We start from the raw sequence: 144,179 nt of genomic DNA, 5'->3' as shown, positions 1-144,179 counted from the left end.
AAATGAAACACTGTCACTATTTGCAGGATTTCATCATGAACATTTTTTTCTACTGGGGATACAGTATGATAAGAAGTCATGCAAAATGTTAGAGTGAAGGTGTAGTAACTGAGAGCCTGTATTTTTCCAAATGAAATTATGTCGTATAAAATTCTAACTAGACTGAAATATGATTTGTAGGAAATCAACTGGCTGGTAAAAGAGGAGAGGAGAGATTGAGGCAAAACAAATGTTAGAAATAATAGTAGGCTGAAGCAGCAGAGACAAAAATGAAATGTGAAATGGAGTCTTGATTGGGTGAGATAAGATGACACAATGAGACAGAGAGAATGGAAATATATATAACATTCACTGACAATGGATACACACAGATGTGTTCCCTTATAAACAATTTAACTATATAACACACACTGTTAACTTATTCCACACTATATGCTTGTCCTATTTGCTTATGCTCTCACATGCAAGCAGTGCTGCGGCTATAATTTAACCATGATTTGCTCGTGCTGTTTCATATGTCTGCATCCTATTGCTACCCATATGTCCATGAAGCGTGGCATTCAGTTTCCATACAGTATTGCATCTATTTCCAACATCTCTATCAGATAACATTCAGGGCAATCACACATGATATTGGACTGACGGTCTCTTTCTCTCATAGTACTGTGCTTTTCTGATTACCATCAGAGGCAATATGGAGCACTGCAATTCACTTGCAAATTCTGCATGTACTGTATAAGACTGCATTATGCTTTTATTGGCGACTGACAACATTTCTAATACAAGGACAACAACAGAGGCCATGAATATGAAGAAGCGCTGTGAGTGCAGTGTTTATTATTATTATTAATAATAATAATAATAATAATAATAATAATAATAATAATAATAATAATAATAATAATAATAATAATAATAATAATTATGGGTGCCGTTGCAACAAAGGACCACATACTACGCTGTATGTGTGGTTTTAAAAAAGAGATCACCTTAAAAATAAATACTGGTACAATTTCTGTGTGTGGTTATTTTTTTTTTGTCATTAAGTGTGCAGTTATGCACTCTAAAATTAAGGCAATAAAATGTCCTTACATATTCTCAACATTGTCAATGTACATGTACAAAAGGATAGAGACAAATGTTCCCAAATACAGCAAAACGGCTATGATTGCAAAAAAACAAATTGAAATAAAATAAACCTAGCCTTATCTTTATTTAATTTAAGCAGCCATGTTTCTGTGGTATTACCCTGGAATATAAACTGCCCTGATACTAGAAATACCAGAATCCCAGCAATGACATTCAATAAGGATTCAACCAGACCTGAACAAATCCTAGAAATTAAAGGGGGACTTTGAAGTTTTAAAACTGCTGCAAGATTGGAGTGTTTCCTTACCTCATTAATTCCCACCAACACATCCTCCTCGAGTCTCTGACCAAAGCCACGCCCCTCACTTGCATGCGAGGGACATGCACCTTGTTGGTAGTGTCACATCAATGCAAAGACAGAAAGACTTGTGTTAAGTAAGATACTATTATTAACCTGGTTACTTTAATCCAAGTATTGTTTCTGGGTGAATTTAGTCTGTTTTTCACCAGCTTTGTAGTTAATATCGCAAAGACACCGGGCTACTTTGAGAACGCAAAACAACAATGGGCCACACAGACATTTAGCCCATGCAAATAATCTACCAAGAACTAAATGACGCTGGTGAATTTGGTATAAAAGGACCTGGTGAGTTTCTGGAGTTCTCACTCAACTGACTTCCATGCAGGCAGCATGATTTCAGTTCCCACTGGGTGATGGTGTCAATGTGTGGAGATACGTGGATAGGTGCCCTGTAATTAACCAGTTCAGGGAGTAATCCGCCTTTTGTCCTAAATCAGCTGTGATAGGCCCCCTGCGACCCTGAGCAGGATAAGCGGTATACAAAATGAATGCATAGATTAATGCACGTCTTCCTCAATCGGGATATCCTGGGTTTGAATTTCAGCATATATGAGCCTGGAGCTAGACGACAAAGGTGTAAACTTAACATTTCATTGACTTAACACTTAAAATCAATATTTTTTCATTTCACACAAGAGTAATGAATGGGTTAAAATCCCAACACCGTAGTGACATCATCAATTAATTATGAAACTTCTTGGCAAATATTAAAATAGAGCCAAGGCTCCGGTAGTTGTCTGCCCTGGCTGGTTATGTGATTCAGTCTGCCATACATAACTTCAGCTAACATTACATATCGAGTCTCAGAGGCAACACTGTAGGACTGGGTGGCAGCAATTGTCCAAATAGATACCTGCAACATCACAGAGGTAGTGATGAAAACTGCCTTCAGGCTGCGCTGTAGGAGTGAACAACAGAGGAAGCCTCAATTTTATAAGAACATCAGCGGGTACACACACGCACACACACACACACCCACACACACACAACCCCTCCTCAAAAATACTCTCATTGATTTTCTACACATGAACACAGCTCCATAGGTGGTCTGACAGAAGTGTTTTATTGTGCATGAATGAGGCTCAAATATCACTATGTTGCATCAGCCTGCCAAATGTATTTTTGCCTATTTTGAAGGAACACATGAAACAATAGTTCGCAGCTGGTATGAAATCCTTGCATATTTAATTAATGACCCTGTAAAGTGACGGGGAAAAAATGTTTCGTAAATTTGACACACCACGGAGAAAAGTGTAGTTAACAAGTCTGCCAAATCTGGATGAATAAAAAAAATCACCAAATATATAAAATTATGAAAAATAGGCTCCTCTTTCAGTTTGTTGGACACTGTGGGCATGTCAGCTGAACTCACTGAAAACACCCCCCCCCCACTAACTTACAATTGTCAATCAATACTGTATGTCCCTGTGGCTCACCATAGCTCACACACACAGGCACACGCACGATGCACTCCAAACAGACTTTCTGCTGTTGTGTTTATTAACTTTACTTGAAGTGACGCTATCTTATGTAGACTTACACATTATACAAATCAGACTCTTTGGATGACATCAGTGCTGGTCTGGTGAGCTTGCTGACTTGTCAACTCGCAGGCTAGAGCACATAATAAACAGTTAACTTGTCATTAAGAATCCCCGTCCCGTGGGCCCGCATGTGCCGTGCGGGGTGCAGCTGAAGTGAGTTTGACGACCCGAACGACGATGCGCCTGTCCACTCATGACTAATAATGGCTAATAGTAAGTAGTCACCAGCAGACTGATGTGTGGTGGCGGGGCCATCCAACTCACCACAGCCGTGGTGTGCACAGACACACGCAGCAGAGACACAGGAGCCCAGATAACAGAAAGCACAAAACACTTAAGGTAAGATGTGAAGATTATTATTATTGATTATTAATGATTATTATTGGTATTGAGCCACATTATTATGACCAAGTAACTTTTAACTACGTCGGGAAGCCACTGATGGAGTAACAGTGCTAATTTATATAGTGGGGGCAGGGCAGACTTATGCCGGGGACATAAGTATTTTTGTCACAGCCAAAAAATCTGGATAACTGAGATGGTGAAAAAGAGTTTAATACTATGGGCTCTATTTATTTGTTTTATTTTTGCAGACGCACGCAGTTAGTAACATGCATTTGCGCCATTGTGGGAGTGAACACAGACGAAATTATTCCCGGGCAATGGAAGCGGCTCATCAGCACATGGTCTACATGGTGGAAGCAGAACTGACTCATTGGAGTCCATGCAGGAGATCAACACGTGCAAAATATGTTTATTAGGAACTCTAAAACCAAAATTTCAACTTCAATGGTGAGCACAGGTCATAGCTATGAAGTGGACACTTGGAGATTGGCTTCCACCTAGATCATTTGTGTATGTGAAACAACCATAGCTGTTGCCGTTGCCAGTGGGATTATTTTAAAAATATAATAAATGTTGTTATAATAATAATTAATTAAATTAATTGAATTCTACAATGATTCAGAAATTTCAAGAATGAAATATGATGACAACTACCACAAATGTGCCCAGAGCGCAGAATCTGTCTGCCTGCACCTCGATCAAATTCACCAAAATCATGTTGCGCCACAGCTTAGACCTGCTTTCATCAGGCATAACGTTTAGTGTACTTTCAGCCACCAAATTGTCAGGTGCGCCACGGTAAACAAGGCTTGCACCAGCACGACAATGAAAATGCAGCCGTTATTATGCCCGAGCGCACGTGCGCTGTTTATGAAAATAGAGCCCCATATCTCAAGATTTCAGTACTAAACTGTTCTCAGTCTTTGCTTCAAGCATATTTCATGTTTTAGACATAAATCACAGCTCTCAGGTCTAAGTTTCCAAAGTCCCTTCATTTGTTGCTGTGACGGCGTGAGAGGCCAACAGTGAAGGAACGACAGAAGCGTTGATACACAGCCTAGCTCGTCTGCATTGACCATAGTGCTTATTTGCAGTTTATTTAATGCTATTAGCTAGCTAACTATTCCCATACACGCGCAAACACAGGTGTCCCGCTCGAAGCGAGCAGGCTTTCACACGATGCATGTACACCCCCCACTCCCCACATAGATAACCTTGCACATACTGACACCTGAGCGTTGCCATCCAAACATTTCTCTGTGACAATCATATGACAATATGATATGATTCAATCTGAATCAAATCCAAAACTCTGATTCAGCGTTCGTTTCTTATGGATCATTTGCTTCTCAATTTGAGTCAGCCACCGATGCACAGTTCTACTTATAACGTAAAAATCAAACAGTTAAATAACCTGCACCTCTATGTATCTAGGCACAGTTTTTGCCAACCATTATTGTGTCATGGTACTTTTTACTTTAAACAAATACCGTGGCACACCACGGAAAAATATGAATATTGAAAAAATTATAATTTTACATTTGCAGGACACATCTCCCCAGTTAAGACACTGTGCCGCTGCCACCCCACCCCGTGCTTCTGTCCAGTGCAGTGTTGCCTTTTCTTGTCAAACTTCCTACATTTTTTAATCAATGTGTGAATCTATTTATTTAAGCTACTAACAGTGAGATAAAGATAACCTAATGGCACCCCTCCCGGATGTACTTTGATGGCGACACTGTTGTACGAATGGCTACAGGTGGATACACATGTTTACTTTAATGTTCTGCCATACAAAACAACAAAGATGTATTTGCTCTTACCCATCCATCCATTCTCTTTACTCTTTATCCTGTTCAAGGTAGCATGGAGCTGGAGCCTTTCCCAGATGACTTTGGGCAAAAGGTATACCCCAACCTGGAATGGCCGCCAGTCATGGGCACATACAGAGACAGACAACCATTCTCACATTCACATTGTCAATGAGTAGGACCTGAACCGCTGTCTGCACTCAAGTCAGGTCAACGTTCCACTACTCTAGACCAGTATTACACAACCTTTATTGAACCAAGGCGAGGGGGGGGGGGGGGGGGGGAAATCACAGCACACCACTTAACAATGATTTCACCCAAAAAATGATATGTTATTGGCAAACAAAAATATTTTACCTTCACATAAGTGACACTGAATAATTTCCCATAGCACAGCTGATAACCTCTCAGGGAATCACAGATCAGTAGGGATTGCCATACTGCATGTATTTGTAAGTACGCTTGGTTGTAAACAACTAGCTAATTTAAATGTTGCATCATTTGTTATATTTACTGTGGCAATCATTACAAATTTGAACGAAGTTTTCTTTTTCAGTCTCACCTAAGGTGTGAATTCAGCTGCTTGGGTTTATTTTGAGACACACACATCTCAAACCATGCACTCGCTGCCTGTCAGGCCTGCTTTTGTCAGTGAACAATTATTATCTTTCATCAGGGGAAAGCGAATGTTTGGAGGAAATTGTGACAGTTTCATGAACACAGACACTGAATTATGTTCGACCCAGGTACTATTTTTAGTTATTGAAAAGGTGTCTTCAAACAGAATATTTGTGATAGTTTGTATTCTTTTTATTCTCATCATGTCTTTTATCTTGTCTCTGAATACACTGTACAGAGCACTCTACCTAGTCTGTTTTTTTCTACTTTTGTTATTCTGTTATATCGTATTGTATTCTGACCCATTTGCTATTTGCTAGTGTGTGTGTTTTTGTTTTTTTGATCAGGTACGGTTGAGTATCAGTTTTTGCTCTGGTGTCAGTGGTTGAGGTCCAACATTATTTAAGTCTCTCTCTCTCTCTCTCTCTCTCTCTCTCTCTCTCTCTATATATATATATATATATATATATATATATATATATATATATATATACTTTAATGTTCTGGCAAATACATATTGCCAAGAGGGTTGTCTTCATCACTACTGTACTAATCATAAAAAATGCACAAAAACTTGTGGTGTAAAATCATTTTGTTCTATGGTTTTGTTAACATTCAAGAGCGTTTAAAGTACACTATTAGGATTGTTCAGTCGTTTGTACTTATTTTGCTGCCTCATTCTGTCGACAGTGCCCACCCCCCACCAGCAGCAGTTTGTTCTTTTTGTCTGTACTGTATCTGCCTGGCTCTGTATGAACAGATAGGGAGGGAGAAGTTGTTGTGCTTGCAGTCTGACACACTTCAGCTCATAAATTCCTGTCAACAGCATGTATGCCCCCCTCCCTACTCTTGTCCCACAGTCCCTCCACTGCCTAAGGAGTGGAGGAATCCAATGACCTTACTGTCTCACACAGGCGAAGGTTTCGGTCTGTGACACAGAAACCAAAAAACATGTGGGAGGTATCTGCCAACATCTAGACTTTCACCTCCCTCTGTCTATTTCCCTGTTTTTCTCCCTTTCTGTCTTTCACGTCCTCAGGCGGTGTTTGCAGCAGACTGTCGTCACTGACAAGCACTTCCTGCAGTTGGAGGTAAACACCTGGGTAATCAGGCCATGCTGCACCTAAAAACCGAAAGAGAGACAGTCAGGTCACACATCCAAAATAAGGGCACATCGTCATTACACCATCAAACACCCAGACAAATCCATCAGAAATGGGCATGGATACACACGGATAGAAAAGCATTACATATGCTAAACTAGCAGTGAGCCAACATGGCCGTGTCAGCCGAAACACAAAAATCCAACCATACTGACAGGCACGCTGCATTGAGTTGAGGCGAGGGGGAACGAACCCAAGTCAAGTGTCTTTTGTTCCCTTGCCATCACCCATAGTTTATTCTACAAAAGCACCAACAACTCACATTTCAAGTGGTGACTGTGAGAAAGAGAATAATTCGCAAACAAAGTTATGTTGCATTAAGGCTCGAAAGCTACCAGATTTTTTACATCACATGTATTGTTGCCGAGTAACAAATACGTGGCTGAAGATGATAAAAACGTACCAGTCAAGCTGAGGCTGGTCGAAGTGCCCAATTCCAACTAAATTTCGAATTCTATTTTTTTATGTCTATTTACATTGACAGGATATGACAGTGATAACTCACATCGTATATATTACAACACCATACGTAAGAGATTGTATGAAAAAAAAACACTATTAAGTACAAATCACTTCGTGAACATGGGTATTGCTGCACAGGTGAAAGCTGTGAGAATGGACAAATCCATGCAGTGACTCTCAGTGACAATCTAACTAAAATAGGTTCATATACACCTTGAAACTCCATAGAACTTCAAACCATTAACCGCATAATGGCCCGGACATGCCGTGCATCCAAAAACTATCCACAGCATTCGACTTTTTTCACATTTTGTTCGGTTAGAATGAAAATGGAATTATTTTTCCCCCTCAAAATTCTACACACCTTACCCCATGATTACAATATGAACAACATTTAAGATTCTTCTATTTGTCCATAAATCATTAAATGGCATCGCCCCGGCGTCCCTCTCTGAGCTCCTCCACTCCTACGCACCTTCCGTCAGCCTCAGGTCTGCGGACCAGGCGCTGCTCAAGGTGCCGAGGACCAAGCGCAGTCTCAGAGGGGGTCGAGCCTTTTCGACTGCTGGTCCTTCCCTTTGGAATGACCTCCCATTGGATGTTAGGCAAGACCCCTCTCTGTCCATTTTTAAAACCCGGTTGAAGACACATTTCTTTTCTCTGGCTTTTGATCAGGCCTGAAATTGTCGGCTCTTCTCCAGGTGTCAATTGTGTTTTATGTTAATTTATTGGCTTGATTTGTTTATATTTTTTATTTGAATCTTATATATTATTTATATCTATATTTATTAATACTTGTGTATTATGGACTTTTAGTGTCTTTATTTATTGTCTACTGTTTGTAAAGTGTTTTGTTTACAGCTCTTACAATAAAATTGTATTGTGTTGTATTGTAACAGCGAAACTCAATTTAGATCTAACTAAAACTAAAATTGTCTTGCACTGTACTTGCTTACTTAAGATCCATGCACTTCCTTGCATTTTTTTGCAACAACATAATTGTATCTTTCCTTTCCACCTCAAAACATTGTTTTTGAGAAACCGCAAGAATGATTCATGTCAAGGGTCAAGATTGTCGCTCAATCTTGAATCTGGTTTTAAATTCTGAAGGTTGATTGTCAATACCATCACAGCCATGCAAGTGTGCTATATCAACAGTTTGTTCCATTTCTGTGATCTAGTTTTACACTTGCTGCGGAAGTGGCTTAGACATGTGCATTGTGTAAATGGCCGACATTGAAAAATATGACCAATTCCCATTTTAATTTCCAATAAAAAGACAGGGCTTTCTCAATATTTATGGGCTCTATTAAGGCGAACAGGGAGACAGGTTTAAGCGTGAAAGCATATTCCTTATCACAATTAAAAAGTGCTTTGACATTTCTGCAAACCTTTGAAGTAAGATTAATACTAATATTGGGCTCAAACAGCTGAAAGTGAATTGTCTATTGCACCCTTTTCATTGTCTTTTTTCTATGTATTTTTTATCCTGGAAGATTTTCCATTTTGAGACCCATTCTGAGTTTTTTTTTTTCCTTTCACCTAAAAATTACTTTTAGATAGAAAAAAGTGGGCATGCTTAGAGTGTAAACTAGGACTATGGTTGATAGAACCAAGGAAGAAGAAAGAACAGTAATTTGACAGAAAATGTCTTTTCTTAAAGCATCTAAAGTGTTGAGTGAAAATCAGCCATGCATCTGTCCAATCTGCAAAAAGGACAATTATCATAATAAGTACACCAAAATGCTCTAATAGTGAGCGTTTAAAACCAGACTGCAACTTTGCATCCCAGAAATCTAGCCACCATTAACTGTGAGCTTGTGACTTTAAAACCCATCAACATAAAAAACATGCCATTCAGCTATAGGACAAAGAAACACGGAGATGTGAGAGATTTCTAATTAGAATGAGTGAGATAGCTTCACCTCAAGCACAAAAAGAAGACGACAGTTAGGAAGGCCGAGGTGACAAGGTTAAGAAAAATCCTCTCAGGCTCACCTGAAAGCGCAGAGAGCATTAAGATGGGGGGAAAAAAATACAAAGGCCCAACGGCTGCTTAAGATTTACATGCTGTAAATTATTCATATAATCAGCTGGAGAAGGACAAAGGCAGATAACAGGTAGGGAACAGATAAGAGAAACAAGTCACATATACAAAGACCAAGAGTTGGAGCATATGTATAAACACAGACAGAGACTGAATATGTTTAGAAAGATAACAATGGTCCTGTCTTAACCATATAACCTTTATGACTGCCACTGCCTGTAGCTTTTACACAATGACCCCTATTAATGTTGATGAATAAATACACGTTGTTATGAAGCAGCTGCAGCAGGGTTCTTTTACAATTTACAGTGTTAAGTGTTGAATGACAAAAAAGATCTGACCTTCAAATTAAAGTTCTTCGTCCAGAAGACATTTTGCTGTGCTAAAACTAAATGATTTATGTTGCAATATATGTTTCGGCAGCAGAGGTATTTCTTCTTGTCGTGTCTTCAAAATCGTGTTATTTAGCAGTCTCCCATTTCTTCACACACATCTTTGCATGGGAGTTGAACTTTGCAAGGTCTTTCTGGCTACAGGGGTTGGGTAGGTGAGGGCAGGTGAGACAATGCCCCACGGTGTGGTCTCCTTCTCCACATTCACACAAGGTTGGTCCAAAAAAAACCCCAAATCAGATTACTTGTACATTTAATAAAAACATGGATTATTTTGCAGGATTACATTTTTAATGCAGGGAGAGAGACGGCACAGTCAGGTCCTCGCCATTCGAAAATTGTTAGCCAAACGAGCGTTAGGTGGATAACTGGTCACAATATACCTCAATGGGCCGCCGTTGGTTGTCCCACGTGTAGGTTTTTGTCGGCCAGCAATTAAATGAGACTGGCATCATTGGCTGGACATGTGTTGGTTTTAACGTGGTCAGTTTCAGAAGTGACTCGAAGGGAATGGATGGCGACTGTTTTGGATCATATTCACTGCAACATTTATTAGTTTTAAATAACATTTACAAAGAAACCTGTGAGCTGCCAAAATCATTACTGTGGAGGAGTGTTAAGGGCTAGCAAGCTAGCCCTACGCCCGCAACATGTAAGTAAATACTTGACTAATTTCGATGACGAATCCCCCACAGCTTTACTATTTAAATGACACTTTACAAATATGTTCTGCTAAATTTGTCACTGGAAATAAAAAAGTAAAAAATTCAAAAGGTTTTTCGCGGTTGACAACACGTATCAGTCACAGAACGTCTGCATTAGCGCCCGTATGAATGTGTGCTTGTGTGTGGCTTAGTTTGTGTGTTGAAGCAGTCTTCTGTTTACTGCTTTTCACAAGTTATTACAACCACAAGAAGAATCGGGAAAGGTTAGAAAATCGTCATGAAGCTAGCAAATCTACAAGCCACATGCTGGGAACGTGCTGTAACTGGTATTATTGCGCTGTGATAGGTGTAAAGGTGCTGAAGAAGAAAAATGAATATGGTGCACGGCAGATGAGTCCGCCCTTCATTTTTGTCTGTGTAAAAAAAACAATCAATTTTATATTTTCTATAATGATGAGTGAGGGGCGGCACAGTGGTTGACTGGTTAGCATGTCCGCCTCACAGTTCAGAGGTCGTCAGTTCGATTCTGGCACAAACCAAGCCATTCTTCAGCTCCTTATTAATGTGCATTATACTCATTTCATTTTTTTCAATATCGATACTGCAACCTCCTCCACAAGAAGGGGGCTAACCAATGTACAGTGGTACCTCTACTTACGAACGTCTCTTCATACGAAATGTTCAAATTACGAAATGCCTCAACAGGAAAATATTGAAGAAATTTCAGGATACGAAAGGTAAAAAGAGTTTCCTGAACGCAACATACTCATAGCTGCTCTGCCATTGGCTATTACCCAGCATCTACCTGGCATCCCATTGGCCAAGAGGGACCTCTACCGTATGTGTCTATGTGTGTAGATCTGCCTACGTTGCCTCTTAATCCAAACTATGCGGAGCACATTCATTTGCTCGTTGTTGGGCTGTAATCGAGTGAGTGATCAGGCCTTCAGCTCTACCATACTGGGCTCTCAGTTCACGTATCTTGCTTGCACTGGCCCCTGGGTTGAGTGGATATGTTGTTTTGTCAAGGCATCTGTGTTTCATTTGGAAGTAACGCTTAACATTCTTTGTATTAAAGACATGGTCTCTACTCTCATTATGCCATACACACAATGTTTTGCGCAGGATTCAGGAAGAATAAATAAGTACTGGTCCATGCATTCATATTTGAAAATAATGTTTTTTTTTGGTCAACTTTCCGTACTTGTACTTCATTATCATTCTTGTAAATCTTTTCCGGTAAACAAATGTTTTAATTGGCTCATTATGGCCACACAACATGCTACCGTAGTACTGAATATATCTGTGTACACATACAGTGTGTGACAGCAGAAGATGTGATCAAAATAAATTAAAAACAAAAAAAGATTAGGGAACGGGGATTTTTTGGTACTAATCCGAACTCTAATTTTAATATCTACAAGTTGCACCTGAGTATAAGTCACATAACCACATAAATGATGAAATAAAGTGTGACTTATGGTCCCAAAAATACGGTACGTCTATTTATTTAATAGCAATAGAACGTGGGTCCGCTTGACACCTTGACTCAGACCACGATCTGCCATTTTGAATATACTGAACATACAAGTGTGTACACAGTATGTGCATATTTAACAACATGGAGTTGAGTTCATGGAAATGTAACTGTTATGGCCCGTGGATTAGCCAGGAGTATGTTTCCCATCTGCCTGGAATGTTTCTTTATCACACTGCAAACACACATGCACACACACAAAAACACCCTTTTCCTGTTTAAATGGTTTTTTTTTTAATTTAATGCATATATGTGTTTATTGTTTGATGTACTTGATTGTCTTTAATCTTTGTTGACTGGCTAACAATAAAACAACCAATCACACACACGAATTGGGTAACATTGTGTTGACTAGAGTTTTTGACTGACCTAAGTCTTCACTTTTTTATTGACTACTTGACTAATGTGCATTTTGTGACAAGGTAATCTGTGATTCCAAAGCCAGACGTTAGATTGCATTGTATGAATGTGTAAGCATTTTTTTCAGACATCCAACCCACCACTCATATCACTTTTGTATTTTGCCTCCGCCTCCCTTCACCTCTCCCTCTTGTTGCTGCTTTGTGTCACTAAATTGCAAAATGTTATTGGTGACCATTCAGTTCATTGCAAACCCACAGAAGTGGAATATATTTGTGCGGTCTGTAATACCACAAGAGTGCTGTCATATGTCAATTAGCGTGCATTTAAATCATTTTCGAAATAATTATAGTCAAATGAAGTGACAGCCACCCAATTAATTTGCACTAATGGCTCAGTGGGAACTGTCAGTCACTCCTAATGCCGTTTTTCCCCTCAGCTCAATGTTTTTTTTTTTTTTACATGGTTTTGGGTCATGCTCATACTCAGTGGCCTGCCTTGCCAATTGTCAATCAACTCCATTCTTCACATCCTTTTTTTTTTTTTTTTATTCTTGGAGATGGAAGACTTCCAGGATCACATGTCAGCACATTTGGCTAAAAAACAAACACATATACAGTAAACAAACACATACCCGTATACAGTAAGTGTATGGTGTGTAAAAACAGTACTCTCTCTCTCTCTCTCTCCCCCTCAAATGATAATAATGATAATGATATTTTAAGAATCAACTGGCCATCCATTTTCATTACATCTGTCCTTTTGCAGGTCTTTGCTTCCAACTTTGTGTGAAAAGTTAGGGAATTCAACAATCCAGTTCAATAAAGCGATGCTTGAGTGAGTTTGGTGTGGAAGAACTTGCGAGCAGTGACTTTAAACCCTCCTATGACCTCACTAATAACATCGTATGTTGATATTGTGGATTTTTACACACAACATTGATTGCCAAGCTAAGATTTAATTCACTGTTCAGTGCAGTTTCAGCATATTCCGTATGTCATCTTACAAATAACGTCTCTCTGTTCTATACTTTTTTTTCTGATAACCAAACGTATTTGGCTCCCACAACAAATAAAACAATGAAAACTGCTTTTATGCTGGATCAGAAAACACATCAATCGTGAAAAACAACAGGGAGTCATGATGAGATGTGGGCATTCCTGCACAAAAAAAAATGCAGCAGAGGGACACAATTGGATGCGCACTGTTTTACCTGCACGTACGAGTTGACAGGTTTGCCCTTTCTTCACTGGCCTTTCTTGAGATCTTCCATCTGGTAGTTGTTTTCTGTATTTCCTCTAGTCTTGTTTTCTTTCTTATCCTTCATCATCCTACTTTCACCCCCACTCGCCGCCGTAAGACACAACATGAACTCTTGACAGGAGTTGGGATTTTTGTTTTATTGCCAGTGTTACTGTGAACGCCCTTATGTATTTATTGCTCTGGTGCCTTTGATGCAGTTTGAGGCCTTGCAGCCCAACCCATGGACACAAGTGTAGGTTTCCACTTTGCTGAATTACCATGTGTAACCCATATGTTTTGGAGTGTCAGCAACTCAGTCTTTGAGCTCCTGCCACTGGTATATAAAACAAAACTGAGTGTGAAAAGCTTGTGTAATATCTTTAAGAACAACAATTGGAGGTCAATCAGCCTCCTCATGCTGTTTCTATAGAACTACTAAACAACTGTCTTTATTTTTGTCCATCATTTTTTATATGCCACATACTAAACACTTAAGACTGCTATAAAATAAAACACACACTACAGCAGTGTGCCCAAGTCTATTCCTTGAGAGCACCTATCCAGCCTGTTTTAGCTGTCTCCCTCCTCCAACACCCCTGCTTCAAATGCCTCATCATTTGTTCAACAGCACGGGATAGAACAGGTGTGTTGGAGAAGGGAGACATCTCAAACAGGTTGGATAGGGGCTCCCGAGGAATGTATTTGAGAACTCCTACGCTACAATATAGCGAAAGTGAGCAGCAGGTGTGTATAATTTAATGTGCTAACCAGTCGACCACTGTGCCACAAAGAATAGAGTAAAAAATAAAAATGATGGTCCTTTACCTTTTAATTGCTGTCCTCATCGCTCTTTGGTTCATGTTCTCTCTCAGAAGTGGTTTTTGCCTGGCGTTTTGTTAAGAACTGATTTAATAATGTGGCGACTGTCGATACATTACGGTCATATTTTTTGACAAGATCAACCAAACGCATCCCCCTTTCATACTTTTCTATTATCTCTTACTTTGTTTGTATGGACAAAAAAAACCCTATTTTCTCCTTTTTTTCTTTTCCTCATTTCTAATTCACGTAAAACTATCGGAACACATCATAGCCTGAGGGGCGAATGAGGACGCCGCATAGACATATCTATCACAAATGCATCTATCTACCTGTCTATCTACACACATAGACACATACGGTAGAGGTCCCTCTTGGCCAATGGGATGCCAGGGAGATGCTAGGTAATAGCCAATGGCAGAGCAGCTATGAGTATGTTGCGTTCAGGAAACTCTTTTTACCTTTCGTATCCTGAAATTTATTTCGTAACAAGAGGCAATATTTTCCTGTTGAGGCGTTTCGTAACTTGAACATTTCATATGAAGAGACGTTCGTAAGTATAGGTACCGCTGTACATTGGTTAGCCCCCTTCTTGTGGAGGAGGTTGCAGTATCGATATTGAAAACAATGAAATGAGTATAATGCACATTAATAAGGAGCTGAAGAACGGCTTGGTTTGTGCTGCTCTCTCACCCTCAGATTGCTTGCTGTGTAATCGTGAGGTTGAGCGGCTTCACTCTACATATAGTAGGTCAGCGGTGTCCAAACTCAGTCCTCAAGGGCCGTGTCCAGCCTGTTTTCCATCCATCCCCGTTGCAACACACCTGATTCAAAAGGTCATGATCTTTATCAAGCTTCTTCAGAGCTTGTTGATGAGCTGATCATTTGAATCAGGTGTGTTGCAGCAGACATAGATGGAAAACAGACAGGAGAGCGGCCCTTTAGGACCGGAGCTGGACATGTCTGCATTGAGTGGAACATTATTCCTCCACTGGGACCGGGCCGTACCTGACATGGCCACACCAGGGAGCACCGAGCCCGATGGCCTAGTCCACCTCACAGCCGCCCAGCGACCACTCTGAGGGGGCTTCAGACATGTAAACGAAGCTGTTCCCCAGCAGCTTCTTAATGTGTATGATTGTTGATTTATGATACATTCTTGAGGATTTTGTATTACGTATTCATGAGCAATGAACTCAGTCACTTTAAATGTTGATACGGCTTGAATATTTAGATGTAGTGAATATTTGATCATTTCTTTATAATTAATGAAGCACTTCATGGTGTGGGGAAATGTGCTTATACTTTTAACTCATGAATCAGTATTTTATGACCGTTATTTGTGTTTTCTCGTATTTATGTTCTGAAACTGTGGTTCAGATCAGGAGCTATCAACTGACAAAATAAACTGTCATACCGACGAGATTCATTAAAAGTTTAGCAAATGATGTGACAAAGTGAGCGCAAACTGATGTTGAATAATTAAAGATTTCCTTGGAGTATCTCTATGATGTGAGGAAGAACAGTAGCTGTCAAATGTTAATTTGCAGCTGTTAAGATGTGGCTCGATATGAAAATAGGTGGGAGCCAACCTCTTAAAGTGGAAGTCAACCCCAACATATTTTTTTCAAGAACATGTTCTATGCAGGCCCACTAGTTGAAACAAGGCATTCTGATAAATGTTGCATTTGTGGAATAAGAATGAATCCTCATGTTTTTAGCCATCTCTGGGGGCGGACATGCTTTCACTTCTGTCGACTAAAAATTACATCACAGTTGCTCAGGTAATGACCAATCACAGCTCACCTGTTTTCTGAAGCTGAGATATGATTGGTCATTAGCGGAGCCCTACGCATCTGTGATGAAAGTAAATTTTCATCCATCTGAAAATGACCGGTTGACAAAAGTGACAAAATGGCCTCCTCCGAAGATGGCTAAAAACAGGTGGATTTTGCTGCATAATTCATATTCCACAAACGTTGGGTTGGCTTCCTCTTTAAATAAGTACATTTTATATATATCTCACCAGCATCGTGTTGAAGTTCATAGATGGTCAGAGCTAAGATAGACAGATTAAAGACCCCGGAAAGTCAATTTCTTGATTGGTATCTAAATACATTGAATTCCGTATGTTTGAAGATGAGTGCTGAAAACAAAGACTGAGAACAATTTAGTACTGACTTGTTGAGATCTCGTGTTAAACTTGCTCACATTTATTTGTATTTATTTTGTTTTTTTTTGTGGGGGATGGTTGGGCATCGTTCTGATGTTGCCTCGTCCTGCTGGGGCCCGTTTTTGACGTTTTTTGGGGGGACCGACTGACGGAACAACGGACTTCTAATGGACTAACTGATGGCCTTAAATGACAGATCGACGATTATAATTCAGTTTGCCATGAAAATTGACAGACTTACGGATGAACGGTCGGGTACCCTGGTCGCTGACAGATGATGAATGACGGACCAGCAAAATCTGCTTAAATACCCACCTCTGAAGAATTGTCCGGCTCTACCGCATAACTCTTCAAGCAAGATAAAACTAATTAAAAAAGGTTTTACATTTTTATCAGAGTCCCTGATAGTGTAGTGGTACACACGCCTGAGTTGTGTGCGGGCAGCGTGGGATCGATTCCCGCTCAGTGACAGTGTCTATGTGTGCCCTGCGACTGGCTGGCGACCAGTTCGGGCTGTAGTCTGCCTTCGCCCATTGACGGCTGGGATAGGCTCCAGCAACTCCCTGTGACCCTGTATAGGATAAGCGGTTTGGAAGATGACATGACATTTTTATCCCTGCGATTTTAAAGGTAAGTTTGCTCATATTGGTGATTATCTTACTCTAATACTGTCTTTAGGTTGGTGTTGACATACCTCACTGTTTGTCTGCTATTTACAGACATGAGCTGCACTCAAAAGATTGAAGACTTTTTCAATGTACACACCAGGCCTGCTAAATTAATCCATCCACCTCTCAGAAGTGTTGTAGCAAGATGCTGATGATGAGACAGCCAGAGCTGGGCATCGCCTAACCGCCATCGCGTTCCATCCTGTATATTTAATTGACCACGCAGTCCTGGGTCCATCCCTCGTCAGCGACAGCCAATCGGTGTCGAGAACGAAATCTTCATGTCCTTGCATCTGTTACACAACACTGTTTTATTTATTTATTTTTTCCTTACTTGGCCGCGTGTCAGGAGTTCGGCATCTGCGTGTGACGTGGTACAGGTTAAGTCCGTTCTCGACGTCAGTCCGACTGACCGGGACCATGAGGGTCGACTGAATATGCAGACGGGAAATAGGTGATGCCCAGTTCTGGAGACAACATGATAAAAAAAACTCTCAAACATGCAGTTTTACTATTTTGGAGGGGGCCTGGTGGGAAGGTCAGAAACCTACCAGTATGCTGAGACCATTTGGCTGAAACAGTGCAATAAATCTTCTTCACATAGAGTTCAGCAGTTGATCCATGACCATCACCTCATGTTCCAGGATCGCCTTATGTAGCAAAGACCTAAAACATGTAGCATGGTTGGGATACTCTGGACTGGCGTGTTCTATTTCCTGCCAATATCCGGCAACTGCGCACATATATTGAAGATGAGTGGGCCCACAACTGACAGTCCACAGTCAACAATCTGATCAATTTAATGCAAAGATGTGTGTTGCAATGCATGCGGCAAATGGTAGCCATTTCAGATACTGACTTTTTTTTGTAGTTCTGGGTCACTGGGAACTATATTAAAATTCAAAACCCCTGGTGTGTAAACCATAATTTGAATATTTGTGGGTAAATATAACAAACGAAAAGGTTATTAAGTCATACGACACGCTGAATATAAAGTGTGTCTTATTGAGTAAAGTAGAATGACATAAAAGACATTCGAGATTAAACTAAGGCACCATCTGGAAAACATTGCAGTACTTGTTAGGCATATGGTTCCTTCAACATACAGGAAATGGCTTATTTCTCCTAAGCAGAACTGCCTGAACCAAGGAAGTGGCTAACCACATCAAACTGACGCGATCTCGCATGTTTACTTGCCGACATTTGCACAGGTGAGAGATGAACACAGCACAGCCTTGTTTAGCTCCTTCTACTGAGCAGTGAAACGTGTTTGGTTAAGTCATGAATTCATGTCATTCATAGATTTTAGACTCACATGCGCTCAAGTTTTGATTCAGACATGAAAAGCAAATAGCCTACTCTTACATAGCTTGAAGATGTTATTAATGGGCGGGGCATCCTGTGTCGCACCAGCAGAGAGTGCCAATTAAACCCACTTGAGTCTGTTCATTGCATCAACAGCATTCTGTAGATATATTTGTTATATGCTTGATATAACATCATAAACTACAATCTACATGTATGTACTCAGACAATATTAGTAAATTATTAGTGGATTAGTAAATAATAATGTAACGTCATAACTTCTAAGGCCGGCTTTTTGAGGAATTTGTATATTTTGGTTGTTGGATATATTCAATTATCTGTTCCTGTTCAAAAACAGAAAAGGGGAATGGGAAAGAAAACGTCTCTCTCCTACAAAGTTTTGTTGGCAGGATTTCTCATTTTTGTGTTCAATAGCTTGAATAGGTTATTTGTCTTTGTTAGTACACTTATGGCGTTAATGGCCTTGCAGCAACAACAAAGCAAGGCAATCAATGCATAAAATTGCTTTTAAACATCTGAACTTATGATTTTTTTTTCACATAACATGAGTTTACTCAGAATTCTATAATTAACCTGGCTTACTGAAGAACAGATAATCAACACTTACAAAACTCAAACTGTCCTTGTGCCTGAAGGCCTTTTTTAAAAGCTATTAGATTGACTTTGAATGTAGTCAAAGCGGTGTGTAACCTTCTTTTATTGTTTCTTTTTTTGGGAGGGATTGTGTACTGTACAGTGCTCCGATCTAAGTTCATGAAAAGAAAAGTTTCCTCACTCATCATGTAGTGCAGCACAGTGCTACATTAAGGAACCAGCAGAGCTGGGCACTTGACCCTTTTTTGCCCAACCGGCTGCGACCCTCCACCCTTGACCTGGGTACCCTTCCGGCCGCGACCCCCCGGCCATATTCATAAACATTGTCGGCCCCCACCCGCAATTTGCCTCTGTCCCCTCATACATCCACATAATTACACATGCTTCCATCCATACACCCAGTGATCCATCCACCAATACATCCATCCTTTAGGGCAGTGTTTCATAGCTATTTTTGAGCCAAGCCATCGTCAGTATTACACAAAAATTAGTACACCTCTCATATTTTTTGTAAATATTGTATTATATCCTTTCATCATATCCAGAAGTTGTCTTTGAAAATACACGCATGAGTGCCACCAGCAAACAGCACACTCGCATGCACGCATACACAGAATACAGAATATCTTGACCACGGCCAATCAAAGTGGGCCCTTGCCCTTCACTATCTATGATTGGTTTAGACCATGGTGAGCCTAATGTGTGTATTTGTTGAACCAAATAAAGACTTTCAGTTGCAGAGACTTTTTCTCCCATCGAATGGTTGGTTGCACCGGTGCGACCCATTTTTAGTCGCACCGTTGAGAAAATAGGTCGCACATGCAGTGAAGTTGGTCACACGCTAGAGCAGTGCAGAAGGTAAACCACAGAGCAGTGTCTGACCACAACAAAGCATTTAACTTTGTCACACGGTAAGTAGCGTGTAGATTGGCATAAAAAATATAAGTAAAGTGACAGTAGAACGGAGGCACACACGCACTACCAAAAGGCAAAGTTTATCATAAGGCCATCTTACACATCAAACATTATTATTATTATGATTTGAATTTCAAACTAAAAATTGCAAACTACTTCCAACCCCAACTTGTTCCTGCTTTCTTGTCTGGCAGGCTGCCCTGCTTCTTTTCAGAATGTCAAATCTCATAAAGCTTGAACAAAAATGGAAAGACCTCAGAGGGATTGACGGGGGGAAACAGTGGTAATAACTGTATTCTCCCTCAGTTGGTTTTGATTTCGGGATAGAAGAGTGTGTCAGAAAAAACAGCAGGTGCTCCCTTGTCTCAATTCCATACCAGATTTTTTAATAGGGAGACAGAAGAAAAGCAGTAACCAACTGAGCAAAAAGAGATATGGATAGTAAATCACTATCCATCCCGAGAAAAGAGACTTGAACTTATACAAAGAAACACATTGAGCAAATTTGATCTGGGGAGGGTGTTACCAATGAATTTAAATAGCTTGTGGTTCAGCCAGCAGCTCAATCACATAGAACTTCGAAAAAAATGCAGCTGCAGCATATTTTTCCGACCATGATTGTTCTTAATCAGTCAACAAACCTGACAGTGTACCTGACACCAGATAGCAATGGGAGAAACCCTGGAAAAGAGACAGACAGGGACAGAGGGGATTATGGGTAAACACAGAACTGCATGCTGCTCACACTACATAAACACCGCCAACTGATTACGCCAGATGTCTGTATTCACACATGAAGAGCATTTCAATTTTAAACTCTTCCTCCAATCATGTGTCAGCCATTGCCCATGTGTCTGTCACCATGTCATATGCTGGCAATACCACCAGCTCAATTAATGGAAATCTGCCAGGATGGGCCAGTTTACTCCTAATTTCCTTCTTGCTACTCAAATGTGTGTGTGTGGGGCGGGGGGTTGGGCGGGGGGGGCGTTGGGGGTGCGTGTATGTTTATGTTTTCATAATATGAGGGGTGTCATTTTATTTCCAAAAGAATGTCCCAATTGTCCCATTTTGGAGCACACCCCATTTGGAGCTTCAATTTCTGTAGCTTTATTTGAATGCAGCGCCACATCAAAATGGGCACACTGACTAAAACGTGTCATTTTGCCACAGGCATTGCATTGTTTTGCATGTTGCAAAGTGCATATTTAAAGGATGATAGCTACCAACATAATATGTGTATTTTGATTTAATAGCAGTCCTTGTCATGATCTGTGCTATGTCTATTTTTAGGTTTTTGCTCAAACATGAAGAAAAGCATGGCAAATGAGTTGTTACCTACCTCCACATCACAGTTGTGAGGTTGTGTGTTCAAATCTGGGCTTCAGAACTTCTGTTCTGAGTTTTCATTATCTCACTGTGCTCGCGTGGGATTTCTCTGGGTGTGCTGGTGCCCTCTCTCCTTTCCAATCTCACTTCACACTGTACGCACCCCTTGAGCTACATTCTGAGGGCAGAAATATAGGCGGCCAATCAAAACACATTATCCGTTCATATGATTTCAAGATGGCGGCCCACTGCGAAGTTGTCTGCTACTACCTGAATTTCTGCCCTCAGCACATAGCTTGAAAGAGTGCGCACATGATGTGTCTTATACCTTATGAAGCAAAAATGATCAAAACTGCCAGAAATTTGAATGGAGACCTTGTGAGGCAGAAAAACTCACTGCATATTACATGCACACAGTGAACTATCTACTGCAAAACCCTCCTTGAATGACTTTTTGCTCTGCAGATAGCTCAGAAGAAGGTCCATTGCGCGGCAGGCCTAAGCAGACACGCTAACCACATTTATGCTGCCCTGTACAAACAATTAATTTTTTCTTTGCATCATATTGTTGTTGTTGGCTGTTCTATATCATTATTATTTTTTAGATTTTTACACATTTTATAACATAACTTGCTAAACTAAACTCTGGTTGCTAAGGTCTTGAGTGACATCATGACCAGTGGTTGCCTTTTTCTATTGATGTGTATTTTGCTTGTTGATCAAATTAAAACTTTCACAAAGTCATGAGCTTTTGACTCATATTTCAATAAGTCCTAAAGTCCCAAATAGAATGTCCATTTTGGATATATTACATTTTATGTGGAGTGCATTATTTCGTAAATTTGTGATTTTGATTATAAGGATTTTCAAAACTGACCAGCTCAACCAAGCATTGTCATTTCTGTGCTACAAGCAACTTTAAATGAACCATATGGTTGTCACATTATCACACGTTCATTTGATTTTACAAGCAATACAGGAACAGAGAAATTAGTTTGTTTTCCTAATTATTACCTGATTACTTCTTACCCAGTTAAAATCCAGCTAGATCAACACTAGTGTCATTGGGCGGGGGAAAAAAAGGCTTTCCCTAAGAAGTAATAACTGTAAAAGCAATACCGGGCTTACAATGTTCGGCTTTCTTTACATAAAAAAGTGGACTGATTCATATAGTGTTTGAGATTACGGTAACTGCATGGGATGAAATCGACATTTGTAACATATTTCATGCTATTGTATAGAGGCAGTGCTATTCCTCCGTGCACCTTCCCTCGTTATCAAGGCATTTACAATGACTCAAATTAAAACACCCATTAATCCGTCGGTGTAATCCCTCCATTGCATGGAGCAGCCTATTCAACCCCAGTGTGGATTAGAGAACACTGAGACCCCGTGTTGGTGGTCACTGGTGTATAACACCTCATAAAGATAATGCTGTGTGTACGTAGGTTTCTGCGTGTGCATTTCGGTTTCCTGCTGTGCTGGTGGTCAGCATTGTAACATTTTGTAGTACAAGAAGTGTACGAGTGTGTGTGCACGTTGGGGGGAGTGTTGTCCATGTGGATAATGTGCTTCTTTTCTTCCTTTGTGGTTACCTGGTGAAGGGGAAAATCCCTGTGAGGTGGTCTTCTCACAATGTGAATTGCAGAGAAGGCAACCTGTAATAGAGGAAACGGTGAATTAATAAAATAAGCCCCCTGAGTGGAAAACTATTTGAAGGCTTTAGATTTGGACAGAGTTGTGGATCTCATCATATAAAAGGCCACACCTTACATAAAGTGACATATATTTCCTTGTGCTCTTATTTTAGTTCCTGGATAAGCTCCTGTTCACCATGCAACATGGCCTCAATGATGCAGAGGTGTTGCCAACAGCCGTAACAGAAGACACACACACGTACATCTGTACTATAATATTGCTGCAACTGTGTGTAGTCTTACACATGGAATCAACCTAATGTATTTAAATTTCATAAGACAGCATTACAAGAGCCTCGTGTGATGTATGACAATCAGAGGTGGGCATTTTAATACATTTTGCTGGTTCGTCATTCATCATCCGTAAGCCGCCTGGGTACGCGTCCCTCGTTTTTCAAGCCGAACCGAATTGTAATCGTCAGTTGGTCAGTCCCGCAGTTAGTCCGTCACAAGTCTGTCGGTCCGTCAGTAAGTCTGTCCACACCCACATCCACACCCAAAAAAACGTCAGCAAAATGGACGTCTGTTACGGACTGAGAGGTCCGTCACTGACGGACGTGGTTTGTGACGAGTACTCTGACGGAAGAAAATCAACTTCCATCAGTCTTTACTCCATCATTTTTAAAAAGTGTCCAATCATTTGTCAATCGTCAACCACACCTCTCATGACAGGAAGTGACTTCTTGCCCCTGTCCCATCATTGCGGCGTTGCAGTATCGCCTTTGACACAGCTGCCGTGCCATATCTGTTATGGCACAGCTACTTCCGCTGAAGGTGGAATATTGCAAAAATCACTTTATCCTAATAGATATCCTTCAGAGTCAGTGCCATTTACACAGAACAGGGACACAGAAAAAAAATGCCAACAGGCAGTGGAAAATTGGCTAATGTCCGATGAGACCCTTTTAAAGTTGAACGCCTGATGTTGAACACAGTGGGCACACATGTACTCGGCGTAAAAACGAGGGCATCTTACCCTATAGATAGGGTACAGGAATAAGTAGAAATGTAGCTACTGTATGCACCATGCATTTCTGTTGCATCTCAAAATGTGGTCCTCTTTTAAAAAAAAAAACATTCTTTGAAATTAAGATCCATAATACTTTTTTTACGTGTATGTGTGAGCATCTATAAAGGAATCTTAAATATGTATACTGTTTATTCATGAATGGCTTTTAAAGCCATTAAAATGGGGTCCACTGGTCAATAGTGGTCCAAGAAAATAGTATCCAATGCATTCCACTATGGTTTTATAGAAGCATAAAACTGAATGATGAATTGTGATGGTCTGTTCTACAGAAGCAACAAAGGCTATGTTTGCACAATTTTTTTGTTTCCCATATGCCACACGTAGGCCTATCTGATTTCTTTTTCACGCAATATGAATGGTACAATTCCATTTTTTCAAATTCGAGCCGGCCCTCTTTTGTATTTGGATATAAATGGGATGTGTATGCAATGCTTCTGCAGTATGACTGCTCATCCGTACACATCTGACCTATACGTCATCAAAAGACAATACAGTATGCGCTGTGCGCGGGCAGAAGAGAGTGCATGGGAGGGAGACTACTGACAAGCTTCATGGCTGACCTGTTTTCTGAATCTCAGCCGTGATTGGTCGTTGTGAGCAGTTGTGATGTCATTTTTAGTCGACAGAAGACAAAATGGCCACCCTTAGAGATGGCTAAAAACGAGTGCATTTTGTTGCTTAACTTATATTCCACAAACGCAAAATTAATCAGAATGCCGTGTTTCAACTAGTGGGCTTTCATAGAACATATTCTTGAAAAAAAAAATGTTTGTGTTGACCTCCGCTTTAAGCCTGATAACAAATACAGTAACACGGACTAACAAAAAAAGCAATCTGATTGTTTTCAGTTTTGTTTGATTTGTATTGATTTGTTCGACATTATGATTTATGTTAAGTTGCTCGTGACCCTAGTGAGGCGGCTCGGATAATGGATGGATGGATGGATGTTTTGTTTTTTTAGACTTGTGTTTCAGTCATATGACGCAACAATGAAATTGTAGTTTTGCTCCTTTGATCCCCCTACAGTTGAGAAGTGTAATTGAGCCGACATGTAAATATGAAGATTTGACATGCTATTATTAAGTCCTTCTTTTTTAGTATCTGTGCCATGATTATCTTCCAATAAGCACAAGTAGCAAATTGTGTGTCATTCTCTGATACAATTTACTGGAATCTTACTTAACCAGAAAATCTGTTTCCAGAAAATCTTGCAGTGTTAATGCTGGACTGCTGTACCATGGTCATGCTGTAAAAAACATGGGTGGGCACCCATAAAGTGTCAGGTACTGTGCTGAACAAAAATCTTGTAATCCCCCAAATGCTTTGCTATTCGTTATTATTTCACAGGGCAGTCATCCCAAATACATAATGCCCCCCTCCCCTTCTAGGCTCAGTCTTCCAAGCTTCAAATCTGGGTTTGATGTTCCTCCAACATCCACCAGGCTATGATTATTTCATTCTTTTTATCAGAACACATTAATTATTCAATCTTTGTATTACCGGATTTGATTTTTTTTTTTCTTCTAATTTAACTAAAATGACTGTGTGTACATGTGTGAGCATTCACCATTAAAAGTAAAAAGGAAGAGAACATCTAGTCTGAATAGAATATACTTCACGTCTTGGAACTGATGGATGGGAAAGGGGTTTCGGGAAAATGGAAAGTCCTAGTATTCTGTCATAAATTATGATCAGATTAGTTCTTCTTTCAGTTCATGATAAATTGTTCCTCTTCCTACAACTAGTTTACCATGACAGTGGATGGTTTCACTTAAAAATCACTGGACCGGTGCACATTTTCAAGGTTCTTCTCAGACACTTACTGTATAACTTAGTCACTTATTACAGGGAGTTTACAAAATATAAAACTAAAGAAACAGAAAACAAATATAAGAAATATAAAAACAAGTTAAACAGTATTTTGAAAAGATGTAAAAAAGAATATTATACCAAATTATTAGAAAATAATAAATATAATATTAAAGGAATCTGGAATATTTTAAATAATGTAATTAGAAATGGTCACAGAAAGGACAACTACCCACATTATTTAATAGAAAATGAAATTAACATTAACAATATGAACAAGGTTGTGAATAAATTCAACAGATTTTTTGTCAGCGTTGGACCAAACCTGGCAAAAAAAATACACAATCATGACACAGCGAACAATACTTACATGGACCTAATTGAAAGAAATCCATGTTCAATGTTTCTTAAACACATTGAAGAAAAAGAGGTGATTGATATTGTTAATGGTTGGAAAGAAAAAACATCTACCGACTGTGACGAAATTGACATGAAGACAGTGAAAAAGGTCATTCTGGGAATCTCCAAACCACTTACTTACATTACAAATCTATCATTTCAAACAGGGCTATTTCTAAGTAAAATGAAAACTGCAAAAATCATTCCCATCTACAAAACTAGTGACAAACACAATTTTACAAACTATAGGCCCATCTCCCTTCTTCCACAATCCTCCAAAATTCTCGAAAAACTCTTCAATAGATTAATCATCGAAAAACACAAACTACTCTCGGACAGTCAATATGGATTTAGAGGAAACCGGTCAACTGTATTTGCCTTAGCAGAATTTATTGAAGCGATCACTGATTCAATCGACAAAAAGAAACACATATTAGGACTGTTTGTTGATGTACAGAAAGCATTTGACACCATAGACCATAATATTTTGATTAATAAACTGGAGCGATGTGGAATAAAAGATAGGCAGCAGTTTGTGAAGTTGGGAACATTTCAATCAAAATGTTTTGGACATCGTGTGTGTACCCCAGGGGTCAGTGTTAGGACCAAAATTATTTATATTATATATTAATGATATATGTAAAGTCTCCCACTTGTTGAAATTTTCTTTGTTTGCAGATGATACCAATATTCTGGTTTCTGGTGAAAAAATCCAACATATTCTCGATATAATCACATCAGAATTTCAAAATTTAAAATATGGCTTGACAAAAACAAGTTATCAATAAACCTAAACAAGACAAAACTGATGGTGTTTGGAAATGTCAAACCAAACGACCAAGTTAAAGTACAAATTGAAGGTGTAAACATGGAGACAGTGGAGGAGACAAAATTCCTAAGGGTAATTATTGACCGGAAAATTTGTTGGAAGCCTCACATTAAATATATGAAATCTAAACTTTCAAAAAGTATTTCTATCCTGTCTAAAGTAAAACATTTTCTCAACCCGAAAACTTTGCACATTCTTTACAACTCACTAGTTTTACCATATTTAAATTATTGTTCAGAGATCTGGGGAAACACATACAAGAATTCAATGCAGGCTCTTTTTCTACTGCAAAAAAGAGCTATGAGAGCAATCCACAATGGCAGTTATCTGCACCACACAAATCCACCGTTTCTATGCTCTAAAAGTTTAAAATTGTTTGATCTTATAGAATATAAAACTATACAACTAATCTACAAAACAAAACATAATTTACGGACAAGTAATATTCAAAATATGTTTTCAGAAAGAGAAGGTGGCTATACTCTAAGAGGAACACATAATTTAAAGACAAAGTACTCACGGGACGAAAGGTTTTTCTGTATCTATATGTGGAGTAAAACTATGGAATAAACTGAATACTGATCTGGAACAATGCCCAAACATACACCAGTTCAAAACGAAATATAAAATAAGTATTTTAGTGAAATATAAAGTTGAAGAGGGGCTGATAGAGTTGTAGAAATATATATTAGATATTATTATATATATATATATATATATATATATATATATATATATATATATATATATATATATATATTATTATATATATTATTAGATTATGGTCATTACTGTCTGGTTATATTATCATTATTGCTATTATTACAATTGTTCTTGTGCCATTATGTAAACCCATTTACCCATATTTCTAATCATAGATGTGCCAATCCGTATTAACAGAATCCAGTATAATCGAATAGTGAACTACGCTTAACAGCATTTATTTATATAGTAATCAGTAGTGGATATGGAAGTGTATTGCCTGTAGTTTCTATTATATACAATACTATTTCTTGTTATAGAATTAGCGGGAAATTGGAAAGTATTGTCACATCTTGTTGATGAAATGGAAATAAAAGGGGTTGGAATATAAATGCATACATATACTTCTTATTTCTTTTCGAACATGTAATGTATGTCTGTCTTTTTGTATGCACTTAAATGACACTTCTTTTTTTTTCTTTCTTATTTGATTTTTATTTATTATTTTCTTATATGTTCGAAATAAAGCGACCCCCCCCCCCCCCCCCCCCCCCCCGAAATTAATGTATAACTCTGCGAAAGATAGATTCTCCTACGGTAAGTCCAGGGTCAAAGGCTTTGAGAAAGACCTCTAAACCACCAAATGTAGGTGTCTCTTTTATTCCAATTCTCATGTGTGAAAAGAAAGCTATTCAAACACGTTATTTGTGAAGCATGGGTGAAAGTTGGTTTTATCCTGTTAGATTTTCTATGGTCAGCTGTAAGTGGTCTTACTAATAAGTGTTTGGGAAAAACAGTAACTCAGCTACAGAGCGGTAGACCACATAGTCACAGAGCCGGGTACTTGAATGCAGAACACATGGTGTGTAAAAGTCGCCAACGCTCTGCTGACTCAAGAAATACAGTGTTCCAAACCTCCTCTGGCATTAACACCACCATGAAAACTGTGCGCCAGGACCTTCATAACTATGGCTCAGCAGCAGCAAGCAAATCTTTCATCTTACATCACCAAGCTAAATAATAAGACGGAATTGTGTCAAGCATTGAGACCTGACCCTATAAACTAACGAAAAGGTTCATACAGATGAGACAGTCACATGGACAATTTTCTCAGGGGTGTGGGTGTGTTTTAGCGAATAAAAATCTTAATACTTCATGACAATCCAAGACTTTCTGGACAATTGTCAAACTTTGTGGGAACTGTTTAGGGAAGACCATTTTCTGTTTCATGTTGTTGTGCCTCAGTGCACAAAACAAGCCCCCATCAAACCATGATTGACGAAAAGTTCTGTTGAGCCAGGATCTCTCACAATCTCTGGTGTCACAAATGTTCCCTCGGATGAAAGGACAAAAAAGTAGATGACTGTTTTTTGTCAATAAAGTACACACCCCAATTCCATTGAAGTTGGAAAGTCGTGCAAAACATTCCCAAAAAAGCTGGGACAGCGACATGTTTACCATGTTGCATCATCTTTACTTTTAACAACACTCAATACGCCTTTCAGAACTAAAGATACTATTTGCCGAAGCTTTGTAGGTAGAATCATTTCCCATTATTGATTGATGTATAACTTAAGTTGCTCAACAGTCTAGGATCTCCTTTCTTGTAGTTTGTGCTGTATAATGCGGCACACATTTTTCGATAGGAGACAGGTCTGGACTGCTGGCAGGCCAGTCCAGTACTTTCACTTTTTTACTATTAAGCCACACTGTTCTAACACGTGCAGGATGTGGCTTGACATTGTGTTGCTGAAATAAGCAGGTACGTCCATGAAAAAGGCATTGCTTGGATGGCGTATGTTGTCCAAAACCTGTATGTACCTTTCTGCCTAAAGATGTGCAAGTTACAAATAACATTACACTAACACACCCCCATACAATCACCGATGCTGGCTTTCAAACATTGCACTGATAACAAGCTGGATGTTCCTTTTCCTCATTGGCCCATAGGACACAACCTCCATGATTTACAAAAACTACGGTATTTTAAATGTGGGCTAATGTATATATAAAGCACTTCCAGACAACTACCGCTGTATCCATAGTGCTGTATGTGGAGCAAAAGTAAGTCATACAACAACAAACAATAAAACAAATGAATAATGAAGACATTAAAAAGCACAAAAACAGTAAAAAACAAAACCAAGTCTCGTGCTGAGTCAAAAGCCAAAGAATACAAATTAGTTTTAAGACAAGTTTTAAAGACTGGAAGTGAGGGGGCTTGCCTGGCCCTTATTGGGAGGTCATTCCAACGAGAGGGACCTGCATCGAAAAAGGCCCGATCCCCACTGAGCCTTCTCTTAGTCCTTGGTACCTCTTATAGCGTCTGGTCCGCAGACCTGAAGTCCATCTCAGATGAGTTTGGGTCCAGAGCAGCCGGCTGCATTTCTTGGTGTTATTGATTTATGGCTTTAACTTTGTATGGTAGAGTTTTAATTTGTAGGTGTAGGGACAAACTGTGTTAACTGGCGTTGTTTTCTGAAGTATTCCTGAGCCCACACATCATTTACACAGTGATTCCATTTTTTAATGCAGTGCTGCCTGAGGAATCAAAGGTCATGGGCTTTTCATGTTGGTTTTTGACTTTGCCTCTTGCAAGCAGAGATTTCTCCAGGTTCTCTGAATCTTTTGATGATATTATGGACCGTAAATGATGAAATCTCTAAATTCTTTGCAATTTTACAATGAGAAGCATTGTTCTTAAACTGTTGGACTATTTGCTCAGGCAGTTATTCACAATGTGGTGAGTAACCCACTATTCAGGGGTGCTCCTTTTATACCCAATCATGACACTCATCTGTTACTAGTTAACTTGTTCACCTGTGAATATTCCAAACAGGTGTTTTCTGAGCATTCTTCAACAAAGTTTTTTGTTGCCCCAAATGCAGCTGTTTGGGAACGTGTTGGAGACAACAAATTCAAAATGAGAGAATATTAAAATAAATAACTTTCAGTTTGAAAATTAAATATCTTGTCTTTGTAGTGTATTCAATTGAGTATAAGTTCAAAGGAATCTGCAAATCTTTGTATTCTGTTTTTATTCATATTCTACTCAATGACTCAAAATTGGAATTGGAGTTTGTACTTGACTTGGTTACATCTAAATCATACCATCTAATATCGTCAATCTGTTACATCTGGACAAGCACACATTGTGAGAGCAGATTTGTATTTACACTTATGCAAAAGTATATCTTTCATTTTAGCAATTCTATAATGACCAGAATATCATTCTGTACATTGCAGACCTCCACCAAGGCAAAGCTATTAACAAAAGTAAAACAAGAATCATAGTGATGCATTCATGTTCCATCTGTTTGTTAGTCAGCAGGCTGCTCCCCAGTTCATGGAGGATGACAAACAGATAATTGGTGCAATTATGATTATGGCTGGTGCAACCTTCAGTGATGCAGTCGTGATTCAAATGATAAAAATATATTCCTATACACTGGTACATGCATGGACAGTCTAGGTTGTATCCAAGTATTTTGTTAATGTTTATTTACACTTGGGTAGTGATACAAAACTTTAAGTATGCCAATGTGTTGGCATTCAGGATGATTTAATTAATTAGGCCTCTCATTAATTCTTACCTACACAAAAATCATTACTTTATCCTTTGGCCTTATTTTTTCCCCACACCTCCAATTGGTTTTCTACATCTCTCCTCACTCACTCCCTTGACATTTGTCTCCCTACATCCTCATTTCTGCTAATGAGCCCACTTAAATCCATGCCAAAACACAAATAGGAAAAGAAGAAATAGGTACAGCTCTCACTAGATGCTCTGTTTGTTCAAGGATTCATCGTGTGAGCTGTTTTCAATAAATAATTGATGCAACGCTGACTTTTGTCTGCAGACGAGACTTCAGGACATGAATTATGCATTGTTATTCCTGGATAGGGCAATGCAGGGACAGTGTGTCTCAGCGTGTGTGCGTGTGTGTGTGTGTGTGTGTGCAATGTTGCAAACACTACCTATAATTTGTAAAACTTAAGAGTCAAAGCACCAACATTGACTGAACTCACTTGTGATTACACATCTGACAACATTGCTTTGTTTGTTTTGTATAAATACCATCATGGTTCAGGTTTAACATTTTGGAAAGCTTGATAATACACATGTAATGAAACTTTAATCAAACAGCACTTTATTTTATTAAATATTAGATCACATTTATATTAACTGCTGATTAATTGAATAAGGAAGAATAAAATGTTTTTTTTTTCCCTGTGTATGTGGTAGGTGTTTTCACCAGCGTATTTGGATTTACAGTATTTTTCCATTTGATCGGTACTCTTTCCCTCCTCTTATTCCCATCCTGCTCTGCTATCATTACGACAACAAAGGAAGCTACATTCCCACGAATGGTGAAAAGGTTCCACTTGCGATGCTAAAATGTTTTCATCTGCTTCTTGACTGTTGTTGCAAGGGAACACAAGAGGGAAAGGGTGGAAATTGATTGAAAATCAGGGGGGGGAAAGGGAATAATTACAAAGAGAAGGGCTCCCAACCAGCCATGACAGCAATCATCAGTGATCTCCGCTGTCATTTCTCTCTGCTGTAAATAATTCATCACAAGAAACAAAAGCGGAAAAATATGCAAATAAATCTAAAAAAAAAAAAAAAAGAAAGAAAGGCCAGTGTTACATCAGCCCGCTGCCACATCGGAAGAGTAGCAGTGGATTGTTACCTTTGCAGGTTATGAGAGTGTTAAATTTGAATTCATCTTGTTTTACTTACCTTGCCAGTACCGAAGTCACACATACATAGAGTGTGTGCGTGTGTGTGTGTTTGTGTGGTGGTTGGTGGGGGGCGGGGGGTGATGGGGATTAAGTACAAGGGGTATGTAAGGATTTTGGGAGGGGGAAGGGTAGCAGTAGGGTAGGGGGGCTAGTCAACATTGGAGGGAAGAAGAAAAGGATTTGGGAGTGGAGGGGAGTAATGGAGGGAGGGATGCTTTTGAGGGGGTATTCATCAGTACTGTGAAAGGTAGCCGTCAAGAGCTTTGATGAAAAGTGCAGGCCTTCTAAAGCTTACAGTGACAGCATATGATTTGGTCAAAGTATGGAGCTTTTCAAAGGTAGACATTCTCATTCCCATTCATCTCTCTCTTGACTTGAATATATTTTTGGGGGGTGAGCTCTGGCAAAATTCAAAATGCCTTTGACGGATTGGCTGCATGCAGTATTGTCCCTGTGACTTACAGACAGTAGGTCATCTGTAAATATAGAGACGACGAAATGAACGGATTACATGTAATGTTTAAGCAAAGGGTCCTAAATCAGGGTCTATTCAGAGAGCCACATTCGTATTAGGCAAATGACACAGGTCATATAATTTCATATGCAGAAAAGAAATCTCATTATCTTTGTCCTTGATGCAGAAATGGTAGCCGAACATAAATTTATTTTAAAAGTTGGGGGGGAGCATGTGAGCTGGCATTTATCATAACTGTTAAAGTTAAAACTTGAACTGACTTTTACTGACAGCATAGTCGCAACCCAGATAGCAAAATTGGTGTGGCCCATCACTGGGCCACAGAACCCACCTGCATTTGACCCACATAGCTCAATGAATGACGGTCCTTTAGTGGTATCTGGTATCCACATGTGGGCCACATAAGGCCAAATCATATAGCCATAGCTGGCCCTATGATGGACCAAAACTGGTTCGTGATCACAGTCCTTTAGTGGTCCACATCTGGGCCACGTGAGGCCCATATCTCAGCCAAATCGTATAACGATAGCTGGCCCTACTATGGACCAGAACTGGTTCCTGATATCAGCCTTAATTCAACCTTAACTAAACCACATTTCACACAGTTTTTTTTAAAAGCCTCAACAAGTACAGTGTTATAAACAGATCTTTATTTTTTAGAACGACAAAATGTAAGGTCAGAAGCACTTTAAAACGACGAGTACGGACGGGGTCGGAGGATTATTATTTTCATGTATAAGGACGGAGGGACAAGGATGGAATCATACCCGGGTTGTTGACAGAGGATGGACCGGCAAAGAAGGGTAAAGTGTCCATCTCTGCATATACATATATTGTTTTGATTTCTTTGAAACCTGAAAGCATGCTTTGGAAAGTTAACATTGTGCAAGCATTTGTTACCCGATTGCCTAAAATCAAAAGTAAATTGCACATCACACAAGGCAACACAAAAGCCTGGGAGTAAAAAGTTGCTTCTTTTATCTATGAGGCCTAATCGGCACCAAAATACAATAGTACAGATTTGATGAATCTTTAACAACAAAAACAAGACGATTATGACTTTTAAACATAATCCTCTGTGTTGTCTAGGTCTCTATTTGTCTTCAGGAGTTATTCTCAACTAGTGGGTCGGGACCCAAAAGTTGGTCATGCACAACTCGTAAGAACATTCATGTATTCTTATTTTTATTTTTCTGCTTCAGTACAAAGACGTACCGAGTTCCCACTTGGTAAGTAACAGGAAGTGGAGCTGCCTCTAACTTTAGCCACTAGTTTACTCCGCAAACAAATACAGTTGAGCTCAGCCTCTGGCTAGCTAGTGTTTTTGGCGGTATATCAAACTCATTTGAAATAGCTTTTGAAAATGGTGTTATCACAGGTTATTTTTAAGTAAAACATGCTTTGACTATGACTTTGCAACAAAAATGCAGGTTCTTCGGTGACAACAGTTGAGAATCACTTATCTACAGCAGTATAATTTTGGGCAACTGACTTTGGATGTTCCACTTTACTGCTCCCCAATTCACTTTTTAGACAAGCAAAGATGAGCCTAGACGACACGAGCCTATCACCCCAGTCATTTTAGAAACCTATTCTTAGGAACTATCACAAATAATTAAATGTTGATTTTCTGATAATTAAAGTATAATATCAATGAACTGAGCCAGATGCGTGCAAGTTAAAAATGGTGTCGCTAATTAGCTATTAAACTATGCTGATGTCATGCTTAAATATTGCAGAACAATAAATGTACACATACATAGAGGTGGGTAGTAACGAGTTACATTTACTCCGTTACATTTACTTGAGCAAGTTTTGGGAAATTTTGTACTTCTAGGAGTAGTTTTAAATCACTATACTTTTAACTTTTACTTGAGTAGATTTGTGAAGAAGAAACTGTACTCTTACTTCGCTACATTAGGCTACATTGAACCCGTCACTTAAATCCCCTCCGCATACGTACGCGTCTCTCTCTCCAATCTCTCTCACTCACTCTCTCTCTCTCTCTCTCTCTCTCTCTCTCTCTCTCTCTCTCTCTCTCTCTCTCTCTCTCTCTCTCTCTCTCTCTCTCTCTCTCTCTCTCAGACAAAGGCACATTTACTTTGTCAGAGACCTGCACCAAGCTCTACCATGTGACTGTGTTTCACCAATCAAATTAAGCCTTATGGCCGTATAGCCCTGCAGTCTCGCCACGTGATCATATTCAACTTCAGCTGCGGGAAAGTTATTTTCGGATGAAACGGATCGAAAATGTCTTGGAACAATGCCGACTATGCAGACACAGAAGAGGAGGTTCTTGGGGAAAAATGTTTGTTTTTTGCATGTTTTGTCACATACACACCTACTGAAACACACACACACACAAACACACACACAGTTTATACGAGTTCATGGGCTACTTTGTTGTTCTGCTTGCCTGTTAAAAAAAAGCACAGGGGCTGAAATGTTGTGCTACTTGTGCTTAATTTATTTGTTTTATTTATACTATTATTATTTTATTGTTTATTAAAGTAATTGAATTTACCTTACGATTATTTTAAGTTATTCTTTAATCAAATGTAATTCATTTTATTGATTGGATTAACTTAAATTTGCCTGAAGATGATTATTTTGTATTTTTGTCTGATTGAATGGTTGTTTTTAAAAAAATAAAAGAGATGCTACAGTTACTCAGTACATTGAGTAGTTTTTTACCCAAGTACGTTTTTACTTTTACTCAAGTAATTATTAGGATGACTACTTTTTACTTCTACTTGATATTATTCTACTTGATATTATTCTGAAGTAACAGTACTTTTACTTGAGTACAATTTTTGGCTACTCTACCCACCTCTGCACATACAACATTCAATGATGGCTGTAAAAAATAGATTTACATTTGTGATGCTAAAGTGTCTAATTGTTATCTGTAGTGTTAAGTACCGGTACTTCAACCTGAAATCGTTTTTTAACTGCACTTAAAAATAAAAACAAATACTGTGACCATCGGACTGCATGTGTTACCTTCACCTTACCTCAATAAAGTTCAAATCACACATTTCTAATGCTAACACTGTATTGTAAAGGGTGAGTGTAAAATAGTTTTACTTCTGTTTCCACAAACTATGACAGTTTATATTTCACTGTCATTCCTACAGTTTCTTATATTTTGCAACACCTGAGCAAACGACTAGTAGTGGGCCAATATATGACATAATTTTCTTGGAGTGATGCTTGAGGCTTATTAGCAGCCTTGCTTACAGCAATGTGGACAGGCTTTCAGAGCCAACACTCATTAAAATTAAGGGTCATGGTCTACTGTCCCAGGTCAGTGGTAACACACCTGTCAGATGATGGCCAACGTGAATGTACACACACACCCTTACTCTCACACGCACACATAAATACATAAAATGCATTATGTTGGAAATAAGGTTTTGTTTTTGTTTTTTTTTACTTCCAGACTCTGTGAAACTCACTCACATGTGAAGTGAGCCTAACCGTACGTGCCTTTGAGGCTCTTGTGTGATAATGGTCTATGGCCGTCCTTCTCATAGTTACACACATAAACAGAGATAGTAGAGTCTAATTTAGGTTCCCCATATCTGCAGAGTCCTCCAGAGGACTGGACCTCATTGGGAATAAATTGGTGACCTACATACTAGGAACACGCAGTCACACCAGTGCATGCTCTACACTGTCGGGCAGACTAAAGATACTCTTGTATGGCATCTGTATAATGTCTACACAAAGACATGGTATGCAAGTATAACTTAAATAACCACATACACAGACAGTCCTATAATCATAATCATATGCCGGATACAACCATCCACTCAGGTGATCATACACAAACAAGCAGAAAAAGATCCACATCAATTTTGAGAAAAATTCTGAAAGCTCCAAAATGACTACCAATGAATATACAGTATAAATCACAAATACACAGAGGATACGATTTATAATTCTATGATTAAAAATAGGTGATATAAAGTGAATTAGTGTTTTTGTTGTAAAAGTTAATTACAGAGCTGGGCAGTCCATCCCTGGGCCGGACTGATCGGACCCTCCGACCCGGCCGGATGCCCATTTTTGGGGCGGAGGGGTGGGGAGTGACAAATAAAAAAAAAAAAGGCTGGACTAAGCATGGCTGGAAGTGGATTTTAGTCTGGCCCACTAATCGGCCCTCATGCGTGTGACGTGTTCGCGAGGCGGCCAAATTTAATCTCAGCCTACTCGGTGAAAGGGTTCTTTTTAGGCATCTTTCAAAACAACTCTCCAATAAGATGGACGAGCTAATGGCGCTAACCCGGCATGAGAGGGACTTCCGGAGGCTAGCCTGATGCTATTCATGGAAGATTGTGCAGCGCCAACTAAGGAGGAGGATCAGAGAGGGCAAAAGTCCTACAGGAAGAGGATGGAGGAGCAGCTGCAGCTGAATAATGTCAGGGGACTCTGGAGGGGCCTGAAGACCATCTCAGGACATGGACAACCCAAGACCCAGGCAGGGGGGGACCTGCAGTGGGCAAATGAGCTGAACCTCTTTTTCAATAGGTTCGATCAGATGCCTGCCCCCTCTCAGTCTCTCCTGCTGCAGCCTCCACCTACTCCCCCTGCTGTGAGTGTCAGCCCCTCCCCTCTTTTCCCCACAGTCTCCAGCTCCCAGCTACACCAGACAGCAACCACTCCCTCCTGCCCTGCCTTGGCCTTCACAACATCTCAGGTGAAGAACCAGCTGAAGAAGATGAAGGCGAGGAAGGCAGCGGGGCCAGATGGCATCAGTCCCCAGCTCCTCAAATACTGCGCAGACCAGCTGTGTGGAATTGTCCAGCACATGTTCAACCTGAGCCTGAAGCTGGGCAGAGTCCCCCGGGTGTGGAAAACATCCTGCCTGGTCCCGGTGCCAAAGACCCCCCACCCGAAGGAGCTCAACAGCTTCAGACCAGTGGCGCAGACGTCTCACCTGATGAAGACCCTGGAGAGACTGGTCCTCGTCCACCTGCGCCCTCTGGTGAGCTCCTCAATGGACCCACTACAGTTTGCATACCAGCCTGGCATCAGTGTGGATGATGCCATCATCTACCTCCTCCACACTTCACCCTCCCACCTGGAGAAGGCGGGCAGCACTGTGAGGATCATGTTCTTTGATTTCTCCAGTGCTTTCAACACCATCCAGCCCACCCTATTGGGAGACAAGCTGGAGCGGGCGGGAGTGGCCCACCACCTCACCACGTGGATCCAGGAATACCTCACAAACTGGCCACAGTATGTGAGGACACAGGACTGTGTGTCTGACGTGCTCCTCTGCAACACGGGGGCACCGCAGGGAACTGTCTCCCTTACTGTTCACCCTCTGCACTTCGGACTTCAACTACAACACCCCTACCTGTCACCTGCAGAAGTTCTCTGACGACTCTGCGATTGTCGGCCTCATCACAGACGGACGGAGACGGATCTGAAACCAGAGGAGATATTCCTTGGTGTCATTGCTGACATGAAAGCATCACTCACACAGCCAGGGATCTTGTATATGCTCGCTGTTTTGCCTGGGTGGGATCTCATCCAACCATCTAGGGCTCTGTTGTAGTATCCCTTAAATGGACCATACACAGACTTATCTAGAGGCTGCAGTCAATGGGATGTGTGTGGTGGATTTGTGAGCAAAACAATACCGCTTGATTTCGCTAAGTCCATAGCCTTCAGAGAAATATGGGCTTCATGGTTGTCCAAGATCAGCAGCAGTGGCAGATCAGGGGAGCACATAGTCTGCTTAACCAAATGTTGAAGGAATTCAAAAAAGGTATCTTCGTTAACCCAGCCTGATCTGGTGGAGGTACCTACTGACCCTGGAGGTGCTCCTGAAATGAAATGTCTTTATATCTCACCCTTTGGAAGATAAACATGGGAGGGATTGCATTGCCAATCGCATTAACAGCACAGATCACAGTTACAAATTCGCCTCTTTCAGCAGATGTGATTGCGCCCTCTTGTTTTGGTCCTTTCTGTGCCACTACTTGTTTTGGTCTCTGTATGGTTGTAACTCCTGTTTCGTCTAAATTATAAATAATGTTTGGATGGAATTTGTGCCTGTAAAAAAAAGAACAGAACAATGATGCTATTAATTGTCATGAATTATTACAGTAGCTATTAATAGTTTCAAATATATTAAATCCATCACCTTAGCCAGATTGTCAAAGAACTACCCAACCGTTGTTTTATTGAAGGTAGTAGCTCTTCCCAAAGATGTCGCCTCAGGTGTACCGCAGGAGAGGTGATGGCGTGCCAAAAAATACTTCAACCAGTCTTCACCTACAACGAGAAACAATATTGCATTGAGCAACACAAAATAAGCTTGGTCTTAACCTATTGAGGTAAGGTTTTTGTACTTCCTACAACTAAACCTTTCTCTGTCCAGTTGTTAGGGGTGGGAATGTTATTTCTTGTAGCCAATTCTAAACCCAGTTCACGACATTTCTTTGGAGTAATGCCATGAAACTGCTCTGCAAGCTTCTTGGTGTGGTCTGCAAGCTCTTCCTCATTCTCCTCTGAGAAGACTCTTTTTGCTTCTGCCGTTCCAACGTATCCAACTGTTTTTACTTCCTTTACAGCTCTCTTTTTCATGTACATTCTCAATGTTGACCTGTCAATATTTCTTTTATTTGCCGTTGATCTGATGGACTTTCCACTCTTGACTTCATTGACTGCTCTCTCCAGCTCTTCCAAGGGTGTCGAGCCCCTGCTTGTTTTCCTCTTATACGTTCTCGGCATGCTACCTCTTTTTTTCTTCTCTATAATGATTAAAATAAGATAAACACAGCAAATCCGTTGAGCGTACTTCAGAAAAATAGCGTTTATTACTTTAAGGATTCATCTGAATTTTAGTGCCTTATAGGGTAAGTTGAACCACTGGCTCAATTTACCCCAAAGGCTTGGGCTCAATTTGGGCTCTTAAAAAACGTGGCTAATTTTGAGGTAAGTGATTCACATGTTTTTATACCGTACAAATACACCAATATGTGTAATATATCATTTTAGTCTCAGATAATCTTGTTTGATATAACTCTCATTTTACCTAAAATGCAGAAACTTTACTTTGACAGTCAAAAAACAACTTTTCTAGTAAAAATAGGCTTAGCTCTTTTCCAATGTGCTTTCCTTTCCACACATAGCACGGTTGGCTAGATACAACGGGTGGGTCAACTTACCCGGTGGCTCATCTTACCCCACTCTCCCCTAATGTAGAGACCCGCGTTACAAACTTACAAAGTAATACAAAGCAGCCAAAGTATGTACAAATTTGTTTTAATGGCTGCATTTAGTAGCTGTTGTGGCTTTTAATAAAGTGTGGTTGTTAGTCCGGAAATTACATCCATCCATGCCACATTATGTGGAGCCTATTTTTCCATTTATATTTCCTCCGAGATCTTGCTGCAGCGAGGCAGCGTTGTCTTTCACAACTGCAGAGTAAAACGCTGAGCAAGACATGTCATAGTTGAGGCTCACAATGAGCTCACCTTTAATCAGTTAGGGAGAACATTTCTTTCGCACATTTATCTACTTCAATCTTCATAAAAGAGAAAAATAATAAACCTTTTTTTTTTACTGTTTTTCTACTATATTTATAATTTAAGTGTAATATATCGACTGCCTCTACAGTAAAAATTATGCATATCTGTTTGAACTTATGTAAGGCTGTGTGTGTGTAGTATTTAGCTATTATTAATCAATGTCAATGAATCAATCAATCAATTACCTGTCTGTTTAACGTACTTGTCAATCTTTTGTACTTGTTTATTCCACCCCAAAATTATTGTTTGTTTACACAATGCTGACATACATTGCACATTCCCATATTAACCTTGATCAGAGGGTTAAGAAAAAAAAAAATTCTTTACATACCGTATCTAGCTCTGGCGTTACCTGGTGGACAACAAATTTGTCTAGGGTTACCCTAGTTTTGTCGTGCCTTTTGTATGTCTCCATTACTGAAAGCATGTTTGTTTGAGGTCAGTCAGTCCACCATGGACTATGGAAAAAGTGCGCCGGCAAACAATGCAGTGGACTTGATAGATATTTTCTTTCACTTTTCGACCCATGTGTTTTCTGCTTTCTAGTCCTCTGTATTTTTGCAATCATTTCGGCTGAGGAGTAGTGCGGTCGCATCCTTGCTCGAAGGTGTGTCACCGTGTCATTCACGCTGCTTTGTTTGTCTTTGGCGACATTACCTCGATCAATCAGATAAGCGGATTCGGTATCGTCATATCTTGTATGAATATGCTGTCAACTCATTGGTCATAGACAAAGAAGGTCCTAGGACCATTACCGTAAGTTGTCATATAAAGGCAACTGTTGTTCATTAATTCCATTGACATTTTACGGACTATTTTTGACTCTCACGATATTACGAGACAAAGTGCGTCCCTTTACAATTCAATACGGGATGCATGCTTATATTTCTAAATACGGGACGATTCCGTTTTTCAAGGGACGGTTGGCAACCCTAATCATGAACCATTATCTAGAAGGCACTCTCTGTTTAACATAGGTCTGAAAGCACACTGACTTGCCATTTCTAAAACCCTCCTTTTTTAAACCTGCTCTCTAGAGGAGTGGAAAAAATACAACTATGCAACATCGTGAAGCTTCATTTCTGCATCACTACCAACATGAGATGTGGAAGGTCCAAAAAATACACATTTACCTCAATTAAATGCACAATGAGTACAACAAATGCCTTTCTCGAAGGCCTTCAACCAAATACTGGTTGGCACTGCAGAAAAGGTGCCTCTCATCCAGATAGTTCTCTTCAACCTGCGGTGTGACAGAGAGGTTCCAAGGTCATGCCCTTATCTGCATTTCTGGCCAGCTGATCCTTACACAGATGTAGCTTGAGCACACTTGCAGGTGGAGCACTTCGAAAGAATTACCAACCATGGCTGAAACGTCGCTGTCCCGTCCCAATACTCCTGACACCCAACATGATGTGTGCATTACAGCTCCTTGTTGAGAAGAGACAGTCATGCAGTGCTCTTTGCAAGACCACTGACCCAAGTCTGGGGTTCAGCCTTGCTGTGTGCCCATGACAAGTCTCCACAGGCACTTACATCCACCAGGCTGGAACCCGCCCCATCCCCGTGGGCCCCATAATGGAGGAAAGCATGCTGCAGAGGAGAACAAACAAACAATAATGAACAATAAGAAAAAAAATGAAAAATAAACACCACCATTTCTGATAAAAAGGTCACTTTATTAAAGGCTTAACTCACAGCTGCCAGTGGCACGCTCCGTGGAGGCACAGTCATTGGAACATCCATTCATCCGTTATCTGAACCGCTTATCCTCATAAGGGTCGCGGGCATGTTGGAGCCTATCCCAGCTGTCTTCAGGCAGTAGGCGGGGTACACCCTGAACTGATCGCCAGCCAATTGCAGGGCACATGTTGACGAACAACCATCCACACTTAATCACACCTATGGACAATTTAGAGTGTTCAATTGGAACACTGGCTGTAAAATGAACCCACTGCTGTGCACAAAGGACAATAGCATGCACATCTACACCACCAACCACTAATTGGGGGTAGGATTGTACTTTGCTTTGTTAATTACCATTATAAATGCCAATGTTTATCAGGTCACGCCTTTCTGTGCTTTGGTACTACTTCAGGTGGCAATTTTGAGGGAGAGGGGCTGTATGTGTATGGGCACATGCTATAGTGTGTGTGCATGTATGCATGTACGCGCTTAGTTTTTCTGTGTTCTTGGTTGAGTAGGAATAGCGTTTCACCAATTATCTCCAGTGTACTTCTCTCATTCTGTCACAGTGAATCAATTCTCACCCTGTACAGCTGTGGCTAATCTTATGCAGTTCTTGTAAGATCCTCTTTTTACATTGTATGATGAACAATTACTATTTTGTGCTTGTTCCTTTATTTCTGCTAAACTAAGACAAAATACTACTAATATTACTACTACTATAGTTAACAACAATAATAATAACAACAATAATAATGATAGTAATAATAACAACAATAAAAATATTAACAAGAAGAAAATGAATAAAAATATGAATAAATAATGTATTTAGCATTGCAATTATTTTTGTTGATGTACAGTGACTGTCATTGTTTTATTACGTTGATGGTCAGCATCACTGAATTACCGCTTTGCTTTCGCTCTTAGGTCAGTTATAAGGTCTGTCCTGAGATCTCTAAATGAGTTTGACAGATTAAGTAAAGGCTATGATTTTTAGGATGATAATGCAGACATCCTCAATTGCAAAATTCCAACATCAGTAGATTGAAAGTTGTAGTTTATTTAGGCAATAATGTAAAATTAAATTCTGCATGTCAAACAGAAATGAATTATCTAAACATGTGACCTGAGCAGGCGTGTCTCAGTTATAAATCAGACAACCGATAGTAAAAAGCCACCTGGTCTTTTTAAACTGTCCAGTGCAAAGTCATAAATCATATCCTCTTTAAATGAAGCTTTGCAGAAAATAAGCATCTCATACCTTCTGCGTACTTAAAGTCCCATATGGTTTAAAATCCCCCCCCGGGCGGGCAACTTCTAGAAACAGTGTTTCGTGATGGTTTTAAAGATGAGACAGGATATGATGGGATTGTTTAAAGACTTTATTAATCCCAAACCAGGGAATTTGAGTTTTGCCATCATGAAAGAACAAAACAGTAAAATTCAAATAAAGAATAAGTAGAATATAAAAAGAAGAAATAAATTATAGGGGAAATTTTACACATCAGTAAAAACATTAAGTAATTAATACAGTGAGTATACACAACAAATTTAACTACATTACTATCACCAATTTTGTGGCATTATGTTTCAGGTTTTAATCACCACAATTTCCAGACAATTGCGCACACCTGAATATAAGCCGCACCAACTCAATTGAGACATAGGAAACCATTTTGCACGTAGAGTATACTGTATAGGTCGCACTAGACTATAAGCCCCTGGTGTCGATGTTTTAACAAGGAATATTGATGCAGAAATCTTTTTAAACTTTTGATTAACAAACGCGCTTAAATTGCTCTTCAAAAGCTTTTCTTTTCTCTCTACTCATGCATTACACAGTCCCGCAATTTGCTGGGATCCTCGCTCAAAATGTTAATTATTATCTGCATAGTAATTTGATGGATTGGGATTTCTTGTGTTCAAACACATATTTCTGGGGGGTGAAAACAGAAGTCCTCCTAACTTGCTAACAGTATCGGCTGTCATAATTTTCACTACTCACCAAGAATCATGACGGCCCACAAGCGGTTAAAGCAAACATGTCTTACCCGATGTCGTGTTTTGTATAAAAATGGGTTCCCCAGACAACGATAAGTATTTTTCAAAGCAATTCTTGCCTCAGACACACTTGGCAAACATCAGAGATGGTCGGCGCATATCCGGGACCTTTCTTTGTGATGTCATACGAGAAGGCTTGATCTTGCACTTCACTCGCTCTGAGTTGTCGCCGCTCCCTGATGTCGGACCAAGTCCTCTGAGTAACACCCCTTTATTCTCATGAACGCATACAACTAAGGGCTGGTGAAAATATTGGCGGCATACAACTCGTGAGCCAATACATAAATTAGCCACATCATTGTTTAAGGTGCATGATTCAAAGTGTGTGAAAAAACAGTAGTGTCTTATAGTCTGGAAAATATGCTAATTTTTGGTGTTTCAGATTTTAAAATTTACAGTGTAAGACAATTAGGTTTTACTGGACAGAAACAAGGTGTAGAAATATTGTATGCATATACAGTGCCTTTATATTTTTTTGTGATATAAAGTTTAAGTATAAAGCATTGCAAGAATACTGCTGTTAGTATCCAGAAAGGAACTTCTCACAAATGGTGTAATCGGTCTCCACAGTCTCTGTTAGGGAATGAGAGGGATGATCCATCACAATTGTCACTAACAAACAGCCTCCAAAGTAGTAGCACTTTTCTGTGGAGAGAGGATAATGGCAGAGTTACAAAAACAATAATTTTCCCATGTTTCAGAAGGGAAAAGCAGAAGAGGCACTATTTCTATTGTGTTATTAAAAGCATTTGGCTGGCATTAGACAGCTCCAGCCACCATTCATCATTCTTTGGACCTGTTAGGTTTACAGTCTGCTGAACGGCAGGCACCAATCTGCTTCACTCAAGAGACAAAAACAGTGACTTGGGTAAGAGGTGTGACATATTCAGTCACCATGCATTCACGACCATGAGATTCCAGTCAGGATTATTCTTATGAAAATTATACCTTACTCCTGGCAATCAGAGTCACTTTTGGTTAAATTTGTACAAAAGTAAAAGTGAGCACACAAAGAGATCCAAGATTGAAATGAACTGATATCTTGTACAGAATGTATATTTTGGATACAAGATAACTACAAATGTATGACCACAAAGCTTCCAAATTATTCTCGACAATATGACCTGGAAAGGAAAATACAAAGCTTTGTTTGCTGAACTTGTTTCCTGATTTTCACAGGACACACACACACACACACACACACTCTGTCTCCTGATGCCTTTAGGCAAAACCGACAGAAGAAAAATCATCGCCACACCTGCAACGAGATGCCTACTGCTACATTAAGAACAGTCATTCAATTTGCATGCAAAAAGAATAAATAAATGGTTGAGAACTACAAAACTTGTCTCGACAAATTCTGAGTTGGTGCCCAGTGTACAATTGCCCCAGTAGGGAGGAATTGTATTGACTTGACAGAAACATGACTTTTAATCTGGTGTTCTTATTGGGCCAGAAATAAAATCTGTCTACTGTACAGAACAGCCTTTCTCGAGCTAACAATGACATCCAAACCAGATAAGTGATGGGAACCGCTGAGTTTTTGATTGATTCACTAGAATTAATTCATTAAAATGAGTAGTTCAAAGATCCATTAACCAAATCGCTCACTGCTCCATCATTCAATTCATGATTCAGCCCTAAGTACTCTGTGACACATTCACTACTGAGAGACGGTGCATTCATGGACCTTAGTACAAACTCAGTCGCAAGAGACTGACTGCTAAGTGGTAGACTAAGCATTTTGTATTCTAGTATTTCCGTATTATTAATTGAAAGATATTTTAAATCTTCATGACAAAGAGCCTAACAGACGGGTAGCACGCCCGACACACTCTCATGAACTCATTTACCCACATCTTCCCCGCCATGTTGCTGCTGCAGCTTGTCTTATGCTCATCAGACTATGCTCTTCTGGCTTCCCTTTTATCACTTAATGTGTGTCTGTTAAGATAATGAGTTCATGTCTTTCTTTTCATGTGGCTTGACTCAGCTTTAGCCGTTAACTCGGAGAAAAGGATGCAATGAACATGTAGCCCCGCTAAGGGGATATGGTAAGAATGAACCAGTGCAGAATTATTCAGAGTGACATACGTCATTCAGGCGGCACGGTGGTCGACTTGTTAGCACGTCCGCCTCACAGTTCAGAGGTTGTGGGATCGATCCCGGCTCCGGCCTCCCTGTGTGGAGTTTGCATGTTCTCCCTGTGCCTGCGTGGGTTTCCTCCGGGTACTCTGGTTTCCTCCCACATTCCAAAAACATGCATGGTAAGTTGATTGGACTCTCTAAATTGCCCCTAGGTGTGATTGTGAGTGCGGATGTTTGTCTCTGTGTGCCCTGCGATTGGCTGGCAACCAGTTCAGGGTGTCCCCCGCCTACTCCCCAAAGACAGCTGGGATAGGCTCCAGCACGCCCCGCGACCCTTGTGAGGATAAGCGGTACAGATAATGGATGGATGGATACGTCATTCATTCTCAGTGAACAAATCACTATGGGCAAAATCAATGGGCGTGATCGTTCGCTGAGGGATACATGTCGTTCATTTGCAGTGAACGAGTAACATTAGCTCAGGTGTCAACAGTCCCTGTCATTTGCAGTTCCACAACTGGCAGTACACTCGCGGCTGAGCTCAATTTAAATGAGAAATGGCCAAACAGTTTGTATTTTATTCAATACGTTCACTCAAAATATTTGTTCATTTAAATTAATTGTTTGTGAGCTAAACAATGCTAAAACAGAGCCCAGGGTAGTTTTTATTTTGTCACTGATTGTGTGAAAAAAGATGTGAAAACGAATTTTGTGAAAACGAATTTTACTGATGGTTACTTATAAATCAGAGCTGGGCAGTGCGTCCCTGGGGCGGACCGGTCGGACCCTCCGGCCCAGCTGGATGCCCATTTTTGGGGCGGAGGGGTGGGGTGTGACAAATTAAAAAAAATGTCCGGACTAAGCATGGTCGGAAGTGGATTTTAGTCCGGCCCACGAATCGGCCCTCATGCGCTTGACGTGGCGGCCAAATTTCATCTCAGCCTACTCAGTGAAAGGCTTCTTTTTAGGCTTATTTCTACTCCCGCGTCGGCGCTAATAATATATAATTAGCTAGCGATAATTGTTTTATGAATAAGGTGGGGGATCGCGGTTGGAAGGGTACCCAGGTCAAAGGTGGAGGGTCGCGGCCGGACCGGCTAAAAAGGGTCAAGTGCCCAGCTCTACTTAGAGTGATGATGAAAAACGTAATCTTTCATTTTAATTATAAATGTAAAATCATATGTTCGTATTTCAGTTTGGGTTTCAAGGAGAAATTGCATTTCTAGTTTTTCCTGAGCCCTGAGCAATTGTGATGTCATTTTCAGTCAACTGAAGTGACAAAATGGCCACCCACTGAGATGGCTAAAAAGGGGTGGATTTCGCTGTTTAACTCATATTCCACAAACGCTATATTAATCAGAATGCCGTGTTTCAACTAGTGAGCCTGCTGGGAACATGTTCTTGAAAAAAATATGTTCGGGTTGATTTCCCTCTTTAAGGCAAGAGCTTAAAAGAAATCACACACGTAGAAATGTTATGACTAACTGGATAAAAGATCCTGAAGACTATGAGACAAAAGCTATGAGTGGTAGTTCTATGAAAATACCACAAAAGTGAAATGAAGTCGCATTTTGAAGCAAGCGGCAATGTGAGAAAGGAAGATTTTTCTTTGTACATTCAGCATATGCTGCAAAAGAGCTGAGCAACTCTCATGTAAATCAGAATGAAACATTCATAAGGAAGCCATCGTTTCACGCTCAACCCACTGGGATGGTACATGAATGATCCATATGGTGGTTTGGCAACTATCAGAAACTCGTCTACAGCAAATGGGGGCGCTCTGACACATCCAAGAGACACTGCAATGTGATATGCAAGCGGGCAGCAAACGCAGCATTTTTTTTATTGGTATGAATCGAAAGATGTCACGACTCTAGAGCAACCGAGGTTAGATTCAAACCGGGTGGACAAGTGTGTGGAGGTGAACGACAGAAAGGAGGCTGGCGCCATGCACGTAATGCATCGTGACTGAGCCCATTCACAACAGTGCTTGATCCGAACCCTTGCCCTCAGTTGGACCTAAGGCCGCTTGGAACCTTAACCTTTTCAAACCAGATAATGTGAGTTTACTGAAGTGTTCACATTCACAGTCTTTAGCTCACAGTCATGAAGTGAACACACAAATATCACCATGTGGTTATCTGTGTCTCAGTGTGTGTTTGAGATCATAAGAAAGGAGCTGTGCTGTGGGAAGTTGTGGCTCCAAAACCACCACCCCCGCCACCATAAAGAAAATGAGGACTTAATAAGCAGTGGGCTTCTGTTGTGGTTTCTTTAACTCTCTTGCGCCCTTTTTCAGCTTCTGCTTCACACTCTGTCTCACTTTCTTGGTCCATCTGTTACTCTCCCTCTGCTTGCCTGAATTTGTTTCCCTCTTTATCCATCACAGTTTCCCTCACCTATCACCTATGCCACGTACCCATTTATTTCTCCTTCAGAACCTAGACGGCAGGTTAACCCTTAGTTTAATGAGTTACGCTGTCATTGCAGTTTAATAGGTGAGAATGAATCTGTACACTTAACTTTGATGCTGACAGCCTGACAGTTGCACTTCCCACCAATCAATTTTTAACTTACAAGGCGTATTTGAATTGCAGCAATACATGAGCAGGCAAAACTGCAATTGCAGTGTTGACGTCACGTCCGGTCTATAGCAGAGGGCCCCACATGGGTCCCTGAGATTGATTAGTCTGTACAACATACAGAATACACCGTATTATTGCAACAACAAAAAAGTCACATGCACATAATCACATAATAATTATTTAACAAAAATTGACAATGCTGCTTCACAATATCTAGCTGGTAGAGGCTGCAGGCAGTGAAAAAAAGTTGAACGCTGTTTTGTTTTGGAGACTGTTATGTTAAAGTACAATGAATGTGAATAGCATTATTACTTGGAAAACTAAGTTTTGCAAGCAACCACTGTTAATTGTCAAATTGTAAAACAACATAATGCATACAAAGCCTCAACTTGATGAACTATCATCTGCGATTAGTTTTCCTCTTTGCCTTATCGTCACTGATATTTTTTTGACTGGCTAGACACACAGTATGGAAGCCCATTCCCGCCAGTAAAAAAAAAAAAAGATAAAATCCGCCAGGAAAAAATAATAAATAAAATAAATACAAATTCTTTGGAAGAAGCCCATTCCCACCAGTAAAAAAAATAAAAATGTTTTTTTTTTTACTGGTGATAATGGGCTTCCATGGTAAAAAAGCCCACCTACTCAAAAAGAAAAAGAAAAGAGAAAGCTGATGACAAGTCACTTTGTCTATTACCCTCCAGAACTGTATTTAAGAAAATAATTATTGTATATTTTCCACAATATTTTAGATCGAACTTTTGATCAAGTTTGATAACCAAACTCCACTATCTAAAAAAAAAATCCCCCCCCAAAAAATCAAAGAGAACTACTGTAAATCTCTTTAGAAATGTGTTGGTTCATGTCCTCCAACAGGACTCCAGGAAGAGTTTGGATAATTGAATGAGAACCTCCTCAAAGATAAACCGCACTGCTGTGTCATCATGAGACGGTAGACTTGGTTGAGGTTTAAGAACTTTCTTGTGGTCACTTTGGTCTTTGGTGCAATTCTTCATTATTATTTTTCCAGCACCCCTCCATGCATAAACCCCTGTATCCTTCTCACCCTAATCTCCTTTTCCTTTGTTGAAGTGTATAACTTCAATGGTTTGGTGTGATATGAGCAAAAACTAAAACGTATTATGTCCTTTGATGTTACATTTTTCACAACCCCCCCCCTACTCTACATTCTTGTGGAAACCTCAAAGTTTGGGAGAGAAGAAAAAACATCCCGATAAACTAAAAAAAAAAAGTTTAATCTAAGTTGGTTGACACCAAGAAGCAAGTCAGATCAAGACTATAAGCATAAAGTCATGATCACAAGCATTTATGCCTACACTTTCTACATTGAGGCACATGCATACTGTTGCACTTCAACACACATGGATTTTGTTCCTTCCTAAAGACGCCGAACCCACAACTACAGTCTCCTTAGCCTGTTTCCTCAACATCAAACCCCCACAGAGTTTAAAATTAGTCAATTAAAAACAGTCAGGTCTGGATTCTGCCTAAAACCCTTTTGAGGAGGGCATGTGTGTGCGCGTTTGGAAAACTTCAAGACTTCTTTTGCCAGAGCCCTTCCTGCTCATTCTGGTAATGGATGGGTGACCTTTGACCTTCAAATACATTCTATGCCTGCCTCTGGGCTCCCGGTCTTTTTATTTTCACCATCTTAATTTTTTCCCTCTATTTCCTGTCTATCCATCTCACTCTCAATCTCTCTTTCTTAATGAGACGGTGACTGTCTTTCCCTGTGGGGAAAGAGGTCAATGCCCCTGACATATGTGCACACGCATGCACACCCACTCGCACACACACCCACACACACATACGCACACACACACCGACAAACTGAAAACATGCATACACATGCTGACATGCACAAATTCATACAGATAAAAAGACAAGCCCCCATTGCTACCCTTGCCACACACACACACATACACATATGACAACACATACACTGCCCCAGAAATCCCATCTCTATTATGCAGAATATCAGTTAACTGATGGCAGAGCTGATTATGCAGCTACCCTCTGCTAGCCCACAACTCCCTTGTGGATAGCTTCCTTTAAAATCTCGATCCCAAATGTCTTTTTAGCATATCAATACAGAATTGTATATTCAGAAACAGTGGGACTTAAAAACATAGTTTTCAACAACTTTCTCATCAGATTATGTCAAAGTAGGAAGCCATATCAAACTAGATAAAATTAGACAAACATTCCACCAGAGCATCAAAAGGAAACATTAGCTGTCAAACAAATGCTGTGGAGGATATCTACCATGATTTGTTTCTATGTGTATTGGCTCAAAATCTATAAATATTTTACATGCAGATGCAGATGTTATTTTCAAAAGGATAAGGATGCTTATAGAGCTACAAATTTACTTTCGCTAAACTATTTTATTGTCTATGAAGTTAAAAAGAAAGTACATTTTATACAAACACACACATGGATATACATATGTATATATATATATATATATATATATATATATATATATATATATATATATATATATATATATATATATATATATATATTAGTGATGTAACGATTAATCAAAAATCAATAAAGAATCAATTCAAACCGATTAATCGAATAATCGCTAACTCTGCCATCTCAGCACTCGCAAGCCCATACAGAAACACCTAACAAAAGACATAACATACCTACATACAGATCATTAGAATATACTAACTTAGAGTGCTAAAAAAATGTCTTTAATATTGTTTCCATTCCAGATGCATACCACATTTTAAATGTGTAGATCAAATTATGCGTTCGCGCCATCAATGGGTATTGTGTTTGTGGATGCCAAACACTAGGGCACAGAGACAAGCATGGTAGCGATTTTGAATTAAACAAATCGAATCGAGGCGCGAGCGAATCGTTACATCCCTTATATATATATATATATATATATATATGTGCAAATATAGACGACAGATGATTACATAGATGGAAAAATGGGCTTCCGACCAAGCTAAGTCCAACTTTTTTTTTAAGTTCCCCGTCTATCGTTGTTCACCTACAAAACAAAATGGGCGTCCGTCAGAGGCGGATAGGCAGACCGGTCTGTCACATAAGCGGAATGCCCAGCTCACAGTCTATCAAGTGGTAAAAAGGTCAAGTGCGACACTCGGTAGCATCAGTCATCCGAACATTGTCTATAATGCTTGTCCACATTGTGGTTGGAAGACAACTTTGGACGGCGGAGTACCCCATGGACTGGTCACCAGCCAATCAAAGGACAAATAACCATTCACACTCACATTCCCAATTTCGGGTTTTCTAGTCACCTCAGAAGCATGCTTTGGGAATGTGAGAGAAGTGTAGGTAGAGCATTCAAACTTCACACAGGAAGACTGAAATTTGAACCCTGGACCTCAACTGTGAGGCTGACGTGTTAAACACTACCTATTATGCTCTGCTCCATTAGTCATAGTAAAGGTAATTAAAAACACCTCGTGGCAAAGGAGTGGAAAAGCGGGGTTGTATTTGATGTGTGGCAGTAATATATTTATGTATATGACATTTTAATTGTGACCGTTTATTACTGTTTCACTATTTTGTGCAGTAAATTTCTGGTAGTTAGCATTCCATTCTGGTCAATTTTGTCACTTGAGGATGTGTCATTGCAGAGAAACTTTATGTAGGCCTACAACAATCTTAAGTGGTTATTAGCCTATAAGGCTTAAGGAAAAGTATTTGTAAGAAATAATTAAAGTGCGGTCCCAGATTAATATATAAAGTCCCAATAGTACTATAAAGACTGTCGTCAAGCAATTTTGGACACACGGTTGTTAATATTTAAAGTGTAAGCTTCCAAGTTCAATGGAATGATTTTGACATTTTGAGGAAAGCGTGCTTTTTAAAAGGTTGACGTAATATTTTAAAGCGCATATGTAAAGTAACAAAATAAGTTGTTGCTCACTTAGCATTGTGGAAAGGACGAATTGCTGCTTTTGCGGTGCAGCAGTGTGAAGTGGTGACCTCCACAAAGATTGCTTACTTGGCACATAAGCAAAATAACGTGCATGTTTGTGCATGCAAATGTACTTCTGTGTTCCTCTGCATATGATTCAGAGTGCGTGTGTACGCATGTGAACTTGTCTGCTTGCTAATAAGCATCTAAGAATGCTCTTGCGTTCATTGATAATGCCATGCATTGCATTTCTGTATGTATTAGCTCGGTAATTGAAAGGCCATCTGTGGCCTACTGGGGAGGTTTAGTAAAGAGTAAACTATGAGGCTCATTATTTTTAGGGGAGGTATGCTCCCACTGGCCAAAACAAATTAGTTTGTGTCCAGTTTAACCTTCACAGAAACATAATTACTGTAGGTATGCTGTTTATATACACATTATTCAGACATGTTATTTTGGAAGTAGAGCAAACCCACAAACTTGATTCAACTCATTTTTACTGCGGCTATATTACCACATATTCAAAATTGGTATGCATTCTCCACATTTTGTTTGTGATGTACAGTCTGTAGTGCAAAGTTGTATTTGTTGTGTGGGTATTGCTGCTCTGTTTTTTGGCCACTTTTTTTGGAAAACTGAATGCTTCAAGCATAAAATAAAATGAGTTGATTTGTGATGTGCTACTACCACTGTGTCCAAAAGAAAATGCTAAAACCATGTCCAATAGGCCGAAGGAATGAAATCAATAACACACTCTTAGTGTATGAGCTTGTGTGTCTGCTAGGTCTATAAATTTGAGAAGAGACATGAGCTGCATGTCTCAGCAGTTTCCTGTTGTAAGCTGAGCTCTGCTGCGTGTCCCTCTGGTACTCCCGTCACTCGCCCGGTCTGCAGCGCAACGCTTGCTACGCTACTGCTTCTGAGCCAGCACATGTGTGTCTGCCTTCACATGTGTGTGTGTTTCCTTCTGTCTCCTGTCACCGGCAGTCCCGTCTGCACCATTAGGACCTGTTAGGGTCAAGGGCCATTGCTACAAAGGTCAAAGTTCATCCTTCCAAAGGTGAAAAGTCGATGGTTAGTTGTGGTGTGAAGTGAGACTGGACAAGCATCCAGCAAGAAACATGACATGGAATTGCTTTTGATTTATTCTTTTAATTTTAGCTTTTCAATTCATTTTTATTTACTCTTAAATTATCTTTGCCATTTCACTACAAGAAGTCCTCGCATTACGACGTACGCGACCTACGACGTTTTGATTTTACGACGCCCGTGACTACGTTTACATGCAGTCAATATTTGGTTTAAGATCTTATTCTGATTTCTGAAATATTCTGAATAACCTGTTCACGTGAATGAGCGGACAGAGTTGCTCCGGCATTTGAATAACCCACTGTGTATGGCGACACACGGCATCATGACTGAAATGGACGTCATTTCCGCTTTCAACTGTCAATAAAACACTTGATATTCACGTCACTCACCACATGAATGAAGCAGCCGTTTTCCTCGCTCCAAAAGTGTGCTTTTGTGCTGCGTCTGAGCTTGTTCACCTCTGCGTGTGTATTTGTGATGGGTTTAGTGCCAACCACCGCACTTCCGCATACAAGCACTTGCTGTGCTACAAAGACCAGCATTCCTTGCGGTTGGGCATCCGCAGAGTGTCTCGATCGTGTCTGTGCGCGCCGGCAGCATCTTTGCCTTTTTCGCCCTCCTCTCGTCCTTCTCCATCCACTTCTCAACAGTAATGCTCAGTACAGCATCTTATGTTTTTATTTTAACGCATTTTCGTTTTGTTTTTTTTTAAATACAAAGTATTTGGATGTAAATTTCGACTAATGATATAATCCGATATTCGCGGAAATTCATGTTACATCTCCAGTATAGGAATGGAACTCGTTTGTATATTGAGGACTTCCTGTATTTCTTAATAACCGTATAATGTATGTCCTTACTTCTCTTTGTGGATTGACCTGTTAAGTGAGGGTAGGGTTTGAAAATGTGACTTCTTGACATAATGAAGGACTATAACATATATATATATATGTTTTTTCACAGTCCAGCCATTTAATCCCAGGAACATATTTATATATTTGTGGGGGTCTAAAAATGTCTGGTACTGAATGAGTTAAGTAGGCTTTTATTTTTATTTTTGAATTAAATTCGTGAATGTTTGTGCAGACCAGTGGTCCCCAACCAATCGGTCCCCGGGACATTGGTCGATTTCCACACAGAGACTGAACCAAAAATGTATGAACGATCATCAGATTCTCAAAGATGTTTTATGTTGTAAAGGTAGGTCATCGTCCCGTGCCTCTGTTAACATCACTTGGCTCGGATATGATATATATATAAAAAAGGAAACCCACTATCTGGAAAAACTAAGTAAAAAACAAAAGTCTCTTGAGAGCTTCTTCATAGCCGGGAAAACGCCAAATGATGAGACAGAAGAAGACTTCTTCCAAGAAAAAGACCGATTTTTCGCAGCACGTGAATTCTACACACCAAGCTCAGAGCGGAGACAGGCTGGCAATGGATTTTTTTGGGTTTGTTGATTGTTTTACGTGAAACTGGAACTGCTTGTCTAGACACTGTATATAAAAATGATTTAGACATATACGGTATAAAAATACCACATCTTTGTGGCATAAATGAAGGCCTTTTTTTATTTATTGCCCTGAACATCGAATATGCTCATAAGGCTATACAAGAGGGGAACTGACATGAAAGTGTTTCCTAACAGAGATGCGGGTTGAAACCTACTGACTGCGGTTTGACCAACAGATCACATCGTTTTCAACATAGAGGCTTTACTCACTTGCCAGATCATATTAAGGGTTTATATGCTGCACTTGCATGTAGCAAAGGGACTTTAAGCGTGATAAACATCACTGTGAGAGCTGAGTGCCTGAGAGATGACTCGGTTAAAAATAACGACTGTCAGTCTGTGTAGAAAGACTTGGAAAATAGGAACATCCAAGTTCACCCTGGATTTAAGGATAAGGGATGTTTAGTGTACACACAGATTTTTGCTGACATCCGCACACTCTCACACAAATCGCACATGGATACACACAATGTCCAAACAAATATGTCAACCGAGCACTAACTCAACCTATTCACTGAGCTCCAGCAGCAAAATTTCCCCTCCAGGTAAACGTAATTGCATGTCGCTGTTGGATTTTGATAATTGGTATTTTGTTATTTTCTGTTTTCTGTACCTTGGGAAGTCTGATGGTTTATATACCACCATTACGAATCAGTATGGAACTGCCACAATATAAACAGTAAACAATTGTAGTTTGATGGATAAAAATCACAATAAATACAGTCAAGTCAAGTCAAATTTATTTCTATAGCCCTTAATCACAGGAAAGTCTCAAAGGGCTTCACATGCCCATAGCTGACAGCATATAAACGACATCCCCTGATCCTAACCCCCATGAGAGCAAGGAAAAACTCAGAAAACCCATCTGGGGAAAAATCAGAAATGTTACAGTGTAGTATATACAGTAGTAAAATAACAATCAAGATGATGTCTTACATTTACATTGAATATCTGAGCTTCCTGTCAAATTTGAAAGAACAGTGCTTAAAAAATGTCTGGTAGAGCACTATGAAAGCGAGTGTTAAGTTTCCCACATGTTGTCTGAAAGTAAATGTGCTTAAATAAAAACCTTGTGGATAAACTGGTTGAAGCAGGGGTCAGGTTAAATCATCGCGTGGTTTGAGTCAGGATCCAGGAAATGGATATAAGTCATTGTAATGGGCTCTGAAGTGTGCGGGTGTTTAGGTACGCATATGTATGAATTTATCCATCCTCTCCCCAGTTGAACAGGATGTCGGAGGTCAAATAAGAGGGGTTAGAGGTTAAAGCCTGACTAAATAATTACAAGATAGTGTTTCCAGTGTCAGTCACACAAACACAAAGCTCCACGACCATAGAGGTTGTTATCTTTGAGGTGTCTGGACAGTGTCTTCCTCTGTGACCCCCCTTAGCAATACACAAACACACACTTGAACATGTTCTCTTTCCTCTCTGTCTGGGTGACGTCCACACACCCACCCGTCATGCAAACACGCAATGTCGCAGCCCGAGAGCTGACAGGCAAGCAGTCAGGAAACTGAAGGAGGGAAAGCAAGAGAGGCCCAAGCGGGAGCGGCAAGGTGGCTATATTTAGCCTGTCAGTCACAAAGGTCGAAGGTCATCTGAAAGCCTACTGACACCTATGCACTCACACAGCACATGTACACCCACACACACATGCTGTAGTGTTCATCAAAACAAGGTCAAGAGTGGAGGGCAGGCAGCTGGCAATAGGTTTACAAAAGGAAGGAGTGCACAGACAGCTGCCTACTTTTACTGGTGTCTGCCCTTTAAATTGAGACCGGAAGAAAGTTTAAACAAGACACAAGTTAATTTTTACAGCAGGAGAGTATTATTATGCACTGAAGACATCCTTGCAATCACATGCAATTAATGATGCATAATAGACTTTCACATTGGCCATTGAACATCTGAAAATGGATAGATGAAATGATTGACATCTTCATCCAAAGTACATTCAAGTTATTTTTGTTTATTGTTATGCCCATTTGGTGGCCTGTAGCATATGTTTAGTCCTGTTTTTTTTTTTTTTTCTAGCATTGATCCAGATTGCTCAACAGTTTTGGACTTAAGTTTTGGGACAAAATAAATCTGTGTCATTTACTTTTTAGTGAGGTGCATTTGCAATCAGAAGTTTAAATACAGTCATTGTGGGACAAGAATCATAAACCAGCGGATGTGCTAACCAGTCGGCCACCGTGCTGCCCATTATGATTATTCAGTCATAAATAAAGACAAGCTATACAGAACAACATGGGTGGGCAAGGTAGGCGGAGTGGCCAGAGGAAAATGGAATGCATTGTCAACACAACAGGGGCGAACATTTCATCCATGGACACACGCACACAAACAAATGCACCTGTGGACAGACCAACTGACAGACCTCATGATGAAATGATGCATGGTCAGCCAAACATGGAGACAAGGCCATGGGTCACACGAGCCCAATACCTTGGCCAAGCACTCAAGTGTGGACAAAGTGATTATTTCATATTAGTAAGTTAGTTAAAGCGGAAAGTCAGCACAAACATATATTTTTTTCAAGAATATGTTATATGAAAGCCCACGTGTTGAAACAAGGCATTCTGATAAATATTGTGTTTGTGGAATAAGAGTTAATCCACACGTTTTTAGCCATCTCTGGGGGTCAGACATTTTCTCACTTCGGTTGACTGAAAATGACATCACAACTACTCAGGGCTCAGGTAACGACTGACCAATCACAGCTGACCTGTTTTCTGAAGATGAGCCGTGACTGGTCAATACCTGAGCCCTAAGCAGTTGTGATGTAATTTTCAGTCGACAGAAATAACAAAATGGCCACCCCTGAAATGGTTAAGAAAGGGGAGGATTGTGCTGTTTAACTCATATTCCACAAATGCTATATCAAACAGAATGCAGTATTTCAATTAGTGGGCCTGCTGGGAACATATTCTTGAAAAAAATGTGTTTGGGTTCATTTCCCTTTAAGCGTGTATCTCACTGAGCGGCGGGGGTTGGCGAGTGTTTGCGCATGGCTAGAATGTTGTTTTTTTTTTTTTTTTTTACCATAGTGAGCGTGACTGTGAATAGTTGTTAGTCTATATATGCCTTTACAACACTTTGTAAAGGACAGGCATGTGGGTCAGGGAACCAGTGAGGCCTTACCAGACGTACTGTATGTGCTCTAGTGAGTGACATTCTGAAACATGGAAGATGGTAAATATTACGGCCACCTACAGGGCACCTGTTTAGCCTTGAAGGAGGTCCATACTTCACTAAGTGCTATAGGTCATCAACTATACAGAAGCGACTGTGACTCACACAACCTTCTCCGCTCACGGATAAATGCTACGCCTCAACTCCAGGGTGCTCTCTGAATTCCCACACTAAAACTGCATTTAAAAGGCAAACTCAGCATAGTGTGGCATCTTAAGAGTGTCTGTCTGTAGAAAGTGACACAAAAAACGGCCACATGGGCTGAGCCTCTCGTGCTTGTGGGGTTGATCACTAAATGAGGATATTCCTTGAGTTCTCTCTTTCATATTATGCTGTCTTGGTTATATACTTCTTTTAACCACTGACAACGACACATTCCTTGGGTATTTCATTATTATTTCCCAATCCCTGTGGCAGACAGATGAATAAAAACAAAAAGGTTTGTGTTTTTCCAAAATTCATCCAGGTAAATGACATTATAACTGTAATTAGCGATGGGTACCAAGGTCTGTACATTTTCTTTGGTACAGACTGATTTGGTTCAGTACAACCATGTATCAGTTCATGCGAAATCAAATGGCACAATGTTTCAGTGACTAAACGGATCCTTGTAAGCTGTGACTGTGCGGGAGCGGAAGGGTTGGCGATTTTCCATGGCATATTCTCCGTAATAACAATATATTCATTCATTCATTCATTATCCATACCGCTTATCCTCACAAGGGTCGCGGGCGTGCTGGAGCCTATCCCAGCTGTCTTTGGGCAGTAGGCGGGGGACACCCTGAATTGGTTGCCAGCCAATCGCAGGGCACACAGAGACAAACATCCGCACTCACAATCACACCTAGGGGCAATTTAGACAGTCCAATCAACTTACCATGCATGTTTTTGGAATGTGGGAGGAAACCGGAGTACCCGGAGGAAACCCACGCAGGCACGGGGAGAACATGCAAACTCCACACAGGGAGGCCGGAGCCGGGATCGAACCCACGACCTCTGAACTGTGAGGCGGACGTGCTAACCAGTCGAGCACCGTGCCGCCCGTAATTACAATATATAATACGAAATCTAACGCGCAGTACATACCACGTCCGATACGTTCAAGTGATTCATTCCGTCCCAGCTATTCTCTTCATTCTTGTTCACGTCCTCTTTCAACTGTCATTTCTTGCAATGGTCCGGTCCAAATTGGGTTCAAATGCTTCGTGCAGCATGCGGTGGGCCTTGAAAAACAATGAAGATAAATAAACACAAATATGATTATTATTCATCTTCGTTCTTCGTATTGTTAACTTCTTTCCTTGTGCAGTTGATTGGAAAGTACCTTGCTTTGCACTTTGTATTTTGTAATACTTTTTTCATTATTTGTATTATTTGCACTGTTTATTGCAAAAATGTGTAATTATTTATTTTTACTCCATCCTCTTTTGCTCATTTGTTTTAAACTCATGATGTTGTTAATTGAATTAACCTGTATTTCTACAAACACACACAAAAGTACTAACAATAGATACCATCAAGTACCAGTATAGATTCCCAGGTACCGGAAATCAGTACCATGCCCGTTCAAATGTGAAAGGTACACATCCCAAATTATAGTTCACAATCTACATGGCAATAATTATAAAGATAAATTCTATTTGTGATAAGATGGTGTGGCACACACTAAGTAATTTTACAGCATGCTGAGTTTTGTGAGTGTGTGCATGCATGTGCGTGTGCTGCGTAGTGGGGGCTGTTTTCAATACAGCAGCTGCCCCAACACAATTCCTAATCAAATTAGGCAGTATTCCACCGGACACACATGGAACATATTGCTCCTGTTGTTGTTGTTTTTTTAAATTTGAAACAAATGCAAATGAACATTCAAATTAAGTTAGCACACATTGAGATTACTTGCTATCTGACACACAAAACTATACTTGCTCAGTACAGTCACAGTTGAAATTGTGGGTCAAGGAATAGACATTGTGACTTTCTTGCAAGGGCTTTTGATGAGCACTTTTGTGTCATTTTAGCAACTTAATAACATAGTGCTGAGCATAACTCTTGTCTTAAACATATATGTGTGTGTGTGTATATCAAATGTGAGCAAAAACAGCAAACGTCTTATTACAGCAATATAGAAGGAATGTGAATCACAAACATGGAAAGTAATGGTAACAACATTTGAGTCACTCCCCCAAATCTTTGCATGACAGCAGATATGGACCATCACACCATTACAAAGAAAACAAACAAACAAAAAATGTGGACTCTGTCACAGTGCTATATATAAAGAATGTCATAAAGTAAACCATTAATTGTTATGATGTATTATAATTCCCACAAGTTGACTTTGACGAATGTGTTATTCCTGCCGTTAAATGTTATAAAAGTGGGAGAATGGAGGTGTTCATTTAACCGTTGACACATTTGGATAAAAAGAATGAGACATTTCACGAACATTTCACATACAGTATTTACATCTGGTAATGCACAATTGCTTTGCTTCAAATTATGGGACTCGAAAAGTGCAACGCACACAGATCTACTCTTTTGACGGGAGCACGGTTATCTGCCTATTCATGTCTTATTCATCTGAGCCAGACTATAATAGTGCATTATTACCATGTGGTGTGACAATCCAATCTGATGGCAGGAGAAACTCCACCCAAACTCAATGGTAGTAGAAAGATTGCACGCAAACGGCGTCGCTCTTGCTAAATCAGATGAGGGGGAAACAACACACAATGGGCCTGTTGTATTATTAGCCCCCTTAGAGGAAGCTCCATTTGTCGGATCAGACTTCCCCCAAAAAGGAGGTCTGGGAAAATATCAGCTTCCTGACTAAGTGTTTACCGTTTTGCCTCTCTGGTTGCTGCAATCACTTTCTGACCCTGTGTTGCTTTGCTGCAACTCTCTCTCTCTCTCTCTCTCTCTCTCTCTCTCTCTCTCTCTCTCTGTTCAAACGTATTTACTTATTTGCCACTGAAGCACCATTAAACATCACTGATAAAAAAAAGAAGAAAAAAAAGCTGAACCAGAATCTGTTTCTCACAAAAAGCACTAGAGATCAGGGGAGTTCATGGTGCCATAAATAAACCACTGTGTGCACACACTGGAAATGAGTTAAAGATGTGAGGGAGGCCAATAGAAGATGATGGAGAAAGACAGCATTTCATGTGTTACCATTTTAACATTATTAGCTCTGACATTTAATTTTCCAAAGTTTCTGCTTGGCCTCCATGGTTTAATATGAGCAACAAGAAGAGCCTGCTGTGACTTATCTAGTTGGTAGTCAGCTGTATCTGCCTGACTCTTCACTCTCAGTCGGGCTGACCTCGACTGAACTGTTTGCCATCAGTAGTCTTGCTGCTTCTGCTGAGCTAAAGGTGCAGTAGTTAGTGCCAAAGAAAGAATGAGACAGTCCTGACTGTCTGAAAAGCAACCCCCCCCCCCTTTGAATTGCTTTCTTAACTTTTCTGTGAAAACGTTTTACCTACAGCAATCAACTCTACTACTTTCATCATCATTAATTTAATCACCAGTAGTACGATTAACTTTATTCCCAGAGTAAAGTTAATTCATAGTTTATAATATAATAAGCGCTTTAACACTAGGAGTACAAGAGCAGTCATTTTGACTGTTTTCAAACTTTGATGTGTTACTACTCTGCATGTATAGATATAAGATGCGCCTGGCCTCTTGATACCTCCTAATTTTGTACATATCCTAATTCTGTATATATTTCATTACCATGGTGAAATGTGATGGTAATAAACATTATAAAGATAGTTAATAGTAATTATTCCTTTAACTACAGCGTCCCAGTCAATTTGACGGCTCTACTTAATCTTACGCACATTGCGCTGGGACGCACCGCTGGGTTTCTATAGCAACCAGCGGTTGCATTGAGAAACGCTGCTGGTCACCATGATTGATGAATATTCATAAATAAAAAATCTTATAGAGTAGAAGATGCATCTGCTTCAAAATATTGAAGAGTCTGAGGATGAATTGCTCGACTGACACACAGCAAAAAAGTGAAAAAGTGAAAAAGTCCCTCTGGCGAGGAGGAGGAAGAGCCGTGTCGTGTGTGGTAAAATAGGCTGTTAGATGTGATAGTCATGACGTTGTGGGTAGTGCATGCCAGACAGAAATAAATAAAATAATCAGCTTACTGTATGTGGTGTTTGTTGACATAATTTCCCCATGGAAAAAAAGAGTTTATGGGTGTGACCAAGATGGAGTTGTTTTTTTGTGCCGTACTTCAGATTTACTTCCTCCTCTCCGAAGTGAAGTGCTGTAAAGTCCCTTGCGACACGTGTCTCAGAGAGCTGCATGGGACAACACAGGTGCTTCACCAACGGTTTCTCATTCATTTATATGACATTTTTGACATTAAAATATTCCCACAACAGAATTTTAATGAACAAAATACCTTAATTAGACACTTGAGCAGCGAGTAATAATAATTTTAGTCAATGGTGTCATTGCCAGAGCGCAACTAAGCGTAATCCTTCAAAATGACTGCTCTTGTAGTTCTAATAGTTTCATGGTATCCTAGTGTTAAGTGGAAAAAAATAAGTGCTCTTATTTAACTGTTGCCCGGTAAATTAGGCTGTGGGTATGTTAATTAATGAATACAATAAATCATAGATAATAATTTATTCATTTATTTTTTTCTGTCTGTGTTTGAAATGTCCGACTGCGTTTGAATGCACCTCATGTCCGGTGCGCATCGTCCGACGTCAATGTTTACACTCCCGTTATCGGTGGAGTCTTGTGCTGTATCATTAAAAGATGCCGTACTTAACTTGCAGTTTCTTAGCATTATAAATCAGTGATTGAATATGATTTCGGCAAGGCGCTGTGTTGATGTTGGAAGCAACTATGCAATGGCAATAAAAAAAAAGGATAAGCAAGCCGAGCCGAAATATTAGAAAAACAAGTCAAGCTAGCTGTCAAGCCACCATATGACCAGCCTCGAAATTAAAGCCTACTAAGGCTATTGCAATGGAGTCAATTTATTATTTGGTAAGCTTTTATTTTGAAGTTAGCCTTTATGTTGGAAACGTATTACATCATCACTGCGTATGTTTACAGCTTCCTTGGTGCAAACGCCAAATAAACTTTTAGCGGTGGCAGAAAAAAATCCTCTATCATTTTTTTTAAATTTGAGGTACCCGAATTATTGAAGGAGTCGTACGAGAATCACAAAGTAAGATAAAATTGGAACAAGAGGTAGTACTGTGGAGTGCTCACGTGAAGTCCCGGTACACTGTAAAAAGCCTAGAGGCTAAAATTGAAAAGTACTACATGCCACTGTGTACCAGCTCACTTAAAGCACTGAATAAGATACATTGAATTTATTTATAAGTTATATTTTGGCACAAAACTTGTGTCTATGACCCTGAATTTATAGTAAAATACATTGGATTAAGGGTAGGGGGCGCAGACTTCCACCAGATGGTGTTTTCTTTATTCTTCTCATGCATATTTTACATTGAATATAGAGCAGTGATTCACTAGTGATTTTTTTAACTGGGCTTTGGGGTACAAATGATTATGCTCCAAAAATTCTGTCTGGCCACGTGTGGTTAGGCAAATGTGTGACCTGCTCGTTTTATGTTGGAGTTGCTGACATCTCATTTCTTGAGCACTGCCACTTTTCGGAGCCCGTGTGTTAAAAAAAACATTCCATCTCCAGTTTTCTTGAAATTTCTCTTCACGGCAAGTTATGAAAAAGACATGAATGGGACTGGTGACAAGACATCTTTTCCTTCCGCTTGGTGTCACTTAAGAATTATGTTTTGCCAAAAGTTGTCATGCTAAGACAAAGCATAGCATATGTGATGAAAAGACAAATTTCCCAGGGCAACGTTACATTTTAGGTTCAAATAATATGTATGTGAAAGTCTGCAAAGGCTGAATTGTAAGACATCAGCAGGACCGATTGACAGAATAGTTAACGGACAGGAGAAGTAAAGGCACAAAAGACAGAGTTAGAGCAATGAGAGGGTGGGTGTTTATAAGACATATAGTGAAGGAATTGATGGAGTTGGCACCTGCGAGCAAAGGTAAAGAAGGGAGTGATGAGTTTGGCAGACAAGTTCACGAAAGGCCGTGGAGCTAATCAAAAAATGTTTTGGATCCAGTTTTTCCATTTCATCTAAAATGACTTTGTCATCGCTAAGCAACAACCCCAGTTTGGGATTGGTGACTTGTTTGGGGGAAAATACTTTTTGTGGCCTTAGATAAACTGTGCAATTCCTGTGCGGCTGCAGCTTGTTGAAATAAGCGGTGCAAGACAAGCTCACAAAAAGTTAGGGATCTTCAGTTTACAGGTAAAATTTCAAGATGAATCTAAAATGCAACATAAACTTTAGATATTATATTCATTTGAGCTTCTCTAAACATTTGAATGTATTGGTTGATCCATGAATGAGAAACCTGTTGTGAATTTTGCTATTCAACTGCTTGTGAGAAAATTAGCAAGTTGTGCAAAAAAAAGTACTAAATCATTGAGCAGTTGGGCAATTGAATGAACAAGTTTAGAGAAGGTCACATAAGCACATGTTTCTGGTAGTTCCATCAAGCTATTAAGACATTGCTGTGTCTGTCTGTTCTCAGTCATGTCACGTCATGTTCCCTGTTATGTTGACTCTGCTCCTAGTGTTCGTTTGTTACATTACATATTGTTTTATTTTGTGGGGGACTTTTGTTCATTTCATATTTTGTGTAATTCCATGTTCCTTGGATTTTTGTTCTTTTGAAAATAAATTATTTTTTGAGACTGCTTCTGCTCCCCAGACTTGCCTCCCTGCTTCCCAGTACTTGGGTCGTCAACCATGCAAAGCTATGACATTATATCTATGCATCAACAATAGAGCATATTATTTCATGGCACAATTTATAAAAATCTTAAAATGCTCATGAAGTTATTAAAAAAAATACTGTATATGGTATTGGAAGTATTAACTAATGTATTTTTGCTTATGCACGCTCAAAAACAAGCACTTTTATAGGCCCAAATATTGGATTGTTTGGTTTTCTCAGTTTTAAAGTCAGCACCAAAGAATGTCTTAACCAGCAGAATTGATCATGTGTAAACTGAGAAAGCAAGTTAGAAATTGACACTCACTTTACAGACTTAGACTGTGTACTTAGTACTCAGTGTATCACTGTTGGTGCTGCACTAATTAAAATGGTAAAATGCACTTTATATTCAATACAGTGTTCAGTAGGGACATTGTAGACTTATCAACAAATTAGATTTTTAGGACATTACAGCAGGACACAAAATCATAAATATCCTATGTTTTATAGCACAATGTCTAATACATCAAGTGATGATGACATTTTAGGTTATATTGCTCATGAATAACTGAGTAGTGATGAACGATTGCTACTATATGCTCGAAAGACTTCATAAAGCTCAATCATAACTGCCTATTGGCCATTGAAAAAAGAACCGCTATTTCGCTGGCATTGGGTCAAAACCTCATAAATCACATTGTGGTGAATTTAATATTTTTTTCAAAAATCTATACTATTGGTCAATCCTCACATGTGGGGGTTCCCACTACACATTATTGAATAATCTAAAGTGTTGAAAATGGCTTGCTCTCTTTCACAATGTAGTGCTAATGGTTGAACAAACCTGCCATTTTTGGGCTTTCCTGAAAAGTTACTATTTCAGAGGTACAAGGTTTTGGCCCAATGCTAGCGATATTCTATAAACTATTTGACAAACTAGGGGTTGACAGCTCTGTGACCCTAGACAGAGATCCAGTAGGAAGTCAGACGGACATGTATTTAGTCAATAAAGGCAAGGAATTTTCACAATTGCAATTCTACTCTGTATTAAATATAAAAACAAATCCGAAGGAAAACAAAATAGCGCCTTCCAGTGGATATGATCGGGCGCTACCTTCTTTCAACTAATGCAAAGAAACCAACTGCTGCATCTCACATTTAAGAGACAAAGAAGCAGACCAAAGTTCATTTGAAGTTTCTCAACATTATTAGGACATCATGTGAAAATCCCCTTTACAAAGTCATGTTGGCTCTCACATGAGCACGTGCAGTGCAGCTAAATGTCTCCCACATGCAATGTATGTGACACATCGGCTAAGTCATTAGACCACACTTCCTCTCCAAACACAAGTGAGAGACATGAGGGCTGTCTTGCATGAAGCATACAGGAAACATGTGGGCGGGTGCATGTATGTGTGCCCCTTTCAGTCGGTGTGTTTGTATTTGCGCATGCATGTGTCCTGCACTCAAGTTCTTCCCTTGGGGCTTGTGACCAGTCGTTTGTAATTGCTCCCCTTTGATTGCCTTCATTGAGTAGACAACGGCTACAATTACAGCCAATTAAGAATGTGCACAGGAATTGCTTGCTCATCAGAAAGATCAGCAGAGCATTCATTTGTGGGGTCAGCATTTTTTGTAAAGCCTCTTGTCACATTTATGTTTCCAGATGATAATCATTTATCGTCAAATCCAATAAAATAGTGGTGCCAACCCACAAAAAAAAAAAAACACTAACTAAATGTCACGGTGGATGGTAGCTTTTGTATTAAAAAAATGTGGAGTGGATCATAATGCAGATGGTTGTCATAAGTGGAGCAAACTGTAAAAGTTTCACTTCTCCTTACAAAACTGTACAAGCCGTGAGCACTTCTGCTTTTTAATCACTTGACTAATTTATGTCCTACCAACGCATGCTACACGTGTCTTCCCTCATGGGCTTAATGCTGTTTTTGTATGCCAGGGGCAAGGCTTTGCACTTCCATCAACATCAACAGCTTTGAATGCATAGTTGTGGGTTTTGTGTGTGTTCAGGGCCGCTGCCACCCTTTAGCTGAAAAGTCAGATGGTCTCACCTCACCCCAATATTACAATTGTGGGTTTTCTCTCACGCAAATTGGGGCCGCTCACAGACAATGGTGCCCTACGCACGGTGTGCTCTCTGCGTAGAAGGAGCGGTGGTCTTGTGTGTGTTTGTGGATTTGGATAGCTACTGAAGTTCAATGACCTTGTGGCAGAAGGTGGAGTCCTTTGTTGTATTTACTAAAACATTTTAACACTCACATATAAACACAATGATCAAAACACAACAGTAGATCAAAGTGGACACAGTAGCAGGGGTGTCCAACGCCGTTGTTCGATGGCAATTGTCCAGCTTGTTTTAGGTGTCTGCCTTCTCCAATACACCCGATTCAAATGATCACCTCACCAGCAAGCTCTGAAAATCCTGATAATTATCCTGAGGGGTTGGACACCCCTGTTCTACTTGAAATTTCTTGGGGTGAATCCACTGTGTTTTGGGAAAAATATTGTGGTTTGACAACAGAAAACTGACAAATAAAGTATCCAGCTCGCTAGCTAGAGAGCTCACACGCTCGCTTGCTATACTTCTGGCTATCTATCTATCCTTCAGAACACCCTCTTATATGTGTTTTTTTGTAATCATGGTTAGGTAGAGAGTAAAATAAACAACAAGAATGTGACCCTATATTAAGGGGAAATATGGAAAACCAAAAGTTGTGTATCCGGGATGCCTGCCCACTAATTAAGTGTGAAATTACACAACAATGCAAATCTTTTGAGCAACCAATTTCTGAAAGTATATCTGCAAGGGGAGTTTGCATGTTCTCCCCGTGGGTTTTCTCCGGGTACTCCGGTTTCCTCCCACATTCCAAAAACATGCATTGTAAGTTGATTGGACTCTCTAAATTGCCCCTAGGTGTGATTGTGTGTGCGGATGTTTGTCTCTGTGTGGCCTGCGATTGGCTGGCAACCCAATTGGTCAGAGTCGGCCAAGCGGCGTCGAGAACGGACTTTACCGGCACCACATCACACGCAGGTGTCGCACTCCTGACACACGGCACAGAAAGGAAAAAAAATAAAAATAAAAGAATGTTGTGTACCTTGTGGTCTGACGGATGCAGGTGCTCCATATTGTTTTGATTTCACCAATTACCACAATGTGCGAGTGTGTGTCGGTTGTGTTTGTTTCATATTTTTTCTTTGTGTGTTTGCTCGTGCGGCACCTGCACGTGACGTGAAAATTATGTTCTCGACGCAGATTGGCTGTCGCCAATGAGGGATGGACCGGGACCATGTGGGTCGCTTAAATATGCAAGACGGAATGCGGTGACAGTTAGACGATACCCAGCTCATGAATGTATATGTAGTGTAGTAGTATGTACAGTGTTCTATTATTCTTTTTTTCGTTAGTTTTCTTTTTTTACAAAAGCATGTCACAGACACGTTATTAAGATGTGGAAACTGTTTCAAAACGTCAAAATGCTCTTTCAATGTTTTCAATAAAATTCAGTACGACAAAAGGTGCATTATTGCTCTATTGCTGCTCTACTGGAGCCTTTCTTATCAATATTGCAAAAGCACAAAACGAGGGCCTGAAAGATGTGTAAGGTATGTGACCTATGAAAATAAACTTGCAAGGAGAAAGTGAACACACACAATCTATGCATGTATGTATTTTTATCACACAGTATACACGTAAAATACATCGATTTGTATCAGTCACACACACTTGCTGTGTATGTGACACAGCGTGTCACATTCAGCACAGTTTCATCTGAAGCTGATCCAGACTGCTCATTTCTTAGCAATTTAAACTTAGAATCGCAAATAGAATTGTTGCAGACAAAACAGCTCCGATGAAAGTGGGATGCAGTCACAACTCTACAATTATGCCGTTTTTAAGGACGTTGCTTGAAGACTATCACTTTAACTTAATTCCCTTGAGTATTCCAATTGTCGGTCTGGAGACGGTGTTAATTAAGCGTCTGTCTTGGAGAAAATTAAGGTCGTGATCCCCCAGACCTCATCACTCCCACATTCCCCAGGAGGAGAGACTAAAAGAGACTTAATGAAGGAATAAAAGGATGATATTACTTAATGAACGGCTTAATGAGGCCTGTGTATATTTAATATGGGCTTCTTAAAGCTTAATTAGAACAATATCAGTCTTCTTTGGAATTGTTAATTGTTGACTGGTGGCTGGTGTTGGACAATTGCAAAAAACAAAAGCCATGTCATTTTGTAGAAAAGATGATCCATTGTATCATCCACACAATGGATTGTAGATGATTCCTCCAATCATGAAATCAAGAATTTACTGACCAATTGAATAACTGTGTGACCTCATGATCCAAACCCTGCGATCATCGTTCAGAATCTGACAAAGTGAAATTGTTTAATGGACCGTTGCAAGCGAGTCATACGGTTGTGTCACTGAAATGATTCAGATCCCCTCACGATTCAAACAGTGTTTCCTCTACTCAACGTGACTCGCACTAGTCAGAGAGGAAGGTGCATGATGGCCATAGGCAGTATTAGGTAAAGCAGCTGAAGAATCTGACGCAGTGACATCATTGCCCCTCAGAGAACTGACTCAAGCATCACAGCGTGTTGTTTCCCACACAAGGGCTCTTTGTCTCCTTGTCTGAGTCATTTATTTTGTGACCGTAATCCAGATTGGTGATGCCCGCAGGCCCTCATTTGCGGATCGGGATATTCAGAGGTCCCAGTTCAGTAACCACAGCCTGACCATGTGAGGGCCTCAGATGACGCAGCCAAATAATAAAATATAATGAGTCATGAAGTTGGAATGGAATCCAAGTTTCCAAAATAAAGATGGACATTTTTAAAAGGCCAACCAAATCAGGAATTATGAGATTAGCAGTTGTGACCATGACATTTCCCCCCCAAACTGTAATGACTGTAAAACATACCAATGACAGGGGATTGCCTAAATGGTGCTGGTCTGCACCTGGAATCATAAAAACATTTTCCATGTCTAGACGTCTCCCTTCACCACCTGAGCCAGAGCTAGAATAGAGTGCTGTTTGCAGCATCTTTCCTTTCTTTCTATAATTGAAGAATTACATCGAGGCGTAGGAGCAGGATAAAATGGCTACTCCTAGACACCCCAATACTTCAGTTTAAGATTCAAAACAAGAGTCTTTTTTCAACACTGAGCAGTACTCATTTAACAATATCATCAAATTGGTTATGTACGGATGTGTATTGCTGTCACACTAGCGTGATAGGTTACAAGTTAAAATGTGACAAATTTTCACATTAAAACATGATATTTAACACTTCAAAATGTGCCAAAATTTGACTTAGGCATTCAACAAAACAAAGCAAAGAAAACGTTGATGTCAAGCACCTTTCTTCACGATTCCTGTGGTTGTTTTCATAAAGTTTGTATTTAAAAAAAAAAAAGTGAAGCAATCATTTCCGATTGGCGGTGTCCTTTTTGTCTTATACATCGAAGTTTCAAGCTATGCAAATATACTGCTCCTCTATAATACTGTAAGAAAAAATGAGGCCAAGTGTTTAAAAAGATTTAAGATCTCAAAAGAAGATGCCATCAGTGACCTGAACTGGAAGAAATTGCTCCATGTTTTGTTATTGTTTTGCTCAGGAGCATATTAGAGTATGGAGTAAAGGGAAGTTGAATGAGATACATAACATACATATATTCAAATTGGACTTGTGTCACAAATTTGATAACTAGAGAAGTGTAAGTCAAAATTGTGATTGAGTGCACAAAGGAAATGATGCGAGGAATGTCAACCATTCCAAAACACCATCAAAGAAGCACAATGTGGAAGTCAAATTTTTCACATATTAACGTGATAACTTACCTTGTTTCAATGTGAAAGTTATCACGCTAAACAAGATATTTATGAACTTACTATGCAATGTTTATAACTTTTTTTTATAGCAGTAAAACACTTCATTATATTACCATAAGTGTATGTACCATAAAAGTCTCTCAAAAAAACAATCAGGTTCCAAAAATAAACTCAAATGAAACTGTTTTGGAACGACATTCACTCAAATACATCAAATTGTCAAATCGGCGATGTCCTGGGAACTTTTTTAATCTTCACATTAATGCGATGTCTGTAACGCGGAAACACTATTCATGTAAAAATAAGAAAAATGAAAAAAATTTAGATAAGTGTTTTTCAAAGGACAGCAACGAAATGTAAGGTGTCATTCTGATGCCCATGTTGAGAACTGAAATACTGTATTGCACAAATTATGAAGTGATCAAAAAGAAAATGACCTCTTTTGAACAAACACAATCTGTCAGAAACACCACTGTGGGCGCTCAATAAGGATAGCATTAAAAACGAATTCACTGTAGCTGTATACCATTACTACATGAATGTACTGTATCATCTAAATAATACTGCCGCCATATTTTGTGCTGGCATATAAAAAAAGTGACAGTTAATTATATGGATTAATACATTATATATATGTATATATATATATATATATATATATATATATATATATATATATATATATATATATATATATATATATATATATATATATATATAAATGCAAATGTGGTAAAACTATGTATAAAATCTCTTCATACACATCCATGAAGTCAAAATTTAGTGACGCACAAAATGGAATATGGTTGGGGCAGAATGCCTTCATCATATTTATCTCAACACTGAGTGAGTGAAAGAGTTTTTTTTCATCGGCCCATCTTCTACCTTCCATACACGCAGACACAAGCTTTTCCTGGAAACTGCTGACTGCATACAAACATGTTTTTCCAGCACTGTGGTCATCATTTCCCACCATGCCCTTACTTTTAGGGTGGTAACCCATGCGTGGAACTCCAAAAGACATCTGCAGTATGTTAGTCACTTTGCATGAGCAGAGCCACTAACTAATGCTGCTCTTTGCTTATAATTCAATGCAGTTTCGAGGATTCCTTTGAGAAAAGGTGGCAGCTCAGCCGGCTTCCTAGTTTCTTTAATTTGCCCTTGAAAGTGAAAACTATTTAGAGGAGGTTTGATAGGGCTTAACTCTAACAGTTTGTTGTGTTTGGTCTTTTAATCTCGAGTGTTATGATTTTTTTTTCTCTCAAATCTTGATCATTAATTTTCAACTGTGCTGCCCATGTCTGGGAATGTTGTCTGTGAGCCTGAGGGCAGTTTGAAATCAAACTCTAGAGGCTTATTAAGCGACTTTATGTTGTAGTGTTGATTCACATGGAACATTGCACAGAAATGTGGAACAGCGTTGCATAAGGAAGGTCTGCACATTTACAGACCTATTTCATGAACCATGTCTCTGGTTCACTGCTGTGCAGAATCACTTTAATCCCCTCTCAAAGTTTATTTCGTGAAAGCCAGCCAGCTGACTGCTCCTGCGAAAGAGCAAAATATTTCCACTGCTGTTATTTATTCCACTTGTGAAGACATATGTCTATTCCTTGTCAGGATTAGAGATTCTAGTCATTGTTCTGCAACATGAGAATGATGTCAGCATTCCTTCTGGCCCTCTTCTGTGAGAAATTCACACAAACAGAGCTGACAGATTCTGCAACGATGGACACGTGTGACTTTGTTTTAAAGAAAACTGTTGCTTCACTAAATTGCAGTTGTAAGCACGGAACAGAATGGTGTCATCCTTTCAATTTATCAATTAAGGTGTGTTGATGACGCCAGTCAGTCTTGTTGTGATGGCAACCATGATGTAGTCCTCCATATAGCTTTGTTTACTCCTTCAAGATGTTGAAGAGGAGAAGGTCATGACCTTATCCTTTGCCGCGAAAAACAGTTCCTGTATTAGCTCATAAGATTTATCATGTCCACAATAACTTGCTTGCTGAGTGCATGAAGTATACACCAACAATAATATATGTGTGTAGGTTCATTAAATATGTCCCCTCTGCACTCAGTGACCCCTACTGAAAAAAGGTATTGAGGGTCAGCATATTGTGGAACGCTTTCACAGTATGTGGTGGTTTTCTTTTGATAAATGTTGACATATGAAACTATTTTGAGATTTTATTAGCATGACTACTTGACTCCAACATCTGCTTATTTAGCCCTGAATATGTTATACAACATGAAATACTCACAAGGTTAAACCCTTGACTTTCATTGGAAGGGATCTTAAGCTGTTCAAGCTGTTTCAACAACTAAACAGCTGACTGTGCCAGAGTGTAAAATGATTTTGCATGGAAGAAAATCGATCTGAATCTTAGAATCTTTTTTTTTTTTTTTTTTTTTTTAATGTACATTATGGAGGAGCCCATCAATACTGGTGAGAGTGTCAGCATGACCGTGAAATTATATGATGCAACATGCCATAGATCCAAACTGCAGAATATACTGCATGTGCATCTACCGGTAACTTGCATAGGGGAACCCTCACTGTTCAGACACATTTTATAAATGGTATCTTAAAGTTGTCAAATATCTTTTTTACAACCTTACAAACTCTGCGACCACATCACAACTGCCCTCAAATCACTACATTGGTTTCCTGTGAGTCAAAGAATAGATGTTAAAATCTTGCTGCTGGTCTATAAATCTCTAAATGGTCTTGGACCAAAATACGTATCAGTAACCAGGTCATCTGGGACAGGTCTATTGTGTGTTCCCAAAACCAAACAAAATCAAGCAGCATTTATGAACTGTTACTATGTTATTATGTTATTGTTTACTGCAGCATTCTCGTGAGTCATTCCTTAATTTTCTTGTTGTAATCCCCTTTTGTGCAGTATCTTTTAATTGATCCAGACTGATGCTTGGTTTTAAACATTTTAGTGTAACTATTTTTGATGATTTTATTATGATGTTTCCAATGTCTTGATAATATTTTGTTTGTCTTTCTGTAATGCACTTTGAATTGTCTTGTACATGAAGTGTTCTATACAAATAAACTTGCCTTGCCTTGTAAAACAACAAACCAATCAGACTGCTCATCCAGAGCGAGAATATATAGTGCAAGTAGATGTATGAGAAACAGGCAAGGGGTGATTTGAGAAGTCCAAGTGAGAAAGTTTAGGGAAAACAAATAATGTTGAACTTTAAAACATGAAAACAAAAAAATGAAGATTAGATTATATTGACTTTATTTTCCCATTTCCGTTCAATTTGGGATGTTGCTGAGTTCTAAATCATTTTTAAATGCAAACCATATCAAAAGTTGAAATTTTTTATACTGCTTGTCCTCATTTGGGTCATTGATAAGTGCTATCCCAGGTAACTTCGGGGGGAGGGTACACTGTGGATTGGTCATCACCCAATAGGATCATTGAGACAAAAAGGCATTTACTCACTTTGACACCTATGGAGAGTTTGGAGTCTTGCTTTAACCTGAGAAGCGTGTTTTTGGTTTGTGGCGGGAAATAGTGGAGGGCAAACAATGGAGGGTGCTGGGGCGCCATCCTGCCGTCCGGATGAGTCACCTGAAAAGCGACAAAAATTAACTGACGAATATGAAATATCAGAATAATAGTACTTCAAAACACGCATATCTGTTTTAGATTAGCAGGATGGTAGACCTATTGATTATTCAAATTGATTCATTTATCTCTGGCATCTCAAACAATGATGATGTACTTCCAGTTTGGGAGCAGCGATCAACGACTGTGGACTCTCATTAAAAATTAAGAAAGGCATTGGCTGTGTTTGATACTGTGATTGTATGGCGGAGTTCCAGTGCCACTGGGAGGAAACCTGAGTACAGAGAGAAACCCCACACCGAAACTATACTACTATACTATACATATTGTTGAAAACTACCTAATTTTATTGTTTCTTTATTATAATGGTGTTCTGGACCAAGGCTGATCTGGACTTTTTGATTGTGGTACCCTGTACCATGTTCTAGTCCAAGGATCATTAAAATGATTCAATGGGTAGCCGACTAGGACCACATGAGTAGACCACTTGTTCTAAAAATAGCTCAACAGTGATGGGACATTATTTTGTAGGAATGTTGTAAAAGTGAACATTTGAAAATGTAAAGTCTGGCAAAGATTTATAAAAATGAAGTCTTGCATTTACAGTACGTTTTTCTGTTTCCTAATTTTGTGAGGATTCATGAACATCGTCAGGATCGTCACATAAATGAATATCATTAATGTTTAACTCATTCACTGCCATTGACAAATTTACTTGTCTTTTCACAGTCCAGCCATTTAGTCCCAGGAATTTATTTATATATTTTTTCAAACTTTTTTCAAACTTTAGGGTAAAAGGGTAAGGGTCTGAAAATGTCTGGCAGTGAATGAGCTAATAATAAGGTAATTTTAGCCAATTTGTTAATTTATTTTATTATTTATATCAAACTTGCAGCTCTACATTTTAAAGATGTTAGTGACCCCTGCTCTAGTAGCTCCAACGTCTCAGCTCCATTCCTCCATGTCCTCGTTAAAACACTGCCAATAACATATTATATCAGCATAACCCGTCTTAGTACTGAGAATGACTCTTTTTTTTCTTATTACTTATTTGAAAGGGACAATGCACATTCATGAACACTGCCACTGTGCAATTGTGCCAAAGTTAGCAATAGCTAATTTACATTCGTAAGTCCCTTGGCAGGTAACATAAAACAAGACAAAACATATCAACAAGACATCCTTCAAAATTCACTCTTTCACAATAAATCAACAATCTAAAATGCCTAAGTACTGAAGTCCAGATGTGTTGGTGCTCTCCTGCCGCTTGGGGACGACCAAGAAAAGAGGAAGTATTGGAATGTTTAAAAAGAAATACAATCATTCCCTTAAAGTGGTAAAAGCACAAAGAAGTGAAAATAACCATTATCAGTTCATTGGCATATGTTTGTTATTTTAACTGTTTTCCCTTGTTTTTAGCACTCTCTCTCTCTAATTTTCTACATTTTCCTGAGTTCCACCCCAATGTGTTAAACTATATCCAACCGTACACAGGCCATGATGTAATTCTGCCTGAGGGGCTTTCCCACATTCATGGCTCAGCTGATAACACATGTGGTAGAGAATTGTAAAAACACACATGGGTGTGTAGCTGTTTCAAACCCAGAGCCCATATCAACCTTCCCTGAGAACCAAAGCGAGGAGGGGGCGATGGCAGTGAAAAATGTTCCACTCATTTTCAGCAACCGGCAGCTTTAAAGCTCATCTAGGCTGTGATTGAATTGGCCGAATGCAACAACCCAACCCATGTTGTTGCACGCTGGCTACAGCTGTGCTTCGCTACATTAAACCTTTTCTAAGTGTTCTCAATTGTTTTTCTTTAACTGGACTTATTAAAAGAAATACAAGTTCCACTTGAATAAATCTCCTGGATGCTTAGCAGGGCCTTTAAATGGTCAAAGGCAGAATTCAATATTCTCTGAGACTGTTTGACATCAGTGTTGGCTGTGGTTGCACATTTACTGCACACTGCTGTGCAAACCAAACATTGCTCCAACAAGCCGCTGCAATGTCAGCTGCTTTCATTTAGTTGGACCGAGCAGTGAGTCAGTAAGGGTGGCTGGAGGAGAATCCGCATATATACAGTGATTAATCACAGCTGCACAATTCGGTCTGGTCTTCACTGAAGCGGCATCGATTCATATTCTTTGGCGTAGCTTATAGAACTGAAACAAAGACTATTGAAAAGTAAATAACAGCCCAATGCAGCTGCAGAAAGTGATTAAAAGCCAATACTGTGTTTGGGTATGTGTGGGAGATGAGAGAACAGCAAAATAAGCCCTTCAAGGGCACTCGACAGGATAAGCTCAACCGATAAGGGCTCTGGAGAGGAAGCTGGGGTTGTTTTTGAAGGAAATGACATCATTTGGTTGGATGGAACAGTGACCTCATGTTGACAAGATAATAGCTGAGTGAGTGAGTGTGTGCCTTTATAGATTAAAGGTTTCTTTAAACACCATAGCTGATTGTTTAATTTTGGCTGACTTAAATTTCAGCTTGTTAAACATGTTCGACTCACAAATTATGGCTGGATGATGAGAAGATTGTTTAGTGTAGTGCCTGATCAAATCCAGCAGATGACTTTTTCCTTATGTACCAAAAAACAGATTATATTTAATACAGAGGTGTAATTAAATTGTGACTTTTTTTTTTTATCACAATTCATTCCCTTCTGTAGTGCCCTGTTATTTCAGAGTTGGCCATTGAATAACATGATAGCCATTATTAGAATATCCATAGCGATGGCGTGTCAAACACATTTTTGTCTCTAAAACAAAATGATATTGTCTTAAAATCAAAACATGTTGTATGTGTGATTTGTAACTTTGCCATTGGAAGAAAAAATTGAAACTAAAAAAGCATATCAGAAAAAGAGGGTTAGTAGTCTCCCTGATATGTTCTGTAACCTCCCACAGTGGTTCATGTGTCGCCTGAAAATAAATCCCTCCAGATTTATTCTACAAATATGCACGATTGAAAATATGAAGTGACAACTGTCTATGGATCATTAGAATTACTTAAAACTTAAGTTCTAAGTTCACAAGGTTACTATACTTGAAAACTGAATTCATGGAGCAAAATGCATTAAAATGTGTTTTCTTTGCACTTCATTATGGAAGTGGTAGGGTTATGAATTTAAATGAATGCAAACATAGAGCATTGTGTTGTCTTGGAAAAACATAACTCTACAGGGATTTTGGATGCATAAGGTTTTCCAGTAAAAAAAAAAAATGGAAATAGTCACCTATTTTCTGTTTTGGCATTGTATCTCACACGAGGGACCGTTACAACCTCCAAAACAACTTTTTGCTGCTGTGCACTTTCTTTAAACTGCTTTGTGATGACCTCAAATATTCCTGGGGATTGGGACAGCATGATTGAAAGTATAATTAAAAAAATATGCCACAAAAGGGTCTGAAGGGGCTGTTGGACCTCTCAAAAGAAGAGCTCGACTGAGGTCAAAAACAAAGCTTTCTGTTGAGTTGAAGGTCTTAAAATATATGCGGGATTATGAATATAGGGAACAACAACATACTCATGAACAGTGATTAAAATGAAGTACAAAGTTTTGTAGGACTGCCAGCATTCACAAAGAAAAATAATTATTGTGATCAATTAGGTTTACAAGAATTGTTTTAACAATTCCTTTCCAAAAAGGTTCCCTGGCATTCATTCTTTGGCCTGACAATACACTGAAATGCTTGATTCAGACTTTCATGGTGGATTTTTTTCCCGCTTGAAGCATAAAGCCGATATGTATCAAATATCTGTCACAAAATCTTGTAAGATATCACCCAAGCTCATTAATACCTTGATGTAATTATATAGACACAAAGAACATGAGAAATCCCCATAAATACCTTTACAAACTTCTCCCATGCACTTCTCCCATCTGGCAAACGCGACAGGAGTGTCACAGCCAGAACAACAAGATGACAAAACAAACAAAAAAAAAGCTTCTACCCACACCCCATCAGATTCCTAAACAAATGGCATCACAACTGTCCACCCGATGTATGGAATATTTTTCTTCTTGTATTCCTGCTCACATGAACATGAACACTGTGCAATACCTGTGCAACCTATGATACTTCAACATTCAAATTGCATATTATCCTATTTTTCTTTTTACCATAACTAAACTATTCCTACTCAAATAAAATACACTCTTTGTAATCAGCATTGTTTTTAAATTGTACTTATATGTAGATTACCTTGTCTCTCTTTTATCCTTCAGTGTTTATCATGTTTTATTTTTAATTGATCTCTTTATTATCTTTTACATTCTTTGTATAAACAACTGTACTAAGGAATCATCCAGAACTTATCTGAAAAGCTTATTTGAAATTTGAGGAAGGGGTTTAATCAAAACGACCCACACTTATTTAACACATTAATAACAACCTTGTTTGTAGTGTGAAACATAAATGTGTGTAAAACTTGAAGTCCGATACAATCCAATCAAACAGGCACTTTTTAATCCAATATAGAGTATGAGCAGAAATATACCTTTTTTAATATTCAAAACATATTTAAAGACGCACCAAAGATGATCCTTCCAAGTGAGGAGGCAATGACGGAAAGGGAATTTTTCACACAAACAGGAATGGTTCCATCTGGCCTGATTAGCATACTACATTGCAAATGCTAACTTTTAATGATGAGATGATCTCACACACTCATTTTCACAGAATCCTTAATGAAGAATTAGCATATTAGAACAACATATTGTCTCCCACTAGCTCAGGGGAGGCTGATGGGGCGTGGCGCAGGGTGAAGGGGGACGCAATGTGATAAAATATACAATTTTTGTCTTGAGCTGCAGTCTGAAATCTGGTGTCTATTTTGCCAAATCTAATTGAAAAATAGCACATGTAGCCCATTATTTTGTTTTTGAAGATGGTCATTAATGCTGTTCAATTCCTGATTGATGTTAGCACCTGAGATTTTACATGTCATTGACGTATGTAAGTGTGTGATTTTTCCTTCTCTTTGTCCAGGTGTATCAGTGCAAATTTACATTATTAGTGAAAGATGAAAACAGCATTTTCCCCAATAATGTGAGATTTAGAAATCTAATCAGCAAACTCCATGTAGCAAAGACTGATCCGCCCCGACACAAAAACCCGCCCCTTCACATGCCAAACACTGTTCTCTGGAGAATCTGCTGCACTAAATATGGCGCCAATAGCAGAGGAGGGATTCTGAAATAAAAATGCAAATGTAAGCAACCCTTTAATGTTACAACAAAGGAAATTCTAAGGTAGCTAGTAGCAAGACAGACAATTAGAATTTGTAGGTGAACAAAAGTTATTGGAGCAGATCATACCCAAAATTGCAGTGGCCCTGCAGTGCAAAACACAACAAAATATAACTAAACAGAACAGAAAATTAAAAAACACAAACACAAAAAAATAAACAAAACAACAAAAAAATAAACACAAAAAACACAAAACCATAAAACAAAACAGCAAATAAAAAAAAATAAAAAAACACATAAAACCAAAAAGATAGACACAACAGCAAATGAAAAACAAAATCAAACAACAAAGCACAACTGCAAATGAACAAACACAAGTACGAATGAAAAAAAACATAGGTTTAGTCTTCAAGCATGCACAACTGAAAATGTCAACTGACAGAAGAGGTCAGTATGCGAGCGAGATCAGACTCTTTGCTGATTGGATGAAGGCACCGCTCATCACCCACGCTGCTGCTTAATAATAATTGTTTTTAGTAGTTAAGTGGGTAGGTAGGTTGGGTAATTAGTTGGGTAGGTAGCTGCGTCCATCTGGTTAGGTTGTTAAAAGTGTGCAGTTAGTAAAGCCTGGTTCAGATGGCAGGATAATCGGCCCGATTTTAGCCCCGAATATCCCCTCCACACAACCGTAGGTCGGGGCCGACTCTCATAATGGCTCCAAATATAATTTTATCAGATAATCCTGCCGTGGGTGGTGTGCTCAGACTGATCTCGGCCGCTCAGAAGGACATCCGACCTCAAATCGGGTCTATTCAACATGTTGGATTTTTTGGGCCCGACTTTGCACCGTGTGTGCTGTGCCCTGAAGACAAACCAGCACGCAGCTGGTTGACAGTGGCGTACAGCCAATCAGAAAGCGAGGTAGCGGGGCGGCGAAGAAGTGCGGTGGGAATCCAAAATGAAAACAGTCATGCCGCAACAGAGCCCAACCAACATCTTTTCTTTTTGTGTCACTTTTTTCCACTAAAAATAATTCGCAAACTAGCGCCACCGTCAAGACACGACCTGAGACCCCTTCTGCCTTTTCCTCCGCCATGTTTGTTCGCTCCAAAGTCTCGTTTAATCTCGATTGGTTTCGCGAGATTTTCCGTCTGACGTGAAAATATCTGTGAATGAATGTGGTTTGTGTGTAATGTGTTGATCTTGCAGTGTGGCTGCACACCACACACGGTACGTTTAAACTGTAATACACGTGATTTTTTGTCTAGTCACGTGTGTGTCTCAGAGTTCGGAGTCGGCCGACAAATTTAAAATTCTGCCATGTGAACTAGGCTTAATGCTTGTTGGACAGTTTAGGCCGATTTGGGTTTGGCTGGTGTAATGTCCTTTAGATAGTAAGTGGTGATTTATGCATTTGTGAGGAGGCCTTTCAAACAATCACTTGCATTATGTTGTGCAAGTATTTAGATAAATAGGTAAGATGCTAAAGTAGGTGGATAGGTAGGGTGGCTAGCAGACAGAAAGAGACTGACAGATACAATGAGTATCAAAGCATGTGCAGGTATTTTCAACCCAGAAAGGATAAGGCGGCAGGATAGGGGTGTACAGGGGTGCAGAGTGTGATATGAAGAAGGAGCATATATATTTCACCTGCTGACATGGCCTCTCAAAGAAATCTTTCATTAGATCCTCTGTCCGAACAGTCAGCTCTGTGGGTCCAATGCTGTCAATTTAGCTGTCATATTACACTGGCTCAAGTTCCGCTCTTTCATCTTGGGGACTTTTCATCTCATGATGTTCTTAAGGGGAATTGGCAAAACAGATGCATGAGCAGAAAGCTTTAGAAGTCAAACCATCGGTTAAGTGATTTATGGTCTGCATGTTTAACCTGCACACACAGAGAAAGCGTCTAAGGAAGTTATGGCTTTAAAGACAGCCTTTCATCACATATCAACTTTTCATTTGTATTGTTGTAGCATTTAAAGTAGGAATGGTCATTCTATTTCCAATACTCAAACAATATATGCCAGGTTTCATTCAAGTTCACCCGTTGAACTTAAATTTTTGTAGAGAAACTATGTTGAGCTTTGCTGCAGACTCGCGATGTTCACATATGTCATGCCAATGGGTCCTTTCAGAAGGTGATAATTTAATCTGCCAACACCTTTTATAAATCATTAACTTCAGTGAAAGTGAACAAAGACAGCTTATTTTATCACATAGTAAGAGGGGAATGTTAAAAGCAGACGGCAAATGTGAGATACTAAAGGAAGGCCTACAGGGACTAAAAGCTTTCACCTTAAAGTGTACATAAATAATAGTCTCATGTTGATTTAAGGACTTCAGAGATTGGATTTTTTTCCCCCTCTCAGATGACTCACCTCACTCTCTCACAGTGAGATGTTTAAGACCACCCACAATCATATACAAGTAGCAAGAGACTATATACTATAAAGTAGTGTCAGCAACTTCCCCTTTATCCCTTACCTTTCTACTTCTTACTTTCCAACCTCACCCCATCATTTTAACCTGACCGTCAAGCCTTATGATGGCTATACTATATAGCTGATAATGATGGCAAAGTACAAAAAAAAGTGTTAAATGTTTCATTTTTTTAATCCATTTATGGATAACAAGATGTCAATTTGTGTTCAATTTTAGTTAAGATTTGCAAAAAATACCAAAAAGAAAAAGAATGAGAGGATGAGTTTCTAAACAAAAAGTGCATTTAGTCGTTATTAAGAAAAAGTCTATATTGTATCTGCAGCGTCCAAGGTAGAAGTTTGTGGGGATTTTATTTTGCTGTAAATCAACCACTGATATGATCCCGTTGGTTGAGAAAGAATAAAGTCCTGAGAGGTGAAATAACCACAATTTGGGTCATAGAGGGTCACAGGGTTTTCTGAGTGCTACACACCCTTGGAGACTTTTGTCCGCAAAGAGGCAAATGAGCATAAATATACAGGCAACTACACTTGCAGGGAGACACACAAACTTGCAAACCTTGGCCACCCAGGATGAGAACAAGAGAGATGGAAACTTTAATTGTGTTTATAACCCAACTCTGGATTATAGGGTAGACTGACAAGAGGGAGAGTGAGGAGTTTCAGTTGCTCAGCTGTAAATAATTAAAACGCAGCCCTCCTCTACTGAGTCTCACACTTCCTGCCTCCCACAAACACACATGGATCCTAACCCACATAGACAGGAGCCTCCATTATCCTTATTATAACTTCCCTTCCTGGGATAAAGCATATTAGCTGTTGATTTTACACTGAAGTTGTAAAGAGGAAGCACAGTGTGCCTACTGTATCTTGTTCAAATATAAGGTGTTGTCTGTGTGTGTGTTTTACAGCGGTTGCCAAGCGACAAGTCTCAGATCCTTCAACAGTTGTCTGTGTGACACTTTTATCATCATATACAAAGGATCAAAATATTTTTACAGTGTGATGCTTTAGGATAAAATTGTTTGCAAAAGGGATTTGATTTGGGTTCAATTTACTTAAAACAAAATTATTTGACAAGTAACATAAATTGCAACTCCTTAAGTATGTTTCCTACTTTCATAATCCATGACAGACCGTCAAATAACAATAATCCAACCGCATAGTGAAGTGCATGGTATTACTGAATCCAATGTAAAACATTCCATGTCAATAATACCACTTAATTTATACACTCAGCAGTTAGGGCTTTTCTACTTGGCCAGATCAGACTTGAGACTAGGGCCATGCAGATCACTTAAATGACTTGCCGATTAAATCGGCCAATTGTAGCCCTTCTAACTTCAGTAAAAAATAATTAGAATTAGCCGATGTTTGCCAACAGTGTGTCCTTTCATGTACTCTAACCATTTAGAACATTCTGCACAGATAATGAGTTTTATTTTCAACATAAAATACACCATCAAAAATGTGATTTGTTCGTTTGCAAGCAATGCTCTGGGGAGTGTTGTAATTCATGTGAGAGATGTGACTTTATACATCACTATTTCACACACAACGTAAATCGTGGTTTGTTAAAAAAACAACAACAACAACCATAAATGTAACATTTAAATGAGAGACATATTCAACAAACTACTGTTAACACAAATATATATGACAATATTAATGTCCTTATAACTTCAATAATAATGTATTCCACCATGCAATGCGATCTGGCAACCGAGCATTAGTGTCATTACCATCGATATAACAAATAGGTAAGTATAGGTAGCTACAACGATATAACAAATAGGTAAATATAGGTAGCTACAACGACGTTAAAGCGGAAGTCAAGACAAAAATATGTTCTATGCAGACCCACTAGTTGAAACATGACATTCTGATTAATATTGCATTTGTGGAAAAATGAGTTAAGCAGTAAAATCCACCCGTTTTTGTCCATCTTAAGGGGCGACTTTGCCACTTGCTGTCCACTGAAAATGACATCACAGTTGCTCAAGGCTCAAATAAGGACCAATCATGGCACAGCTTCACAAAACAGGTCAGCGAAATGAGGAAGTTACGACCTATTTTCATTGTATGCGCATTGGTTTTGATGGGAACATTGCCGCCAACAATGTCACTGAGCTGAGCTGCTACTGGATGCTATCCTATCACAGCAGTTGAAGTGCTTGTGCTTTTGTAACAAGAGAATAGCTTGATGATTACTGACGTGAATAAAATGTGAATCACAAGCATTTATGTTAGCATTAGCAGCTAGCTTCGTTCACCACAAAGAGTTTCACAATGGACAGGGAGTGGCTTTTTGGGCCTTCACCGGATATTCGGGTTTGTTCGGTGTCGTATTCTCAACAATCAGTTTTGTATTTCGTTTTTCATCTACGCTTTATTCACAGCTCAGCACCCAGTGCTACAGTTATCATTCGACATGATGCCAACTTTCTTCTTCATGCGCCTTGATTTTCTTTGTGTCATGTACATCCAGGGGTTTGGCGTCCATCGGGATGTTTGGGAGATCCCTGAAAGGCCGGTCCAATTCAGGGCCAGTCGAACACCCCTTTGCCCCTACAATTGCGTTTCATTGTGTGTCACCAGCCAATCGCAGCAACAACAAAAAAAGACTCAAAAAACAAAGTTAAAAAGAAAAAAAATGTTACTTGAAATATACATGTTTTATTTGATTGGCTATTTAATCTGTGATCAGTACTTTTTTCGGCCAAACATTGGAGTCAGCCTAAAAAAATCCATATCGCTCGGGCTCGAGTTGAGACTATGCATGAACCACTCACAAGACAGCTAAAGCTAATATTCGAAGCATCTAATTGTATATAGAAACAGATGGATTCACATAAAATCTTATACACATCTTACTGTATTTCAAACAAGAATTAAAAAGTTGTTAGTCAACAGTATCAGGCCTATTTCCTTTTAATGGCTTAACACTGCAGCTACTGGAGCACACACTGACAGAAATACAGAGGTCTGACAATTACCACTAAAACTTGAAATATCTTGACAGGTAATCATTCACCGTTTTTATGACTTTTGGAAGAAGAGGAAATCCTCTGCATGATCATGTTGTTTTGTGACTTGCCTTTTGATGTCAGAACCAAGCCACATTCTCTTGTTATTGCCCTTAAAAAGTCTGTCTGCAAAAGCAGAGACTTGGCGGTGTTTTTTTAATGAGTCGATTAATTACTTTGGAAACTCTATCTGAAATAATATTGAGTAATAGTAGTGAGATTTGCTTTGGCTTCAAAGCTGGAGACAAAAGGCTGGGCAGCTGACACACTGCCATGATAGAGATCAATCATGGATTCTTGACACCAATGAAGAAATCTGAGTCGCATCTGAAATTATTTTAAAAGATTTTAACCCCATTAAAGTCATAGTGATGGTAACTGCAAACTTGTACCCATGTCTTAAGCATCATTACAGAAAAATGCAATGAATGAAGCTCATGGAAAATCTTGAAGGACTGAAGACTACTTTCAGAATACACTGGAAACTCTGCACAATCACAACAACATTGCATTTTCCCCATAGGCAATAATACAAATTGAAGTAATTTCACTTTTAGGGATTAGACAGTGGTCGAGTATGTAACGTATTGAGTAGAGAAAATGAGGGTGTTTCTGGTCAAATATGGTCGTTTATGTATTCTCCCATCAACATTTCTTATTGCACAATACAGAGGGTGCAGTAAGTCCAGGAACCCATGAAGGTTGAATATCATATTGCCCTTGAAGTTTTACAAAATAGTGTATGCTGCCAAACATTCGAAGACACTTTTAGAAAACTAGCAAAAGTATGTATAGAGACTGAACCAAAAAAAAGATTTTGTTGAGCGTGTCATAGAGGTCTTACCGTATTTTAGTTGTGATATTTTTTGGCAATTAATATCGCAGGTGACTTTTCATCTTTTTGATTGTTAGACCTTGAAAAAAACATGCATCTAGTCATAAGCATAATATACTGGATTAAATTACTTTTACTGCACTCATTTCCCACATAAGACCCAAGTGAGGAAAAGTGGTGTGGAGAATGAACGAATGAACGAATGAATGAATGAATGAATGAATGAATGAATGAATTTAAAAAGAAACAATGTTTTTGAAATGAAAGATACTTTCATTTTTAAAGTGTGCTGTATTTTTCAAATATAATTCAATGACATTCACAAGTCTCAGGAAAACTCCATTCTCCGTGATTTACGGCCAGCCTCAGAAATCAATGAATCACGTCTCCTTGGTGTTTGTACATCATTCCATGGTTACACGTAATGGGTGTCAGACGCCTGGACAGACAGATATGTGTTGATGAAAAGTGTGCAAGCCAGGTGACCCAAAAAAACAAGACAAAAAAAAGACTTATGCATGAATGGAGAATATAATAGCATTTAGAGAATAAACCACTGTATAATAATGTAACATATGGAAATCTACTGATGCGCTTGAATGCTCTTGAGGACAGGAATGGGAATTTGTCATATTCAGCAACCTCAATTATACACTCATTACAGCACATTTTCTTTAAGTATACAAAAATTAAACAACTTTCGATGCAACTTTTGTGAGCTTGGCTTGATTATTTAGGAGGTCCTATTTTTCCATCCAGTTGAAAGCAGACCAAGATCAAGTTCACACTTAGCAACACATAGCACAACAAACACACACACCAGCATCCTTGCTGTTTCCTGAATAGCCTGCCAATAGCAATGTTGTGGCTTAGCCAAGTCTTTGCACTGCTGGAGGTTAAGGTTTCAATTCATGTCAAGCATGCATTTTACCAATCACGCACACACACACATGCAAACACACACGCACTCAAACATCAAGTACATAGTGCAAGAATGGTGAATACCTCTTACAGTGGAGCATATAATTTGACCACAGAAATAAAAACAACGTGGCAATCTAGTAAAACGGAACAAGTAGATTTTCATCTTTTCCGCTTCCCTTCACTCGTTTACTTGTCACTGACGTTTTCATCTCACCTTCACTTCTACTGAAATTATGTAGGTTTTTTTGGAAAAGGTTTTGTCGCTCACGTCTGTATGGGTGGACGGCAGTAGCAGAGATAACGAGGCAAAGACAGTGCTAGGCAAACACATTTTCAGAATCATAGTTCTGAGTCTGCATCTTGTCAAATGTCACCGAAAATAACAGGGAAGACATGCTCCTGGGGGTGTTTTACATGATTGAAAACATGAAAGTCATCTTTTTCATTTTTTTTCCTACCCAGACTAATGGCCTGGTCAAAATCCAATTTATTTGGCACAGGGAGAAATGCTCATAGTAGCAGTATTACTTCAAATGGGCCAACAGTATTTTATGTCTCCAAAATTTCAAATTTTCAAACTCTCTCTTTCTCTCTCTCTCCATATATATATATGCCCAAGTATACCCTTTCTCAAGGTATTCGTTTTGGTCGAAATTGCCTCCCACATGACCGTCTTGAGTTTTCATGAATATTCAATATGTAAATAAACTTTTCTGTGATTGGATTGCTGTTCTCCTTAATTTGAACAGCTTTCCTTTGATTGGTTTGTTCCCTATATGTGGGTATTTTGTAGCTGCCACGTCCCTTCATTCTGTTGTCACTATTTAAGTACAGCCGGCCGTCTGCGAACGTAGCAAATTTGGGGTTTTCATCAGGGTTCATAATAGGTTGCAAAAGGTGATCGCAGACAGTTTTGACTCGTCGCAAACCGTTTTCTTGCGGAAAAAATGACAAAAAAACGGAATTCTCTATGTTCGCAAGCATTTGGTGCTCAGTAAGTTTCCAGCTTGACATTAAATCAATAAACTTAGTGAAGTACCATGAGTGATACATGGGCAATGGCAAAAAAGTAGATTTGTTTAAGACGCGACGACGTCCCTCCGTCCAAAAGCATCACTCGCGCCGCCCTGTACGCAACCGCGCCCGCCCGGGTGAGCTGCATTGACTCCAATTGAAACGCGCCGCCAGAAAGGCTCCCTAACGCAGCCGCGGCCCCGCTGCGAGCAGAGTGGAGGGACGCAACACAAGGCTGCGAAGCATGAGCTGCAGGTGATCGGATGTTTTGATCGGCAAAAAAAGGTTTTGATCGAATATTCCGACCACCGCAGTTGGTGTGAACATAGCATTGTCTGCTGTGTGTGTGTGGAGTTTGCATCTTGTAATACTGTATATGTCATGAAAATGTACCTCGCGCGGGGAGCAGGGCCAAAAGTTTCAACACAACCAACTTAATCCGACTTTTGAAGAACAAGCAATTGGGAGACTATGGTGAGTTTACGAGGCCCACTGCATTGAATAAAGTCAAGCGGACACAGCGAAGTATAAGTGTCATTATTGCCACAGGAAGATTGAAAGATTAACAGTAACTTTTTTCTCGTTGACAAATGCACAAGATAGTTTGTCTATGCACAAGGCAATAAAGTTCCTGAGTCATTTCAATTTAGCAACTCATTGAATAGTTTATTCAAGTGAAGCCTGCATGTGACTATTTTTTCTACTTTGATTATATTCTGAACCAATGCAAAGTTTAGGTGGCATGTTATTTATTTGACTTTTTGCATATCGATAATTAAGTCTTTTGAGACTGCTGATTATTTTTGATTTGTTAAAAACTGTGTAACTAAAAGATGGTCAATTTAAGTTGTTCAGTTATCTTTGTGACTGAGTAATTGTTGTATTAATTGTGCCAGCAACGGTTTTGTATTTCCTCGTGCTTTTGAAAATATATATAGATTTTTGTCAAAATTACGGCCATAATATGGCAGGTTTTTTTCAGATAATATTGCATAATAGCGGTCACCATAAACAAATGGAAAAAGATACAGATATTCCATGTGATTGGAATCGGTATAAGTATCGGCCGATCTCACTCATGCATGATCGGTATCGGTGTCATAAAACCTGATCGGAACATCCCTAATATATATATATATATATATATATATATATATATATATATATATATATATATATATATATATATATATATATATATATATATATATATCCTATGGAGGTATTTGGATGTGTGCAAATAGCTCTGCTTGCTTGAGGAAAAAAAATGTAACATAACTCAAACACACACTTAATTTGCTTACTATCTTCAGAGCATTCATCGCTAGGTAATGTTGAAATGTTGATTTATAGCTCCAAAGCTGCATATTATCCATCTAAAATGACAGTGACAGAGAGAATTGATCAAATCAGTCCAAATAAAATAAATAGAACACATATTGCTCCCTCAGATGAAAGATGACTGTATGCTAAGCTTAAAAACTGAAGAATCCATTCTTAGGTATGAATACAGTTCCACAAAGTAAAAAAAAAGGTTTACCGGTAATAGAATACTTTGTCTCCAAGCTAGTATACCTCCTGTAAGAAAGGTAGTTGTTTCTTGGAACACAATACTGCCATGCATAGTGATATCTGCACCTGCACTATTTCAATATTCCTTCTATAAAAAGCGAAGTATTCAAAGATGGCAAAAAAAAATTACCTTGCTGGAGTTGGTAATAGAAACATAGAACATAAAATGATCAAACAATTTAAGAGGTCTGATGACCTGACCGATGTGACTGACCTTAATCTGAGAAAATAAATGATCCGAATTGTCAGTGGAAATGGTCAGACACACACCGAGACTATTTCCCTTGAGGATGCAAGACTGACAACACGCACACACACTCACCATTCTCACAAAGAAGTGCAGACCTCCACACTCACACAAAACACGAAGCCAACCTATCTCCCAACAGAATGGCCACAGAACTTTTGTATTAAGTTTTTCTATTATCGAGCATCCATCCATTTTCTATACTGCTTATCCTGTTCAGAGTTGTTGAGAACTGGATAAGAGCTGTCTGTGGGCCAAAGGCAGTTTACATCCTGAATTGTTGCCAATCACTTACAGGGCACATAAAGACAGCACAGAGTCATTGAGTAGGAACGAATCCCATGCAGGCTGCCTGGAAGCCAAGCGAAACGCTACACCATCATCTGTCATTGAGTATTATATACACCCATAACATGTTCTAAAAGTCAATACTAACCGCTTTCAAATCATTTTAAAATGTAGCTTTCGTACAAAATACAGAATACAAAATGACATGTCCGTCATTTGTGAAGGGATTTAAATGCAAACTGGCACTAATCAAGCAAATTGAGGGGAATCTCCAATGCCGGACATAATCTGTTCCAGTCACATCTTGAGTGTATTTTGGTAAAATTTTAAATTGTATAACCTTTGCGGCTTTGAAAATTGGAAGTCATTCTGCAGTGGAAAAAAGAAAGGAAAGGATGCCAGCAGAAAAAGACTAAAGAGGAAAAGAGGCATTTTCCTGAAACTAAGGCCTGGTAAACACTTTTTTTTTTTAAATCGTAAGAAATGTTTTAATCTGGCGGCACGGTGGTTGACTGGTTAGCACGTCCGCCTCACAGTTCAGAGGTCGTGGGTTCGATCCCGGCTCCGGCCTCCCTGTGTGGAGTTTGCATGTTCTCCCCGTGCCTGCGTGGGTTTTCTCCGGGTACTCCGGTTTCCTCCCACATTCCAAAAACATGCTTGGTAGGTAGATTGGACACTCTAAATTGCCCCTAGGTGTGATTGTGAGTGCGGATGTTTGTCTCTGTGTGCCCTGCAATTGGCTGGCAACCAGTTCAGGGTGTCCCCCGCCTACTGCCCAAAAGATAGCTGGGATAGGCTCCAGCACGCCCCGTGACCCTTGTGAATATAAGCGGTATCGATAATGGATGGATGGATGGATGTTTTAATCTGTTACAGGCGCCACAAAAAAAGTAAATGATTTAACAGTTTCGTATCATACTGTGTATGGTGTGCTCCGATAATCTCAACACAGCACAACACACACATAACGATTCTATTCTACCACCGTTCTAGAATCAAGTCCAAGATTGAAATCTCACGTGACAATCTTGATCAAAAAATGATAAAGAAGAATAAACAGCAACAACTGGGGAACATAATACGGAAGAGGATACACTAAAGGATCAAATGATGGTGATCCTTTGACTACTTTTCATGGCAAAATTCTAAACTAAAAGAAAGACGGAAACGGTTAACACTCTCTTACTTCCCTCTCCACGATCTGGTGCTCCATTAGTATCCACCGGGCAAAGTAATACTAATCGTCTTTCCCCACATTCATGAGGGCTAGGCCATTTTGTGTCATGTGATGAACACTATAAATTGGAAAATAAGTTTGATGAGATTTAATTATAATTGCTACCAACAAGATTGTAGATCAATGCAGAGGTACATTCACCCGATGGAGACTACAAACTAATGTACAATAAAATGCACATTTCAAATGAATTGATGGTAGAACACACAGAGACATGACCCACTTAATTGTTGAACTACCTTTGACAACAGTCCTGGCCTAAACAATGTCTCTTTCTGTGGCCCCCTTATCGCCACCAAAGCTAACCTTATCTCACAAATGAGCCCCATATAGACACATAATCACCAACTATATCAATGACACCACACTGGACAAATATACAGAATGCACACATCAAATCACATTAATGGAGCTGGACTTGATCTTTTTTACTGCCGTCTATTTGCGGTGAAAGACACAACACATTAAAATGAGTAAGGGAACCTTTGAAATGAAAGGCTCATGTTACAGCAATCTGTCAAAGCAAGGAAAGGTTCAAAGTAGGGTCAGTCGTCCAGGGGGGTTTTCCTCACCATTCCGTCTCGCATAACGTGGACGCAAACAGGCAGAGAGGAACAGACTGCAGAGCTATATAGACAATATTGTTATATTCAGAATGAGATGGGACCAAAGTTGAAGAGGGCACCTTTGGGTATGTTTACCTGCAAGCTGGGGTTTTAAAACATTTTGGGGACAGATAAGAATGTGGTCAAACTCATGTAATTCCTGCTCTAGATTACAGTACAAATTACCAGAATCCTTTATAATGGTTAAAAAGATTGCACAGCCCAAAATTGTTGGATATGGTCAAGAGTGAAAGATGAATAATTGAAAAAAAAACCCAAACAATCACATAATGATGATGACGATGATGATGATGGTTATGACAATTTGGCTATGATTTGTTCAAAATGGGCACATTAAAAATGAGTTTTTAAAAATGTGCAAAAATCTTTTTTCATGTAAAGTAGGTGCCATTTTTTTCCATCTTGATTTGAAAAAGGGTATGATGAGTTGTGTTATGCCTTTCAAGCCTCTAAATCACAGGTGTCAAACTCCGGTCCTCGAGATCAACTACCCTGCATGTTTTAGATGTTCCCCTCCTCCAACACACCTGATTCAAATGATTAGCTTATCAGCAAGCTCTGCAGGACCGGAGTTTCTGAAGCGAAAACTGTTCACTATTGTCTAGTCAGGTGTTGTGTTCTATCCATTTGGGCACAACTTTCCATCCAGAAATTCATTTGGTAGATGACAAAACAACTATAACCAAACTAGGCTTTTCTGGTACTAATAAACAACCCAATGGCTATACTCAAGTGGAAATGTTGTATCCCCCCTGTGTTTTTGATACCACCCTTTATCATGGTTCAATAAATTAGCAGGTTATACTGTGTCACCTTGTTATGTCACATGCTTTACGTCAGTGGTGTCACCTTCCCGACACACCCTGCAGTGAAACTTAAAACACGTGAAGATTTACCTTCCTATACCGCGGCTCTGCTCACCTAACAACAGACTTCATTATGTTACAACTTAGTGAGACACAGTCCCAGAGCAGACAGAACGCACTAGAACAGGTGAATGGAAGGTCAGTAAGCCACAATTAAAATAAAAAGAGATATCTATCTCTACAATGCCCCCCCCGTCGTTCTCCAATCCATCATTGTCATTCTCCATGGTTCTCTCACATCCTGTTACTCTATAGCCATGGCGTCATAAGCAGAGCTCGTTTTCCTTCTTTTTCATTTACCCTCCTCCTGTTTTGAACACACACAAGCCAGTCAGTTCAGTCACCAACTGAAAATGACCGCAGGCATAGAGGGGAAAAAAAGAGCTTTGTGAGAGTGTGTCTGTATTGGTGGGGGTGGTTGGGTGGTTAGAGGAAGGTAATGAGACAGATAAAAGAAGGTGGTGTTGAGGGAGACAGTGACAGACAAATAGGGGAGCAGAAGAGAACCAGAGACAGACAGAGTGGGGTGACTTCTTCGCCCAATGGACACATGGGTTAAAAAGTCGAAGCCACCAGAAGCGTCAATTGCTCACTACAGAAGCCACTCTTGCATCAGCCTGTTCTGTCAAATACAAGCTTGAAGTGAAAGGCTGTCCATAAGATGGATTTCCTATAGCACTGCCTCAGAGCCAAATACACGTCTTGTATGTTTTAAGGATACTTCAGGGTATTTCAGAAAATATTTTTTATTAATCATGATATGGATGATGACTTTGTACAGGAATGCTTGCACAGCGAGAACCACTACACGAGGCTGCACATCATGATGAAAAGTTTTGTTGACTCCAGCTCTGACTGTCACAGATTTTAAAATATAGAGTGCTTTGACCACATTTTCCATGATTTTTAAATAAGTGTGTCAACCCAATAGGCACCGGTTATAGATTGCTTAGCAACCATCATTTGTTTAGTAACTGTTCAAGGATTTTTCTGAGGGAAAGAATTCCATTTGAAATATTTATTTGCAAGAATATGATCTGTGCTGTTTCCTGCTAAGCATTACCAGATTTTCATTCATGTATTAGCCATAGAATGCAAGGCAGTGTTTTTTTAATTGCTATGCATATCTAGGAATTATTACTGCCCAAGCTATTGGCTCAAGTCAAATGGCCAACAAAGCATGTATAATTCAATTTTGTGCAGAGAAAAAGTCTGTGCTGTAAAGTATGTCAGTGCTTTTGTTACTCAGCTCTCACTCACCTAAATTTGAACGCTCCCAAAACCAGATACAGCATCTGACATTTTTGTACCATTGAAGGGATCTCATTGTTCAGAGGTATCAGTCAGGAGAAAAGTACCAAAGAATTAAATATACCATGGATCCCACTGACTACAATCATCATCAGGTGGAGTAAACGTAGCACAACAGTCACATTACCAAAAACCGAAAGTCCCACCAAGAATGAAGAAAATATGAGGATAAAGCCTCACTGACCAAATAAAAATGGTCAGGGAGGCTGCCAACGTTGAAAGAGCTGCAGGAATTTCTTGCAAGTGTTGGCTGTCTAGTAAACGTGACAATAATCTCATGTGACTGGACTATGAGGTAAGGGTGGCAAGACAGAGTCCTCATCTTACAAATAAAAACATCCAATTTGGGCTATATTTTGCAAAAACGCACTTGAAATCTCTCAAACGCGCAAGGGCAATGCTGCTATGTCCAGTGAAACGAATGTTGGTGAATCCATAAACGTATGTTTGGCACAAATACAACATTGCTCATTATGAAAAAAAACACCATACCTTCACAGAAGTATGGTGATGGCAGCAGCATTCTTTGGAGCTGCCTTTCTCAAGTAGAACCTTAAGGTGAAGGGAATTATGAACAGTTCCAAATACCAGTGAGTGATAGCACAAAACTTTTAGGCTTATGCTGTAAAGCAAATAAATGTCCTGAAGTCCATTAGAATAGATGAGCTTTATTTGGGGTTAATCAGAGGCATATCAAATGGGTAGCAGGTGTGTTCTGTCTCCTAATTAACATGAGTTTGGATGTGATTGATGACTTCTTACCACAGTTAGATCCCCAATTATGAGCGGGTGTGCGCACTTGCACAACCACATTATCTAATTTGGTTATTTTTACTTGCACTCTCGAAAAGATCTCTTTTTTTAAAATTGAGTTGTACACATAAGTCACATTAAAGGTGGAACCTGTTTCAAAATGATTTATTCTGGTCACATTTTTTGTTTTTACATTTATGTTTTTTACAAAAACCTAGCATTTGAACACAGGTGTGAAGACATTTTATCTCCACTGCACCTTGTAGTGTGGGGAAATCAATGTAGCCCAGCTCTCCACTGTAATTCATAGTGCTTTTAAATGTTAGTTTTAGCTCTCCTCTCCTCACCTGAATACTATCTATCAGTCAATCATGCATTTTTGGTAACATGGCTTGCTGACATTTCTTTACAAGAATGACTTATTCCACCTTTCTAACACTACAAAAAACAACCTCTGCTGCTATAATGCTGCTCAGCCTCTGTAAAGTTTATACAGACATGGTCATCATAGCATGAATTGCTGTGGAATGAGAGTCACAGTTGTAGCACATGGCTGAACAGACACTCTGGGATGAGTGTGTTGCTTAGTGTAGCAGCAAGAGGGAGCAGCAGTACAGAGCACACAAGCTGCATTTTTGACTGCAATGATGTCATTCTTCCAGTCAGTGCCCAAAACAAAAAAACAGGTGAGTGTTGGAGCAGCAAATAGTGACTGATACTGAGTCCTGCTCATGTTTTGGATGATAAACATTTTCCTTTAGTCTAATTACAATACAGATGTAGAAAAGCCAGAGTCAGGTAATAACACTTACATGTTTATTTGCCATTAACAAATGCTGCAAGCTCGATGAAATACATACAGTATCTAGTCCTGAAAATGTATTAATTAATGACATTTTTTTAAGTTTGTCACCTGAAAGTTAGCCTTAACTCCTTAAACCCACATAGGCCAATTCATTTGACATATCTGGACATATGATTACAATTCTTGTCCTGACATCTTCAACCGTTTTTTTTTTTTTTCTGTTAAAACAAAAAGGCACCACTCTGTCGATACAAACCCGACAATGACATCAAGAAAGAACAGAAAGTGAGTGAGGATGTCTCTGGTGAGATTTGTAAACTGTTATTTTCACTGGGATTTGCTATGTGATGTTTCTGCAACAGGCTGCTGAGTTCTGCAGCATGAGGATAGTCACGCTACAGCTGCTTTGTATGAATAACATTTCATGTGCAATAATCTGTGGTATTCTTGTCACCAAAATTGCACACAAGCACAGATGGGGAATGGTTTAAACCATTGCCACATTCACACATCTGTCTGTTCATCTCACCCATCGACACATACTGTTCACAAGGTTGGTATTGACGAATAAGCAACAGACTGTAGACAGTGGTGCAAATTAAATAGCGTAAGTCACACAAAGTTAATAGAAAATTATATCATGCTTTGAGTGAACCATTTGACTCATACCAGCAGCCTAAATTACCTTTTTTTTTTAATATAAATTACTCCAGAGTTATAGTTGTACCAGTCAAAAGATTTACCATGAAGTAAACAAAATATGTCGTTCCGGATTATAAATTGCATTGTTTTGGGAAATATATTTTGCAAAAATTGAGACCAAGAAGGTCAGAGCAAAATCCCCGTTCCGTGGGTGCGTTTGAAAATATGCTCCGAGCATGCATGGCTTCACGCCACCTTATTGGAAACGCAGAGCGTTGTTCAAATGTGCCATTGGGTAATTCCCAAAAATTGCCCCAAAAAGGAGTGCCGGCACCCAGTGCGTCAGACAGTGGCGATAGAAACAATTCTAGCACAAGCTGCTGATTGGTTTACAACATAAGACAAGGTGTGATAGCCTTTGGATGCAGTTGTTGTGTCACAATGTGTGCATGTGTACGGGAATCATTTGTCAGTACTCCAATTAACAGTCAAAGATGGAAAAAGTTAATTACAAAGCTGCATAGGAGATGTAAATTCACACTGAGCCACACACAGTGACTCAAAATGATAGATAAACATACACGCTTGATTAATGGAAAAGTAGGCACTGTGACGATTACATGTAATTTCATTTTCGTTTGGATTATCAACAGGAAACTCCTCAAAGACAAATTGTGATGGGTGTAGTCCATGTCAGTGGCGATACAAAAACCATCACGACGAACCAGATTAACCAAGAAAATGCAGCTAGAATTTTGAAACTATAGCAAATAAATTCTGTACAGTTTGATTTTATTACAATAGCCTTTGATTTCAAGACCTTCCTTTACCTTCTAACCAAGCATACTTATGTTATGTGTTGAAGTTACAGATCACCATAACATCAGTTGAGACATGTCACCACGAACTATATCGCTGTCCCCCCACAGTCCCTCAAACACACACACAGACACACACACACATACAACAAGAGCTGCTCCTGTAGGCGTTCACACCTTGTCAGAAGGTACTTGTTGAACAAGTTGTTCAACGTCAAAGTCGTATCGGGTCATCCAGATGTGCGAACAGACAGTTTTGGGACAGGAAAAGAAGGCAGAGAAACCAGGTCAACTGGTGCAGCGCGTGTGTCTGCAGGCAGCTACAGATCAAAAGACAAGAGACCAACTGAACATCTGCACATGTCCAGACACGTCTGCAGTAATGTAGAAATTTGTTGGAGTACATTTGTGTTTTATCCTTGAAGCACCTGTGTAAATGGACATTTTTCAATAACTAACATATGCTATTTCTAAACATTTAAAGCAGCATACTTGTGATCATTGATGCCATGTCTCAGACTGTTTCTCATGAGTCACATAAAGTCGCTGGCCCACACATATGGAGCTATTTACACAGAACAGGTGGGGGGGGCAGTCAACACTGACAAGTGTGATACCAACAAATGGACACACAGTCTTGTTATCACTGATCTTGTTTCATTTATGGCCATAAATCAAGTATTAAATATGACATTCAACCTCGTGTTTTCTAATTGAAGAAATTGAGGAAGACTGAATAGCAGGTGTCTCATAATTTACAGTTCTGTCATCACAAATGATGAAACATTAAGGCCAGGTGCCAAATGATGCTAACATGACACACAGAAGTTCCTCACAGAAGACAAATAATTGTGTACAAGTGGACTTCTCATTATCTTATCTTGTATCACATTTAAGGCACTGTTATTCTATCATTTCTTTGTCTCTTACTTTTTTCCTCTTCTCCATTTCATTTGAATATCTTTAAAATCAATACAAATCATATGTGCTGCAAAAAATAAAATATATGTGCAAAATCTAAAAATAACAAGCTTGCCATGAATGAATATTTCAAGATTGCTATTTCCTTCTTATTTACGCCACTCTGAGGCTGCTGCCGCCCCAGGAATGACAACCCTTGTTGGGATTCTGTCGCATCAAGCCAGCAGATTTGAATGCTAAACCCATTAGCCGAGCATCACTCACAGTCAGAGCTGGCGATGATAAATAACCCAACCAGAGGAATCTGATTAGGGAGATGGAGGCAGGAGATCTGAGGGAATGAGTAACAGCAATGTTGCTGTTATCAGGCCTCAGTCAGATTGGAAATCGTATACCGAGACAACATGAAATGTTCATCTGCAATCACTTGTGGCAGCTTGTTTCCCAAAACATGAGTTGGGACCCAAAATTGGGTCTGAGATTTATCACTGGTGGTTTGCAATTAAATGAAAGCTGAATTTAGCACACATGTGTGTGTTTAATCCCACCGATGTGCACAACACGCAGGCTGTTTAAAAGTGTATTTCAAGTGGAAGAATATTGGGACTTTTTGAAATGCTTTGAAGATAATAAGGCTGCAGGTGAGTGAATCAGTTATTCACCTGACAGTCATCTTTAAATGAAATACACTGCTCGTTCAAATACAATGTTGTGTAAATTCTACATTTGAAATGACATTTCATTATTCCCTAAATCCGGATTCTCTCAAAGTCCTTCACTGTCATATCATTTAATTACAATGGTCCACAGCAAACTTTAATTAGAGGTGCCTTTATGTGTCCCTAAATGTCTTTACTTTTTTTCTAACTCATCAGGTTTTTGAGATTTTCATTTTACCATGCAGTGTAATTTATAGCTATGATGTTTCAGATTTTTGAAAAAAATGTGGCTGAACCTAACCCTTAATTCATAAATATTACTAAATATAACATATATTACATATTATTGTTATTATATTATTGAAAACCCGATGTGTTAGAGAAAAAAAATGAGAAAATCAGCGCAAAAAACTTTTCAAAAGGAAAAACTTGTTGACTAGAGTTATTTTCGCTGACTCCTGATCTTAACATGACAAACAGGACAAAATGTTGCTAGGACTTTCTCTGTTTTTTGTGGTTTCTTCTCTGCTATTCACACATGCTGACTGCCGCATTGTGTGTTTTAACTCTCCATATTGCCAAATTCCCACCAGGGTGTACATGTTACCACAGAAAACCTGCGTTTGAGGTTGTTGTACATTTGCAAGTATATTTTCAAGCACACAAATGGGCACGGTGAACTCAAAGAAAGCTAAAATACACAAATTTCCTTTACACTCCAGGTCAGAGACATGTCACCAAAGACATACATGTTGATTTTTTTTTCATATCTTGCGAAGGAAGAATATCATACCAGAAAAAAATAACATGATCAAAGACCACCTCAAATATCTTAAAACAACAAAATAAATGACATGTATGTACAATACATGAGTGCAGTGAACTGAGCCCTTCAGTTTTTCAGTCATCGTTTCATAGTTTTAAGTATCATTTTAATAATCTCAACTGGTAGACAAGTGTAGAAAGACATTCAGTGTTGTTAATAGTAAAACATAATAAGAATAGGTGTTCAACCCAATGAATAATCAATACAATAAATCAATAAAATAAACAATATACTGTGCACTCTGTTTTTTCTGATGAATGATGGACACTATGAACGTCTATGGGGAAGATTACTTAAAGCGGAAGTCAACCCAAATATATTTTTTTCAAGAATATGTTCCCGGCTGACCTGTTTTCTGAATCTGAGCCGTGATTGGTCGTTGTGAGCAGTTGTGTTGTTATTTTCAGTCGACAGAAGACAAAATGGCCGCCCCCAGAGATGGCTAAAAACGAGTGGGTTAACACTTATTCCACAGACGCAATATTTATCAGAATGCTCTGTTTCAACTACTGGGCTTGTATAGAAGATATTCTTGAAAAAATGTTTGCGTTAACTTCCACTTTAAGGCTAAACTGAGACGGCAGCAGCTCAGACAATAAGGATATGGGCTTTGTGAAAGTAGAGTTGGCAGGTATTGTTGACTTGAAGAAGAGCACGATGGTTACGTAGGTAGATGCACACTCAATGAGGTGACTCTTGTGAGTTGAGAGGATGGAGGAAATTCTCAGGAATGGCGAGCCCAGTTAAATGTACAAAAATATAGCCTCCTTTAATTGAAGTCTAGACATCACTTTTCTGGAAATGATAGATGAAAGAACATAAACTGTAAATCAAGAAGAAGAAGAACATAAACTGTAAATCAAATGCACATTATGCCATGGACTTAAGTGCTTTTCAATGTCGAGCCAGCGTTTCTGAATTTACTTTTCAGTGTCTTTAAATGTATAACGTCGGCGGCAATCGACTTTTGTGTTCCACTGGCTGTGTCCAAATTCTCAGGCTCTGTTCTCAAAAGACTGCATTTTTGGCTGCCTGATGTCATTTTTGGCGCGACTCGACCACACTTGGTGTTCAAATTCACATTAAGTTTGTCCAAATTCGCCACATTTTATGTGGTCCGCGACTACAGGAGGAGGAGCCTTTAACGGCGTCGAAGGACCCAGCCTGCGAATTGGCTTTCTAGAATTTGGAAACCACTGGCGGCCAGGAGTGACGTTATGTAGCCGAACAATGTGTCCGAAAATGCGGTCTTCGGAGGACGCAGCCTGTGAATTGCACACATCCATTTTCTTTGTTGGCCATATGCAAATACTGTAAAAACATTATTTTCTTGACAATACAGTCAAATATGAACAATTTACTTCTTTATCATATTGCATGAGGTCAACTTGATTTTAATTACATGATCTTCACCTCAATTGAAATAATCATGTCATCCATTACTAAGGTGACTTTGTACAAGTGAGTAAGTTGTATCTTTTACAATTCCTTAATTTAATTTCAGGTGATAAAGAGAGTAATGAATAGCCATTGATGTATGAACATGAGTCTGACTTAAAAATAGCATATTTTTAAATAAATGCCAGAGAATGCGTAGAAGTGACTTCAGATCCCAACACATATCACACTTGACAACAAAGGTTCTATTGTCGTTAACAGCACAGCTGCCAGTAAAAGCCTCGTTTTGCCCGTTTGGTCAATTGGCAGACTGCTCTGCACCATGGTGGGCGTTCTGGGATACCTTTGACCTGACAGTTTGGTGGCTGAACGTCGTCCAAACTGTACCCCTTCTGGAACCACATCTAAGTTTTGGTGCAGGTATTCTAACACAATTTTGGTGAATTACACAGCTATGAGGGCGGTGGGACACAAATGATCACAGTGGAAAACAATCTTTAAGTGTACACTTCACGGCTCAGATCTGTGATCTCCCTGGTCACCTTTCCTTCATCCGCCTGTGGAGGTCTCCTTGCAATTTTTTATCGACACACTTTATCTCGCCTGTTGCTTCTCCCGCCATGTCGCACGCCAATTAGAGGAGCCGCCTCGATGGTCAGCAAATCAAGTTGGCTGTGTTGCATAGCGCACATTTTTAACTTCATGAAGCCGTGTGCCTCTGTGAAAATACCAAAACTTCGTATAGCCCGCCTTCACGCACAGTTCGACAGCTCGCCATGCTAAACTTGTGCCGGGCACAAAAATACAGGCCCATATCATCAATACAATATGTTTATCCCACAGCCAAGGACACACAAACACAAAAACAACATTCAACAATCAGACCTAGTTAATCATTAAAAGAAAATTCATTTTAGCACGACTAGTTCAGTGAGAAGCACGGCTATACCACCTGCACGGAGACTCTAACAGCTCTCATAGGCCTTCCCTGTGAAAAAATAAACACGTGCTCACATCCATCGATTGACCTTTCCCACCGAGTGTTATTAATAAATGCAGGTTGCATTAGGAAAGGTTAACGAGCAGTAGTGTCAGAAATGAGCAGAAATGCTCACGTGGAATACAAACAAGAGCGGCAAAGAGATGGTCAAATGACATTCTGTTTCTATTATTATTTTATTATCATTGTATATGTCATACCCTAACAAATACTAGCGATAAACACAAAAGAATGATGAAAGAAATAAACCTCCAGCAAGAACTCGCAGCAAGTGGAGCTTGTTAGAATATCAAGCAATGACTCCATATTTTTTTTTTCATAACAAGCAAACAAGTTATCATATTAAAAATGTCACAACATTCGACACACTCTTTTGACTATCACCATTGAGAAATATTAACTTGATACAATAATACAGTATGTTTATCAATATGCTCAGAATGTGAACGTAATAATGAGTCAACTCACCTTCTACTAAATTGTTGTTTTGTAATTGTTGACTTATTAAGTCCATATTTGGTGAATACTTTTCCAAAATAGGCCTACAACATATTGTTTGAGTAATCAATCTATATAAAAATTGCACTTAGTTACCCGTCTTGCCAGCTCAGTGGTTGTAACTGAAACCACAGCATGGCTTTCTCGAAAATTACAGTACAGAAGGACTCTTTCCTAGGATTCTTACCGCTAAATAAATTACCTACGCTGTAATTACACACTTTGGACTCTATATTCACAGACAGTGCAGCCGGTCAGGAAAAACTAACGTATCCTGATTTTCATGCTCACGCACACCTCAGCGCACTTGTTTGGAATGAGTTTTTTCTGAACTTCACCCCTGATGGAACCAGCTCTAAGTTTTGGTGAAGGTATTCTAACACAATTTTGGTGAATTTGATAGGGGCACAGGCGGAAATATTCCGTGTCATAATAACAAATGAGATTGCCAGCAAATCAAATCATCTGTGTTCATAGCCCACAACTTTTTTAATTGTGCCAAGCTGTGTGTGTCTGTGAAAATACCAAAAAAAAAACAGTCCGGCCTGCCTCCATGCAGAGCTAGACTGTGCCTCGTGCACTCGACTTGCACTGGGCACAAAAATACAGCCCTCTCTTGAATGTTGACATGAGTGTCCTGTCATTCAGTTAACATTTTTGTAAAATTAGCTAAACGTCCATGCATTTCTGACTTGTGTATTGTAAACTCTATCTTAAGGTTTCTATGCAGGTCTCAAATGTTGGCTATTGCATAAAAATGCTTAAAATAATTGGTGGGTATTCATTTGAATATTTTTGTGTCTTACTTTCTCTGTCACACATACACATTTAAACACACATGGACATACGGTATGTGGGTCAGTTTTACGATGGTGTCAGTGTCTGGACTCAGCAGCAACATATTTGCATCAGTCATCCTAACTAGACCGTGAAGAGAGACGGATTTCCCTGCCCAGCTGTGTTAGTGAGTCAGAGAAAAATACCCACATAAAAGCCTGCTGGACTGAAGCGAGGCCTGAGGATAACTTGGATCGAAGTAATGAGCCAAACTTCAGGCATTTAGCTTTTGGCAATGCAGATTTATTGTAAGTAGAAAGCAACGTGTTATGTGGCATATAATTCATACAAGTCATAAAAAAATGGATTAAAAAAAAATCGGTAGTGTTGGTCTAATTTAACCTGCCCTCTCAAGCATTTCCTCAGTACTAGTGTGTACATTATCAATCTGTATAAAAAGTAAAGCACAGTAATTGGGGAAAAAATGATTTGGTTAGGCTTACTATTGGGGCCCACGATAAGGCAATTCATAACTTGAACACGTATTAAATAGCTTAATATATATCAAATTCTTTTTATTGAACTTTGACCACATATGCACAAACCACAAATCAACATAACAGCACAGTGATGACATATCAACAAAGCAAACAAAAAAACAAAACAAAAAAACAAATCAACATAACACCACAAAGACAACGACATACCAACAAAGCACAGAGAAAAAATTATAATAATAACTTTTCGAGTTACAAATGCGCCATCACATCCCTAAGCCAGCGTTGATGCGAAGGACTAACAGACGACTTCCAATTGAACAAGATAAGGCGTCGGGCCAAGAAAGAGGAGAAAGCCACGGCTTCAATTTGAACGACAGACACAGTTACTCTGTCGGAGACCACGCCGAATGTTGCAACCAACGGATCAGAACTAACGTATTTGAAGCACATAAGAGAAAAGGTCTCAAAAACCGAAAGCCAAAAGTGCGAAAGACATGGTCATGACCAGAACATATGGCTGAGAGTGGCTGGGGCCTGATGACACCTGGCGCAAGTTGGGTCGACATCTGGGTAGATCTCAGCAAGTCTGCTTCTAGATAAATGTAATCGATGGAAAACCTTAAATTGAAGTAACCCATCCATGTCTGATACAGAAAGATGACGATTGAATAGCTTAATGAACTGCTATCAAAGTGCGTCATGTAATATTTTTGTAGCATCATTTCTCCCAAACACCTCGGGCTCTATTTCTGTAGACAGGCGTCCATGAGCTTGGCGTAAAAAACTGGTGGCTCTTCATTTTCGTGCGAGGACAAGCCTCGTTTTCAGTGTTTAGGAATTTGACAGATCGTGTTGCTCCTCGCTGGGCATTCTGACAAACTGACAATTTGGTGACAGAAAGTAGATTGCGCATTCCGTAAAAATTGGCGCATCTTCATTTTGCCGAGACAAGTCTAGTTCAGCCATGTCATGTCATGTCATCTTCCAAACCGCTTATCCTATACAGGGTCGCGGGGAGTTGCTGGAGCCTATCCCAGCCGTCAACGGGCGAAGGCAGACTACACCCCGAACTGGTCGCCAGCCAGTCGCAGGGCACACATAGACACTGTCATTGAGCGGGAATCGATCCCACGCTGCCCGCACACAACTCAGGCGTGTGTACCACTACACTATCAGCAGACCTAGTTCAGCCTGTTTGTGAAATTGGTAGACTGCACTACATCTCAATAGGCATTATGGTATGGCTACACACTGACTTATTATCTGAGGTGGGGTTTAGTCTGCAAGCGTCCAAATTTATATCAACCATGGAAACCATGGATCAGGAAATAGTCCACCCATTATGTTTTTATTATTATTTTGTATTGATGTACAAAACGGCGTAAACCTCTACGACGGAATATAGTTGGGAAAAAGATGCGGGTGCTACGTCAAATAATCACTTGTGTTGTGCTTTTACAAAATATGCTGCTATAAAAAAAAAAAAAATGTGACATCTGTTTTTGGACAGTGACAACGACAACAACAAAAAGAGGCACTAAACACTATTATTGTACTTGATCTCAGTTCTAATTGCATCAGAAGAGGTCTGACTGGAAAAACATGTTGAGCTATGAGCTGTTTTGCAACACTTGTGGTAGTCTAAGCATAATTCTGCTAGGAAACCAAAACAACCTACTCGTGTGCTTTAGGGTTGAATGTGAGCTCACTTGTGCAGCCAATGCTAAGCAACCAGATTCAACCTCTAATTAGGCTTGCTCATCCCAAATTTAGAAGACTGGGATAAAATAATAAATAAAAATGTCCATGTAGAAAGCAGCCTTAGGGCATCCCCAAATTTGAAAATTTGGCTGTGATTGCAACTGTGGGCTTAATTAATTCAATAGGCAGGCTTGTCAGGTCATATAAAAATAGTTTGGGACGCTATAATGGAATTATGATGAGGCAGAAAGGTGGTTAGTTAAAGTCACAGAGAGCTGTAATTGCAGCAGCCATCTTGACTCTATTTCTCACTTTACTGTCATTTAAAGTCAGCTTTTTTAAACAAAGTGTATAGAACGGCAAAGCCAAAGAAGGCATGGATACAAACATAGAGGGAGTGAAGAAAGTCGCTGTGACTCATTACCTCAGTAATCCTCCCTTCCTGCCCACTCTCTTCTCTGCCTCTGAAGTAACTCATGAACTTGCCTAAGTATGAAACTGGTGTCTGCTATATCTTTTTTTTGCTTTTTTCAACCTGGACTTAGGTCAGCTGAGAGTCAGCAAGCTGGGCCTTGATCCCAAACTCCCATTCTGGTAAACTTTCATCTACAAAAAGACCCCCAATTGCTACTTTCAGCTCTTCTCGCTCCAGTTCACAAAGCGCTTTGTTGATAAAGCCACTTTGGAGTGAGGAAATTTGACTCACCTTCTCACACTGTTTGGGGATAAGTGTGTTGCTTTAAAGATGTTCATGTGTGTCAGAAAAGTGCAATGGGAATGCTGCTATCAGATTCCAATGCAAAAGCTCTCCGTCAACATGAAATTGCTATCTTCAGCAGGGGGCATTACACCACTGATACAATACACACAAAGTGGGATTTATAATGTGAATACTCATAACAGTCATTTAGTCACTGTCATGGCAGGTCTCCATTCCTCGGACTCAACTTGCCCAGAACGAGCTGAGGGACACAGTACACAAATACACATACAGTACATGCTTTATCAGTGATCTCACTAGCTGTGCACCGAGAACAGTTTCTGTGCCAAGGCAACATTCTATTGGCAAATGTTGTGAGAGTCCCCGGTAGTGGAGTCTTCTGCTGACTTTTGCACTTTATGCAATCTGTCGTTATCTGTTACTCACTCATAGGCATGAGAAACATGCACAGACTCAGCTCAAAATGTCCTGGATGACATACAGGCTACGCAAAGTGAGTTGAATACCACAGTCAGTAGGCTGAAGAATAAGCGGTTATGGCCCCCGCAGGTGGTACTTTTCCTGCATCTACTGTGTTTGAGTCCATCTTGCCAAGTGGAGGAAATGCTGTGCAGTGTCAACCACAAGGGGGCCACTAATCCAGTGCGTAAACCTTTTAGTCACTGCATCAAGGACATACATCAGCAGCACTCATCACTAGTGGAATATCACTGAGTACTAAAGTTTTTATTTGATTTTGTTTTACCACATGGAAACTCTCTGTCCTGTATGGCCTATTATGTACAGCCATCTTCATCGGATGCACTTTTTTTTTTACAATAGTAAGTGATCACTGGAACACAAAAATCTAGGTTCTGTTATATAAAATGAAAGAGCATTACCACACCGCTCCAGTTGTCATTGTGACAGCAGGCAAACCAACAGAACCAAAAACATAACCACACATCACACAGTTTCAGTTACTGAATTGTCTAAAAAAAAATGTGTCAATCAGAATGAACACCCGATGCTGAACATATCATTTAACATCACTACAGTGTGCAATATAAATAATGTTAGAGTTTGATAGTACATGATATACTACATAATTTACAAGTAAAGTACATGCACATTTGTTTTAGGGTGTTGTGACAAGGCTACTTCTAATTCAGAATAGAGGTAAGATCGGGCCTAAAAAATTCAGCCCGACCCGACCCAGGCCCGCGGGTATTAAAGCCCGACCCTGCCCGAGCCCAACCAATTAACTTGATTTACAGGCCTGAGCCCGAAGCAAATACGAAATTTCATATTTTATTTGTGAGGACTCGGGAGGAGGAGGGGTGATTTATGATAACAAATTAAAAGCCTGTCTTTTGTAACGAAATCTAAGTTAAACAAGACTGTATAAACATTTACATCTTTTAACAATAAATTTGAAGCTTTTCCACATCTCACTCTTACAGGTGCGTGTTTGCCTTTTCAGTTCCCGTGTCTTTAGTTTATCCTTGACTTCTCGCTACTCCATATCGGGGATACCAGGTCAAAATAGATGCGGACTTGCGGAGGGAAAGATTATTAAGAGGGCGGCGTTCACGTGCGCAAAGCGAGCTCTGGCTTTGCGGCTCCTGTTTAGTAGTTAAATAGCAATTACCTTACAGCGCCTTCTCTGTTTTATCCAAATTATTTATTTTATAACAAGTATTCCTTAGTTTAGTATCCACACATCGATTTAGTATACATTTTTATCAACATATATTTATTTTTTAAAAAAAAAGCCCGCGAGAGAGGAGCCCGGCCCGACCCAAACGTAATGATTGACATTTTGGGCCCGACCCGGCCCGAAATTCAGGTCGGGCTTGGACTCGGGCTTGGGCTTGAGATCTTACCTCTAATTCAGAATGTGAAGAAAATAGCAAGCACCAATAATACAGTAAAAAGCATCAATTGTATTTTCACTCAGTGAGGCAGCACTTTATCACAAAGTAGTTGAATTATACTTGTCATATCGTAGATCCATACTCCGGTTTCTTCCCACATTCCAAAAAAAATATACATGATAGGTTGATTGGACACTCTAAATTGCCCCTAAGAGTGATTGTGAGTGTGAATGTTTGTTTGTCTCTGTGTGCCCTGCGATTGGCTGGCAACCAATTCAGGGTGTCCCCCGCCTACTGCCTGAAGACAGCTGGGATAGACTCCAGCACTCCCCGCGACCCTTGTGAGGATAAGCAGTATAGATAATGGATGGATGGATGTTTAAAGCTTTTTAAGATGTGCAAAATGCAAAGATACTGTTTACAACTAAAATAGTAACAACACTTCCCTTCACAACCCCGAATAAAGGTAATTCAACTTTAGAAGCGTAAATGGTTTCATCCACTTTCTTTTCCGTGTCATGGTTCGATTTGTGAACATATCACATTAATGATCCACAAGTAACTAACTGATCTACTTAAAAATAATTTATTAGCTTTTTGTTTGTTAAATTAGTAGTCATAGTAGGACGTTGCACTCATGGGGAAAGTGTGTTTCACGGCACCCATATTATTTCGACACCCACACTTTTCACACTGTCACTGCAGGCCATGTCAAATGTTATTTTTAATATATGCACCTGGCCTCTAAAAATGGACAGCTGGCTGCAAATGCCCCCCAGGCCATAGTTTGGACACACCTGGTGAACCGTTGCTATGAAATAGAGGCTCTTCTGACAGTCTAGCAGCATGGGTGGAGAACGTCAACATGTCGGAGGTATTATGTAAATTAGCCCCAATTCAACAGAATTTTCGAATAGATTCCTCACAGACACATTTTCAGAAATATGCAGCTCACAAAGATTGACCCATCTATTTGGACACACTGTGCAAAGCATTTCAGAATTACATTTTCTATAAAGTGAGCTGTCAAAAATTGTTAAAAGAAGCAAAATTAACATTATATATTCGCATATTTTGAGTATTAAAAAACTCGCAAAATAAAGGTGAAGGAGAACACAAATTTCCCTGTGGGCAGTTTTGGCCCGGGATGAATTGCCTACATTTTTTATTGATAAGTGTAAAATGAAAAAAAAACATGTAATGAGTAACTATCCAAAGTAGGGAGCCTTGGGACTTGTTTCCCCCAATTAAATTCAGATTCTTCTTCTTCAATAGACATGGTTTGAATAAACAGAAGTGGAAGAAACAAAAAAAATAAAGGACTGCTCTTGTTACATTACTTGCTATTATAGATGGTTAATAGCAGTGGTTCTTATTTTGCCCTCAAGACAAAGTGGAATAGAGGGCAAATATATGTGGAAACACATATAAGTCATATAAAGCTGCAAGTGAGGCTTTCAGTTGACCTCTTTGACCTGCACCAAAACTAGAATGGACGCGAGTAATAGCGCCCTAAGGCAGCGCAAATGTTTGTGTGAGTTAATGGGCAAAGGAGAGAAATAGGTGTGCAAGCATGTGTGCTAGTCTGTTTTGCGTGTGCTTGCGCATATGCATGCTTTCATACATGTGAGAAGGGGTGTGTGTGTGTGTTTGTGTGTGTGCGTGGGTGTGGGGGTGTGTGGGTGCATGTGTGTGTGCGTGTGTGGCTGTCAGCTCTAGAAGCAACAAACCCTGAGGCTGTGACAGACGGACTCTAAACCACGTTACCCACATACCCCAATGCCTTGCTTAATAGTGCATGAGATAAGAACACTTGGATTTCAAAATATCCACCCCTCACCCCAGCCTTCCCCTTGAGAAAGTGTGTTTATATGGCTCTCAAGTTAGAGACAATGGCTCCCGTCCTGGATGGGTGGGCTAAGAAATTGAATGTGAATTCAGCTGCACCGAAGTCCAGAATATGTATGAAATGCCCCTTTTTTGGGCACATACACACAATGGGTGTGTGATTGTAAATGTCTACACAGGGATAACACACACACACCCACACACACACGCAGTCATGCAGATAAACAAACACAGATGCACCAGCTGATACACTGCTTACATGGACATGCGGACTTTGAGGGATGCAAACAAGTCGGCGGTGACATGGACACACAAATACAATCTCCACTACTAATGTTCACTGTGGGAAAAGTGTTCTACTCCACATATCAACTAAACAAATGCAAGTAAATTGAGTAAATTAAGCGACAAGACACATCACACTCAACTCCAAGAACACTGGTTCATCTAAAGTGCATTTGGTAATTGTGGTACTGTAATTTGAGATGAGAAAAGTAATGCAAAACTGAAAAAACAAATTGACTCATCATCTTCTAGCATAGTTAGCAGGTAAATTGAGGACTGGAAACCTCTCAAGCTGCCAGCTCCCACAAGGATCCGATTAAATTCTCTCTGCATGACAGTGAGACTTTGAGCACACCTTTGCTTACCTGTACATACTACAAGATGACTGGTGAGGAAAAAAATGAGGGACAGGAATAACACTGCATGCAAAACTACAGACTACCTGATGTGCTTTTTTTTAAGTTCCAATTTCTGTGCTTTAAAAAAACACTGACAAACAATAGTTTGTGAAAGCAGCATCATGCTTTTAGGGGCTCTCTTTCTTCATTTGAAACCGGGGCCTTGCTCAGGGGTGTACAGAGATTTTATATCCACTGTGAACACTTTTTGACATGGTGCGGCCACTTCATCATAATGCTTGTGCAGTGTGCATCGAACCATTGCAGAAAATGAGACAGAACAGAGCAGAGTGAAGCAGATGTCTTGCAAACTTGCGGTGCAACAGTAAACTCACGTGAACAAGAATAACATGTATTTCTTCCACAGCTTCTAAACTATGAAAAAAAGCCTGACAGCCAACACGATTAACTGCTGTCCACAATTCAAAATATGACTGCAGTGAACCATCAACCTTGATGGAGTCATGGAATTTTCACAAGGACATTACAAGAGGACTTTGCAAGCACTTAACTCAAGACTTGTCCAGATTCACTCTGAGCCACAAAGCGCGGATAAAATGATACCACTAAGTTTCATCAAATTATTTTCTACCCCTATTTTTAAGTCCTTGTAAATTATTTTTAGATTCTTTAGAAGCTCCTGAGACAGATGAGTCAGCACAAAGGGACTGCATCTATTCATTCTAACAGATAGAGAGACGTTCCTCTGAGGCACGAATTATACAGACGCTTGTCAAAAAGTCCGAAGTTACCCTTTAAAGAAAATGCAAATGAGTGCTTGAAGTTTTTTTGGGGGGTAAACAGTAATGTTTAATATCTCCATCTGCTAACACTTGCTGTCACTGTCAAATTTGCATTTCTGTCTGACATCATTTCTGTCAATGTGGCGACAAGTGAACTGTGGGTGAACTTATTCTGGTGGGCCAACTTGTCTCTCTTCGTGTCTGTTTTGGCGCAGTAGCATACCTGCTTGTCTTTGACAGAATCCAACAGAAAAAATAAGTCAGGCAATGTGATACAGCGCTGCAGTGGTGGGTTAGACAAGTGCGAATACATTAATGGAACAACAGATTCTGCTTTGGTGAGGAGCAGAAACAGCTGATGTGTTCTTGGTCTATATATGTCTATGGCCACAGTTTATTGTGTCAGCAGCTTTCATTACAACAAACAAATAAGAGCATCAGGGATCTAACTAAGCATCTGGCAGCGACACCACTGTTAGTTTGCATGCACACAACAGGATCTTCGAGACTACAACAAACTCAACTGGCAGGCTGAAGAGAGAATTGCACGGCAAATACTTCATAGATTCATAGATCCCGCCTTGATGGGCACCTGGGCAATGTATTTAGATGGTCCAAAATGTTTGCCTTTACAAGGATGACAACTGCCCTCAGTAAAACACAGACTGCCATCAAGCCAACTACCGTATTTTCCAGACAATAAGTCGTGGTTTTTTTTTCATAGTTTGGCCGGGGGTGCGACTTATACTCTGGAGCGACTTATGTGTGAAATTATTAACACATTATAACCTGTATATCATTTCGCTTGTTATTTTAACCCACATAAAGAAAAATAAAGATAAATCCTAAAAGCTATTAAAATGCATGAAGAATTTAAACGGTTAAAATATTCTGTTAAATAAGTAATTAAAATAGTATGATAAAAAGACGATTTGACTGTCTATCAATCCATCTATACAAAATATTGTACTGTTCCATTAAATGTGCCGTGCTTGGCTGTGGTATTGCATCATCAGCCAGCCACACACACACATGCACAGAGCGGAGGAGACGAACAAAGAGATAATTACGACTGACTACAAAAATGCTTCGGAGACTTGGAAACATTCTACATGGTCGGCGATAAATAAAAGATTTATTTAATCAATCTACGACCATTTTGGTGAGTTTAAAGTTATCTTACCATAACGTTCTTGTAATCCTACATGTGTGGATGTTAGCTAAATGTTACCAAATAATGTGTACTAAGTGCACAATTTTATTAATTTGATTTATATGGACACATTTATTAGCGTTACGCGACAGAGAGAACTTGGCTTCCGAGAGGTGGGGGCGTTGTATAATGTATCGTAAGCATACCGTTGAGCCTGTTGTTGCCTCTATTCTATTTTTATTTTAAATTGTTCGTCATTTAAATTTTAAATAACATGTATGTTCTTGGTGTTGGATTTTGTCAAATACATTTCCTCCCAAAATGCGACTTATACTCCAGTGCGATTTATATATGTTTTTTTCTTCTTTTTGTGCATTTTATGTCTGGTGCGACTTGTACTCCGGAGCGACGTATAGTCCAGAAAATACGGTATCAGGCCAGATAGCCTGGTTGAAAATGTGAATGTCCGAATGACTGTTCCATGCTTTAAGCACTGCCTCTGGTGATCCTTCGTGACTCATAGAACCATAGTTACGTACGCAACGGGATCGAACCCACAACCTCTGAACTCTGAGGCGGACGTGCTAACCAGTCAACCACTGTGCCTGATGTAGAAATAGTTTATCTAAATTAAAGTTTTATGTTTCATAATGAAATTGCGATTCACATGCTTGCTGCTCAAACCAAGTCTAGTTCAGGGCTGTTCAAAGTACAAGGGGGCCTACCAGAGCTGGGCTAAAGAACACCATTTTCTGATTTTAGTGATAGCATGCCAAAGGATTACAAGATCATTCATAAATCTAGTTTTTGACAGCTACGTGGAAGTTAACCCTGCCTGTCTGTCACAGTGTGCAGGATAATGCATAATTTAGAGCATGACTAACACTTACTCAGCTCATTTCTCAGTGCAAGATGAATCCTTGACCTTGTCAGGAACCAAATTTGGATCCACTGTGATTCAGCACTGAATGGTTAGGCTTCCAGACACCAAACAACATCGCGTGTGGGCTAGACATTGCCCATGAGTCACAAACAGTAACACTGTACAACCAGTTGGCATGCATATCTAATTTTAATGAGCCATGACATAAACAACTATGAAAGTGACCATGTGAGCCACTGCTGGAAATATGACAAAGAATGGCCAATAACTTATGCATTTTAATTCAACATATGTTGATAAAGCCGAGACAGAACTAGTCCTTATTCAGTGGCATTCCTACACAAGACTTGCAACAAAGACTGCCTTATTTCATAGGTATTATCTAGAAAGACTTTGTTCAAAATAATAGTGTTATTGTTCCAGTCAAATTACAAGTTAACTAAAACTTCCATATTGAAAGTCACTGCAAGTGATAATAACACCAAATACCAAACAGTTAAAGCAGTTAAAATAAACATCTTAATCAAAAACTGTATTCAGTTAAACGTACATTCCAAAAAATGCTCCTAACATCATGTGCTGCATATGAACCATGTAATAATGTGCCCTGTATCCATCTGTATTGCAGCATGCAACTCCTACATTATTGAGAGCTGGGCACTTACTTGGGTTTATTCATCCCATTTCTAGCCACTCAGATTATGACTTGCACTAGACTGGAAAATCGTGTCAATGCAGATTGTCTCATGGGATACTTCTCCTTGTCTGAGGCATAATCTGACCTCAGGATTTTTGTTTTTCTTTTTTGTATTTCATTTGAAATGTGTAAAAATTAAAAAGACAAAGATTGCTCATATTGTGAAACATGTTGATGCTAACTACCTAAATCATGATGATTCATGAAGTAATTATGATGATTCATGATTTAAGTAGTTAGCATCCAAATTAATTAATTAATTCATATCAATTCATGTGATATATATGACAGAACACATTTTGGTCATTTGGTCATTGTATGCTAATGTTACATGTGTACCAAATATTGTGTAATCTATTTAATTCCCATACAAGGGCTGTGTCTATTTTTTTCTGAAAGCACAATGATTATGGTAAGTTTTCTAAAAACATTTATTATTGTGACTGTAGTTTGCCGTAGTATACAACGGTACTGCATCACACTGGATTTCCACAGTGGTACCACACTGTGGTTTAAAATATTGCAACAATAAAAATCTTGGCCCAGAGATAGATTTGCTGGAAACTGTTCTGAGGTTTCACCCCGTTCTCATGTTTTTGTAATGATTGGAGGGAATGGTTCAGTTTATTTTTAGTTCAGTTTGTTTCAATTTACATGACTGTGGATTCATTCATATTGTGATCTTGGTGATTTAGAAATACATGTGCAGATTCATTAATAAATGAATATCAACATTAGGAGTCGTGATGAACATTTGGCTAAATTCAGTTTGAATGAAGAGTAGAACTCTGTGTGCAAAAATGTGTGAAAGAGCAAGATATTAAAGTGGGAGTCAGGCCAAGCATATGTTCTATGCAGGCCTACTAGTTGAAACAAGGCATTCTGATAAATATTACCTGAGCCCTGAGCAGTTGTGATGTCATTTTTAGTCGACAGAAGTGACAAAATGGCCGCCTCCTGAGAAGGCTAAAAAGGGATGGATTTTGCTGCTTAACTCATATTCCACAAACGTAGTATTAATCAGAATGCCATGTTTCAACTAGTGGGCCTGCTGGGAAGTTATTCTTGAAAAAAATGTGTTTTGGTTGACTTCCACTTTAAAGGCTAAATTGAACGTAGAAAAAAACGAAAACAAGTAAGGTATTAAAAGGCTGGAGGAGATCATGTCCCATTGGTTGAATACATGAATTCCACATGCTAATATCAGTTAATCTCCAGCTCACCTGCGCCCATACAGAGAACATATGGTACATGGAAAATGAATTGTTGAAGGAAGCACTCAATATCAAGCTTTTATGAACAAAAATATGGATGAAGTAGAAAGAGCCTGATATTTCGTAGCTCATCTTCTTTCCCCAATTTCCATCAAAAAAGTAAAATCAATATTTGTAAATAGAAGCTTTAGCTACTTTCAATTGAGTGTCAAGCAAATCTTCTACAGTACAAGTTTTTTTTTTTTTTTCCGCATTCCAAACTCATAACATCATCCAGAAAGAGGAGATACCTCGTCTCCTCAGCAACTGCATCGACAGCAGCTGAAGGATGAGAAACGTTACCCCCACGAGCTGACATTGGGCAGAGGAAGAGTTGACTCAGGGTGCTAACACCAGCCACATCACCACCCACATGTTAACAAAAAAAATAAAAACAAGGTAAACAGCCTGAGCACAACAACAACAATGTAGGGAATCAAAGGTATAGTACAATCATTTTCAGGGCATTTAAGCATCACAGTTGCAACATCTATCAAGTGATGTGTAGTACACACTGTACTGTTTCCAACAGTACTGTATAGCCTGCTTTGGGTTGGCATGTTTCCCCTATGGGTATGTAAGTTGGATGCCAATAACTGTGTCGCCTAAAGCCTGGTCCACACGGGAAGATTTTCAAACCTCTCAAGTTGTACACTTTCGGCATAATTTACAGGTGGAAACACCTTTTCAAACATGTACGCCATACATCGCTGATTTCCGTTCATGTGACAGCAGTCATTCGAAAATAATGTGTAAGATTATATACAGATATGTAAAGGCAAATTACAACTTCCATAAGATTCAGTACACCCCGGGGTTGACAGGTATGGATTTTAAAATTGTCGGCTGACTTCCAAACTCTGAGAGACCCCACACGTGACGAGAAAAAATAACGTGTATAACAGTTTTGAACGGAGCCTACTTGTGTGGTGTGCAGCCACACGGCAAGATCAACACATCACACATGAACCGATTCATTCACGGATATTCTTATGTCAGATGGAAAATCTTGCAATACGCCTTGAGATGAAGTAAGACTTCGAAGTAAACAAACATGGCGGATGAAGAGGCACATCTTGTGTCTACTCAAACAATAGTAAAGGCAAATCATGATCATTGGCAAATTGATTTTTGGAACTCTGACTGAACAGATTGGGGTGGTGCAAAATCTTGGATATGTTTGGCATTAAATGCCCCTAGAGCAGATAGTAATTAAATGCAGATGCACACTGTAATTCTTGTGAGAATGTTTAATTCTGACAAGCATGGCCACTTTTGAACAAATAACACAAAAAAAACGGGCAACACAAGCCATAAAGAAAAAAATGCAATATAGTATTCTGGTCGAACGGCCATGAATAAATGGATGTGTAGTAAGATTAGATGCAAAGACACAAAGGAAAGCGCTCTATAAAAGCTGTCACCCATATGATTTATTGAATCACTATCAAAGCATTAAAGCCCACCAGTTCTGATACCACTATGCAAGGTAGTGTTCATCCTCTAATGACACATGGCTGTATCTGTTGGTGTCTATAAATCACTACTTTATAATCTCCTAACTACCAGACAATAACAGATTTATCTGTGATGAAATCCTGGTATTTACACTGTGTGCCTGTCTTCTAAGCCAGTCTATCTACATATCTAAGTCTCTGTGTTCCCATGTGGCTAGATCTGATGCAAGCATACACAAACACACACACACACACACACACACAATATGTATGTGTGTTTGTATATATATATATATATATATATATATATATATATATATATATATATATATATATATATATATATATATATATATATATAATGTGTGTGTGTGTGTGGGTGTGTGTGGGTGTGTGTGTGTGTGTGTGCGTGGGGGAGGGGGTTGCCTGTTGGTTGGAACAGCAGATTTAGCTTTGACAGAACCTCAGTCTTTAGAGGGATTATCAGGCCATACCCAGACAGCAACATGCTGTGCATTTGTAGTTGTAGCAAGATGACCTGTAACTAACATACAGACAGCTGTCTGAGGCTGTCATTAATAACAATATGTTTACATATACCTGGATGATGGCAAATGAGGAGAAACATCTTCTAACACTGTTCGATTTCTTTTGAAAACTTACCATTAGACATAAACCGAAATTAGATTCTGACGGTATGATAACTAAATAATATTAAATAAAAATATTGCGATCACAGTATTAAAATTACATCTCTAAAATGTCCTTCTTTCAAATATTTGTGTAAATAAAAACATATTATTCTATTCTACACAATCTATTTTTCAACAAAATATAGAATTATTGGTTTATTAAGAAACATTTGTGATGTTAAAGTAAAGAAAGAAAGAAAGAAAGAAAGAAAGAAAGAAAGAAAGAAAGAAAGAAAGAAAGAAAGAAAGAAAGAAAGAAAGAAAGAAAGAAAGATTAATATAGTTTTGTTTTAATTCTTTTTAGTAACAGACCCGTAGGCTACTCATGTTGTCCTTGGGGGCTAACTAGTACTCTCTGGCACCATGTTGTCATTTTTTTTTTTTAGGACAATGTACATTAATCTCCTCGGTGAGCCGTCACCTTACAGTAGTGGAAGTTTTGTGTGTTGCAATGGTCATAAGTGCTAAGTTATCTGGGTCTTTATGCCCCCCATGGCAAACAGGTCCTAGATGAGAAAACCCGTTATGATGAAGAAGATCACTGGATCACATTTTCCCTTGCTCCAGACGCGGGTCCCCCCTCCCGTGGAGGTGGAGCTCACTGGCGAGCCCCTGGTGCCCAGGCCTGCACCCGTGGCGCCATGCTCGGTGCCTGTACATTGGGGTTCACCCCACCGGATGAGTGGGTAGCCTCCCTTTGCCTTTGGGTGGGGGACGGGTCCTGACTGTTGTTTGTGCCTATACATTAAACAGCAGTTCAGCCTACCCACCCTTTTTGGAGTCCTTAGAGGATGTGGTGGAGAGCACTCTTCCAGGGGACCCCATCATTCTCCTGGGGGACTTCGATCCTCACAAGGGCAGTGAATGTGAGACCTGGAAGGCCGTGATTAGGAAGAACGGCACCCCCAACTGAAACATAGTGGTGTTCTGTTACTGGACTTCTGTGTTCATCACGAATTGTCCATATCGAACACCATGTTCAAACATAAGAGTGTCCATACTGTATGTGTACTTGGCACCAGAACACCCTCGACTTTGTAGTCGTATAATCAGATCTGCGTCATGTTTTGGACACTCAGGTGAGGACAGGGGCGGAGCGGTTGAACTTGTGGATGTTGAGCCAAGAAATATTGCTTAAAGTGAAAGTTAACCCAAACATATTTTTTCCAGAATATGTTCTATGCAGTCCCACTAGTTGAAACAAGTCTTTCTGATAAATATTGCATTTGTGAAATAAGAGTTAATCTACCCGTTTTTAGCCATCTCTGGGGGTGGCCATTTTGTCACTTCTGTCGACTGAAAATGACATCGAAGTTCCTCAGGGCTCAGGTAACGACCAATCACAGCTCACCTATTTTCTGAAGCTGAGCCTGCTTAACTCATATTCCACAAAAACAATATTAATCAGAATGACGTTTTTCAACTAGTAGGCCTGCATAGAACATATTCTTGAATAAAATATGTTTGGGTTGATTTCTCCTTTAAGATCACATATAATTAGGAATATACTGAAATATACTGAATGTTACATTCTAATATAGTCAATCATTTAAAATCTGCAAATATAAATATACAGGGCTTGGCATATGTTGGAGAGCAATGCTACAATGAACTTACGTTTGGACTTATATTTGGATAACCATGAGATCAGAAGAGACTTCCACCAAGGCTGACCATTTTATTTTATTTTTTATTTTTTGCATTTGACACCACTTACTGTCTTGGGGGATTGGGGGCACTCATTAATCTTGTCCTTGCCCAATACGGCTAAACATAGAGGACTGTGATTCCATAATCACATTCAAATGTAAAATGAAAACTCCATTCGGTCACTGTGAAAGAATGACTATCAACAAAAGAGAGACTGATATCAGAAGCTTTATGCAACATTCAGGCTTTCCTAATCTTGTCTTTCTCATCCTTTTTGCACTTTTTATCTCATCCTCTTAGTGTCTCTCACACTTTCCTCACTACTTCCCTCCATTATTTTCTGCCCATCATTAATAGTAGTGTTGTAGTTTTGCCTTCTTCATCTCCCTCCATTCCCTCAAATGCTTTTCCTGCTGAACAGTCATAAAAAATTAGCCTTGTCCCCCAGTGTGGGGGTGTATTAGCATGCCAGTGGAGCATGCTAAGTTATCTCCCAGCTACAGGCGCTGAGTGGTAATACTAAGCTCTGATAATTTGCAACAGGATGAGAATTAGAACTGTCCCCACAATTCGTTGTGGTGAGACTAATGCTATGTTTTATCACACTGTAATTTACTGTACTGTAGCCTTTGAGTACAGTAGTGTCCTGCATGACTCATTGATTTGCACAAAAGGGAAAATCAGTCAAAATTCAGCTTGCAAGAGAAATTAAACAACATTATTGTTGCAGCACTACTTTCTCTCTTTAAGGCCAACACTCTCTTCCACTATAGAATCAAAATAAATGGTTTCAGTGATGGTGTTAATCACTGCAAAACACATCTTTTTGGAACTTGATTTGAGCTTGATTAACCATAAATGTGAGGTATTGACACCAATTCATAATATTCCTTGTAGTGGGGAAAACAAGCCATGTGGAAGTTTGCTGTCTGTTTTTTTTTTTTTCACAATACCCAGTGAAGTCAGTTTATAATGTTTGATTTTGATCTAACTGGCTTTGCATTATGTACTAGCAAAACGGAACAGCAATAGGCACTTTCTGCTTCCGCAATATCAAAGACTATGTACCTCTCGTGTGACAAATTGAAAGGGAATGAGAGCTGCGTCCTCTGGCCACAAAGCTAGTCTGTGTTTACACCCACAACTGCGCAAATCGCCATTTCTGTGAGCATCTGCCGAAATACCAAAGAGAGAAAACTCCACATATGCACGCAGTTCAACCGCTTTTTGAGAAAAATAGAGCGCTTAGTATTTTACAACACTCCACAAAACTCCAACATGAATAAATCATGCTTGCAGTGTAGCACCAGAGGATAAGATCGGCTTGTTGACAAACATGCACTTCACGTCAGTGAGGGGCGTGGCAGTGAGATGCGAGGGAGGGGGTTAGTCTATTTCTTCTGGAAATTCCAATGAAAAACTTTGAGCCTCCTAGAACTAATGATATCAATAATGTCATGCTGTCAAGAATATTTGACACTATTCTTAGTGTTGATGTTCTCCTATCCAGTTTTGAATGCATAGTCTCACTACTGCACTACGATGCTCTGCTCCAACACAGCCATATGTTTTGGTTATATCCAAATGAATGAAAAGCTTAAACTAGTGTGATGGTAAAACCAGATGGATGATATGCTACAAAACCACTGCCCATTTTAATGAGCGTTTTGGTTTAGTTACACATTTAAGCTTCATGGCGGGAAGATGACACAGATTAAAGTGCTAATGTTGTTCTGTGTAACTCAGTGGATCAGCTTTAGAATTCATCTCCCACTGAGACAAGGTACAAAGGCCCCCCCATAATACTCCCACAAAATGGCAAAAGTTATGAAAATGTATTTGATGATACATCAAATGTTGATGTGTTTAATAGCTTTTTTGTAAGCGTAGTACCCGATCTTGCAGGAAAAAACTCGGATCCAGGGACAGTCGGGAAGACTATGGATGTTTTGATAGGCAGAAATCCCTGCTCAAAGGTTCTCATTGCAGTTGAAGAAAAAGAAATATTGGGCATTGTTAAAACATGTAAAAGTAAAAAGTCAACTGATTATAATGATGTGGATATGACAATAGTGAAAGACGAAATTGAAGGGATTTCAAAACCACTAACATATATTTGTAATTTATCATTTCAGACAGGTACATTTCCACATAAAATGAAAATAGCCTTAGTCATTCCACTGTACACATTGGGAACAAACATCACCTCACCAATTACACCAATCTTTGCTTCCACAGCTGTCAAAAATAGTAGAAAAACTTTTCAATGACAGAATGGATATATTTATAGATAAACACAAATTGCTTTCTGATATTCAACATGGTTTCAGAGCTGGCAGATCAACATTACTTGCAATAACAGAAGCGATTGAAGAAATGGCAACTGCTATTGATCAGAAAAAACAAGCTATTGGAATATTTATTGATATTAAGAAAGCCTTCTATACAATTAACCATGATATATTAATTAAAAAACTGGAAAGGTATGGCATTAGAGGTATTGTGTTAGACTGGATCAAAAGCTATCTACAGAGTAGACAAGAGTTTGTTAAGTTGGGTGATGTTTCTTCATCTTATTTGGATATTGTTTGTGGTGTCCCCCAAGGGTCAGTTTGGGCCCAAAACGGTTTATTTTATACATCAATGACATTTGCAAGGTATCAGATGTACTGAAACTTGTGTTGTTTGCAGATGATACCAACATTTTCTGTTCCGGGGACAATTTAACCCATTAAGGACGGGAGCGCATAACCGCGTTTCTACCACTAGAGCCGGGAGCGCTGTTGCATCTTTCTACCTTTAAAGCCGTGTCTTTTTTTTAAATCCAATTCTCCTTCTCTTAGCCAATTTAATGCATCAGAATATACATGTGACGGTGTCGCGAGACCGCGTAGGATGTCATGGATTTTTTTCGAGCCGTAGGTAGGCTAATGCCGGACGCCGTCGATCGCCCAGAGCTCTAATAAGTAACGGCAGTGCTATAAAGATGACGCGCACGACCAGTGGAACCAGTCGAACGTGATATGATATGGTTTGTAGAAAATGACGATATAGACGTCTTTGTTACAGAATAGAGGATGGTAATTACCACTCGATTTTTTTTTTTAAATTAAAATAGTGTTTCTTTTGTACTGGCACATTATTTTTACATCTTCGATTGAAACAGTAAATAATAATAAATTCAGCCTATGTGTTAAGCCACATGCCTAAGATCTTTAATTCTTTTGGAATTATGTTTCTGTCTGCTACAGGGGCTGGGATATTAATCATTTTGTAAGTATTGAATTTCTGGGAAAACTTCAGGTTTTCAAGGGTAATTCCAAAGGCAACCTTAGGTTTGGGGGAGCTGTTGAGACAGGCACTTTAGTCCTTAATGGGTTAAATGACCTATTGGGTGCAATCACTGAAGAAATGAAAACAATTGAAAATCTGGTTTGATAGAAACAGACTATCATTAAACTTAAACAAAACAAAAATAATGTTGTTTGGGTTGATTGTTGATTGTTGTTGTTATTTTTATTTATTTTTTTTCATTGTGATTGCAATTATTGTTTCTTTTTTTCTCTCTTCGTGTTCAAATAAATTATTCATTCATTCATAATAGATAAGCAGTGTAATTAAACTACAAAAAGTGGCGCAAAAGCATGAAATGTTTCTGTAATGATTTATTCTTCTACTATTGATCTTTCTGCTTCAATGAGACATTCAACAACTACAACTTGGATGTAAAAGTATTATCATATATGGAAAGCCCTCAGCAAAGCACCTTACAATAGTTACAATACTGACTTCATTGTTCAATGGGCACCCTTGTACAATCTAATCTACCGCGTTTAATATGACACCGCAGATGCGTCATTCTTTTGCCGGTGTAGCTCCGGAGATGTAATGTTTTGGAATTAACGGAGGGTCCAACGTTAGTCAAAAGTTAACGTTTTTAAGATAACCCTGATCGCTGATAATGTATATATATATATATATATATATATATATATTCACCTGACTTTAGTGCAGGCAGCTCCGTTTAGTTCCCACTGGCGTAGTGCAGGTGGTAGAGTGGTTGTTTCCCATTGTGGGTTCGACCCTGGGCCCTTGTGACTTTGTCAAATGTTCTTCGAACAAGATACTGAAGCCCTTTTGCTGCTGTTGATATTGTGTCAACATTAGGAAAATGAGGGGACAGTGTGAAAGCACTTTGTTTACCTTGAAGGTGGAAAATCACTATACCGTAAGTGAAAGCCCATTTACCTAGCTTGTCCATCCCTATACGTGCCCTGCGACGCACTTGTGATTAGTCCAGTATGTAGTCCACCTTTCGCCAAAGACAGCTGGGTAGGCTCTAGCTTCCCATGAATCTGTACAGGATAAGCGGTATAGAAATGTGATACCTGGATGTGTGTACTATTCATATTAACATCAGCACAAAGCTAAGCATTATTTTCTTTGCAAAGCTGTTTCATTTATCTTAATCAGATTGTGCCTATCTACCTAATACTAATAGTGGTATTAATTTGTATTAATAGTGGTATTTAACTAATAGTGGTATTAGCAGTGGTATTTAACTTGATAGTAGAAACAGCATCTACTGTGTAGTCCTTGTCAAAGCTCCATACTGGCATGAAACACTGTAAAACTGTCAAGAAATAATCATGAAATCAATGTTAGGCGCAGTGCACGCCATGTAGAGATACACTACAGGCACACTCCCTTCCTGTTTCAACAACAGCTCAACATCTTTTTTCGAGCACACATGCAGACACACGCAGACACACACACACACACACACACACACACACGTCTCCTATCCCTGCTAACTCCACCTGCATGACTCATCAGCACCCATACTATGCCACTGACCTATATCTGTCCCACCTGTGTGTCACCGTACTGTTGACTGACCCACATTCCACTGATCCAGGCACTTCCATGCAGTGACCCACGCCAGATCTACACGAACAGCAGGAGGTGGATGAATGCTGGTTTTGCTGGGGAGTTGAAACTCTCTTGCATTAACAACTGCAGATTAATTATTGATAAACTACTCAGATACATCAGTATCGTCACTTACACGTTCTGTCCAGCTGGGACCAACATTTTTAATATTCAATGTTTTTCAAATGCTTTTAGGGTTTACTATTAACAGTGTTTGCCTTATTTTTATATTTGTGTGACAATTCAGAATGAATAGAAGAATTCAAGAGATACACAGTATAAGGTCCATTTACATTATGTAATTTAAGACTGTGTGCTTTATTTTTTTCACATATCAAAGTGGACATGTAAAGACAACGGTCTTAAATGTTTGTATAAAAATACTTCCTACAGCAGTTAAGTCTACAAAGTGCCTGCCTATCCAAGTGTGAAATTAAACAACTAAATCTTTCTGCTATTTGTTGATTTCTGGAAATGTGTCTGTGAGTAAGCAGTTCTGCAATTCCACTCCACTTTTACAAAACATAGGGGCTAATTAACCTAAAGAAGAAGTCAACCCAAAAATTATTTTTACAATATGTTCTATGCACCTTCACTAAACCCTACATTCGGATTGGTATTGCATTTGTAGAATATGAGTTAAGCATCAAAATCCACCCGTTTTTATTTTACATTTTGCCAATTTCTGTCGATTGAAACACAGTTGCTCAGGGCTCAGGTAACGACCAATCACGGCTCAACTTTTTTCTGAAGCTTAGCCATGATTTGTTGCCTGAGCCCAGAGCAAATGTGATGTCATTTTCAGTCGACAATATGTGGCAAAATGGCCGCTCCCTGAGATGGACAAAAATGGGTGGATTTTACTTCTTGACTCATATTCTACAAACATAATATTAATCAGAATGCCGTGTTCCCAAGTAGCCATCCCAAAAATTTATGGCTGAGCCATTGACTTGGCAGCTAGGCTGGACACTTTGATTTAATGGCTAAAGCACTGTCTTCTCTCAAAACCAAAAGTTAATCAGAGCTGCAATTTTTTCATTGATTAGCATTAGCTGACACTGTTACCTGTTTTATCTTCTGATCATAATGTTTTGACAATCTTAACCTAAGTGGTGAGTGTGGTGATGTGGGGTGTTAGTGTAAGGTGATACCATGTGCCATACCATAATTGACTAGTGTAATTCAGTGGCTTGGTTATGAAATGCTGCATTTACGAGTGTATTGCAGTCGAATGTCTATGGGTACACTCTTTAAATGTATGTGTCAGGTGGGAGTTAAATCAGCCGGTAGTGGCTTTATGACTTCATGCAAGGTAAACAGAAATGTATTAAATCTTGTTCAATTACCCGATTAGCAACAGATAACAGTGTTAGCTATGTCATGGTTATAATAGTTAGTTTTGGAATTTTCATTATAGTTAGCTTTTATTTCATATTGAGTTTTGCTTTTTAATTTTATTGACTTATAATTAGTTTTCAGAGTGGTTTGTTACTTTATATTCATTTTAGTTTTTTGGGAAATGTTTAGGGTTTTTTTTCACATTTTGTGTATTTCTTGTGCAAAGGTTTTCTTAAAGAAAATATTTATGTAAGTAATGTGTATTAAAAACTCAACAAAAATATTCTTCTTAAAACACTTTAAAAGCAACCATACACAAATCAAATACAGGTATTGTATAACACATTCACAGACTTTGAAGTAGTGCAGTGCGTAATACTGCTTCTCAAGTTTGAAACAAACATGTTTTATTCAATTTTAGTTTTAGTTATTTCATTAGTAGTTGTTAATTATTATAAGTTACCTCAATGTGTCTATATGTATATATCGTTCCTGTTGGGCGGAACCTTCCGATGTTCAAATTTTATCAACTTCATATTTTCTCACAGATCAATACTATGGGTCAGTTCCCAAGTGGGTCTGTTATTTATTATTATTATTATAATTATTATTATCGTTATTATTATTATTACTATTATTATTATTATTATTAAATTAATGAACCATCCAAAGCATTGGAAATGGCTTGCTCTCTTTGATGATGCAAAGGTAATGGCTCAACAAACAACATTTTTGTTTTCCTGAAAAGTAATGGTTTTGGAGAATCTTCCTGATGCCAGTATTATAACGGTGTGTGTTCTTGTGCGGAAATACATACTTTGATTGGGGACATATATTTTTGTTTTTATTGGTAAAACTACAGAACACTAAATCAAAAGGGCCCCATGGTTCTGTTCCTCTACAGCCAGTAATACAAAGTGACAGTGGCAAAGTGATGCTGCAGGACCATGTGGTATGCAAAAGCAAGAGTCAGAAGGAGGGGCTTGGATGCTAACAACAGCTACTACTAGCTCTCATTGGTTCTCAATGACATCATTGATAGGGGGTGCAAAAAGAACGAAATGAACTTGAGTGTCTCACTATTCCTTCTAACTCTTCCTTGCATGCATTTTAGCACAGGTTAAAAAAAATAATTGAACTACTCAATATTTTTGCCATGCTTGCTTGAACTTCATTTCAACCGTGAACATAATGCAGCAAATGATGCTTACTTTCATTTGATGATCACAGAAATTAGTTTTGAACCCACAAAAGAAGTAGAAAAAAATCTCAAATGGCACTCAACAAATGTGCATGCAAAGCTCCAAAATATGTGTGATTAAATATAAATAAAACAATCACATGTCTGTTTCAGATTGCCATATTACAGTATATTAGTGCTATGGCTTCCATCAAGAACCCAAACACACCTTGTTGCTATGTTTGGCAAAACAAATTCATGTAGTTGTCCTATTGCCTGGCACTTTACAATACATTCACTTGTCCAAGTGATGATGCCACTTAGCTGGTTATTGTGGACAATGAAACTCACACGTGTGAGGAAAGCTTCTTTTTTCACACATTATTGTTAGATAAACATTTATATCCATTTGAACTGCAAGTAGTGTGTGCATAGGTTGATAGAGAGGGTCTCCAACTGACAAAGACAACACAGTGGAAAAGTTGTTGAACAAGTATGAAGTCACTTACCGTACTATACGACGTAGGATCAAAATTCAATACTCTGCCATCCCGCTGAACATTTAATCTCCAAAGTATATCCAGGTTTTTACATTTCCAAGTATGCCTCCTTCAAGGCAAAGCTGCTCCAGGGGTTTAAATCCTGAGTCTTCATCTTCTCCAAAAATAAAAGTGTTCTGTCCCTTAATCCTTCAAGCTTCCTTATAGATGACTCTGGAGTTCCTCCGTCTGTCTCCCAAACATTTGAAGAACGTTTAGCAGTCTGGGTTCTAGGTTCCAGCTAAAATCAAGAAAGAAATGGAAAGAAAATGTATAAAAAAGAAAAACAGATAGCAAAGAAACAAATCTTAGTGGTAAATTTGTGGTTGATTAAAAATAGAGAGCAAATGATTCATAAATACATTATACAAGTCCTCATAATATATCACGAGCAAACACTTTTGACTTTTAGATTTGCCAGGTCGTCTAAGTTTGCAAGTTGGGGGAGAAAGAACTGATTCAATAAAGTTAAAATTATATGCTCTAAAAAATAATCATGATATATATATATATATCTATATATATATATATTTATATATATATGTATACATATATATGGATATATATATGTATATATATATGTATATGTATATATATTATATATATCATGATTATTTTTTGAATTATTTTGAATAATTATGATTTTTGTTTTGATTATTGTATATATATACACACACACACACACACCATAAATATACATTTTAACAACTTAAACGTAAGAGAAGCAATGATGTATGAAATGTATAGAATTCAACCACTCTTATACTTGATATAGGAAAGGTTTTTTTTGGTTTTTGTTTTTCTAAATATATGCAAAACATAGAGTTGGTGGGGCCAAACTCAAGTAAAAGATCGTCTGTGTTGAGATCCTGAGGCTTCTTTCATTTTATGTGCTCAAAAGTAAAAGTAAAATGTACTTTATTTATAAAAATGAAAACAAAATAAATAGCACTGATCGAAAATTATTTCCTGCTTTTATAAAAGTTGTTTCCTGGTGGATTTGTGCACCTTTCTTGAAGTTTTCTTTGTATAGACTGAGAACAAAGGAAGCTGAACTGCAACAAAGAAGCTGCTGAGACGTATACCTGTTGATCTGTTTCCAGTAAACAAATGAGAAGTTTTCAACTAATATAGAACTTTTATGTAGCTTATACGAAAGCCTTAACATCCCAGTTTGTTCAAAATGGGTTATTAATCCGTGCAACAAGTTTCTTCTTCTTTTCTTACTGACTTTACACCTGATTACATTGGTCTAAATTCCCATAGTGCATTCGGAACCTCGCAGGAGCGCGAATGAAACGAATTAGCAGACAATACTGTTTGCATGAGGAAGAAGTAAATACAAACATTAAAACCACTTTATCCCCCACCTCCTCACGCGCACACACTAAAAGGTCGCATTTGTTGTAAACTTCTGACAGGCAGCTGCTTTGTCTTGAGTCGCATCCCGAAGGAACAAAATTAGGCATCTAAACAAACTCAGCCTCACTTCCATGAAATTTTACAATCATTAATTGAATTAGACATACTATACTGTGGGCATGATGAAGTCCCTTCAAGTAGTGTCCAAAGAGCTCGAGACAGAGCATCAGACAAAGGAAAAGAGGGACCGCTCCTCTCTCTCTCTCCCCCCGCCTGCCACTGTCTGTCTATGTCGCTCTACCTTTGCTGCTTTGTGCTCAAGTTTGAGCGCTGACGCACCAACAAGAGCGGCAACTTTTACTGGAAAAGACCACACAAAATCACGCCGGGAGGGCGCGCACGCGCAATATTCCTCTTTGGGGCAACTTACCTGAAGGTGCTCTTCTCAGTGCGTGTGGCCGTGTGTCGTATATGGGTGTAAAAAAATATAAAGTTTGTTAGGACACATGCAGCTTTGTGTTGTGGAGTCCCCCCTTTGTCTACACGTGTGATAGATGGATGGAGCTCGTTTTGGCCGCGCCTAGTTCATTGCGCTCTCCAAACAAAAGTCCCGCCCTCTCTGAGTCAAACTATGCACACTTCAATATACACTCACTCCGCTATACCAACAGTGTGCATGTATTATTGTTATTCGACGATTTTTTTTGGTTTATTTTTAGCCACAAACTTCACAAAATACAATCTTATCTTTATACCCATAACTTGCTTTGATACTGTTTCTTTCCACTTAATAAATAATGCACAAAAAATCATCTTTGGCTGTATCTAGTCCTTTCTTGGGGCTTTTTTTTTTTAATTGTTTTAATCTGTTGCATAGTACACATGTTGCACTAACTGTACGGATTTACAGAATACCATTTTTACATTATTTAGATCAGAGGTGCTCAATACGTCGATTGCAATCTACCAGTGGATTGCAAAACTATCAAGATATAGTATTGGTAGATTGAATGAAATTAAAAAAAAATAGATGTTCATGGTTAAATATGTTGTGTTGTGCAATATTGGCTTTTGTGCGATTATGCAAGGTACATCAACATCCATTGTACATAAAAAATCCTCAATAGATTTGAAAATAAATGTATGTTTTGCATTACACATGCGGAACAAGTGTGAGCACTCCTGATTTAGAAAGACAAAGAGGGACAGGGGGAAAAAAAAGGTATCATTCTAAATTTCTCATGTTCAGAATAGAAAATGGATCGACATGCACCACAGCCTCTTGGACATCTGAAAAGTGACAATTAATTGTTTGATGATGACAATTTTTGTCTAATTTATACAACTTTTCATTGGCTAAAAAAATAGCTCATTTGATTATTCTGAGAAAAATGGCATTTGTCTACCCAGATTTGTAAAGAAAAAAATTAAATGTTAGACATTATGCTGTTAAATGAAATAATTTGCATAGTCTGAACATGTTCAGTAATAATTGACAAAGCCAGAATTCTGTCATAATCTGTGTTTTTGATGACTTTATTTTGATTAGATTTAGTTTGTTTCATGTTATGTCATGTTTTTCTGTGTTCCTTGCTAGTGTCTGTCAACTCATTAGGTTTTTGTTCCCAAATGTTCTCGTCAGCCCTGTTCATCATGCCAGCCAATCAGCTCACAACAGGCACTGGTGCCTTGTCTCGTCTCATCAATTTGTTTGTATTCAGTTCCCTGGTTTCTTTCAGTCAGAGTCAGCTCATTTTTGTTGTCACAAGTCACATTTCCATAATTATGTTCACCTCTCTTGCCATCCTGCTACCCTGCTCTTGGGTGCCCCTTTTGCCTCCACCACCACACCAACACTATGAAAACAGAAACCTGTGACCAATTCTGAAATCAGTTATACTGTGCTGTATTTGGGTTCAAAATGTTGTACATTCACAAACCTGCCATTTAGAAGGTCTTCTTTTTAAACAGATACAATAGATTTCCTGCAATATTAATTAATTGTAACTTGTTGGGCGTGGCAAACCATGTGATCAAATATAAGTCAAATCAATGTTATTTATGTAGTGCAACAGTACAAAAGTTTTCAAACGCTTTCAAAATTAAACATAAAGAAGGTCTCTTGCATGTTTACACATATTTTCACAAGAAGGAAAGTGTGTTAGCCAACAAAACAGCATTTGCTGTTGAGTGTGCTTGCTGGGTCTAAAAACCCGTAATCTGCGAGGAACAACTAAAAAATAAGGGACAATTTCATGAGATGCTAAACGTCAAGGCTTAGCCATAGCATTTGGAGAACATGAACTGCCGAAAGTTATTTTGTCTTTTTTAGATTAGGCCTCTTTGGCGCATATGATTAAATAGGTGACTTGAGCTACGCCATTATCTTTCTGTGACCTTTCTCTTGCTTTCACTTGGCTTCCCTTCTCCATGACACCCTTGGCACATGCTTGATTTCGTTTAAGACTGTGAGGTCACACAATGTCACTTGTGCTAGGCAGAGTCACTCCCCACCGTCCCCACCCCCAGCCTCTCTCCCCCTGTGGGTCAGCAGGCAAGGCAGGATAAGGATAGAGACAATGTTGGCCAGGTTAGACGTTTTTCCACAATGTAGCAGAAAAGGCTCCTCAGCAGGGGCGGTGCCATGGGTGGGCCTGGGTGGGCACAGGCCCACCCAGATTGACAGACTGCCCACCCAATGAGATTCATGAAAAAAAAATATACTTTTAAATTTTTTGTAAATTATTAAATCATTTTTGAATTTGTGTTTTTTATTTTATTGAATATTAAGAATGGCATAATTATGGTTATCTAAGGAAGACCTGAACTTCATATTATCATTATCATATTGATCATTTTATTTGAATATACTATGTATAGGAGGATTGTGCTCAGTGACAGAAATATTCAGGCCCACCCTGATTTTGCCCACCCATTAGCTACATTCTGGCTCCGCCCCTGCTCCTCAGCTGTGTACTTGATCTTTCAGACATACATGAGAGCTCAACCAAGAATATGCAGTTTTCTGGCGTTACTATTAGCATGGCGAGCATTAAAGATAAATGAATCGGGAACAGGTCCCCTCAGAAGCTTTCATGTTTTTAAAAGTGATGTGAAACATAGCTCTGGGATTCAGGATGCCACCATTTGGACGTCTTTGTAATGTTGCTGTCACTCTGGTTGAAACGGATATGACACATTCTGTCGAAAATCAGGCAAGTTGCTTATAGAGGTTTGAAATGGAACTGCAGTTTGCAGCAAATTTCTAACAGGTTTATTATGCTTGACACATAACATTGACACAGATGACAATAACGTTTACGAAATGGAATGGCAAAATCCTTTGTAATTGCTGTTCATTACGTTTTGTTATCAACTATTACCTCATACCATGATATATTTTATAGTGGTATGAATCCATATCCAACAACAACGTGTCAAATGTAATAGCTACATTGAATTTTTGTTTGTTTGTTTCTCTTCTGTATTTCTTAAGGGGATATTGAAGGTCAGATGTGAGTATACGCAACATTTGTTATACTTGCAACATCGAATCAGCACCAATATAAGAGTTACATCAACAAATCTATCTCTACAAAGACAGTAATGCTCAATTTAGACTGACACTGTCCAGGAGGTATTTGTGTGCATTGTGTGTAGTTTGTAGTGGTGTTGAACCTCCTGGTAGGCTGGGCTACATTATTTAGCCACACAAGGGAGACAAAATGTTGTGTTTTGTTGCGCAGTGTAGTTCTTTGCCACTGTTTACTGTAGCTGCCATGATCTCCATTCAAGCCAGTCACAAACTTATGAATAGTTATGTCATCACAAACGTGTGACGTACTTCCTCAAACTGTTATTTCTTGTTAACTGTCGCTGCTATTAAAGCTTCAATTGTGCGTAAAATAGGATAATTGCATGAAACAGTCCAATAGAGATGGGCCCTATTTTCGCAGACCGGTCCCGCTGCGCTTGGCATAAAAACAGGTGCAGGTTTGGGTGGGTTGAGGTAGGGGATCGTATATAGATGAACGATCAGGGTTGCAAGGGGATGTCCCATTGCCCACATCACATGCGCGGCCCACTACATCATCCGCAAGGGGAGATCTTGCTGTTTACCTGTATAAACACACTTTGCGCATGCCAATGTCATACACTGACCCCAGCAAGTCTATTTCTGCTTCGGCAATGTGTGCGCTATGGCCACCCTGCTTTAAATGCAAATGAGGGGAACCACTACGAGTGGCCGGTAGTCGGAAACAGGGCCCAAGATGTTATGAAACTCATCAGTGATGTGTTGGTCACAAATGATCCCATTGTTCACTTCAAAAAGTCTTGAGCCCACCAGCGATTGAGAGACGATCTTCTTTCTGATATACAAAGAACCTGCATTTGGCATATAGAGCCATAATGTCCAGTTTTCGCTCAAGTTTTTTTTTTTTTACGTGCCTGGCTTGCACACTTTCAAGGTGTGCGGATTCTCCTGTCCAAATTCTGACACCCACGATGTCTAACTTAGAAATGTGCGCACAACCCAAAAGAAAAAAAGCTGAAATTTGGTGAGATTCCTTTTAGTGATCAGGTCGACACATATTATGAAGAAGAAATAATCTTAACATGGTTAAGGTTAAGAGATGAAAAAAAAAACTGAAATTAGGTACTTTTGTCAATTGACATCAAAGTTAAAGCATTTGGGGTTTTACTATTGACAGTGGTGGGTTAAGTGCCAGTGATCAAGTGTTACTGCTACAGTTAAAAGGTTAAGGTTATGATGATGGAAATGTAACCCTGGAATGGGTTTCCATTATTTTCCCATGTGAAAAATGGGTTTGAAACCCAAACAAACAGGCGGGTGCCCAGCGTCTTGGAATGGAATGTGTTCAAACTTAGAATGTTGTCCTTGAAAGAGACACGCTCTAAAGTACCACAGGAGAAATGTTCCCATCAACTGACTGCTGTCAAAAAAACAAGCTAAGTTTTTGTTGTTCTTGTTTTTTGTTTGTTTGTTTGTTTGTGTTTTTTACAAGCATTTATGTTTGTGTGAATATAAGCCTGCAAGGAGATATTTGATATTATTCTGATATGGTCAGAAAGAGCTGGAAAAAAAAACAAGAAATGTATTTGTCAGGGTTCCGGATTTATTTTTGGTTATTTTTGGCCCCTAACTTAAAATTTTAGAGATGCAAGCAGAAAATTTACGAGTACACCCTGTACATCGACTTGCAATATAAATATACATCTTTTCAGTTGTCACTGCATAAACAATAGATACTTGGACAATAAATGCAAAAACTGAAAGCAGTGAACTGTAAAACCAGTAAGGGTGTGATGGTACAGGTGACCCACGGTATGTTTCGTACCTCAGTTTTTTGGCCACAATCCGTTATATTTTCAAAAGTGTACATAGTGTTCAAAATAGATTTGTGCATAATTATAATATTTTTTTTCATTAAAAAATACTTTTTATTTAGCATTTTGTGGTGTACTGAATAATATAACTTAGTTCAATAAAACCATTATTTGAACGGTAAACTGCCTCTTATTCCTTAACTAAATGTATACATGTGACAATACAGTAATACGTTTTATGTATTACGAATCAAAACATGCAAAAATGTGAACAAAAGCAATACTTGATTGGCGAATTCACACACACCTAATCCAACTATAATGTGGGTCAAGCATTTTCAAAAAGTGACCAAACCATGCATCTTCAACGACAAAAGAAACCTGTAGATTTGCGCCCTAACCCCCAGACCTGCCTCTTTTCACACATGTGGTCATCCACCCCATCCAGGGGCATAGCCAGAGATTTTTCTGTGGGGTGGCCAGGTTGACACAGCACCTCAGTGAAGGGCGCCGTGCGTGCGTGCGTGCGTGCGTGCGTGCGTCATTCTAAATCAAACCATTCACAGTCAGGCTTTCAATAAATAGAATTCACACATATCCAGAACATTGGCCATCACACTCATAATCAAGCAGGAACAAATCAGGAACTAATCTAACATTTTGCTGATCTCCATTAACTATTGCTTTGCTCTTGTGTTCAGTGTACTACTCGAGTGATTGATTCTGATTCACTATCTTACAGCCAGTTATACTAATCAATTGTCACAGACGGCCGACGCCATTTTGCACGCTACGATCAATGGCTCATTCATTCAAATCATATACAAAAGGCACAATGACACAAAAGTCTCTTAATTCTTCACAATTCAAAATGTTGCTTTTTATTCAGGTTTGTTTGTTTGTATTGAGTGCGTGTGTAATATTAGTATGTGTGTGCATTTTATTTCATTAAACCCTGACTGTGAATAATATGATAAACAATGACTTCTCAGCCATGTTGTTTGTGTGCTATGGTTTGAAAGTAATAATTCTGATTGATGTTGACTGTAAGAATTGAATATTCTTTACTTCAAACAGATTATTTTAGAGTTTGCATTCATATCAGTTGCACATGCATTCTTCAATTTTGCAGTTAATACAAAAAAACTGTCATAGAGTATCAAAGGTTCTAACAATACTGCATCCATGTGAAAGTTACAGAAAAATAACAGATATCAAACTGTTCCCCTAGGTGCGAGGGTGGCCACAGAGTGACAAGGATTGACGTTGGCCACCCCTGGACACCCTGTAGCTCCGCCTATGACCCCTTCCCTCACCCACACCCCCCATAACCCAACCCCCACTCAGACACACTTTGGTATGCTTTCCTCTCTTGGAGTTGGCAAACCAGCCACTTGCGCCTTATCGTCAACAACTGGGCTGAAAATGTGGACCAGAAGTTTGTCAGTAAAAATAAATATTCAGTAATAATTTTTAAAAAATCAGAAATTGTACTGTTTGCATTTACATGAGCAGATGAAAAATTCACACACTCTTTCTCAAATTTTAGACGCGACCATTTAAGACAATCTGAAGACCTGCAGGTATATCAAGAGATATTGAAAATGAGGCACAAGCTGCAAACGTGTAGATTCACTCTGGAGTAAAACCTGAATTAAAATTGAGAGAAATACTGATAACACCACTGCTTCACCCCCCTGGGAAGAAAGCTGAGCAGATAGGTCGACATAGAAATACAGTCATGGCTCTCTTTACCCACCCACTAGCACAGCTCTTATCCCCCCTGCTGTGGTTTTACTGGACCACTGACTCCAGCAGCGAGACTGTTCCGCTCCACTCTGCTGTGCCCCAGCTCATGCCTGCATCTCTCCCACTGAGGAGTCAGCTGAGCAATGCATGAGCCATGCATGAGCCTGCACACTGAACAGGCTTCATACAGCTTGGAGGAGCTTAAGGCGTACACCGAGGTGCCAGTGCTCTTTGGAAATGTAAAAGATTATATGGCAAACTGGTGATATTATGTGCATGCATGGCGCATGCTGATATTTATCATCGGGGGTTGAAGAACAAAGTAGAATACCACAGCTAGCAGAAAGTGACTGCTGAAAGGAAGGTGAAATTATTATATTCACCGTGGAGAAAGTAATTACACCCGGCCATGCGCTGTTGGGATAAAATTGATATATCAGTAAATTGCTGTGACTCTGCAAGGGCTCATACAGTTTCTTGCTGGGGGGGGGAACAGTTGCAGATTCATCAAGTTATGCCGTGAACATACAGTACTAGCAGCTGTACCTCGTACACAGTTTGAAAACGCCGCAATGAATCAGCCTTTTTGAAATTGGTGATTAAATACATTCCTTTCCTATTGCACACTAGTAAGAAATCATCTAGGTCTTACTTGTGTGTAACCTAGAAGTTACACACTTTGACTAATTCAACACATAATGATGAACAACCTGGAAAGATGATGAAATATAATTCAATGAAATATCTTCCAAAGACAGCACTACAACATAACAGGAAATGACCATCCTGGTAGATAATAGCTCTGTACTGTAGACAAAATGTTCACCATTTCATACAGCTTATTAAGTTAGTTGTATAATACACAACCACAATACATTATAACTTGATGCATGCTCATTTAAACCACTATGCCTGATTGAAGACCATGACCAACCATCAAAAAGTAATCTGCACCCCATAAATCATCACAGAGGAGGCAGGCATATAGTGTCTGCTCTCGCTGTGGGGATATCCTTGTACTGTCATTCATTTCATGCAATAGAATTTTAGCCATCACACAGATATGCACGCGTGCACACCCACGCACACACACACACACACACACACACCCCAACACACGCGCGCGCACACACTAGATATTCACAGACCTAGACAGGCAGACATGCTTGTCAGCGTGCTGGAGGGCCCTTGGCTGACTGCTACTAAACCAGCCCTTCCCCCACAATAAAGATCTGTCTGGGAGAGGGGGAAGGGAAATCATGACTGTCTGAACATCAGACAGCCAGCATACAGCATAATGTGATAGAATAGAATCTCTTTAAATAACAAGTAGGCTCCCAATCTAAATTAAAATTGGCCCTGAGATAACTGATGTAATTTTGAATCAAACCCCTGACTAACACTTCGGAATTCTGATTTCTTAATAATGCAAATCAACAACATACAATTGGATTATAATGCATTTAAATATGCAACCAAAATGGCTGCACTTTACTGTAAACTGTGTTTTTCATTTCTTTTTGTGTGTGCCTGAAAAGTCTGAACTTGTCAGGGCTGGTCCACAATGGCTTGCAGACAGTACAAGTCAGTCTTATCAGCAGATGTCACCTTGTGCATCACTCTGTTTGCGCACCAGACAGCAATTGTACAGTCTAAGCATTCATTTTGAATACATTATGATGTGAGTCACACTCACATTAATCGGCAACATGAATCTCAAACTTGACGTCATTTTCTAAAAATACAGGTTCATGTGTCGTTGCCAATGTAAATTTAACTGTAATCTAACCTCACTGCATAGGATACCAAACTTTGTCCTATTCATGTTTACACTGGCAGCAGAACAATGATTATATGTGTCCTTAAAGTCTTTGATTATCACAATTTAAGTTACTCTTAACTCTTAAAGTCACAAATCAATTCAGAAATGTTTTGAATTGTTTTAGAGGAGTTCACAGTCAAATAAACTTCTACTTCAACTGTTCACATTTCTGAGCCATGCTGTTTAATGCATGTCACAGCTTTACGTCTGTAAATGTACACAATATACAGTAAAGTATCACACAATATGAATCACCATTGAATTCATGGGATTCAATGAATCCTATCACCAGATATATATATGCAATTAAGTACAGTACTTGTGTCTGAAATCACAAACATGTGGTATGTAAAGCTCCTCACTGTCAGATTTAGTTAAACTAACATGATTGTCAGTACAGCTTTATGTAATCCACTCTTCACTGCTAGCTAGATTTTTATCACCCAAATGAGAATTTGAACTTTGATTCAGTCTTTAGCTTTAAGAAGTGTAGATATCTTAGATTAATTTAACCGTTGAATGGTGTTTGTATTTTTGTTATTCAGCCAGTGATGATGGGTCTGGTGGACTTTCCAGAGTTTTCAACACAATCAAATAATTTTCTGTTAAAATGCTCAACTGCTGGGAGTTGATGGTACTCCATCTATATGGAAATATATCCACATTATTTTTGTGCCTGTTCACTAATAAAACGTTTAATAACAAAAAACAAATGCTCTAGAGATGTTTACTATATCCCAATTGCAAGTCATACGAACAGCAACGTTAATATTTGCCCTTTTCCTTTGTTAGATCCCATTTATGAATGAATGTGCTCTACTCCTTTTCTTGAAAATAAAATGTGATAAAAAAAATTTAAAAAAGGAAAAAGAAAGAAAAAAATCCCATGACAGTGTGCTATCACCATGAGGAGAAGGTTTCTGATACGTATGCCTTGGGTCTTTTTTTTTTTTAAAATAAAAACTGAACGCTTCCCACAGATCCGTGAACACCATACAAAGATTAAGTAGTTTGTTGTCATTAATCGAGGGTGGTTATACTGTGGAAACGTAGTGGTGATAGTTCTAAAATATTCAATACCAATACCAAAACAGTCCGTGTGACAATCGGGTAGAGTGAAGTTGTGATATCACAATGCCAAGACCAAATGCTACAAAAAAAGGTTTAAGAATCAAGAAAGAGAATCAGAGTTTCAGTTCCAGCTGATATTTATTTCCTTCCTTGAAAAAGTTCTGTACACAAGTTTATATCAACAATCTGACAGGCAGTGAATGAACACAATTTAGCTGGCATGAGTTCCCCTCCCTTTCTCTGAGTCTCAAAAAAAGGTGGTTCCTTTGTTTATGGCATGATTAGAGACAATACATGATAATTCTACACAGCATATTGCACAGGATGGATGAAAAATAAAGTTAATATACGTAAAAACGATTTTATTTATATATATATAAAAAGTCCTGAACTGACCATCTTGAAAGTAAGGATGTGTAAAAGATAGTCGTTCTAGACAGTGCCTGTCCTTGATAGCAACAACATACATAAACACACAATCTTTTTGCTTTATGATACAGTCAAATATACAAAGATTGAGTTGAATTTTTCCTCATTTTTTTCCTTTTTTTTCTGAAAAACACAACAGCTAGGTAACCTGAATCCGAAATACAAATGCTATTCACCATGCCATAAACATACTAAACAATTATCTAATAGTAGCCAACAAGTAGAAAAGATTATATATTCAAATACAATGAGAAACGCAGTACAAGTAGATGTTGCGGAACTCAAATCAGAAATTTGAATATGCTTGATCTTTGTTGTTTGCTGTCTAAAAAGATAGCCGATTCAATCCAGTGGCTGGTGGATGAGTTTGACATCAATTCATGAAAACATCAAGAAATAAGTCAGTTTTAAAGCTACAATCTCCTCATGTGTTCTTGTAGGCAATATATCAGAGAGAAAGTCAAATAAAAAGGAGTGGCTGCTTCAGAGACCGACTGTTAAAACCACATGCTCCACAGGAATAGTTTCTGGCAATCATCAGTTCATGGGTTTTAAAGAAGCCTGTGGATTGGCACTGTAAACTGTAGAAGGTAGTATGCCACAGAGACTGGTGCTGCATTCAGGGGCTATAGGAAAATCTAACATTACGTGTGTATGCCTGCATTGTTAAACATTACAAGACTAAGATAACAATATGATATTGGTTTCAAAAATCAAGAGTCTTGTAAATGATAATGTGACAAAATGAGGCAAATTAATTTTCAATTACAGATCAATAACTGATAAGGGATTCTGCTTTGTGAAAACAGCCAAATGTAGCTGGACAAAACGTAACATTGATCACCACAGTGTACTATGGTCGTTTTGCTGGTTCCCATTGCAAAGAAAAATGAGCAGGCAATAAAAAAAATAACAATCATGAGCTTTCCAACAGACCTTGAATGCAGCATGGAAACCAGCCATCTGAGGTTTCAAAATAAGGAAACACAAATGTAACTGAATTACTAGGCTCCACAGATCGATTGTTGACTCTTCCCTCTCCATATAGATTTGTACAAAAATACACTGAGAAAATAATCAAACCGTTTCCTATATCTTAAGTGTCCAAAAATGTGTACATTTAAATATAAAAAAAGGAATCAAAGTTGTGTGTTTTTTAAAACTCTAGCCCTTCGCCTGAGAAGAAAACGTGACAGTACGACAAATTATTATGTGAGAAAACAACAAGACTTAACACAAAATAAAAAGACAGAACTGCTTGGCCCAGTATATAAATACAACATCCCATATAAAATGGCATCTGAATGTACAAAACAAAGCTCTGTGAATGATAACAAAAATTGGTGAGGATTTTCAATAAAATATTATCTGAAATGATCATTTTGGTCCTGAATAGTAAAGAACATGTGTATAAAGTTCAGCACTGATTTGTAGTTGCGTTTGAATCCTGAAGTTTGAAATATTAAAACAGCTGGTGATTATTTCTGTCATTTTATCCCCCCCTCCAAAAAACATAATAATAAAAAAAAAGAGACGAACTGAGGTGAGGCTATCTATACGTTCAAATAACCCTAATACTGTACTAATTTGTAACTGCTCGACAGTCTCACATAAGATGTCAGCACAAGATAGGAACAAAGAAAGCCATCATGCGTCAACGTGTTTTTTCTTTCTTTTTTTTTTTTTAAGATATCAAACTTGGGGGGAATTGAACAACCCACCTCGGTTTCATACAAAATCTCTCTGTGCACCACACGTCAGTAAAAATGTCGCACGGCAGTACAGAGTTATGTACCTTTTTAGTGGTGAAATTCACTTGGCAAAACGGTAAAAAGTTGTGAAATGTCTCTTTAAAAAATAATCAGCAACAACAATGATTAAGTGAACGGCGGACCGCATAACGTGCAAATCAATCACAGTAAAGTTGTTCGGGTCAGCCAGTTCACAGCCGAGCGATTTCTCAAACAGGAAACCGAACCAGTGTTGCGTCTCTCCCCTTCTCGCTTGTTTTGCCCCATTCCACAGCCCTCCGCGGTCCGCACATTCAAAGCGAAGCCGCCCACAAAAGGGCCTTTTTCGGCTTTAAAGGTTGAGCTTTGCAAGCACTTGCAGACGAAAAGAGACGCTATGGCGCTAGTTTTCAATGGGTACTAACTGGTCTGGTAGTTCGGATACAAAGCAGATGCTGCCCACCCACTCGTGTCCGGGACCCAGTGCTCCGTCTGTGGTCGTCGGTCGTGCCCACCGTGTTCTCAGTATGTGAACACCAGGTTGGAAATGGTGGACTCCAGCCAGTCCCCGGAGATCATTTCGCTGACTTCGGGTGTGCAGTAGTCGGGGAATTCGAAATGCGAGCCTCCGGAGCCGGACTCAAAGTTCAAATCCAAGTCCCTGTCCAGCACAGAGGAGCCAAAGCTACCCAGCGACATGTTGTCAAAGTTGGGGCTCGGGTTCAAGTCGAGCAAGTCGTCCTCGAACTCTTCGTCCTCCGAGGAGGAAGACGATGACGAGGAGGCGGAGCAGTGGTAGCCGGAGGGTGTAGGCGAGGAAGCCCGCCGACTGTTGTACGTTTGCCCGGCGAGACGCTCCGACGAGCCGCCCGGGGACTCGCTTCCCTCCTCCCTGCCGCTGGAAACGTCCTCGTACAGGCTGAGCGGGTCGCTGGAGTCCGCAGAGTTGCTCAGTGTAGGACTGGCCGGGACTGTGACTGACGACGCGGGACTGACGCTCAAGCCGCCTCCGTAGACGTGGTACACCCGCTTGGCCCTCTTGCCTTCCGGTACCTGCTTGGCTGTGGACGACATCGACTTGGACTTGAAGAGGGAGGTGTTGTTGTTGTTGTTGTTGTTGTTGTTATGGTGGTGGTGGTCCGGTGGATGCTCAGAGGCAAACTGTGAGGCTTTGGTGCTACTGCTGGTCCCGAAAAGTGATTTGTGGGCTTTGCTGCTGGGTGATTTGAGTCCATTTTTCCTCGAAGATGAGGATGACTTTATGCTGGTGCTATTCGAGCTACTGTTGACTTTTTCCCCCTTTTCCCCGCTGCTGCCCGGCTTGGAAGCGCTCGATTTTACCTTCTTCCTGGGCCGGTACTTGTAGTCGGGGTAGTCCGCCATGTGCTTGAGCCTCAGCCGCTCCGCCTGCTGGATGAAGGGGATCTTGTCGCTGTCTCTGAGGAGCTTCCATCGCTTCCCCAGCCGTTTAGAGATCTCGGCATTGTGCATATCAGGAGACTGCTCCATAATCTTCCTCCTCTCGATCTGGGACCACACCATGAATGCGTTCATGGGTCTCTTAATGTGGCCGCTCGGTGTTTTACACCACGCCGGGTTGTCTCCCATCTTGTCCCCGGCGGTCGACGAGGCTGTGGAGCCGGGAGAGAGGGGCGAGTCAGCGGGGTCAAGATCCATGCTCGCCCCGGAGCTTGAATCCCCACTTAAGAAGGAGGAAAGCGCCTCCGCGGTGCTCTCTGTGTGGCTCATCTTCTGCACCATGCTGCCTCTCTTCTCGGTGCACTTAAAAGCAAACTCAGCTCTTTTCTCCCAGAGTGTGAGTTGAGGTAAAAAAAAAAAAAGTAAAAATAAAAAAAAAGTCACTCCTGTGATGTGCAGTATAAACTCAGTCCAGTTTGGCCAGATATGAAACACAAAGTTTAACTTCCAGAGTATTTTCAGTGTCTGATCTCTCTCCCTTCTGTGTGGTAAAAATCAATAGAGCCGAGTGGTGCCCAGTTCAACACAGTCTATGCGGCTGACTCTGTGGCCCGCTACTGCAAAAGGCTCCAACGAACAGTTGTAAGTGTTTTTTCTCGGCATCAGCCTGTGTCAACTCTCCTACAGACAAAAGCCAGACATGCTGGGGAGGGAAAGGAAAAAAGGAACTTAGAGTGAATAACACAGTCCGCCCTCCATCTGTGTACTTGCAGCAGAGTTTCAAGCAGCCCTCCAGTCTCGTCTCCCTTTGCATGCATTTATCTCTTCCCGAGATACAACGGTGATAAAAAATAAGCCAATGGGAGGCTGTCGCTAGCCTGCCTCAGCGCCAAACCGACGCCCATCTCGGCGCTGATTGGCCCAAAATGGAATCTAATAATAATCAGCGCGTGCAATGAGCAGCCTCGTGTCTGACCTCATTCCAGAATACAAGAAACTTCAATTTTTTTAAAGAGACACTGGCTTGTGTTATCGCCCCCTCCCCTCTTTTTCTACTATACCACCAAGCCCATGTGTATGTCATTAACATATAGCTATAAGGAAAGTAAAGTATATTTTGCCATATGGAAAGTTTGAGAACAGTTTGTCCAGTGGGTACATGTGAATTAAATAAATATGCACCCTGTTATATTAACTTTCCCCCCATTCTGTCTGGAGAGCATTTAACACATAAAAATAGTCCCTGCAGGCAATACACTTCTCCAGGGCAATTTAAGGAAGTATTTAACATCTGGTAGAAAATACATATACTGTATTTCCAATGATGGCCATAGAGGGAAATATGTTATACACACATATAGTTAACCTATCAAAACCTGTCCTATATGAGGACATAATGTCCTCCATATAATATTGTCAAATGCGTGTGTGTGCGCGTGTGCGTGTGTGGGTGTGTTGGTGTGTGTGTGTGTGAGTGCGAACATGTTCAACTTGATCATGTTGAACAACAGAGCAGTTGAGTCTCTCAGAATAAAGTCTGACACCTCTGATGGTTGGACTGATTTGAGAAGTCAAAGTCACCCTCCCTCTCTTATTTTCTTCCTCTCTCTCTCTCTCGCT

At 39.3% G+C, this 144,179-nt stretch overlaps 1 protein-coding gene and 1 long non-coding RNA gene across 3 annotated transcripts; both read right to left on the bottom strand.

Annotated features, from left to right (window-relative positions):
- Positions 1-43,785: 43,785 nt before the first annotated feature.
- On the bottom strand, positions 43,786-129,565 carry LOC147143910 (uncharacterized). Of its 2 annotated transcripts, none has more exons than XR_015087934.1 (5): positions 129,421-129,565; positions 127,599-127,869; positions 74,987-75,115; positions 59,938-60,074; positions 43,786-45,086 (listed from the first exon to the last, which is right to left on the bottom strand). It is a non-coding gene; the product is annotated as an uncharacterized LOC147143910 (long non-coding RNA). The 2 variants fall into 2 exon arrangements; XR_015087935.1 differs by lacking the exon at positions 129,421-129,565 and adding an exon at positions 129,158-129,259.
- Positions 129,566-139,100: 9,535 nt separating this feature from the next.
- Positions 139,101-143,362, bottom strand: sox4b (SRY-box transcription factor 4b). Its single transcript, XM_086038323.1, has one exon. The coding sequence runs from the start codon at positions 142,899-142,901 to the stop codon at positions 141,663-141,665; it is 1,239 nt and encodes a 412-aa protein (XP_085894449.1). The 5' UTR covers positions 142,902-143,362; the 3' UTR covers positions 139,101-141,662.
- Positions 143,363-144,179: the final 817 nt, after the last annotated feature.

The sequence above is a fragment of the Filicampus tigris genome, chromosome 8 (genome assembly GCF_054856515.1).
Source record: "Filicampus tigris isolate MCC_2025a chromosome 8, RoL_Ftig_1.0, whole genome shotgun sequence".
Classification (NCBI taxonomy): domain Eukaryota; kingdom Metazoa; phylum Chordata; class Actinopteri; order Syngnathiformes; family Syngnathidae; genus Filicampus; species Filicampus tigris.
Note: the sequence above shows the minus strand (reverse complement) of the source record. Positions and strands in the feature narration are given on the sequence as shown.

Bases quoted from the DNA above. Each gene is read 5' to 3' on its own strand.
- sox4b (XM_086038323.1), bottom strand. From the start codon at position 142,901: ATGGTGCAGAAGATGAGCCACACAGAGAGCACCGCGGAGGCGCTTTCC.